Genomic DNA, 142517 nt, shown 5'->3' with positions numbered 1-142517 from the left:
CCTGGAGGGCAGCACCAATAATATAACCAATAATTGTACCCAGGGACAGCCACTGCAATGGCTGCAATAACTCATTGCTGCAGATCTAAACAAATCTGGATTGCATTTGCATTTCATTCCCATTTAATAAGATAGTTATTGTTTGTTAAGTATGTGCCAATTGATCACTGCAGCAACAAATTTATTAAAGAGGAATAATTCAGCTGAAGATGCACATTCTATTCATCTAAATTGAATCAAGCAGATTGAAAGCAATGAAGTGTCATTGAGCACCCATCCCCAGTTTACATGCACTTGGGAAAAATTTCTACAATCTGGAAGACAAGCTGCTCTGCTCCACAGCAGCCTGTGACAAGGAGGAAGCATCACCCATGAAGGACTGGAGTGTAGGATGCTGGAAGCCAATTATAGCCTGCAGACCCTGAAAGCCACAAAACCTTGCTCTGCCAGGAGCCCTTGTGGTGCTGTGCAGCAGCTTCTGCCAAGAAGAGCTGTAAACACAAAGAGTAAACACAGAAATAAATGAAAAGAGACAAAAAGCTCACTCCCAAAACTGAAAGCAGAAATCACAAGAGCCATTGCTCCCATCCATCTTTCCAGTAAAAAGCAAGTTCTTGTTTCTACTAAACTCCACAGAGAGCTGAAAAATCAGGAGGTTGGCAAAGATCACTCCTACAAAAGGTTAAGAAAAGGCAGAGTTGAGAGCTTCTGCCAGTTCTGGGAAGGAGATGTGAGGTGTGTGGGGATGGGGGGGAAATAAAATCCCATTTGATGAATATGAAAAACTAATGATCCTCTTCATGGTGGTCTCTGCACACAAGCAGCTGCAAATTAGAAGACTGCTCCAGCCTGGAAATGTCAATTGTATGGAAATGTCATCTTCATTGCAGAGCTCTCCTGGGGCTGCTGGAAACTGCAACTCAGCTGCATTGATTTCCATCCCTCTTTCTCTGTCTCATTTTCTTTTATTTTTCAATCTTTTAACCTTTATTAAATTTTTTTTGAAACAACCACCTTTTCTGCATTCAGTAAAAATTTGTATCTATAACTGTGCAGAAAGGTTAAAGATTTCAATTAGAAAGGTCACTGCAGGATGAGTGTGCAGCTGGATTCATATGCTGCCTGCTCTTTGGAAAGTTTGATAGCACTGAGTTGCTTCCTGTGCCAGGGCTGTCATCTCCAGCCTTTTTAGTCCCAACAAAAATAAACTCTTCAAACAGTGCAAAGGTTCACAGATCTCTGGAGGCTTCCAACAGGGAAAACTGTTATTTGAATTCACATTGAAGACCAGATTGAGAGGAAAACAAGATGTATACAGTCAGATGATTCCCATTGTGGGAGCCACTACACTCTCAGAGGTGTCTCTGGCTGAGGACACTGGAGCTCTTGACATCCCCAAAGCACCCTCAGCATGAGACAAAGCTCACTGGTAGGCTTATATAAAACATTGCTGTCTCAGCTCCCACTTTCCATATTCCACAATTCCCTGTCTTGGTTTGGTTTGGAAAGACAGGAGTCTGCTAAGGGAGGAGGAGCCTCCCCTGAAATGGAGAATGTAAACCCTCTCCACCCCTCTGAATTGCTATACATTTTAAATTAAGGGGGTCTCAGGCAAAAATATGGGAGCAGGAAATAACAGTTCTTGAATAGGGAAAGGAAAAAAATAAAAGGATAAAATAAACAATGCAGTGCACTAGAACAACACTGACAGAGTCAGAACACAACCTGACACCCTGTGGGTCAGGCTGTTGGCACAGTCCCATTGGAATTGTGGCTCAGCCCTCCTGCAGTGCCAGGGCTGGTTCTGCTGGAGCAGGGATCCTGGAGAAAGGTGCAGTCTCTGCCTCTGAAGATCCAGGGCAAGAGGCAGCTGCTGTTCCTCTGGGCAATCCAGTGCAGAAGCTGTGCTGGTGTTCCAGAATCTCCAGATTATATCCAGGTAGGAATGCTTGGCTGGTGTTCCAGAATCTCCAGATTATATCCAGGTAGGAATGCTTGGCTCCTCCCTCTGGGCTCACATCTGCCAATGGGATGCTGTAGTTCTTATCAGCCATGCAGTGACATTCAATAGCTGTTATCAGCAGTGTCCCCTCCCAGGGAGGTGTGAATGTGGTCACTCAAAGAGAGAGATGAGGCAAACTGCCCACTCGACAAAGATAATCTGCCATACAGATGGGAATTGAAAACATCTTGCATTGCAATCTTCAACATTCCCCGACCCTAAACTATACCTTGTTTCATAGAAAAATAGATGAATGTATTCCCTGGTGTTGAAATAAGGGAGAAACAGCAAAGTGCACAGGAGTGACAAGCATATGGCTGGTCAGGAGAGAGGCATTAGGTGAATTACAATTGATTTCCCACTGTTAATAAACCATGGAGTGCTTGTGATTGCATCTTGAGGAGATTTATAATTATTCATTGAATCTCAGAAGATAATTAAACTTCATTAAACACAGACATGACAAGTTTGCACAGTAAAGAATAAACCCCAGAGCAGGTTCCTTATCAGAGAGGGCGATACCATGTGAGAAAACCAGGGGAAATAAAAGGATTTTACACTGAAACCAAGAAACTACTGCCCTCAGTGTGGCCTTTTCACCTCTTTTCTTTTGTTTTTTGCTCTGTCTTTCACACTCTGCCTTTGACTGGCAGTGACTGCTTTATGTGAATGCCACTTCCCTATTCTGCAGCAGTTGCTGTATTCAAATGTTAATGTTAAATGTTAAGTTTTAGAGCCAGTGGGGACTGGTCCTGTTGCACGTTTAGCAAAGAGTCTGAGATCTCCAAAATTGAGGAAGAAGCAGGGCAGAAGCAAGGGGCCACTGATGCAGTTCCTCCCCACATGGATCAGAATTCCCACATAAATAGCAGCATTTGCGGTATCAGGGGAGTGCAGATCTCTTTCCCTCCCATTCAGCTGAATGAATTTAAAATCAGTTTCAGAAAATCTTTGCAAAGCCTGTAAAGGGATTTCCAGTTCCTTCAGAGAAGAGAAAGGCAGAAGGGACACTCTCTACACCCAAGGCCCTTTCTCTCCTATTTTGCAATGACTCACACATCCCAGCTTTGCAATGAAGATTTCTAAAGGCAGCATTTACTCTGTCTCTCACCCCCCTGCTGTAGCACCATGTGTTTTACAGCATTGTCAGACATAATGATTCTTATCCTGGAAAGAAATTTGGTCTCATTTTACATTTTACTACCTAAGAAAGGAGATTTTTTACTTTCTACAGTCCACAGTTGGCAGCAACAGCCCCGTAAATCTTGCCAAATGCTTTTTGTTGAAATATTGTCCAGCAAGATATCTGTGAGGCTGGGGCCTGCATAGAGTAAACAAGTTAAAGGCTTCCTGATCCATGTCTGAGAAGGAAGGGCAGCAGGGATAGAGTGCTGCAGTCAGTGCAGGCAGAGTCCAGCAGCTCTGGGTGAGCTGAGAGACCACTGGGAGTTTGCTTCTCATGTTTCATCCAGAATAACAGGCAAACTGAAAAGCTTCCTGGCTCCCAAGAAAGGAGTCCTGTTCAAGAAATGCCACCTGGCCCTGGTGTCAGCACACTCTGCCAACACTTGTGTGTGACCCTGTTCACAGGGTCTGAGGATGAGGGAAGAGACGAGGATCTGACTCCATGTTTCAGAAGGCTTGATTTATTATTTTATGATATATATTATATTAAAAGATATATTATATAATATTATACTAAAAGAATAGAAGAAAGGATTTCATCAGAAGGCTGGCTAAGAATAGAATAGCAAAGAATGATAACAAAGGCTTGTGGCTCGGACTCTGTCTGAGCCAGCTGGGCTGTGATTGGCCATTAATTAGAAACAACCACATGAGCCCAATCCCAGATGCACCTGTTGCATTCCACAGCAGCAGATAACCATTGGTTACATTTTGCTCCTGAGGCCTCTCAGCTTCTCAGGACAAATCCTAAGGAAAGGATTTTCCATAAAAGATGCCTGTGACAGGAAGGAAAGATGGCTGTTCTTGCACTATGGGAGCATCCAAGATGTGCATTGCATTTGTGTTAGTTGGTGCAGGGGTATGAATGTCCCTTTTGGGTGCTGACAGAGCCTCTTCTAAGAGAAAGAGATGTTCAGCTGGATTCCTTTGGGCAGTTAATGAACCATTTCCCTCCTCTCTGTCTTTCTCCCGTGCTCCTCCCCACCCTAGAACAGCACTTTGTGGGTAATGAAGAGATAATGCCATAATGACTCAGTGTGTTCTGCTCACCCTGTTGTAATGCCTTGGGACAAGTAACTGCACTGTGAGAGCCACAGAGGCCACTGTGAGAGCCCTGTCAGCTCAGCTGGTCCCCATCTGCCTCTCTGGGCTCAGGATGTTTCACTGAACATCCTTCAAAACCTTCACTGAACATCCTTCAAAACTTCATCCTGCAAAACCAAACAACACCTTGCAAGCCCAGATGTCCCCAGCTTTACTGCCCCACACTTTTGCTGCAGCCATGCAGCAGGAATGCAGCCCTACACACAAACCTGGACCAGTTCCTGAGGGTTGGCTGTGATTTCTTGTGAGCTGGAAATTCTCCTGATGCCTCAAGAATAAAAATACTGCTAATCTTGGCTTGAAGCATAAGGAACAGGAAGGAAGATTGATTGCAAGGTAATTAAGTGAGAGCTTTGATAGCCTCATAAGCTGTAAAAGGCAAACTGGAGTCATGTGGGATTACAGTGGCATGGAGTCCTTCCCTGCATCCTACCACCCTCTCCTTTTAGGATTCTGAGCACACAGCTGTCCTGCTTCAGGCTTTATAGGCTACAAGTCATTTTAAGGGGAAATGGAAGAAATGAGCTTCCCACAGATGAGTGTGATAGGAGACTCAGGGGCTGACTGCAGTGGGAAGGAGCAGGAGTTGGCAAGCTGCCCCCAGCCTGTGCCTCACCTCCCACTCTCTGCCTCACCTGATTATGAGGTGTCTCTCCACATTAAACACAGCATTGCATTCATTTATAGACTGTGAACCATGGCTCATACACAGGCCAGGAAGGCAGGGGGAGAGGAGACAGAAAAAGGAGGGAATAATGACCCACCAAGGACTTGAATCCAATGAGATTTACACCCTTCCTCAGCCATAAACATCTCTGTGAGCTCTATGTGAACACACTTGCTCAGCAGAAGCAAACGCTGCCTGCCAGCCTCCAGCTGCTCAGCCTCCCTGCATTCACCAAGGAAAACCCAATTATCCAAGGGGATGCAGCTTCCTCCACCCCACTCCTCTCCCATTTGCACACAGCAGTGGTATCCCTATTGGATATTGGACATTCACAGTTATGTCTGGTGTCCCAAGAAGGACAAAGACAGTTTTCCCTCTTAGTTGAGGCTAATTGTCACAGACAGCTTTTATGGAAAATCCTTTCCTTAGGATTTCTCCTCCTGAGAAGCTGAGAGGCCTCAGGAACAAAATGTAACCAATGGTTATCTGCTGCTGTGGAATGCAACAGGTGCAGCTGGGATTGGGCTCATGGGGTTGTTTCTAATTAATGGCCAATCACAGCCCAGCTGGCTCAGACAGAGTCCAAGCCACAAGCCTTTGTTGTCATTCTTTCCTATTCTATTCTTAGCTAGCCTTCTGATGAAATCCTTTCTTCTATTCTTTTAGCATAGTTTTAATATATTATATATCATAAAATAATAAATCAGCCTTCTGAAACATGGAGTCAGATCCTCATCTCTTCCCTCATCCTCAGACCCCTGTGAACACCATCACAGCTCATGCTCTGCCTGCCTTTCTTTTTGCAGCACAGCCACACCAGTGTATCCCCACACAATGGAAAAATCATCACAGCATCCTTTGCCCTCAGCTCCTCCTCCCAGTCCAGCTTGCCACACGTGGTGCTTGTGCTGGAGAGGCTTCTGTGACAACAGGAGGACAGGCTGCTCATATATACCACAAAAGACATTTCCATGTAGCTTTGGCAAGGATCAGGGCTCCTTTTCTGCACGTTAACACACTGCTGCAGGAGGGGATCTGGAGCCTCCAAGCTGGAGATTCAAACCCCCATGCAATTCTCAGAGGAGGTGAATCTGTGCCCAGGTGCTTTGCAGGCAGGGCACAATGTCCCCCTTCCCTCGAGGAGTGACCCAGCTCACACACTCTGGGCTCAGCACCACCAAGGGCTCTGCAGCCTCTCCTGGCACTGCAGATAAACCCCACACGAGCAGCTTCTCTGTCCTGACCTTCCTGCTAATATCCCAAACTCCAATCCAAACACCTGCACCTCAATGAAATTGAGTCAAGATTGCCATGAACTCATCTCCAGCCTCATTTTCCTTTTCCTCTGCCTGATTGTGAGCCTTGCCCGTGTGACAGCTTCATTACAAGTGACCTTCAGCGCTGGCTTTTGTGGGGAAGTGATTTAGAACCAAATTACTGATATATTTCTTTCATCTCCTCCCTCTTACTGAAAGTAGCAATAGCAGCCCTGGAGAGACTGCCTGAAACAGCATTTTTTAACACATTACAGAAGGGGAGAAAGAGAGCAGAAAGCCATCCCCCATCACAGGCCAACATGAAGGGGCTAAACTGGTCTTGGAGAAGTGCTGAAACAATTGTACAGCTTATCCCAAGGGTACAGAAGAGTCTGGTTTAGACCAGCCAGGAGACAACTCCTGAGGAGGTGGGGACTCTACTGAGGACAGAGGCAGCTGGAAAAAACAGGGACCAGGTGGCTGCTTGGAAAACAGGATCCCTGTGGTGTGGGGATTGTGAGGGGCCCCAGGATGAGGTGAGAGATGAGAATTTGACTCCATGTTCTCAGAAGGCTGATATTATATTATATTATATTATATTATATTATATTATATTATAGCTATACTCAAACTATATTAAAGAAAGAGAAAGGATACATCAGAAGGCTCAACAAGAATGAATAATAAAAACTCGTGACTCCTCAGAGCCTCAACACAGCTGGACCATGATTGGGCATTAAATTAAAACAATTCACATGGAACCAATCAAACATTCACCTGTTGGCAACCAATGTCCAAGCCACATTCCAAAGCAGCAAAAACAGGAGCAGAAATTGGATAATTGTTGTTTTCGTTCCTCTCTGAGGCTTCTCAGCCTCCCAGGAGAGAATCCTGGGCAAAGAGGATTTTTCAGAGAATATCACGGTGACACTGTGGCACATGGGCAAAGCAGGAGGGAGATGGCATTATGGGCCTCATTGTTATGGGCTGGTTTAAATCTCATTGGAAGCAGTGAGAAGAGCTGCTGTCTGAGCCAGGCTAAATCAAGGAACACTTAAAAGTGTCTTTGTTTGGTACAAACAAAGCGATGTAGGCTGCTCAAATGACAAAGAAAAGGGTTGGTTTGAACTGAGCTATGATACAGCTTTGCTGTAAGGGCAATGGCTGTGGGTCTGTGAAAGAGAAGAGGTGGAAGAAGAAAATGAGGAAAAAAATAACCAGAGCTAGAGCAGATTATCAAGAACAGCCAAATTAAGCAGGGGACACTTGAAAAAATGTCAGAGAGGTGGTAATGAAAAATAGAGTCTTTAAAGAGACCTCTGCCTCCTAGAGGGCACTAACAGCCAGGGGGACTTACAAGCAGGGGATGTGGGGAAGCAGGAGTGAGGAGGCAGTCCCTGCTCTCACTGACTGAAGTGTTTTCCACCATTAGAGCCTGACATGTGACAGAATGCACCAGCAGCACATCCTTGAGTGAGTGTCCAGATCAAAGACTTGAAAACCTTGATCACCCATGAGGCTCTCGTTCTTCTTTCCAGCAGCAGCATCCCCAGTGAGCCAACAGCTCCTGAGCAAGACTGCTGTGTGATGAACCACATAGAAGAGAACCTCTGTGGTTCTTCACCCATGTGGGCTCAGGAGCAGAGGGCAGAGACACTGAACCATACACAGAACAAAACCAGGAGCACACTGTTTCAGCACAGCCATTTCAGTAGAGTGACTTAGCAGATGAGAAGAGCTTAATTCACGAAGAGAAAACATGAAAAGAAAGTCCAGACTGCGAGCAAAGCACCAACAGAACAGGCAGTGATGAGAGGCTCTCACAAGAGGAGATTGGCTGATGTGTGTGGTAAAGAGCAGCACACAGGGACATGGCAGGAGGAGATTAACTGCTAACACTGAAGTGCTATTTCCAGCTGACATTTATCTCTGCCTTGAAACTCCCAGTTGGAGAAGTGAATACAAACAGGAGAAATTTACACTGGCCCCTCTACGCAAATCCAACCTTTCTGCACCTGCCAGGTAGGGAGCATTTATTTACATTCTGGCTACACTGGCAGAGGGAATGAATCCAAACAGAACACTGGGAAGACAAAAAGAATATGGCCCACGGCTGCAATTTCAGGACTTGTTATACAGGCATTACAATTTTAATGTGGCAGTTGAGAGATATACACCCCAGGCAAATGGACTGGCAGAAGACCTGTGCATGTGCCAGTGTATTGCTCCACATGAGAATTTCATTGCTCCCTGCCCTGACAGCAGACTCAGAGATGTTAATCAATGACACAGTCTGTACCTGTGCCTTGCTCATAAAGGACCTCAGCAAATTCCTGCAGCATTATGGATGAGGAGATATGAATTCTACACCAGATGGATCTGAGTCAAATCCCCTTTTCCACAATGAATTTTTAAGATGAAAATATGTTGAGCAGTAACTGTGAGATGTCTGGGGGTGAATTTGTCATATTTTAAAACAGAAAGAGAGAACTCATATACACTATCAAATTAACAAGTTCATATTGTACTCTTAACAAGTGAAAATAAATTACCATCACCCCAGACATAAGACTGCCTTCTTTTTGGCATGTCAAATATCTCTTTGCAAAATAAAGTCATTTTAAGCTTTTTACATTAAAAAGTCTCTTTTTGTCCATGTAAACACAATGCAGCTGTCTCTTCAGCAGAAAATAGCACAAGAACCCTTTGTACAAAAGACCAGGAAAAAAAGTAAATGTCATAAACAGGCAGACAAAGACACCTGTTTCTTGGTGCACCATGCCAAATCTTTATTGCACACAGTTATGGGGTTATCAGAAGGCAATTGGTCAGCAACTTATTGTAATTCAGTTCATTGGTTGGTAATGACTAGTGTATGAAATAGGGGTCTCCTCAAGCCAGGTCTCATAAGCTCTTGGAGATCTATTTCACACCCAAGATAGCTCAACTACCTTTGGAGGCATAAAATCAGCAGGATGGCTTCTGTGGTAGTGTTGGAAACAAAAAGCTTTTATTAAAAGGCAAAATAACAAAATTCTTTACAGAGAAAAACCGAGCCAGCTGCAAGAGGTTCTTGCTCCTGGTAAAACACCTCACAAAAGCCATTGGTTTCTTTCTCTTCTTTTTCTAGTAAATTGCTCAGGTGGAATTTTTTGGCTCCTGTCCAATTAGCTATCCTTAAGTTTGAGGTGAAGTCCCCCAGGTCCTATGAGATGCTTTTTTCACCTAATTGAGGAGAGAAACTTCTGGGCTTATTTCCTTTTTGAGGGGGCAAAGGAGAGTTTTGTCACTCCATCAACAGGGGGCACATTCCTATAGGTGCACACGTCCATCAAAACTTTTCTCTCTAATGATGTTTACGTATTTGTCTCCTCGGTAAAAAACAATTTCTCATGGGTAAGAGTCTTTCTCCTCACAGGAGCAATCAGTTCCCACAGGAATGGATTGATATGCAAGCTGATTCTCACTGTTCCAATTCTTTTCTCACAGGAACTCATCAGGCCAGCTATACTTAGCCAAAGCAACAAGGCCTGAGCCATGATTTTACAAGGCCTTTCTTTTATAAGGTTTTACCTACATGTGACAAGTAAAGACCCACATATTCAGCTAAAAGGAGAAGATTTCAGAAGGACTGCCAGTGCTTTCACACCATATTGAACTATGGTTACAACACAAGAAATTAAAAACAGTGCTCTAAAAGTAAAAATGCCCTGAGATGCCTTTCTTTTATAAGGTTTACCTATATCTGACAAGTAAAGACCCACATATTCAGCTAAAAGGAGAAGATTTCAGAAGGACTGCTAGTGCCTTTGCAGCATATTGAACTATGGTTACCACACAAGAAATTAAAAACAGTGCCCTAAAATTAAAAATGCCGTGAGATGTTTGCCCTGCCAGGCCAAGAATGAGGTTGCACAGCCCTGCTAGGTGTGCTCCAGCTGCAAATTCCAGGAGGCTGCCAGGGCACTGCTTCAGTCAGGCCCAACTGGTTATAACACATTTTCAACTGAATATACCACATTTTCCAGCTCATGAAGCATCCTCCAAAATACTACTGGCACTAGCACTTGTATAGCCAATAGAAACCCTGATTTTTCAAACATGTTCAGCATGTGAATTGATTTTAATTAATGGCCAATCACAGCCAGCTGTGTCAGACTCTCTGAGTCTGTCACGAGATTTTATTATTCATTCCTCTCTAGTATTCTGATGTCTCCTTTCTCTTTCTTTAGTATAGTTTTAGTATAGCAAATATAAAATATAATATAATATAAAAATATAATAATATAATATAAACTAATATAATATAATAAGACAAAACATGGTAAGATAATGGTATGGTATGGTACGATATGGCACAATATAATATCATAAAATAATAAATCAGCCTTCTGAAACATGAAGTCAAGATTCTCATCTCCTCCCTTGCCCTGAGGACCCTCAAACATCCCCACAGTTGACAGCCAAGGTTTGTTTAGAACTGCTTGAAGTCTCTTGAATTCAAATCTAAGTCAAACACTTTGTAACTCATGAAATTGGCTTCGAAAACAAGAAACATTTTAAAGCATACCTGGGTGAAATGTTCAGGCTTTTCACTGCAGCTGTGAGACTGGAATTGATTTCTCAGCACAACAAAATATCTTCTGGCATGTTGTTCCTCTAGGGTGTCCAGAAGACGAAATAATGCCAAGTTTGCAGTAAATGCTATAGAAATGGGCAACCTTTGAGCAAAATCAAGTAAAGACTATAGAAAATACTTTATAGTATTTACCATAGTAAATACCATAGAAATGGGCAACCTTTGAGCAAAATCACTGGTTCCTCAACTGATCTCCCATAGCTCATGCCAACACTGGGACCAAGCTAATTGGTGTCACATTCAAGAGCCTTGTGCACAAAAAGCTCCCAGGTTTCCAACATTTTCCCCTATAAAATCAGGTTTCTTTCAGCATCTACCATCCAGCCCAATTTTGCTTAGTACACAAGAACTGATAACAGCTTTTGGTAATGGGGCTGCAGGACACTGAACCAGGCACAGCCTCACCTTGCTCTGCATCTCTGCCTGCCTGGTTTTGTGCCAGAAGGGGGAAAAAAGGATTTATGAAGGGTCAGAGAAAAAAGGCAGAGAAAGAGACCTCCCATAGAATAAAGGAGATGAGAAATTCAAGGTAGTTTTAAAGCAGTTAGTGAAGTCAAGAGACCAAGCTGACCTGAAGTCAGGGCAGTGAGACAGTAATTGGACATTTGAAGGCTTAGACTGAGGTTTTCAAAGCTTTTTTAACAACTTGAATGTTCTTTTTCATTTTACTGGATTGTAGCCAAGAAAATCCTGTGGGCTGCTCTGATACTGGAGGTCTGAATTTGGAAAAAAAGAAGCCACACTTTGCTTTATTTTTCATCTTTATATATAGAGAGAGATCATTATAAAGAATCAGCAAAACGAGCCAATAATTTCCTCATCAGAGCACCTGAAGGAAGGGTCAGGAATTGCAGGTTACAGACTTTTCCCATTCCAGTTCAAGACATCAGAAAAAGCCCACCCATATGAGCCACTGGGTTGTTTGTGTTTCCAGCAGGAAACAGCAGTAGTGGAAATTACTTTTTTCTGTTTTCCAGCTCTCATGAGCTCCAGGTTGAGAAGACTTGGGGTTTCGGTTCTGTCAGAAGATCAACTGCCCAGCAGGTAAAGAAAGCAGTAAGCAAAAAGTAACTGAGAGCAGCAGATATCTCAAATAAGTTTCTGAATCAATACCATTTATAGCAGAGACAACTCCAAACACTGAAGTAGAGAAACCCACCTTAATATGTTTACAATATTTCTCACTTTGCTTTGCTCATTTTCCCTTCCCTACTTCTTTCAGCCATGGTTTTTTGAGAACTAATTTCTCCATGGATGTAAAAAGTTCATGTTTCATTCACCATTTCCTTACAAACTCTTCATAAATTGAATTACCTGTGTGGCAAAGGGGAACTGCCCTAGTTCTGCAGGCTCCTGAGTGGAACTCAGACACGTGGCCTTTCTCTTAGCAGAAATAAATCATTTTTCCTATGATTGGATTTAAAGTGAGGATAAATGAGTGGAAAGCAGATAACAAAATAGCCACTCCCCAAAAAGAATGAACAGCACAAGCCAAACCATGATGAAATCCCAGAAACACCTGTGCTGTATCTCCTACCTGAAAGCCCCTGGAATATTTGTAGATTCCTTTTCTCTTTCTGATCCAAGTAATAATGATACAGAAACTTTCTCCTTCCCAGCAACTTCTGGTTCCCAGTATAATTCCTCTGGAAAAAGATGCATATCAAATCAGTTACACGGAGAACATGGATACAGAGGATTTCTCTCCTATAAGGAGCGTTTTTCTTCTTCCTTGCTAGCTGAGAAGGTAAAATGAAAAAGGTAATCTACAGTTCTTTCAAAACTTTGCACACAATCACAATCAATATTTTTCAATACACAAACAAGCAAAACCATGTTTTACCCTGACAAGTTGTGTCTTGGTAATTATAAAAAGCTGGTTATTACTCTAAACAACCATGTTTTGATTTTCTTCTGAAGTCTGTTATCACAGAGGCATTCCCATCAGCTCTAATTGGCCCAGCCTTGGCCAGCAGCCTGTCCCTCTGCATTGCCATCAGGGACTGGCTCTGCTGGACATGGTGGAAGCTTCCAGAAGCTTCTCACAGAAGCCACCTCTGTGGGCCTCCACTCCCAAAGGTCAGGCCATGCAAAACCAAAACAGGCTACCTCAGAAAAGCTCACCCTGCTCTCTTTTCTCAGAGAACCATGGCCCTCTTGAGCTGCTGTAGGAGGTTTCCTTTGTGGAGGGGACAAATTTCATGGGACAGGTCTTCCCATGGGGATGATCAACGAGGAGCCTAAAGAGGAGATAAAATTCTGCCATGTGCAAAGATCCAGACCAGATGCACTCCAAGCCCTCAGGAAGAGAAACATTTAAATCTGTTCCCAAACCTCAAGCAGGGGGATTCATCTTCGTCCCTGGGAACAGTGGAGAAGTGCAGTGTCAGCCATGAGAGAGCTGCAGAAGTCCTGGGACCTGGTGGGGAACTCTCCACACCCCATGCCTGTTGTGCTTGCTGGGAATGTCCCAACAAAGGCAGGAATGATGAATCTGACTCCATGTTCTCAGAAGGCTGATTTATTATTTTATTATACTTTATTATATTAAAGAATACTATACTAAACTATACTAAAGAATACAGAAAGGATACTTACAGAAGGCTAAAAAGATAATAATGAAAGCTTGTGACTCTTTCCAGAGTCCTGACACAGCTTGGCCCTGATTGGTCAAAGAGCCAAAACAACTCACAGAAGAATCTAATGGAACAATCACCTGTGGGTGAACAATCTCCAAACACATTCCACATGTGAGCACAACACAGGAGAAGCAAATGAGATAAGAATTGTTTTCCTTTTCTCTGAGGCTTCTCAGCTTCCCAGGAGAACATTCCTGGGCAAAGGGATTTTTTCAGAGAATATGAATGCCACACCATGCCAAGCATCACTCGCTCCTCAACCAAAGCCCAACTGCAGCAATGCCAGGAAGAGATACTGTGAGAGGGAGATGGTTTCCCTTTCTTTTAAGGACATTTTAAGGGAATGAATAATTCATCCTGAAGTACTTTGAGCTGAGGCAACGCTCCATGTTACCACCTGATTTTATGTCCCATAAAAAGAGATGACTGGAATTTATCTCTTTTCTTTTGCTGGGTGGGCTGGTGGGGGGATAAACATGCTGCCACCAAATGAGAGTGATGAATCATCCCTCAGTGATTTGGCAGTTCATCCTTCCTAGTAGGAGCAACAGGAAGAAAGACTTCAGCATAAACCTTCAGGAAAGGAGAGAAGATCATGGGGAATGGAGGGCTCAGTTCTCTTCATTCCCATAGGACTGGGGAGTACCCAGTAAAGAACCTTTCTTCTGAGAGCAGTGGAGTCTGCAAAGATCAGGTGCTCATGTTGCTGCCTGGTGATAGGGAAATTATTGTTATTCTGCTTTATTGTTATTCTGCTTTATTTATACTGGACAGTGGGGTTGGGCTGGAGAAGAGGAGCTCTGTAGGAGCATCGGGGGTAGCACGGTTGGGACAGACGGACACCAGAGATCTCTGCAGCCAGGGTTGGGGACTTGGGGTTTATTGCAAAGGGCCTGGGTGCAGGGCCCTGCTGGGAGCTGCCAGCCACAGCTCAGAGCAGGACTGAGAGAAAAGAGGGGGAGAGAGGATGAGAGGGTGAGAGAGTAAGGGAGTAAAAGGGTAAGAAAGCGAAGTTCCCGTTACAATACAATAAATCTTCTTCTGTGTTGAATATTCTGATTCTCACTAACCAATCTAGTACAAGATACAAATCCTATAGCATTTACACACAGTCTATAATAATCATTACATTACCATCCTGTGTTAAATTTTAAACCCTAAAAACTCCTCTTTGGGCCCCTTCTGCCAAGCTGGCAGGGTCTGCTCTGGCCCTTGGAGCTGTCTGCAAGCAGAGGGTGTTGTTCCATCAAAAGGGGATCACCTTCAGCTGGCCATGCCATTGTTTTCCCATTGTTCAGTAACTGAGGGATCTCAAAGCTTGCTTTCATTTCAATCTCGCTTATAGTTTCCATATTCTCAAAGTCTTTTGCCAGAAAATCATATTTATAAGGCTTTCCTGTTTCATCTTCCCCAACAGAGCCCCATTATAGATTACCCAGAATCATGCTTCTTTCTGGTATAACAAGCTGTGAGCACATGCCCATTGTTCATCTGAAAAATGGGAGGGAGAGATTTGTCCTGGGAATTAAAGCACAGCTTTACCTAGATGAGACAAGCCTACAGGTGCTGCTCTGGCTGGAGGGATGCCCTGTCCTTTATCCATCCCCACTTAGGACAACACAAATCTTTCCCAAGAGGAGATCATTAGCTCTGCCAACATGAAGCTTTTGGGATGATTTGAAACCATGGAGCATGGATCAATTAGGGCCCCAATGAGCCCTAAGAAATGAGGGCTTCCTCTCCCTAAACCCCTTGATATCCTGCTAGTGCTGGCAATCCAGTTTGGAGATATTCTCAGAGAGCAGACAGCTACAGAAGCTGTGTCAGAACTCAGGACATCCCTCTGGCTGTCCTGGATGGCTCAAACCCCCTGGCACAGGGCCCAAGACCCCTGTGCCTTTGATTATGACCCATGAAAAAAATTACCAACCTTATATGAGGATCTGCAAGCCACAAAAGTCTAAGTAGAATGATAGTGAATTTGTCACGGGGTGAAAAATAGATTTTTGGGGTTTTTGAATGGGGGCTCAGGGTCCCAAGATGGAGAAATTCGGGCGTACCCTGTCCTTCTTCTTTCTTCTTCCTAGCCTCCATCTTCTGGGTGATGGTGGCACTTTTGGATTGGTTTAAGGTAGAAACTCACTGTCTAACATAGGTGATAGGTATTGGAAAATAACTGTAAATAAAGTACACGTAGTTTGTAGTATAAAATGTTGACACCAGCCCACGGGTGGTCAGTGTGCCTCTCTCTGACCTGCTGAACAGACCTCAGCAGGCCAGAGAAAGAATGTTATAGATAAGAAATAATAAACAACCTTGAGAATGAGATAAGAAGAATCCTGACTACTTCTTCGACTGCCAGGCTGGGAAAAGAGACTTTCTAACACATCTCAGGGCCATCCTGACCAGCAGAGATTCTGAGAGCACCACAGAACTTTTGGCCCTGGTGCAGTGAAAGCTGAGGGAAAGAGGAACTCAAGGCAAGGACAGAAGTGAGGACAGAAGTGAGGACAGAAGTGAGGACATCCTGTCTGGTCCCTCTGACCCTCTGACACTGATTGCTCTGACAAGAGCAGATGCAACAAGGACTTTACTGGCCAAAGAGATAACAAAGGACATTACTAGCATAAGAATAATCAGAAGATTGTGTTTCTAAGGGGACTGGGACAAAGGGGTTGGAGTGGAAAATTCTGTACAAACATAGTGACAAATACAGGTAAACTGTGTGATAAACTGGCTTTGCTTTGCTGGCATAAGCAGAGTCCATATCAGTCAGTCCTCACAGATAACCCACATGTTTATGGCCATGCAGACAGTTGCAATCAAGCTACACAAAGCCAAAGCAGCCATATGCTGGATCTGCTTCCCTACAAACAGCATGTCCTGGATGAAAGTTTTCTCAGTTTCCTCCCTCTGCACATGCTCCCACCTATGCCCTCAAAACCAGTTATGTTTAATGCTATGCCATAAATTCTCTGCAGCCAGGGGCACCCACGAGCACTGGAGCAAAGGAAACATTTCCTTGTACCCATGGACACCTCCTCACCTGCACACTTTGTTCTGCTGCCTCTGTCCTCCCAGCTGTGCCCAGCCTGCAAGGGCCTGGGAGAGCATGTAAATCTGCTAAATCACACCTCCCTGCCACCCCCATGCTGGAGATGGGGGACATAAAACACAGTGCAGACTGCTGCTGCTCTATTATTTATGAAGCTTTGGTTATTTCATATATAAATAATCCAATACTGCAAAATGTTGCTGGCGCTGTAATTGAATATTCATGAGGTGGGTTTTGTTGACAATTTCCACCATCATTTCAAGTCCAGCCATAAAAATAAAAATTTCAGCTGTCATTTCACAGTTTCAAGTCCTGAGAAACGAAATCTCCTTCCTGCCCTGAGGGCTTTGTGTGCAGGGTGGAACAAAGTAGGGTTAATGTGGAAGGCAAGTTCAGGCTGCATTGGAAAGAAGTGGGAACATCCTTCATTGCAGCTCTGTCTGCTGCCTCCTAACATTGCCAGGATGCTTCATCTGGGGATGGACGCTGCCTGCATGGAGTGTGTGCAAATTCCTTCCCTCTCTTCTAGAAACATTTCGCTTTTCAGGTTTAATCCCAGCCAGCACCTCGACAGAGAAGCACCCAAGTGGGAGCCCTCAGCATGGAAATTGAAAGCATGTTGCTGCCACCCTGTGGAAAATGGTGGCCCAGAATCGCTGGGGACCACTCCAGATGTTCCCAAGACCTCAGGTGGTTAAAGAGGTACATGGGGCCTTCATTAGCCTGATGAGACCCAGAGGGGGAGAAAGCAGGGAATTTCCATTAAATAATTTCAGGATTTGCAAGAAAGCTGTTTGGATGCTTTACAGGAATGATTGGTGGTATCTGTGCCATCCCCATGGTGTACCAGGGGGATTAAATACCTGTGCTGCAGGTGCTTTCAATGACATTCTGGAAAGCAAATTCCTGACATGGGCAATGATTGAGCATCTCCTGCATTCTGGGGTAGCCAAATGTGCAGCTTCACCTGCTTGGATTCTCTTGTTCTTTCCCACAAGGGTCTTTCTTCTTATGCTTTTCAGCTCCTTCTCTTCCACAGACAAAAAAAAAAAAAACAACCAAACAAACAAACAAAAACACCACCAAAAAACCCCACCCCCCTACAAAAAAAAACAAAAAAAACCCAAAAAACCCCAAACAAACAAACAAACAAACAAAAACACCAAAAAAACAACCAACCCCAAAATAAAGGAGGACAGGAGGACTAAGCAAAAGGTAGCAGCACTATTTCAAACTCTTCCCTTTCCTTGTTTTCTATCCACATCTTCTGTGAAAAGGTCCCACAGCTGCCTGCATGACACATAAGCCACTGGCCCAGTTCTCCTCTGCAATTCCTTCAGATCACAGTTCCTTCTTTTCCAATTCTATACACAGAAAGGAAACAGCAGAAGGAGAAACAGCAAGTTCCCAACCCTTCTAACTCAGCTGTCTCAAAAATTGGGGCATATGAGAGCCTGGCAGCCAGATCTGAGATCCCCATCCACACAGATCTCCTGCCCATGTGCAAGTGGTGCATGTGAGTCTGTGCCACCTGAGCATATCCCAAATGGGGCCGGAGCTCTGGGAGCACCTTTCCTTCCAGGAATGATTGATGGACCCTGCCAACTGGAGCATGCTGCAAAGAGCACAGCAATCCATCAGCACCAGCTGGGAATCACTCAGGAATCCATCAGGAGCTTCATCACGGTGACATCCTTGCAGAGGCAGAAGGAGAAACAAAGGAAAAAGAGACAGTGAGCAGGAAGCAGACAATCCATGCAGGATTTCTCAGAATTTCAAAGCCATGGAAGTAAAGCAAGAGGACAGACATTTTTTGGGTCTTTAGTGATTGAGGTGGTCCTGTTTCAAAGCCACAAATTGCAATGCCTCACACAGCTGAGCAGTGCCCTGAGAGTGCCCCTGCATGGCTGACAAAATTACATCATCCATTGGGAGATGCTCCACCCCAGAGGTGGAGCCAAGCATTCCTGCCTGGATATAATCTGGGATTTGGAACACCACAGTCAGGGTTCCCAGAGCAGTAGGTTTCTCTTCTGATGGATTCCCAGAAGAGGACCAGGCCCATCTACATGACCCCTGGACCTTCAGAGGAAAACTCCACCCTTCTACAGGATCACAGCTTTAACAGAGCCACATTTGCCACTCCAGCAGGACTGCAGCCACCATTTCATCAGACTGCTACCAACAGGGTGTCAGGTTGTATTCCTACTCTGCCAGTGTTGTTTTGTATTTCTGCATTTTTATATTTTCTTTTAATTGTTTTTCTTAATAAAGAACTGTTATTCCTACTCCCATATCCTTTCCTGAGAGCCCCTTAATTTCAAATTTATAACAATTCAGAGGGAGGGGGTTTGCATTTTCTGTTTCAAGGGAGGCTCCTGCTTTCCTCAGCACACACCTGTCTTTGCAAACCAAGACACCAGAGTACCAGGAACTGTTTTCACAGCACAGGACAGGCTGAGCTGTGTCCAGTCACTGCCAGCACATCCTCTGGTGCCATCTGAGTCACACAGACTATCTGGAGCCATTTCAGTTTATGATCCTTTTATCTGTCCAGCCAAGGGATCATACACTGCCTGTCCCAAGAAGAATAATGAAGCCTCATACATTACACATCCCCCCAAGGGGTTTAATTTCCCTTAACCTAAGGGGAGGATTTGCCTTCAGTCTCCAGCCACTTTATTATCCATTTGTCGCTCCATCTACAGCACAGATCACAAAGGGATTTTTTAAGTGAATCTTTGCTTGGGCCTCATTAAGGCTTTACACAGAGTCTCATACTGCTCACAGCTTAGAGAAAGAATGAGACAGAGGCACTGAAGGCTGTAGGGCCCTGTTCTGCCTCTTAACAGGACACTGCAAGGACAAGGGGATGTCTGGCTCACAACCAGAAAGATTAAATGATGGGTCAAGAGAAATGAAGCACTGACACTTACCTTTCCTGCAGACCCAAGTTTGCTCTGAAATAGGCTGTTCAGACAAACAATAATAGCTCTGGCTTGGTGAAATACTGCTATTCACTGCTGTATCACCTCAGGTACAAAAGTTGTCTGTATCCAAGCTTAATTCTCAGTATTTTGTGTGTTCAAGTCCTATAAAAACAGATGATTCTGAGGAGACATGACAGTAGCCTGGTGCAATTTTAAGAACATGTGTTCCAAGACACCCTCTGTGTTTATCTTTGTTTGGCTATAGAGCCAGATGGAAGGAACAAATACCTTGTATGTTAGAAGACTGAAGTGAATCAATGGAAGGAAGGAAGGAAGGAAGGAAGGAAGGAAGGAAGGAACTTTGACTTTTCTTAAGTATACCGGGAGCAGCATTAAGCAGTGAGCCAAGACTCCTCAGGGCTACACAAGGTGCAAAGATACACCAAGATGTATCTCTGCCCCATCACAGAGAACATATCCAGTGTTCTCAGCTGTTTTAAACATGCACATGCAGGTGAGCTGGGGCTACTGAATTCTGCTCCTGGCTCTTCCAGTAATCCACAACCTATTTCTTCATATTTCATATTTGAGGATATTTCTTCAACTGTCTTTGCTTCGCTTCCCTTGTCTGCAAACTGGAGTCCTACAATTGAATAAAATACATTATTTTAAAGAGTCTGTCTTGGTTTGGAAAGACGGGAGTCTGCTAAGGAAGGAAGGAGCCTCCCCTGAAATGGAGAATGTAAACCCTCCTCACCCCTCTGAATTGTTATAAATTTTAAAGTATGGGGCTCTCAGGCAAAAATATGGCAGCAGGAAATAACAGTTCTTTAATAGAGAAAGAAAAAAAAAAGGATAAAATAAACAATGCAGTGCACTAGAACAACACTGCCAGAGTCAGAATCCAACCTGACACCCTGTGGGTCAGGCTGTTGGCACAGTCCCATTGCAGTTGTGGCTGCAGCCCTCCTGCAGTGTCAGGGCTGGTTCTGCTGGAGCAAGGGGGTCCTGTAGAGAAGGATGGATTCTTCCTCTGAAGATCCAGTGGGAGAAGAGGCAGCTGCTGTTCCGCTGGGGAATCCCGTGGAGAAAGCTGTGCTGGTGTCTCAAAAACCTCTGGATTCTATCTGGGTAGCAATGCTTGGCTCCTCCCTCTGGGCTCACATCTCCCAGTGGGATGCTGTAGTTCTTATCAGCCATGCAGTGACATTCAATAGCTGTTATCAGCAGTGTCCCCTCCCAGGGAGGTGTGAATGTGGTCACTCAAAGAGAGAGATAAGGCAAACTGCCCACTTGACCAAGATAATCTGCCATCCAGATGGGAATAGAACACATCTTGCATTGCAATCTTCAGCAGAGTCTGGATGTCAGATTGGTACAACTCAGCATGTAAGAGAGGCTCTACAAGGTTAAACAAGGCACCCTGTTCCCTGCTTTAACAGCTTTCTGTTCTGGCTCACTCTAGAGATGGCTGCCTGGGGCTGCTGAGCACCCTCCCACACACAGCACCCCAATTTACCTGCCAGTCTGCAGCATGGCCTACTAAAAACAAACAGCTCTCCTACACACAAAATTTAAACATAAGGAAGCAATAATAAAAAAGTGGCCTTACTGTGCATTATAAAATAATGAAACTGGGTTTTTTTTTCAATTTGTTTCTACCCCAGATAGTGGCAGTGATCAGCACTTTACAAAATATGCTTCTTCCACATCCTGGCATGTGTTATTACTGTTATTAATAGCCAGCTATTCCCGAGGGCAGCACTATGTGCAAGTACATTTATTTCCTTCCCAGCCTTGTCATGCCCTTGCTGGTGCTCCAGCTCCCCAGAGCACATCCTGCTATGAGGCAAGGGAGGCAAATGGAAAGTTTGGTACCATTCTACCACACTCCAGACACAGTTGAGCCTCATTCTGTCACTCAGGATGTGCTTCTTATTAGTTTTATATCATCATAATGGCATTACCTGTGTCTCATACTACTGTTGTTTCCTGCTCCTTCCTCCTAAATCAAAACTGGCCATATGTCTTGGTTTGGAAGGACAGGTGTGTGCTAAGGAAGGCAGGAGCCTCCCCTGAAATGCAAAATATAAACCCCCTCCCTCCAAATTGTTATAAATTTTAAATTAAGGGGCTCTCAGGCAAAAAATATTGGAGCAGGAATAACAGTTCTTTTTTAGGGAAGAAAATAAAAGGATAAAATAAACAATGCAGTAAAACAAAACAACACTGACAGAGTCAGAACCCAACCTGACACCCTGTGGGTCAGGCTGTTGGCAGCAGAACCATTGGAATTGTGGCTCAGCCCTCCTGCAGTGCCAGGGCTGGTTCTGCTGGAGCAGGGATCCTGGAGAAAGGTGCAGTCTCTGCCTCTGAAGATCCAGGGCAAGAGGCAGCTGCTGTTCCTCTGGGCAATCCAGTGCAGAAGCTGTGCTGGTGTTCCAGAATCTCCAGATTATATCCAGGTGGGAATGCTTGGCTGGTGTTCCAGAATCTCCAGATTATATCCAGGTAGGAATGCTTGGCTGGTGTTCCAGAATCTCCAGATTCTATCCAGGTAGGAATGCTTGGCTCCTCCCTCTGGGCTCACATCTGCCAATGGGATGCTGTAGTTCTTATCAGCCATGCAGTGACATTCAATAGCTGTTATCAGCAGGTGTCTCCCCAAGGCAGGATTGGTTTGTGGAAGAGATAAAGAAAACTACCCAACTAACAGAAGATAACCACCACACCTCTAAGAGATGGCAAATAGAGTACACAACGCCTTGCAATCTAGGACACCACAGAAGAGGGAAATACTTAAACACTGCCTCATTCCCTCAGAGCCAGGAATGGGAGTTATCAAAAATCCTGCTACTCAGTAATGAGGCCAACTCTGTTAATTTTTCTGTTTCCAAGTGCTGATTCACACCTTTTGCCCTCTGAGCAGGATCTGACCTGTCCCTTTCATGGCTAGTTCTTCTCAGGAGGGCTGCAATAATCAGGTGTGTGCTTGGGTGTTACTGTGAGCACCTCATCAGCCTCAGGTTCCCAGTCACTGCCTCACAGCACACCCTGGCATTCAGACGTGTAATCAATTACAGCTTAGGAATATAATGTGCACCAGCTGAGCTGGAATAACCATCCTCCAGCCACCCAAGGTGAGATAAAATGGACAAACAAGTTGGTGTACAGCTTTCTTTCTCTACTTCTCTGTGGATGTGACAGCCTGATCAGAGAGAGAGGAAGCTAAATAAGTTTTCTAGTATTAGCCTGGGAAGCTTGAAGGGAGCTGGAGATAAACAATGATAGCCAATTATTAAAAACAACCTGCAGGTGTTGTTTTTCTGATATCTGTTTTCCTGTTATTCTCGTACGATTGTTTACAAATGGGTAATGTTATGTTTTGTTAATTAGCTAATCAGGTGAAATGTATTGATTAAATGACCAATCAGGTCCACCTGTATCAGAGCAGTGGCAGAAAGAAGCAGTTTCAGTAAAGTTGAGGCACTTATTCCACTGAGCCTTCTGGCCAACTCTGTGTCATTTCTGCCTCAATAGTGGCACCCCTCCACTGCCCATCTTCCCTACCTGAGCCACACGCTCTGGGAAGCAAGTCCTCAGTGTCCAACAGAGCAGGAGCCTGGCCTGAGCAAGGGGAGCATCTCCAGGGAAATTCACCACCTTAGGGAGTTCCCAGGCTGGATTCAAAACACACAGAATACATGTGAAAAATGCATGCATTCTATGATTGCCTTTTCGCAAATATTAAAAAGAATATTATATGTGTTGTGTTAGAAAGTAATGCTGTATTAATTCTCTTAAGTACTGTGTTAAATATAGTTTTGGGTTATAACAAAATGTTAAAATAGAAACGATGTTATGTAGGATATTTTTTTTAAAGAAAGGACTTGCAGTGAGACAGCAGTCACAGGACACCTCAATCTTTCAGAGAAAAAGAATTTATTGCTCCTTTATCAGGAGAAATGAACTTCTTCCTGCCTCAAAGGCGCTGCTAGGATTTGGAGGAAGAAGTTGACACTGCCCAGACAGAATCCTGTGTTTGAATGGAATTTATGCATCATGGATGAGGTGTATGAATATGCAACAGGCTGTTGCTTTTAAGGGTTAATCCTTTGTTAACGTGGGTCCTTTTTCAGGTTCGTGCTGCCCAGAATAAGGTACCTGGACTGTCCATAACACTTAGTTCTTATTGCCTCATATTGTCCTAATTCCATTTTGTCCAAATTATTATTACTCTAATTATATTACTATTTTTATAACCATTTTATACTGTTAAACTTCTAAAATTTTAAAACAAGTGATTGGCATTTTTCACAATTTATTATCTCTGAGGCAGGTGTGGTGAGCTCCTTCCTTTGCCGAGTTAGCAGCAACCTTTGTAGTCACATTTGCCTTCCCTGGGTGGGGTGAGGCTCTGGGCAGTCACTAAACCAACACCCTGTCAGCAATGCAATCCAGATTTGTGAGCAGAGAAGGAATCAATACCACTGGGAAGCTTAGCTCCTCTCTGTCCACTGACCATGTTCATCACCAGCCCAAGGTAACAATCTAGAGCCGTTTAATAACACAGCTCATTAGGCTTCTGACAGCAGGAGATGATGGAACTAAGGCCTCAAGCACACAGACTCATGATTTTATTTGTATTAGCAGTTTTAGGCTGGGTATGCTATACTTCCCAGCATGTGAGGAACACAGGTCTGGCCTAAGATTCAGAGGGAAATTTCCTATTAAAATCATGTAGGAATCCCCCTGAGGGAGCAATACAGAATGCTCAGAAAACTGGAAAAGAGTTTACATTAAGCAGATAGAGATAACCCAGGCTAGACAGTTTCTTCAGCTTCCCAATGTCAGGAAAGCATACAGAGCTCACTTTTGTCAGAGAAACTTCAAAAGAAAAACTTCTGTGTTGGGGTTAGCTGGAAAGATGGAGAAGAATTTGGTTTAAGACCATGGGAAAACCCTCTCTAGTTAGGGTGAGCAGGAGCTCCCACCCATGATCCTCTTGTTTGGTTATGCAAATTGTTACTAGAAAGTTCTGAGTTCTCTGTGTTGGATATTTTTTGCTGCAAAAATTGTAATATTCCTAATTGCTCTTTTTTATTAGACCCTTCCCTCAGACCCCACCTATATAGAAATGTATAAATATCCCTGCTAGACCCTGGGCCCTGGCTTTTTTCTGGTTCACTTTCTGTACTGTGCACGCTGTATTTGTTGTTTTGTTATTCCATTTAAGCTGTTTTTCTGGACAACCAGATCAAAGCAATCTCTCTCATAAAAGCCACCAGGGATGGTTCTTGGAGAAACCACTGGTCAAGCATCCAGGTGAGGAACAGGAGGTTTCACTCCTGCATATTCTATTCTAGATTATAACTTTTCTTTTCTCTTTCACCCTAGGATTTTGACCCAAAGCTTCTCTGCTATTTCTAATAAAAATATTCATAGAGAAACAGAAATGTAATGGATAACCAGAGTGCAGTTAGGGACACACTGCAGTGGCATGGGAAGAGTCTCACTAGCTGCAAGCTTAGACATGGTTTTCACAGAGGTGAAGATCAGTGCTTGCCCAGCCAGCAGAAGAGTGCAAGGACATCAAGGCACAGCCCTCCTGTCAGGACCACCATGCCATGGACAAAGGCTGGAGAACCAAATCCACCAATAAAACAAAGAGGAAAATCCTGATCCCTTTGGTGCTGATGACCAACCCAGCACTGATTTTAAGGACATTGTGGGGTTTACCCAGAGTCCCTCTGTAACACCCTGCATAATGCCAGAGGAAGGTAGAGGTGGTGTGGGAATAAAAGCAAGGCTCCCTGTCTCTGACACATTTTCTGAAAAATCCCTTTGCCAGGATTTTTTCTCCTGAGAAGCTGAGAGGCCTCAGGAACAAAATGTAACCAATGGTTATCTGCTGCTGTGGAATGCAACAGGTGCAGCTGGGATTGGCCCATGTGGTTGTTTCTAATTAATGGCCAATCACAGTCAGCTGGCTCGGACTCTCTGGTCAGTCACAAGATTTTATCATCATTCCTTTCTATCCCTTGCTAGCCTTCTGATGAATCCTTTCTCTATTCTTTTAGTACAGTTTTAATATATCATTTTCTTTTAATATAATATAGATCATAAAATAATAAATCAGCCTTCTGAAACATGGAGTCAAATTCTCGTCTCTTCCCTCATCCTGGGAGCCCTGTGAACACCACCAGCTCCCAGCCACTGCAGCCAAAAGGCCACCACATTCCTTCAGCCAGCCAGGCCAGCTAAGGGATCATCCACCTTTTGGAAGAACCCCCAGCCTGATTCAAAGACTCCTCATAAGACACAACCCACCACAATCTGAGGCAAATTGCTCCAGTACTAATTGTCTCCTTGTTTACATTTTATTCCCAGCATGAGTCAGACAACACACACTTCCAGCTATTCAGTTTCCAGGCACTGGATCTCACTGTGGCCCATTGTCTGCTAGATTAATGAGTTTTCTATTATCAGATATCTTTTTCTTGTACTTACAGACTGTGATCAAGTCACCTCTTTAGCTCCCTTTCTATAAAGCAGATGCAATTCCTTGGCACTGCCACATTTCCCAGAGTTGTATAAGAATAAATATACACAAGTTGTGATCCTACCATGATGGAAAAGAGAGTTTCCAGAAATAGAGTCATTATTCAGAGCTGTTTACTGAATTTATCTGTACTGGACATAAAATTTTGATAAAAATTCACAGGCTTGAGCAGTTATTACTTTGCTGTTGGCCACATAAGTCACAAGAACAGTTTCAATTGAAGGGCACAGAAGTGTGTAGCTGTTCATGCTGACTCCTCTGAGTGCTTGTGCATGAAGCTTCAAATTACTTCAAGAAACCTCTGTGCCAGCAAAATGCACCTACTTAAATATTTGCAAGAAGAAGTATTGGGGCAAACTGAGAGTCAGGTTTTCCCTAACATTCTTCTGCTTCTAACAGGAGGGGAAGCAGGATTTTGGCAGAACATGCAAACAGACTCAGCGCCCATAAAAGGCTTCAGATTCTGACCACAGCTCAGCCCTTGGGTGAATCCAGGCTGTTCTTTGGGAAGCAAGTTAGCTGAAATCATGCAGTTCAATCACAGTGGCTTGTTCATAATATGCAGCTTGCTATTTCAGCTGCTATTCTAGCTTGTTATTCTAGTTTGCTATTCTCCTCATTCCAGCTCTTTGGCTGTTGTTCAGCTTTTATTCCATTCTCCTCGTTATGTCCCCCAACATCCTTTAGGGAAGTTGAGTCTTATTTCTCTTCCCCCTCCACCACATGAGAGCTCATAAAGCAATGCAATGGGCAAAAGATCTGAAATACTTTAACAAACAAAGCAATGTAGCTGAACCAGAGAAATCAGAATTAACTCAGTTCACTTCTTACCTGGTCAGTCCTGGATTTTTTATTCTCTCAACAAATATATTTCCTTCAGCTTGAAATTAGCATTCCTTTTAAATGTTTTCACACTCTGAAATTGTTTCTAAATGTGCAAATTAGGTGGTGAAAGAACTTAGTTAATCTACACAAGGGAACATTTCATCTCAGCAAAAGCCTATTATACTTTATATGCCTTTGCCTTCATTTCTCAGGATCATAATACCCAGAAACACTAATGAAACCCTCATACTGGCTCTTCACCTGGAACTAGAGAGGTTAGAGTGCCAAGACCAGAAAAAAACACATTTTAGTTTTAGAATCACATTCATACAAGAGACATTTGTGCAAGTTTAGCAAGGATGGAGAGATACAGCTTCCATACAGCTTTCACACCAATGTTTGGAGGGAGAAGTGTGAAAACAACATTTGCTTGATCTGAAAAAGCAAGATGAAAAAAAACAAAGGTGGTTTAGGGAAAGTTTTTAATGTAACAGCACCCCAAAAAGGCCACGGCTGTTATTCTCTTGCCTCACTTGAGGATCAGTCTGAGATTCTGGAGTTTAATAGGACAACACCTTGTGTGTCCAGGACACTTCTGATGGTGACAGAGCAGGTCACTGTCCATGTGCAAGGAAGAAAACAGTGCTCCAATCTTTGCCAAGGCTCTTGGAAGGCACAGTGCTTCTCTGACAATCAGGAGGAATTCAGTGCTGCTACAGTTAAACCATCTGCAAAAGCCACACAAGCTGCACCAGCAAATGACCTTTCTGCAGGTGTCAGTAGTGTCTGCACAAAAGAAAATTACAGGACTTGTCTGTGATTTTTCCCACCTCTTGGCTGGTAAGGCTATCTGGTAGATGCTTAAGATCTGGGGCAGAATACAAAGTGACTTTCAACTGCACATCTGTCAAGGATACTGAACTATGATAGGCAGGAATTTGAAAGCACTCAGCTGCAAAATGAGAATGGAGGTGATTCTTGGCATTGGTTTAATCCATATCTGAGGCAGAATTGGGTCACACTCCTGGGAAGATGCACATAAAGCATTGGCCAGGGAGGAGAGAGACAGTAGCCCTTGTCTTGCCCATTTACCAACATATTTACAACAGTGAAAGGTCCTGCTCAGGCTATGAAATGTGTAAAGTCCCATCAGGAGATTTCTGGCAGATCTAAATAGGTTCTTGCATTGTTCCTGGATTGCAACTTCTAAGCAAGGAATAAAGAGATTTTGGCAATTTACTTTGGGCAGAGAAGGGAGAGGGCAAATTTCAAAAGTGTTTGGACAGCTGAGAGGTGTGTAGGTGTGCTTGGGACAACTTTGGGATGCTGCAGATTGGGTTGGGGAATGTTCCAGTGTGGTGTTTGTGAGGGTGTTTGTGGTGTCTGTGGTGGTCTCACCCAGGACGAGGTGAGACATGAAAATCCGACTCCTTGTTCTCAGAAGGCTGATTTATTGTTATATTATATTATATTATATTATATTATATTATATTATATTATATCATATTATATTATATCATATCATATCATATCATATTGCATTATATTGTATTATATTATATTATATTGCATTAGATTATATTACATTATATTATATCATATCTTATTGCATTACATTATATTACATTACATTATATTATATCATATCTTATTGCATTACATTATATTACATTATAGAATGCCATACTAAAGCTATACTAAAAGAAAGAGAAGGGATACATCAGAAGGCTTAAGAATGATGAATAAAAACTCGTGACTGACTCAGAGAGTCTGACACAGCTGGCTGGGATTGGCCATTAATAAAAACAATTCACATGGAACCAATCAAACATTCCTGTTGGTAAACAATGTCCAAGCCACATTCCAAAGCAGCAAACACAGGAGCAGCAATCAGGTCATTATTGGTTTCATTCCTCTCTGAGGCTTCTCAGCTTCCCAGGAGAGAATCCTGGGCAAAGAGGATTTCTCAGAAAATATCATGGTGACATTCCAGGCTGCATGTGCACCTGTTTGGGACTGGCAGGTGCTGCTGGGATGCTGCCTTTGTGGGGACCATGGGCCAGTCTGCACAGTGAGGAGCCCAGCACAAGGTGCTCCCTGAGGGACACACGGCTCTAGAGCCCTGTGGATCCTACTCAGAGATCATTGCTGCCACCCCAGAGGAGAGGAGTGTTTTGGGGAAAGCTTCAATCCATGCTTCTGCAGAGCAGGAGATTTGCAAAGCCCAGCATTGGCAGAAGGGGAAGGGAAGAATGTGTCTGGCATCACTCCAGTCCCCTCCAGTTTCCCCAAAGCCACAGCTCAGAAATCCAGCCTAGCTCACAAGTCTCTCCCTTCTTCCTCTCCTCTTTCTACCTATGTTTTTTTCTAGTGATGGTGTAACAGGTGCAGAGAATAAATCAAGTGCAATATCAGAGTGTTCTAACCCTGACTGTGTAAAGAGCTGCTGTTGTGACTTCCTGATATGATTTACCATACATGCCAACATTTAATGTCCACCAGTGTTATAATCTACTTTATCTTAACACAATCTTCCCCTGCTGAACCCTCCAGAGTCTTAACTTCTATTTTCATGGCGTTTTTTTTTATTTTTATGACTTGATACTGTGATTACTGTCGCACTCCTGCTCTTTGTGGAAAGAGAAATTAATAAGTTTTTTTCTTAAGCACTTTGCACCAGAACAGAATACCAATTAGCCTTCAAGCTGCCCCTTCTGGATTCATTTATGAACCTTTGCTCTAACTTTCCAAGACACAGCACTTTTCAAATAACAGCAAGTCAGCACATAAGGCCTTGTTCCCCTTCCCATAGGCTTTCATTGTGGGAAGGAAAGGAGCCACTGAGGGGGGGAATATATGACTTTTCATAGTTATTTCCACAGATGTGTTCCTGTATCAGGGCATCAGCCTCATCACACCTTGGAGAGGAGGGTTAAATCACAGGAGGGTTAAATCACTGCCATTTATATGAATTATTCTCTGCCTTCCTTGCCATCCTGTTTTTTTTCAGGATGATCAAACCCTCATCATCTCCCAAAGAGCTGAGTGCTAAGGATAAACTGGCTGCATGAGCAGCCGGGCTTGGAGCCAGCCTGCAGAGCCAGTGCCAGTATTGATTAGGAAACCTGTAAAAAATAAACAAACTCCCTGAGTAATTACTCAGCCTGATGGATGCCAGTAGGTTTGTTTGCTTCCTGCAAAGGTGCCAATAGCCTAACGGAGCAAATATCACTGTTATGTAATAAAACAATGCCAGTAATTAAAAACATCCTGGCAGGACTATAAACATGAGCAGGATCCATTAACTCTTTCAGTGGAGCATGAGGGAAAGGATGAAGATTCTGCTTCATTCAAGGGGAGACAGATTTAATGGATACTTGAATAAGAGCTGAGCCAGCAGGTAATCACATGGAGTTCAACATTGCCCTCTTTTCTGCCATGAAACATCCCCTTGAATATTACAGCATTCTTAAATATCTGAAATTAAACCAGGGCCTCGCTGCACTGTGTTTCTTCTGTATCAAAACCTTAGAGAATTTACCTTTTTAAAAAAAAGGAAAAAATGTGGAGGTGCCTTCCAGAGGACATCAGGCACCTGACACACAGCATTCACCTCAGCAAGCCTCTGGTACTGGTCTGTCAACAGCCAGGAAGCAGGAAGAAATGTAACCTATTTAATTTAAAGGAGGGAGAAATGTAACCTATTTAATTTAAAGCAGGGAGAAATGTAACCTATTTAAGCATTAAGCACCTCACTGTGGGATCTCGTCCTCCTGGGATTCCTCACCTCATGTGAAAAAACGCCAATCACTTGTTTTTAAAATGTTAAAAGTTTAATAGTAATAAAATGGTTAGAAAAATAGTGATATAATTAGAGTAATAAAAATTTGGACAAAATGGAATTAGGACAATATGAGACAATAAAAACAAAGAGTTATGGACAGTCTGGGTACCTCTTTCTGAGCAAAATAAGCCTGAAAAAGGACCCACGTTAACAGAGGATTAACCCTTAAAAGCAACAGCCTGTTGCATATTCATACATCTCACACATGATGCATAAATTCCATCCAAACACAGGATTCTGTCTGGGCAGTGTCAGCTTCTTCGTCTCAATCCTGAGGGTGTCTTCAGGACTGAGGGAGGCAGGAAGAAGTTCATTTCTTCTGATAATGGAGCAATAAATTCTCTTTCTCTGAAACATTCAGGTGTCCTGGGGCTGCTATCTCACTGCGAGTCCTTTCTTTAAAAAATAATCCTACATAGCACAGTTTCTATTTTAACATTATGTTATAACCTAAAACTATATTTAACACACTGCTTAAGAAAATTAACACAGCATAACTTTCTAACATAACACATATCATATTCATTTTAATATTTGCAAAAAGACAATAATAAAATACGCATTTTTCACACTCAGATGCTTTTACAGAAGGTTTTGACCTCAAACCATGGCAGGCAGAGCACTGAGGGGAGGGGACACTGCCACAGTGGGAACCATGGGGTCAGGAGAGTCAGTAATGTGCTTATAGAACCTTCCTGTATTTGGCCAAGTTTCCAGTTTCCCTTCACCATTGGTCAACACCTTTTTCTTATAAGGTCATGGGCCAACATGGCCAACATATATTAAACTAATAAAAAACAACTTTATAAGGTCATAACCTGAGTTCACCTTTTGGACATTGTGCCCCTATAGCTCGCTGTGCTGTTCCTGCCCAAATGGTCTTTGGTTATAAAATCATAATTACAGAAAATTTTAAGCACAGTAAAGAAAAAGTAAGGGAGGACTTTCCTAAAGGGAGGACTTTCCTAAAGTAAGGGAGGACTTTCCTAATTTTAATGGCAAAACACACTTATCAGTGGAAAGGAAAATTCTCAAGGTAGCTTATATTCTAAAACATATGGAAAATAACACCTCTGAATGACTTTTGCCTAGCACAAAAGGGTTTGTAACAACAGTACTGACAGGATCTGAAGCTGGAAGTCCAGATTTTCAGCTTTCACAATGGAATTACTGCACATTATTCTTTCTAAGTAAATTAAACCCATTAATCATCATAATTAGTAACACTCCATGTCAGTGATATGGTAACAGAGCTAGTGATTATATTCTGCTAAAGAAACTAAAGAATGATACTACAGCCACTACCTGCTGCTTGCTGTCACTGTCTGGCTGTGCAGGAGGATGTTCATGCCCAGGGCTTAAGAAAGATGCCAACTTCAAAGAGATATGAGGGAAGCAAGAGATACCATCTCTCCCATGTTGGCTTTAAAGCTCCAGGAATGCTGAGAGTTAGCAGAAAATAACAAATTCATCCTTAGTAGGATTCTGCTTGAGTCATTTCAAGCATGACAAAAATGATTTTGGTCCATGAGGTTTCCATCTTGATTTACACCTAGCAAAGACAATATTATTCAAATGTGAAGCCAACTCCAGGCACATATCCCCAGGCATGGGCCAGGTTTTGTACAGAGTCCATCAGGATGCTGAGCTTTGGCACAATTGTCCTGATGCTGCTCACATCAACATTTCATCACCCTTTATATTGGAAGTGCATTAATAATGTGACTACCAAGCATGAAAGATCTATCCATTAATGAGTGAGTGGGAGATTTTGCTAAACTTTTATCATGATGCAAGTGCCTTATACCAAGGCCTAATATGTAATAATGAGACTCTATTCATGTTAAGATATTTGTGCAATACCATAATCTGGCTGTAGTTGTTTTTATTTTATTTGTTTAAATGTATTTTTATTTTATTTTTTTTATTTTATGATGTTTTTATTTTATTTGTTTGAATGCATTTTTATTTTGTGGTTTTTAATTTTATTGTGTTTTTATTTTATTTGTTTGAATGTATTTTTATTTTATGATGGTTTTCTTTTATTTGTTTGAATGTATTTTTATTTATGATGGTTTTATTTTATTTGTTTGAATGTATTTTTATTTTATGTTTTTATTTTATTATGTTTTTATTTTATTTGTTTGAATGTATTTTTATTTTACGATGGTTTTCTTTTATTTGTTTGAATGTATTTTTATTTTATGTTTTTTTATTTTATGATGGTTTTATTTTATTTGTTTGAATGTATTTTATGCATACTCCTAATGTCAGAGGGTAGTCCATGTGCTCGATGCAATGCAACCATAGAAAATGAGGCCCCCGATGATCCCTGCCACAAAGAGCTTACTGGCCACCCAAATAACAACAAATAACTTTCAGTAAGTTTCTCTTCCTTCTTTTGCAAAATGTCTCTGGAGAGAGGGAGATTTTTAACAGATTCTAACAGGTTTGTTACTTCCCCTGGGGAAGGTGTAGTGAAGCTGAGAGACTGTAGGCAAGTCCTTATCATCCAGTGGAGAGAATCAGAACCAGGCAAACCATGTATTACATCTGTATTTATATTGGCATTTAAGAGAGATTCTCCTGGATGCTTTGATAGCTGGAAGAAATTAATCTTGCATTTCTTCCCAGGCATGACATAATCACACCCCAGAAATCCTGTTTTACAGTATATAAGGAGAAGAGCACTCAGAACCTGGGAGCAGGTTCTGCTACCCGGCCCTTCTGGCACTCAGGCATAGGCAGGGTTGTCCCTGTACTGCCCTGTCACAGACATCTTTTATGGAAAATCCTTTCTTTAGGATTTGTCCTCCTGAGAAGCTGAGAGGCCTCAGGAACAAAATGGAACCAATGGTTATCTGCTGCTGTGGAATGCAACAGGTGCAGCTGGGATTGGCCCATGTGGCTGTTTCTAATTAATGGCCAATCACAGCCCAGCTGGCTCAGACAGAGAGTCCGAGCCACAAGCCTTTGTTATCATTCTTTGCTACTCTATTCTTAGCCAGCCTTGTGATGAAATCTTTTCTTCTATTCTTTTAGTATAGTTTTAATAGAATATATATCATAAAATAATAAATCAATCCTTCTGAAACATGGAGTCGGATCCTCATCTCTTCCCTCATCCCAGAACCCCTGTGAACACAGTCACACTGTCCTGTGCTGGCAGTGTTGGAGCTGGCAGCCCTCTTAACCACAAAATTTTCCTTTATATATCCTTTTCCTGCTTTCTGCTCAGTAGTGGATGTTAAACTGTGGTGGATATAAGCCTCTGTAGTGAAATAAGCCATAACACACTTTGAAAGAACAATAATTCTTGTGAAAAAATGGGACTTGGAAAAAGATGTATGGAAGGAATGGCCAATTGTTGTGGTGCTTTGGTGACAGACAGGTATTACCTTCCTTCAGACTGCTCTGATAACCCTGGGAAAAGGCACACGTGACAGGGACACCAGAGGCAGGTGAGAAAAAAGAAATCTGAAACCTAAATAATAGTGACCTGGGGAAAACAATGTTCACAAGTGTCACTATACCATTTTTTTCTCTTCTGTTTTTTATAAGGGTAAGGGATGCAGAAATTACCCCTGGACTATTTTTGATCCTGAGATCTTCAGGTCTGGGCAATTCCGTGTGTTTTAAGCACACAGATCTCACTCATCTACACTTGCTGAATTTTAAGGGCAGATACTTGTTAGCTGGATGGCAATAAATTCAGCCAAACAGGACTAAGCACCCAGACCCTCAAAACTACATAAGGAGAAGAGCACTCAATAAAAGTTGGCTGTTCTCTCTTGAATCTTGGTGAGTTCCGTGGCGTGCCTGTCTCCAACATCAGTGACACCAGTCTGCTGAAATGCTAAGCTCATCAGGCCTCACCTAGAGAAACAATGCCCTGGAAAGAAACTTCAGTTCTCTTCCTCTGGGACAAAGGTGAACAAACCTGGCTAAAGTTATATAAAAAAATTTTTAAGTTGTATGTTTTCCAACAGGACCTCTAGGCTCTAGAGGCAGCTATATAGAAGCAGTCCAGGCAGCTGAGAAATCTGCAGAGTTCAGCTCTGGGGGCATTTGAGGTCTGGCCTATTCCTCTGACTTTAAACCTTGTAGTTGTCCACCTGTCAGAAAGGGCAACTTTGAAACATTCTCCTCCAAAACTTTCCATCACAACTAAAACCTAGACATGTTGAGATGGAAAGAAAAGAACCTGCACCAAATCTTTAGAGAGAGAACACTAAACAAATTTAGTGTCACTCTCTATACAGCATCTCCATTTATTCAATTTTTGACAGCCCTGGAAGCTTCTGGGATTTTAGGCACTCAGCATACTTCAGTGCAGGTTGGAGAATGGGAGGGCATATGAGGTACACCAGCAAGGACAGGGAGGCTGACAAGAAAAGCAAAGAGGCATGCAGGTGCTCTGAGTACACAAGGTTTATGGATGACTTCTCCAGCAGGACACCATCAATCACACTGCTGCTGTCCCAGCTGGATGAACTCCTGGCAGACAGGAGGCAGCTGTGCAGATGGATTTGCTTTTCTGTCATGATCAAGGGATGTCAGGATCAGTCATGATCAAGACCAGCACTCCCCCCTCATCCAAGGAGGTACATGTGTGCTCAGTTCTGCAGAGGAGTTACTGAGAGCATCACAAATTGCTCCAGAGGTCCACTGGCCATCTGCTGCTTCCCTTCCTGCCTTGTTTGGAAGGTCAGTGCAGGGGAGCTGGCACCACTGGCTCACCCTCTGTGCCATAAAACTGTTGCCAGTCTGGCACAAACTCCATGCTCAGTGGGCATCATGGCCAGCCCTTCCTGGGCTCAGAGGAAGATGGGGACTAAAATCTTTCAAGTATTTTCAACAGCTTTCTAGAAAACACTGCACTGTAAGCAGCTTCCCTGCTGCCTACAGAGTGCTGGAGGGAAGGATTCCCATAGGACACAGTGTTTATCAGCAGCACAGCACCACTCACAATATGAATCATCACACCCCAAAGCCACAGCCCCTACAATGTGCTCCTAAATGCACAGTACAAGCAGCAAAATATGATGTCTTCTGTCTTGGTTTGGAAAGCCAGGAGTCTGCTAAGGAAGACAGGAGCCTCCCCTGAAATGGAGAATGTAAACCCTCCCCACCCCTCTGAATTGCTATAAATTTTAAATTAAGGGGCTTTCAGGCAAAAATATGGCAGCAGGAAATAACAGTTCTTTAATAGGGAAAGGAAAAAAATAAAAGGATAAAATAAACAATGCAGTGCACTAGAACAACACTGACAGAGTCAGAACACAACCTGACACCCTGTGGGTCAGGCTGTTGGTGGCAGTGCCATTGGAATTGTGGCTCAGCCCTCCTGCAGTGTCAGGGCTGGTTCTGTTGGAGCAAGGGGGTCCTGTAGAGAAGGATGGATTCTGCCTCTGAAGATCCAGTGGGAGAAGAGGCAGCTGCTGTTCCTCTGGGGAATCCCGTGGAGAAAGCCGTGCTGGTGTCTCAAAAACCTCTGGATTCTATCTGGGTAGCAATGCTTGGCTCCTCCCTCTGGGCTCACATCTCCCAATGGGATGCTGTAGTTCTTATCAGCCATGCAGTGACATTCAATAGCTGTTATCAGCAGTGTCCCCTCCCAGGGAGGTGTGAATGTGGTCACTCAAAGAGAGAGATAAGGCAAACTGCCCACTTGACAAAGATAATCTGCCATACAGATGGGAATTGAAAACATCTTGCATTGCAATCTTCAACATCTTTGTTTTCTCTTCAGTCCTTTCAGGTGGTCTCTCTTCGCTTGGTGGCTGTTTGGGAAAGGAGTTTTTGTGCTTGTAGATTTCTGTTCCTGCCTCTAGATCTACAATAATCCCACAATTGTGGTGCCAAGCAGTGCCTGAAGACCATTTCATCACAGTCTGTAAAATGTGCAAATACCATTAAGTTAGAGGAACTTTCTCATTAATTCTCCAATCCAGTGACAAGGCAGAAATTAACACAATTGATTTTCCTTGCTCATTATCAATCATCCAAGAACTTCGTCACATCTCATCTGTCCCACCTGGCTCTCAGCATATATTTGCCAACTTCAGCATACATTAAACTAATAAAAACCAACAGTCATAGCAACATCTGGACTCAAATCCAGACAAAACCAGTGTAAGTTCCTAACTCCTTTGGTGTTAAATTTCCCACTATGTACCAGTACCCCACAGAGAACCAATAGTACCCAGATCAAGGAACAACTGATTACACACTGCCTGTTGTGTTAATATTTTCTGTCTTTTAAACAAAAAACCCCCACACATCTGTGTTGCTTAAAAAACTTAAAGAAAACAGTTCCTAGGGTGTTTGTTTCCTGGAAGAAGCAAATTCATGCATCTGAAATGCAGTTAGTCCCAGAAGCTCTCTGTGTCACCCTGGAGAGCCTGTAAAAAAGTGTAATCTTTTAAAATGTCAGTTCTCTTCAGCTCATCTGGATCCAGAAAGTTCTCAGAACAGGCTTAGAGATAGAATTACCACTAGATAATAATAACCTGTATGGAAGCTGTGTAAGAGTAATTCCAGCCTTTTTTATTAGGTGACTTTTGAAATTTCCAGTACAGATTTGGAAAACTAAGCAGCAAGAGGTTAGAAGGGTATTTCAATCTGGAACTGTTTCTCCAGATAATTGGATTCCTAACCCCTGAAAGGTCATGATCTCAGTTTACTGTGCTGGGATAGAAGGTGCCCAATTAGTCTTTTATGACATGATCCAGCACAGGCATTGCCTGCAAGGTAACAACTTTTAAATCATCACAGGGGGAAAAAAAAAAAAAGATTTTGATGGTACAAGGAATTCAGGCTCTGATAGAGCAGCTCTGCCTTGTGTTCCCACTGGAACAATAGAGGGATACACCTTTCTCCCAGATACTGTGAAACAACAGCTCACAACACCAACAAACACGAAGGATAATATAGCCTACAGGAATGTGCCCCCTGTTGACAGAGTGACAAAACTCTCCTTTGTCCCCTTAAGAAGGAAATAAGCCCAGAAGTTTTTCTCCTCGATTAGGTGAAAAAGAAATCCATCCATTTGTGTGTAACAAGGTTTATGGCAGAATTCAGACTAGCAGACCTGCCCAGTGCCACTCCAGCTTAGGACAAGGCATCTGAAAGGTGCCAACCAGGAGGCAGATGGAGGAGGCAGACCCTGACCTCTTGTTTCTCGAGCTCTCTGCATTTTCAAGCTCCCAGAGCAGCATTTGTGATCCAGTGTTTTAGCAAGGTTCACTGCTTTCCTTGCTTCCTGACAAACTGCCTGTGACACATCTCTCAGCCAGCATGTTCATCTTGATCAGCCATGTCCTTAACGAGCAGCTTCTCCTCATTTTTGTTTCAGGATAGAGTAACTTGATGGTGCCATACATTTTTAATGCTTCAAATCTCTCATGTCCTGGCAAGCCAATGAGTATTGAGCAGAAGACAATCAGAGGTTATAGTTTTGTTTTGTTTGGATTTGTTCTGCGGTTAAAAAACATTTGGGTCTTCTTCTGGAGAGGTCATGAGCTCTGGTGTGTGAACTTCTCACTCAGGATAGTGCATGCATGAAGCCTGGGAAAGATGCACAAACACAGGTTTCTTTCTGAGGGAATGGACCTGCAGATCAGTGAGATAAATGCTGGAGCAAGTCACACTCTCTCAGCTGACCCCAAAGGAAAGCTTAACTAGGCCCTTCCAGGTTTTGTCATTAATACAAATCCATGTGGCCACTGAAATATCTGGATTAGAACACAGGTTTTCCTCAAGATGTAGGAAGAATAAACAGTGACAGCATTAAGAGTTATCATCAGAAGACAGTGTAAAAAAATCCCATGACAAATTAGTTCATTTTGAGTCACTCTGAGTTCAGAAAAGCACAAAGACCTTGTTTCAGACAATAAAACATGGACATGATTCTGTCCAGCAATGAGCCTGTTTCCTTTAGACATACAGCTGCAATAATCCAGCCCTGCTGAGCTCCATTGAAACTTACACATTTTTTAGGCAATGCCATTGATTTTACTAAAAACACTATAAAATATTAAGATTTTTCACTGGGGATTCAAGATGTGGTAAAAGCAATTGAGTGAACAGAAGTACATTTCATAAAGTGTGCAGACATGGCATTCTTTGCCCCACAAGTATACTGAACCTCATGCATAGCTTGCCCACTCTTTTGAAAACCCAGTCCTCAGCATCTGACCAGAAAGAGTATTAAGCCTAATTAAGCTTATTAAGCCATCAGCAAAGGCTTTAAAATTTAAGAGTTGACTGGCTTTCTTCAAATGCCCATTTCTGGCAGTACCTGCCTAGGCCAGGAGCATCTGTCCAGTCATATCCTGCACAATAGAAATTCATCTGCAGCCACTTATCTTTCAAGTTCCCTTACATTAGAGGAGACCCAATGAGATACAACCCAACACTAAAAAATCCTTTGCAAACGCAGCTCATGGGTTCCCGTAGAGAAAAGGCTCTTCAGCAGCAATGGAAGAGCAACACTGCCATCTGCAGACACTTGGAATTGAAGCTCCCTTGTTTGGAAATTGATGTCATGCAATCCTGCATTTTATCCTTTATAACTATCTCTAAATGCATTTGTGAAGCACACTGTGCCACTGGTCAAGGCAGGAAAATTTCAAGCCATGCTTTTGGCTCATTTATGACACACATGGGGGAGGCATTGTGCTGTCACAGTTGTATGGAGCAGTGACCATAGCATTGGAAAACTGGCAGAACATACTGGTGAGGATGAAAAAATTCATCTTTATTAAAGGTAAAAAAGTTCAGCTGAAACCTCCTTATAAATACTGAATAGTACCTGGCACAGAAAACTGCATCAGAGAAAATTCTGCACATTGATTAATATACCAGAACTATTCTAAGCCTGCCAGTAGTAGGAAATGATCACTGCTACAGAACTGTTTGCCTTGTGATAGGGAAGGACAGGACTATGTGATTCAAAAAAGGACTTTTACACAAAAAAAAAGTATGTTTTTTCAGGCACTTACACTATAAACATGGCAGACTGTCCTAGATTGCAAGGCAATGTGTATTCTATTTGCCATCTGTTAGAGGCAGGGCAGTTATTTTCTGTTAAGTGGGCAGTTTTATCTCTTCCAATCCTCCCTCCAGGAGACATCTGCTCTAAATGGGCCACTGAATGTCCCTGCATGGCTGATAAAAATTACAGCAACCCACTGGGAGATGTGAGCCCAGAGGGAGGAGCCAAGCATTCCTACCTGGATATAATCTGGAGATTCTGGAACACCAGCACAGCTTCTGCACTGGATTGCCCAGAGGAACAGCAGCTGCCTCTTGCCCTGGATCTTCAGAGGCAGAGACTGCACCTTTCTCCAGGATCCCTGCTCCAGCAGAACCAGCCCTGGCACTGCAGGAGGGCTGAGCCACAATTCCAATGGGACTGTGCCAACAGCCTGACCCACAGGGTGTCAGGCTGGGTTCTGACTCTGGCAGTGTTGTTTTGTTTTACTGCATTGTTTATTTTATTTTTATTTTCTTCCCTAATAAAGAACTGTTATTCCTGCTCCCATATCTTTGCCTGAGAGCCTCCTTTAATTTCAAATTTATAACAATTTGGAGGGAGGGGGTTTACATTTTCCATTTTAGGGAAGGCTCCTGCCTTCCTTAGCACACACCTGTCTTTTCAAACCAAGACACAGATGAAGACCTCCTTTCTTTTGTGATCATGTTTTAATCCATGTGTAAAAATACAACTTGATATATTGACAATATAAAAGAATCAAACATAGCATAATTACTGAGTAACATTCAGACAGTTTATTGGGTAAGAAGAAAGGCCAGGAGGTGCTTTAGAACACATTAACAGATGGGCTACAGATCAGTTCATCTACCAGTGCACATTCATCACACTGCAATACAGCTCATCAAGAGTGACCTGAAAGAAGTTTCTAAAGTTTATATTCAGGGAAAGTAGCATGGGACAGGGAAAAGTGGGGTAGGGGAAGAGACCCAGCATCTTCATCACAAAGCAAACAAATAAATGAACCTCTCTTACCACTCACTGATTATATATGAAGATTATTTTGGCCTAATTACATTGGTTAAGTCACCCTTTATGTTAGTTTGTATCTAAAATGTTTTCTAGTACTAACAAGTTTTTTGGAAAGCACAGAGATAAAACACCTTTTACTTTCAAAGCTCTTTATGACAACGATGTCAGCTCAGCAACCCTGTAAGTTAGGCAAAAATTAGCTGTTTTCTGAGACACAGAGAAGTTAAATGACTTCATCAAAACCATGATGAAGAATGTGTTAATTATACTAATATCCTCAAGAACCTGGAATGATACTGTTTTTCAAAGAGAGGGAATTGGAGGCAACCAGCATCTGCTAGTAAGAAATTACCAAATTTTCATCTCAGTTTTACTATTAAAATACTTTTAATTCCCCCTACCTCAGAAAGTGTTCCACACATGTATTTTTGTAATAATGAGCTGTTTCATCTTAGCAACATAAAGCACTGGTCCTTTCCAGCCCTAAGCAGACATCCTACCCAAGAAAGGGTAGTCAAGATACAGTAAGAGTTACATACTCCAATGATCTTCCCATTATTACAATTACAGTTATCAAAGATACAAGCCAAGTTACTTTAAGGAGTTTAGCTGGAGTACTCTAGTTTTTGTAAAAAAAGTAGAGAGAAGGTAACTAACCATTCTTTGAAATGGAAAGCTATTAAAAACCAAGCTATCCTAAAATGAAGCACACAGCTGCTACAAAGGGCAGGATTAACCCAATCAACTTGAATATCCCCAATTGCAAGGTTAACAGATTTGTCAGCTCAGCCCTTACTTATCCCTACAAAAGCTTTTGGTTTGCAGAAATGTGAAATGGATATTGGAGCTAGGCTCTTCTTCATTCTGTGTGTCCACAAAGAAGCAACAGTAGAAACTCTGTTGTGTATATCTGCATTGAATAGTTTCCAAAACCTTCTGCATATCCCCCTCCATCCAAGCTGAACTTTTGCATTTTCTCCTTGTGTTCTTAATCCTAACAAGTATTTTGCTGTAGAAAGCAGCTGCTGAAGTGCATCTCTTCTTGTCCAGAATGCTTAGCCAGATTAGAGAGATCATTTGCCCATTTTAATAAATAAAAGATGAAACTGTGGCTCATTAAATAGACCTGCAAAGACTCCTCCCCATTAACTTCAGCTCAGGTGTAACTGCTGGGTAACACTGGATAACATGAAGCCATAAAATTAATCTCTAAATAGCTGTACCATGTAATCTGGTACCATCAACTCAGCTTTACTGCTGCCAGTACAACCTGGCAGGGACACTTGGCTCTTTCAGATTTACACCATGAGGGTACAACTCACCTGTGACAGAAGCAGGGTAACACCATGTGAGTTTATGGCTACTTTATTGCTGGTGTGTAAAAGGTTCACACACACACTCTTGTTCAATTGCAAGGCTGTGACCTGGCTCTAGGAGCTCCAGTTCAACACCTCAATTCCTCTGAGCTTATCACAGCTCCTGCAAAGAAGCTTTTCAGGAAAACCTGTGTACAGGTACTAAATAACACAGAAGGGAATTCAGTTGCCACTAAGTAATATGGTGTGGATCAAATCCAGCTCTGCACTGGAAGGCACATATTTTCCCCATGATGTTTGGCATGTTTTTCACACAGCTGCATAGCTGCTGAAACAATCAACTCTTCAAAGGGCCACATGAACAGCAAGTGGCAAGATCTGCAGAAAACAAAGCTACTCTGTAAGGTATAGAGTGGGGAACTTCCCTTCAGAGATCACTTAGTTGTGACTCATTGACACAAACTCTGGACTCCATTAGGAAAAATCTTGTTAACAAAATTGGTTTATTCCAATTTCCAGTCCTAATTTTTATGCAGAGCCAATGCAATAATCCAGATTTGTTTTTTCTAACACTGTATCTTTCTTCTTTGGTGAACTGGGCTTCTTACAATAACACATTTCACTATAATATTGTGAATAATACTCTAAATAAACAGAGAAAATTAAATTGAAAAAAAAAAGCTATTTTAACATCAAGAATTTGTTTTCCACCTATGTATCCATTAATCCACAGCTGTTCAGAGAAATTTGGTACTCTGTCAGCTCCCCCTAACTCAAAAACTGTCATTTCAGAAAGTGAATTCTATGCAAATACAAAAATGGAAACCGTTTGTTTTTCTACCCATTAAGGGCTTTCCAGTTGCATGGTTTGCATTTACAGCTTCAGCTTTTGTAGCAGAATACAGATTTACTGGTTTTGGCCTAAAGTTTGTGCAGTGGGCTATTTGTGCTCCATTTTAGCACTACAACCCACAGAGATTTATAACTTTGATATTTCTAGACTATATGGGCAAGCAGAAGCAATAGTTCATGAATCAGTATCTAGTGCATTTCAAGTGGCTTGGAAATAAAAGCTCAAAATTTGGCTAGGAAAAGCAAAACAAAAATTAAAACATACTACAGATGAAGATGAAATACAAGAGAGTGAATTAATGGCACCTACATTGTGAAACTAAACATTTGGCAGTGTTTTGTGATTCCCATAGGGGAGCCACTGGACTCCTTCACCACTTTAAGAAGTGATAAGAGGAATCATTGTGCTTGTGAAGTGAATGGAGAGGGTGATTTGAGGCTCTGTCTTTCATTGAACTGACTTAGGTGGCAGAAGGATGAGGTTCTTTAAACATTTCCTTGACCTTATGTCACCTTGTTCCTCACAGCAAAGCCACACAGTTCTCCCCTTCTGAAGAACTGATAAATCACTTTTTTTGAGTATAAGCTGTGTTGTATAAGCCATCCAAGACCAGAAATCATAACATTCACTATTAACAGTGCAAGGTGGTCTTTCCATTCTTCTCACTGTCCATAATGGGCCATTTATTCCTAACTTCCAATGTTAATTGGCATGAATAGTGAATTATGAGGCCTGACCCTACAGCTCTTTTCACAGTTTGGGCAGAGCACCAGCTGGTGCCAATGTAATGCCAAAAACATAGAAAAGCCCCAGCAGCAGATTGAGTTTGGCTGTCCTCTGAGGAATTTTGTTGAAGTTCTGACTCCGGAACTGTCTCTCCAGTGAAAATGCCATGGGGATGGTGAGCAGGGGCAGTGCCATGCTGATGGTGTAACGTGTGGCCAGCACACAGAAAATCAGGTAGGGCAGAAAGAGCAGCACAGTGTAGAGCATGTAGGAGAAGGTGGGGCCAATGAGGATGGCCAAGGTGACAATCCCAGCCTGCTGGTCTGACTCCATGTCCCGGGTGTTGTTGCTGTGCAGGATGGCCTCGGTGCTGAGGGCCAGAGGGACAGCGTAGAGCAGGGGGGTCAGGGACAGGTAACCAACCTGCACTGCATGGGCAAACACCACAGCCAGGGGCCCAAAGGTGATCAGGATCACCACATCGCCAAGGGCAACGTATTTAAATCCAATTCCTGTGGCAAGACACAAGAATAAAACCAAGCATTATTAAAGAATTCAAATGGCAGAAGAGAATGGATGACATAACAGTTCAGCCTTTCCCATAGGAATACTACAAAACAACCAAAACACATGCAGCTATGGACAAGAAACATGTTATTTCTTTCTTCTTTTTTAAGATAAGAATTTCTCCAGACAAGCAATGTAACAAAAACTAAGGGCCAATGTGGCATTCACATTCTCTGAAAAACTTCCTTCACCCAGGATTTTTCTCCTGGGAAGCTGAGAGGCCTCAGAGAAAAAGGAAAATAATTCTTATTTCATTTGCTTCTCCTGTGTGGAATGTGGTTGGAGATTGTTTACCCACAGGTGATTGTTTCTTTGGATTCTGCTGTGAGTTGTTTTCACTCTTTGGCCAATCAGGGCCAAGCTGTATCGAGACTCTGGAAAGAGTCACAAGCTTTCATTATTATCTTTTTAGCATTCTGTAAGTATCCTCTCTGTATTCTTTAGTTAGTATAGTTTAGAATAGTATTCTTTAATACAATATAGTATTATAAAATAATAAATTAGCCTTCTGAGAACATGGAGTGAGATGCATCATTCCTGCCTTCGTTGGGGCTTCCCAGCAAATACAATAGGCCAGGTTTTAATACCCACCTAGAAATACCTGTCTCTGCAGAAACCTACAGAAATAAGGTACTTTTTAGTGTGGTCATGCATACTAGAACCTGATCCTGAAGAAATACAGAAAATGCTCAGAATGAAATGCAAAACTGACAAGACCCTTTCAGGGAAACACACATAACTGAAAGTCTGACAGTTAGAAAATAAGTTACTTTTTCTTCTCCTACTAATGATGTTTGTATCTATCCAAAACAGGAAGACAATAAAATATTCTTGTTCTTATTAAGAAGAATCACAAACTGTACTATAAAGCATTCGCAGTGAAGCTCCATCTAAAGAATAACAATGAAACATTCCAAAACAAAGTAACATTCCCAGCAAAGGAAAGAAAATATGCCATTAGCTACACTGCTAAAGGATATGAGATAAACTTCACAAAAAGATTCAGCAACAGTTCTGATAAGCATCGAAAGCCATATACGTAAACAATAATGCCTCAACACCATTATCCAACTGAAGATCTTGGATATATCCATCTATATCCAACTATAACTCTTCCCATAACATTCAATTCAAAGAATACAAGTTTACATACCAGTGCTTCAGGAAATACCACAAATATTTTATTGCAGTGCACTAGATAGATCAGGAGTGTCTTTTAGAAACCTCTTGACAATTCAGCTGATTCTATCACTTCTACATTCAGATTCACAAGAAACGGGATGCAGCACTCACCTCCGGTATAAAGGAAGGAGCTGGAAAGTCCTCCAAAGTAAATCAGGGCCAGGTGCTCCAGCTTGAGCGTCGAGACCGCGTAGAGCCCAGCAGCGCAGATACAGCCCACGGTGTAGAGAAAGACTCCAAACCGGACTACATCCTGCGGCTCCAAAATCTGGTCCACCAATGTCCTGTCATCACTCTTCTTGTGATCGATGCCTTTGGAAAAGTCGTAATAGGTATTCACCAAGTTACCGGCCCCGTGCACAGCCAGGACGGTCACGGCGCTTCCCAGCAGCAGCCCCGGGTCCAGCGTTCCCTCGGCCCGGTACGCCAGGGCGCTGCCCAGCGCCACAGGGGTGAGCGAGGCGCTGAAGCTCCAGGGCCGGAGCGCCAGCACATAGGCCGCGCACTTGTGTCTCCAGCTGCCGCCGGCGGCCCCGTCAGCGCCCGCCAAGGCCGCGCCGCCGCTCTCGCTCCCGCGGGGGCTCTCGGCGCTGATACTGATCTTCTGCACCAGCTCTGCTGGTCCCATGCTCGCCCCGCCGTCTCGCAGCAGCAGCACCTAGGAGGGGAAGGGCCGCGCGTTAGCGGGGCCCGGGGGGAGCGAGGGGCGCCGCCGCTATGGCGCCCCGAGGGAGAGGCCAGGGCGCCGCCATTACCCGTCCTGCGCGACCGCCAGCCCGCCCGGCCTCACCACCCCCGCGGCCGTGTGCGAAGAGTTCCGCACCTGCCGGCACCTCCCGGTGGACAAATTAAAAGGAAAATTAAGCGGCCCATGGCGTCATGCGCGACGGCGAGGGGCTCACCCCGCAGCACGCGGCAGCACCACGATTCATGTCAGAGCCGCCACGGAGCGCCCGAAGCCTGTCGCAGACACAGCCGCCTTTGCTGCTGTCACGGGCACGGCCGGACACATTTCAGCGGAGCACACCGGGCACGGCAGCGCCCCGCTCCCTTTGCGCATGCGCAGAGCGCGCTCAGGGCTCACACCCGCAGCGCGGCTTCTGCCGGGAAGGACCTTAAGGCCTTAAAACTCATCTCGCTTCAGCCCCTGCCATGGCAGGAACACCTTCCGCTGGCCCAGGCTGCTCCAGGCCCCATCCAACACGGCCTTGGACACTTCCATGGGTGGGGCAGCCACAGCTTCTCTGGGCAACTTATGCCAGGACCTCCCCAAACATTTTCCGACATTTTTCTCTTCTAGTCTGAACCCATTCCCCCTTGTTCCTGGTTAAGAGTTCCTCCTTGTATGCCCCTCCAGATACTGAAAGGCTGCTCTGAGATCTCCACAAAACCGTCTCTTCTTCCACAACAGCACCATACAGCCCGGTGTCACTTGCTGAGGGTGCCTCAATCCCATTGTCGCTGACGAAGTTGGTGAATACTATCAGCCCTAGTACCACCCCTGAGGGACACCGCTCGTCCCTGCTCTCGATGCGGACAATGCGCCGCTGACCGCAACTCTTTACGTGCGGCTATCCAGCCAGATCTTTATCCAACGAGTGTTCTATCCATCAAATCCATGTCTCTCCGGTTTAGAGACCAGGATGTCATGCGGAACAGTGCGAAACGCGTCACACAAGCCCAAGCAGATGATGCTGCTTGTTCTACCCTATACCCATGCTGCCGCCCGGCCATAGCCGGCACCTCACGGAAGGGCGGAAGCCGGCATCGGGAGGGTGGGCCTACTAAGTAAGCCCAGCCATTCTATTGGTTAGAGACACTGCCACTCAGCCACTACTGCCTTGATGATTGGTCAAAACCCGACTGTCCTTGCGGTTCCTCGGGGAAGGGGCGGAGCTTCGAGCGCTTCTTCCCCCTTTCCCTTTTTCTATTGGTCACATGTGATGCCGATCACGGCGTTCCCGGGATCCTATTGGCTAGCTGCGGCTCGCCGGCGCTGCAGGCGCGGCGGCGGGGCAGGCACGGGGCCCGGGGCCCGGGGCCCGGAGTAGGGGAGGCGGCGGCGGGTGAGTGAGAGCGTCGGTGCCTCTCATCATCATCGGCTCCCCTTCCCCTCACCTCCCGCTTCCTGCCCGGGCGGCCCTGCCCGAGCTCCCGGCCCCGCGGCCCCGCCGGTCGTGCCCGCCTTGCCCCGCCTCACCCCTCCCTCACTCTCGGCCTGCGGGGCTCTCCCCGCACTCGGGCCTGCCGCGTCCTGCCCGCTGCTCTCTGTGGCCCTGAGGGAACTCCAGGAACTGCCCCCGGGCTGGGTTGATGGGTAGCAGCAATCCCTCCGCTGCTTTTTGATCCGGGGCGCCTCTGCTGGGCTCCTGCCAGCAGCCAGCTCGCCTATGGTCCCGCTGGATGTCTGTGACTGCGTGTGGAGTCTTTGGGGAGAAGCAGTTGAAGTTCTGGTGTTAGTGCTTGGTTTGGTCTTATATAATCTGAATATTGGGGGGAGGGGGGGGAGCGTCAAACATCTGAAATGTTTTTGATATAAAGAAAGGCTGCTGAGAAAGTTTGTTTATGTGTTATGCTAGGAACCCCCGTGTTGCAATGATTTGCGTTGCTATAACTGGACTTCCCATCTCTAAATATCTCCTGGAGGATGTAACACTTGCCAGTGCTGAGTCTTCCTTGTGTTGGTGTAACACTGAGATTTCTGTGAAGAAACTTGGATGAAAGTGTTCAGGGAGGGCATATGATAGTGATATAATCCTGGGAATGGTTGTGCTTACTTATTTTAGGTAATTACAAACCCTAGTTTCACCCTGCTGGTTTTCAGCTGTTGCATTACCCTTGATTTAGGATTAGATCACCCTAGGGGACTTGGCCTACTGTGATGTATTTTGGTATTTAAGGAGCTAGAGAGCAAATATGCTGGGGGTCCTGATATGGGATGATACAGTTTTATCATGGAGTGTAATGCCTAAGGAATATAGTCATTACTTGTAATTTTATGGTCTACCAACACAGCATCTTTATGGGTATTTTGGGAACAGCCAGGAGGGACAGCCCTAAGAAAGAAGCTCGGAGATTTCAATTCAAGCAGTAAAAAATGTGTCTCTGAAGAATTTACAGGACTTGATGCCCCTGAGCCCCAGCACAGTGCCACCATGTCGGGTACTGTGTCCATTCTCCAACAATTTGCCAATGGCTTGAAGAGTCGCAGCGAAGAGACAAGGGCCAAAGCTGCCAAGGACTTGCAGCACTATGTCACCATGGAGCTGCGTGAGGTGAGTGCTACAAATGGAATTATTCCTCCTTGTGTAGAGGAATGGGCTGGGTGCCTTGGCAGTGGAGATTTTTGGAATATGGAAGCTGGTCTTAGGGATGAGATGGGGCACAGCAGAGAGCTTGTCTTTGCCCCCTGGCACGTAGGAGAGGTGAGCAAGTTGGTGGCACAAAAGGCAGTCAAGTACCAGAATAAGTAAACTTGCTGCATATAGCTCACAAATAAGATAAACTATTTTGAGCTTGTAATGTATGATTGATTTGATTGCTTTCTGTTTAAATGGCATAAGAAGCATTGTCTTTATGGAGGTTTTGGAGCAGGAGGGAGAGAGAGAGAATGCTGAAAGCTGATTTGAACTTTTTGCTTTTACAGATGAGTCAGGAAGAATCTACCAGGTTTTATGATCAGCTGAACCATCACATATTTGAGCTGGTCTCTAGCTCTGATGCAAATGAAAGGAAGGGTGGCATTCTGGCTATAGGTAAGTGAAAGTGTATAATGCTTCTGCTGAGTTTGCTCTTCATGCAACTACCTTTAGGACAGATTTTCAAAAGGAATGAGCTTTAGTTGGGGCCTGATGTCTGACAGCTCAGGATACTGGGTGTGTTCTGCTTGCTGGCTCTGAAAATCTGTGTGAAGTGTCAGCATGGGAGCTACTGAGAGTGCTGAGAACCTGGTACTTAATGGGCCCTGAGCTCTTCTGGGAGTTGAGCATCAAATGTGAATGCTGAGCACATGAAAATTCTGTTCTGGAGCTCAGCTGAGAACACTTTGTGCTGCCCCTTTATATGTTTCAGGGTAGGCTGACTTTCTCAACTCTCTTCCATCTGGAGAGATTCTTGTTATTAAAATTTACCTGGCTCCAAAACAGCAACTTCCATCCCCAAGAGGGGCTCACAGAGCTTCTGCTTTGATTCTGGTCATCCTCTCCATTAGTGGCTCTGGCTGTGTGCTCCCTTAGATGGCAGAGCTGCCTGAATCTCCACTCTTGGGGAAGTCAGCTTGCATAAATTCTTTGCCTTCCAGGCAAGTCGCCTGTATTGTAGCAGTTACTTCTTAAACAGCCAAAGAGATGTTCATGGTTTAGGCTCATAGACATAATCATCCAGTCCCAATGTGTTTGAAGGCAGTGTAAATCCCTTAGAGAAATCTTTATTGATAACATCAGTTCTTAAACTGACAGCATCACATTCAAGTTGTTTTGTGAATTTAGTGATGTTGAAAGGTGCCAGCTTGACAGCCCTGGACACTTTATCTACAAAACAAGTACAGCCCAGGCACTGGCAATGAAAGCTTCTGCCATGCTGGTGTCTGTTGAATTGCCTCCACCCTTGCCTGCAGAGACTGTCTAGGAGTGAGGAGGAGAGCATTTCCTTGGGCTGTTCAGTCTTTGGCTTTTCTTGTGAGGAGGACTAGCTACAGTAATTGCATGCAGGTGGATGTCTTTCTATTAGGAACAGGTCTGTGGTCCCAGGGTGAATGATTTTTTTCCCTCTTCTAAAACTAAAAATGGGGAAAATTTGTGAGGCTACCCGACACATTTTTCCACTCACTTAAAAAGTTCAGGTTTAAAAGAACGGTGGCCCTTTCCTGTGCTTGATTTTTTTTTTTTCCTGTGGATTTGTAGTTTAGTGGGGGGCTTAATGGGAATCTTTAAGGAATGTGTAGGGAATACTAGCAGTCACCCAGGGATTACTACTGTCTGCCTCACTGACTCTTGGGGAGAACTGCAGCACATGAAAACTGCAGCGTTGCTCCCTTTCTCTGCAGCAAGTCTTATCGGTGTTGAAGGAGGTAATGCCACCCGTATCGGCAGGTTTGCCAACTACCTGAGGAACCTCTTGCCATCCAATGACCCTGTTGTAATGGAGATGGCTTCCAAGGCTATTGGGAGGCTTGCAATGGCTGGTGACACCTTCACAGCTGAGTATGTGGAGTTTGAGGTGAAACGAGCTCTGGAGTGGCTGGGAGCTGACAGGAATGAAGGTCGTAGACATGCAGCTGTAAGTGATGCCTTTTTTGTTGTCATGAAATTGTTGGGATTAGTGAACAGTGGTAGGAAATATGCACAGAAATCTGCAGAAGAGCTTTGGTCAGGGTGGGAATGGTTGCCAGTCCATGTCTGAGAATCTGTAATGCCCTCATGGCAGACACAGTGCTGCTTCATTGCTTCTCCATTAACCCAGTGAGTGACTAATGAAGACCAAGACACTGCTATGCTAGGAATTATCAGAGTGTGGGGATGGAAACAGCTCACAGACATCCACAGTGTGAACAAATGGTGCTGCACTGTAAAAGTTATGAGGTTTGTCTCTGTGTGCTCATCTTTCAGGTTGTTACTGTTTCCCTCCCCACCTGCAGGTCCTTGTCCTGAGGGAGCTGGCAATCAGCGTGCCTACCTTCTTCTTCCAACAAGTGCAGCCATTCTTTGACAATATCTTTGTGGCTGTGTGGGATCCCAAGCAGGCCATCCGAGAGGGAGCTGTCTCTGCCTTAAGAGCCTGCCTTATCCTCACCACACAACGGGAGCCAAAAGAGATGCAGAAGCCCCAGTGGTACAGAGTAAGAAAATAATTTTGTTTTGAAGCAGCCCCTTATGATGCAATACAGACGTTGAAGTGCCAGTTTTCAGAAGAGCTGGCTGAGCTAAGAACCTGTCACCTTTGTCAGTTAAAAAACTGCCTCTCCTTGAAAGGGTTGGAAATATAATGGCTTCCAAAGTGAGTAGCTCCTTTAGCCTACTGCTGCAAAAGTAAGCAAGATTTAACACCTTCAAGATTACATTGTTCTATCTGCACCTCATCTTCAGCTGTTGAACTTGACCTAGTTTTATAGCCATGCAATTATCTAGTGTCATCTCTTACTAGTAGAGGGTTTTATTAGTGTAGATAAAACTTAAGTGGGAAAGATAAGAATTCTTTTGTCTGAATCTTTGCTTTGCTGCCATTGTCACATGAATTCAAGCTTGCTGATATCAAGTAAGTTTTGGGCAGTGCAGTCAAATGTTATGAATTTGGATTTCTTGTGATCAAATAAGTGCTGCAAATAGTGATGAAGCTGATACTATGGTGTTTCATTAGTGCTGCTGAAAATGCTCTGCAGCAGAGTCCACAACTTTTGGGTGAATCAGAATTTTATTGCATTATACTTCTTTGTTGAGGTTTGTGGCTACTCTTGGAAAATTCAGAATGTCAGTAACTCCTGACTGGCAGTACTACTTCATTTCCACAGACTTTGTTTCTGCATTGTCACTGACATTTTTTTTCTTTTCCCCCAAGCATACATATGAAGAGGCTGAGAAGGGCTTTGATGAGACTTTGGCCAAAGAGAAAGGAATGAATCGTGATGACCGAATCCATGGTGCCTTACTGATCCTCAATGAGCTAGTGAGAATCAGCAGTATGGAGGGAGAGGTGAGCAGGGGCTGATTGTGGGCATTGATTGAGAGGCTATAGCAACTCTGCAGTCTGTGGAAATATCCCATAGTGTTGCAGTGGGGTTGTTGGGTGGAAAACTCATCTGAGCATGGACTCGAGCATTAAAGTGTGTTAGAGAAATAAAAGGGACAAGTTTGGGCTGAGGAGGTAAAAAGCTCCAACAGAAAATCTATTAACTTGATTAAATACAATTAAAAATATTTTTTCTATGGAATGAGGACTCTCTTGCATGTTAGATACTCAAATATTTTGCAAATATTTTACTCAGTTGATATTTTACAACCATTTGAATATTGATTATACAGGATGCTATTCAGGAGATTTGGGTAATACTGTACTGAGAGTATCTTAGTTACTTTTTATTTTTTATTGTTTCTCTACTTTGTCCAGCGCCTTAGAGAGGAGATGGAAGAGATCACTCAGCAGCAGCTTGTGCATGACAAGTACTGCAAAGACCTCATGGGCTTCAGTACCAAGCCTCGCCACATCACTCCCTTCACAAGCTTTCAGTCTCTTCAGCCCTCTCAGTCAAATGCTTTGGCTGGGCTCCTGGGGTACAGTGCTCACCAAGGGATTATGGGTTTTGCAACCTCACCTGTCCCAGTAAAATCTACTCTGGTAGAAAGTCGATGCTGCAGGGATCTAATGGAAGAGAAGTTTGATCAAGTATGTATTTGTTCTTGTCTGCCAACATTTTCAACATCTGTTCTTGCAGAGGAATTGTACTCTGTGTTTTTACTTAGCAGGCAATACCAGCTAGTATTGAACTGAGCCTTCAAAACTCAATATTTAATGTATTGTGGCTTTGTCACTGTCTGTCTTGGGGCAAATGATTTATTTCCTTTGGAAGCAGTCTTGATTATCCTTTTCTTTGAGGGACTCTGAAGCCAAATGTCAGTAGAATGCCTAAAAGCACACAGGTAATAAAACATTTGTGTGTTCCTGCCAATGGCCATCCTTTAAAGCCTAAATCTATTTCCTTCCAGGTCTGCCAGTGGGTTCTCAAGTGCAGAACCAGCAAAAATTCTTTGATCCAGATGACAGTTCTCAATCTGCTCCCACGACTGGCCGCTTTCCGTCCTTCGGCATTCACAGGTGACGAGACAAATGCTTGGATGTTAGAAATGTTGCTGAGTTTGGGCTGGAAGTTATCCAGATCTCTTTGGTCCAGATGAACTTGTGCAGCACACCAGATGTGGTGCTTGTCTGATGAGCACATTCCTCTGTGGGAAGACAGTTTTTTGTTCTCACTAAGTGTGACTTGATAGCTGATGCCAAAATGTTGCTCTGATGAAGAAAATAGATGGAAATCTATTTTCAGAATTTGGTGATCAATACCATAAGACATAAAATCTTCCTTTTTCTGTTTTCTCCTCGATATGTCAGACTTAGAGGAGAATTCTCTCATGCTCTGACTCAGTATATGCCAAATATTATTAGAGTTCTCTTCCTTTTTCTCTGTTGCATGCACTAGGAAATACCTGCCAGCTTTAAAGCAGTTTAGTTGATTTATCAAGCAAGTTTAGGAGAGTATCAGAGTTGGAGGCAAGTCACCAAGCTGCTCTTAGTGGGTTGGAACAACTTCTGCCTTAATTATTCCAAATTTCCAATCAATCACTATGAAACCAAGATGCTTGGATCTTATATGTGTATAAAACCTGTTGCAGTGAGGGTGTTTTATAGCTCTTTTATTCTGGTGATTTTTCTTTTTAAAAACAAAGCCTTCTGTAGTTTGAAATGTTTATTATATGGTGACACCTTTGCCACTGATCATACCAGCAAATTTAATATTACTGTGTCTGTTTTCTAGTTTTACACTTGTAAAGATTTAGTTGGAAATATTATGCAGCTGTATAAACCTAAATGAATTGGAATATCTGTATTGTTTTCTCTTGTGGGCAGCTGATCAGTATCTTCCAGACACCATGAATCATGTTCTCAGCTGTGTGAAGAAGGAGAAGGAGCGAACAGCAGCCTTCCAGGCCTTGGGTTTGCTTTCTGTGGCAGTGAGGTCTGAGTTTCAAGCTTACCTACCAAAAGTCCTTGAAATCATAAAAGCAGCTCTTCCCCCAAAGGACTTTGCCCACAAGTAAGTATGTGAAAGTTAGAGGAAGAAATGGAAACACTTGCTCTTTATATAATTTTTGTAATGTAGGATCAAAATCTTGTATTAAAATCAGAAGTGTTTCTGTAAGACTGATAACACAGAAGGAAGATGAGGAAAGATATTTGAAAAATAGCAGCTCCTTTTGTGGTTCTTTTCCAGGAGGCAGAAATCTGTGCAGGTTGATGCCACAGTCTTCACCTGCATTAGTATGCTGGCACGAGCCATGGGACCCAGTATCCAGCAGGACATCAAAGAGCTTTTGGAACCTATGCTGGCTGTGGGCCTGAGGTGAGCATAAATCTGTTCTGCTGTTGGCTGCAGGATGGCACTGTCAGCCATACAGAGTGAGGTCTTAAAGTTTTCAGATTGATAAGGAAGATTATTGCTTTTAAACTGACATAAGTGATCTTTCAGAAGATCACTAAAGCTGTTTCAGAAGAATGGTGTATTTTAACTGTTAATGTGTCTGTTATTTAAGAGAATTCATATCTCTGTTATTTAAGAGAATTGATATCTCAGTAAAGAAGTCTTGTTGTAGAACAGCTAGTCCAAAAGTATTCTCCTTTATTTTCCACTATTCAAACTCATTTGGCAGCAACCTGTGAAATTTTTGACAGCATCTGACAGCCTGCAGACTTGTGCCATATCAAACTGGCAGAGAAGGAGAGCTGAAGTGCTGAATATTTGCTCCTGGCTTCTTTCACCTTTGTGGCTGACAGTTCTTACTGGAGGAATTAATTAAGTTGTTAGTATGGAAAGGTGTGGAGAAAGCTTTCAGGTACCACAAAGCTGTTTAAATTATATTGTCATCTGGAGTTGAATTTAGTTGCTTTTTTGTTTAAAAAGCACAAGTGTAAGAAATCATTTAGATTTGTAACAGTTTTCCAGCAACACTGGCTAGTGTAGTGATGTGTGCAGCAGTCCTGGGGCTTTGCTCACCCAGTTTATTCAGGAAGATCACCTCATGCCTCACTCACACAAGCACCCTGTGCTCTGCTTGCAGGTGTTGCTCTCATGTAGAAATGCCCACAATTTTATTCGGATTGGCAAAGGCATAAACAAACAAAAAGATGAAATTTGCACATCACTGTTTCTTTTCTAATGACTTTTGCTTGCTTCTTGCCCTCAGCCCTGCTCTAACAGCTGTGCTGTACGACTTGAGCCGTCAGATCCCGCAGCTGAAGAAGGACATCCAGGATGGGCTGCTGAAAATGCTCTCTCTTGTTCTGATGCACAAGCCTCTACGACATCCAGGCATGCCCAAGGGCCTTGCCCACCAGCTGGCCTCCCCCAGTCTCACCAACATCCCTGAGGCCAGTGATGTGGGAAGCATCACCCTCGCCCTGCGCACGCTCGGTAGCTTTGAGTTTGAAGGTGAGATGGATCGCCAACAGCAGGCTGTGCAAAGCACCAGTGGGATGGCACTGCTGGGAACTGCCTTGAGCTGTTTGATTTTCCAGCATCAGTCTCATTACATGGCTGTGACAATGGGAAGATCCCAGGCAGCAGACCAAGAACTTCATGTTACAACTTACTTTAAAAGTTTTTTGACCAATCACAGCGTATTGACAATAGTTCCATCCAACCATTATAAGCACACATCCCTTTGGTTAAAACAATGCTTGCTTATTTCAAATACAATACCTGCTTGTAAGCCTTAAAACACAACGCACAGACCTCCATTATTAAGCTTAAAACTTCTAATATCTCCCTAGATAAACTTTTCTGCAGCTTAGGGAGTTATTCTAGACAAATGTTAATACACAGACCATTGTTCTATTTGTTCTTACTTTTCTACTTCTTACATAATTTTTCTGCTGACCCATCTTATGGCTACTACTTACCTCTAATTACAGTTCTGCTGTCTCTGAAGGCTGCCTTTTGCAGCTTTCCCAAAACCCTCTGATTTTATGGATTCCCACAAGATGAAATAAGGAAGCAGGGAGCAAGAGCATACGGGATAGAAACAACTATTGTTGGGGCATTGGAGTAGAGTACAAATAGCAGAAAAATTCTGGGAGCATGTTCTTTAAACTCCTCTTCTCTGGTAAAACTGGTAACTGAGGTGTAAACCTGTGTTTTAACCACCCATCTTCCTCTTTTTAGGCCATTCCCTGACTCAGTTCGTCCGGCATTGTGCAGATCACTTCCTGAACAGCGAGCACAAGGAGATCCGCATGGAGGCCGCCCGCACCTGCTCTCGCCTGCTCACCCCCTCCATCCACCTCATCAGTGGCCATGCCCACGTGGTCAGTCAGACAGCAGTGCAGGTGGTGGCTGATGTCCTCAGCAAACTGCTTGTGGTTGGAATAACTGACCCAGGTTAGTGTGGGATCCAGAGAAAAAGGCTCTCCTACCACGTGTTAATTTTATCATGTGAGCAGGTGATGATGTTGTGAATAGAAGTAGAATTTGTAATAGAATTTGAACATGTTTGCCACTAAATTTAATCTGTCACTCTTGGTAAATTAGAAAAACAAGTCTCCCAATTTCTTTTTCCACATCTTGATTTTTGAGGTATTAATAGAACACTAGTGAAAAATTCTCCAGATGTGCCCTTTGAACTAAGCAGAACACTAAGACTCCTTTTGCTGCTGTTCTGGGTCACAGCCTTAAATTTTGTAGTTTGGGAAGGAATTGATCCTTCTTGTTGAAACTTTGTACTTGATTTTTTTTGTTCTTTCAGTTGAACTCATCTCAGGTTGCCATGTAGCATCCAAAAGTAGCCACTTGCAGGGGCAATAGATTGGCACTGTACTGACTTGGTTACTGGGGCACGTTGAGCAGCACAGAGATTTCTGGGCTGACCTGTCGTGGTTTTTGTGTGTGTGAAACACTGATACAGTGTCTTGCTCTTGGGAAGCTGTTGCAAAGAATCTTTGAGGAAAGGCAAAAAAAGTAACAGGAATTTAGTGCATTTAAAGAGAAATAAATGTGTTCTTGCAGACCCTGACATACGTTTCTGCGTGTTGGCTTCTCTGGATGAGCGCTTTGATGCTCACCTTGCCCAGGCTGAAAACTTGCAAGCTCTTTTTGTGGCCCTGAATGATCAAGTGTTTGAAATCCGAGAGCTGGCCATCTGCACCGTGGGGCGCCTGAGCAGCATGAACCCTGCCTTTGTCATGCCTTTCCTTCGAAAGATGTTAATCCAGGTAAGGAGGAGGGATTCCTGCAGGGAAAACAGAGTAATTGATACTGAGATTAAGGTGGTGTTAAAGAACTGGGCTATCTGGCTGTAAATGCATGGAGAGTGAGGGGAATCAGTCTATTTTGGAAAGCAGTTATTGCCCAGCTTAGTGGGTTTCAGCAGATCTTTCTCATGATCAGTGGTTGGACTGAAGCTCTGTGGATGTATTAAAAGGGAAAGGAAGGATAGCAGTTGTTATTTCACCCCTAGTCATCAGACCAGAGTGCTTTCCATCTCTGTTGAGGAGTAATGTTGTGTGATGCTTTTGGGTGAATGCATGGTACCTCTTGGTAAACAGAGATTTTGGAGCCATCACTTTTATTCTAATCAATTTTAGCTTAATTTAGGATAAATGATAACAGTGTGAAACGTAGAACAGCCTTTACAAATACTGAGTTGTGACAGAAAGAAATGCCAAGAATTTTTACCTGTCTTTTCTGGTTTGCTTGCTTGCATTGTGTCTTGTGCAGATCCTGACAGAGCTGGAGCACAGTGGTGTTGGCAGAATCAAAGAGCAGAGTGCCAGGATGTTGGGTCACCTGGTTTCCAACGCCCCACGCCTCATCCGTCCCTACATGGAGCCTATCCTGAAGGTAGAGTCTCCACATCTCCTGGTGACTTTGGATTGAAGTGACACAGCAAGTGCTGTCATGACCCTCAGCAGCTACAGTTCTTTTGCTTCATCATAGCAGGAAAGAAAACAAATGTACATCTACAAATCTACATCTACAAATGGTCTAGATGTTACTCACAGGAATGCACGTGGCTGGCAGTTTAGCCCAATTTAATTCCAGATTTGCATCGTGTTTATGACACCCAAGTTTCTTTTACTGTTAAAATTCTTACTGTGATTGTGGGGTCAGGTGTAACAAAAGGAATGATAATTTTGTGTACTCTTTAAACACATTCTGATTTGTCCCACTGTCATCCACCAGGCACTGATTGTGAAACTGAAAGATCCTGATCCAGATCCCAATCCAGGTGTGATTAACAATGTCCTGGCTACGATAGGGGAGCTTGCCCAGGTAGGGATATGCTGCAGATACCTCTTTGCTGTGCTTGTTAAGGTTTTGGGAATGCTGTATGAAGGATGAATTTTTGTCTTTCAATAGGTCAGTGGGCTGGAGATGAGGAAGTGGGTGGATGAGCTCTTCATTATAATTATGGATATGCTACAGGACTCCTCCCTGCTGGCTAAAAGACAAGTGAGTGTTTACATCTGTGCTAAACTCCATAGCTGCTGTGACCATAGCTGCAACAAAATATCCACACATCCCATCATAGCTGCTGAGATGAAACTTTAAATCACTCAAGTCTCTAGTGGAGTTATAGTCATGGTACACAGGTGAGGCTTTACAGTGCCTGTTGTGGCATAATTCAGAGGAAAAAAAAAAAGGAAAAGAAAGCTGTTTTTATTGGAAGGCTTGGACTCACTGAATTGAATATTTATTTGAATTGTACCTCTGAGTGAGAGCAATTGTGACAGCCTGAGATATTGTTGATTATTACTTTCTTTACTATTGCTTATAGCTTTCCAACCATGGACTGTGATTTGCAGTGTGATCCTTAAATGCTCAAAGAAACTACAGAACTTGAATGACTGATGTATCAGAAGGCATAATAAATTCCCTGGTCAAAACTAATCTTCTTTGGGCTTCATCTTTGTAGGTGGCTCTTTGGACACTGGGGCAGCTTGTGGCTAGCACTGGTTATGTTGTAGAACCATACAGGAAGTACCCAACTTTGCTGGAGGTGCTTCTGAACTTCCTGAAGACTGAGCAAAACCAGGGCACCCGCAGAGAGGTATGAAAATGAACCACTTAGCACATACCACACAACCACTTAGCAAAGCTCTTTGGGAAGAGAGTGGTGCCAAATAAATGTGCCTGCATAGATTTGAGGCAGGGAGGGAGAGAATGTTGTTGTGACTGAGCAAAATGCAAGAAGCAGAAATAAAAGAGTGCATGTGTTAAGTTAATGAAATGGCTTCCAGAAGCTGCATGGAAAGCACTGTTTTTTCCAGGCAGTCACTTTCATTCCAGATCTTCCCTCTTAAATCATCAGGATCTTTTCAAGTATGGGGCTTTGAGTGTTGTCTTTGGCCTTAGTGATGAAGTTCTGGTGGATTTTCTTTGTGTCTTTTCAGGCTATTCGTGTGTTAGGGCTGCTGGGTGCTTTGGACCCTTACAAACACAAAGTGAATATTGGCATGATCGATCAGTCACGAGATGCTTCAGCTGTGAGCCTCTCAGAGTCCAAATCCAGCCAGGATTCCTGTAAGCATCTCCATTTCTTTCAGATAGATAGCTTTTATCATTTACAAACAGATCTTAACTGTTTTGTTACAAGTTTGTCTCTTCTTCTTAACCAACTGTTAGTGTGCATGTTTTCAACTTACACCTAGGTGTTCCTGAACCCATATTCAAGATTTTTTAATACCTAGCTCATGACACTGCCTTCTTTCTCCTAGCTGACTACAGCACCAGTGAGATGTTGGTGAACATGGGCAACCTCCCTCTGGATGAGTTCTATCCAGCTGTCTCTATGGTGGCACTGATGAGAATTTTCCGAGACCAGTCCTTGTCCCAACACCACACTATGGTAGTTCAGGCCATCACCTTTATTTTCAAATCTCTTGGACTGAAGTGTGTGCAGTTCCTGCCCCAGGTGATGCCAACGTTCCTGAACGTGATCCGGGTGTGTGACGGTGCCATTCGAGAGGTGAGTGTGCCAGGGACCCCTCCTGCCTGCTCCACTCTGGGAAAATAAAAATCCATTTCCTTGGAGAGACTGTGGCTGGCTTTGGGCATTGCTGTGCTATGTGTTGATGGCAAGCACACTGCAGAAGTGAGCTTCAGCTTTGCTTTTTCCCTTCTGTGAGCAATTACTGGAGTGCCCAGTGCAAACAATTTCTCTGCTTTTTATTGAAACGGCTGCTTCTGAGCATAATCCTTGGTAGGTCAGTATTTGATTTTGTGTTTTCACCAAGCTGTTCTTGTTCAGAAAAACATCTGTGCAGCTTCCAGATCTTTCAGTGATCTGGGTTAATATTCTGTGGCAAAACAGTATTATTAAATTATAGGGGCACATTCTTCAAATTTCTGGTGCAGTCATTTACTTTGGCTCATCTCTGAGAAGGAAAAATCAATTTGATGCAATCTGCTAACATTTGAGAGCAACATAGGTGCTGATTCCACAGCAGTGCTTTCTCTTCCTTCACACTTAACTTACAGTTATAGAAAGAAATTAAAACAGTGTGAAGATGATGATGGGCTTAAGGCTCACCTAACCAGAGATGGCTGCTGTTTGCCAAGGCTCTTCTTCAGGCAGCTCTGGGCTGTGAAGGGCAGTTTGCACTTGTTATTGCTGCTGTGTTTTTTAGGTGCTCCCTTAGCAGAATCCCAGCTCTGCTCTAGAACTGCTGTTTTCTCCCAGCCTGAACTACTGCTCAGATTGTAAGGAAAACACCTCATGTCTGGGTTGTCTGAGGTTCTACACCTGACTGATCTAACTTGCTTGAAAGCTATGCCCTTGTGCACACTCTGTTTAAAAATTTTCAGGTAAAAGAAGATGGTGAAAGTGTACTGGGGAGAAGAGCTGAGGTGGGTATGCGTGACATAAAGCCTAAAAGAGGAAGGTCCTTGTCCTGTATGTAAGCATCCTCTCACTACACCAAAACTTAGGCACAGTACAGGAGCTCAGAGTTCATCTTTGGGAAATGTATGTGTACTGTTCTCACTAAAGAAGCTGAGATCATTTCTTATTTAGTTCTCATGAAAGTGTTATCTCTTTTTATGAGCTCCATGTTATATTTTGTGACTGTATTCTTCAAAAACTGCATGAAGAAATGAAATTTAGTAGACAATAACTTACATTTTCCTATTTTTTGTAGAGAGAAAATAGACTATCTACATCAATTTTACATGTGATTTCATACCAATTTAAAGAGTAAATTCATTGTCACAATTGGATGTTTAAAATTGTATTGTGGTGGAAGGAATTGCAAAACTCTCATAGTGTAGCCAAATAAAATTGTCTAAGTCAAAATTGTTCTTGGTAGTGAAGAATGAATGGTGTAATCAACCATCTTTTAAAAAAATGCAGTGTTTCTGGCAAGGACCTAACTGTGTTCCCCAGTAACTTTTCACCAATTTATCTTGTGGGGGATGGGAAAAAGCACAGAAGGAACATCTTAAAATGTGTGTCAGTTTGGTTTTCAGGCAGGGGGAAAAGCCTGGGGGCTAAATTTTTGGAAGCATCCTTCAAACATAAATTACAATACACTGTGATTGAGGTGGCTGTACTTGCAAGTCTGTTCTGACACTATAGATTTGCTGGGACTTTATATAAACCCCTGTTTGTGTGCTTGAGGGTCTGAGGCTTTGAGCTTGCAATTTTTTTTTTTTATGCAGGTTGGGGGGAAACCCAACCAATAAACCCAAAATCACTTTTCTTCCCACTGCCCTCTTAAAAACCAACAACAATAAAAATTAACCCAAAACCCATCAAAACCCACAAAACCCAAACTGCTGAGCTGAAGCTGCCCAAGAATTTAGCCCCAGATTTTCAGCAAATGGGAGCTATGCATGCTATTTGTTTGATACATGAGCTTGCAATTGCCTGTGAAACTCTTCACCCAGTGGCTTTGATATTTGGATAAGCTCCAGTGATTATTACACATTTCTTCCTTCCAGTTCCTGTTCCAGCAGCTGGGAATGTTGGTGTCCTTTGTGAGAAGTCATATTCGGCCCTACATGGATGAAATTGTCACCCTGATGAGAGTGAGTGCAATCTTTATGCCGGTGCTTTACTGTCACAGAAAGGTGCTCAGTCTTTTTCAAATAACTTCTCAAAAGTACTTCAGAAGTTCATATGAAGTGCAGAGTTACATATATTTGAAGTAATAAATGTATTTTGAAATACCATTTATTTAAAGTTACAATATACATTATTGGTGGTAACTGAAGTAAGTGTAGCTTCAGGTTCTGATAGTGGCTGAGTTCTTTTCAGCACTTGGATTTTGTGCACTTACTACTTTCAGAAACACAGTTTTAGCAGGAGATAGCTGGAGTTCATAAATAGGTGTCATTTCACATAATTTTCACTAAATGTTTGCAAACTTGTAGAAGGATTAGGAAAACATCAGTTTTCCAGAGGTTGTTTTTAACTGTGAATGTACTGGAAGTGCAGAGTGTTTTAAAAACAGGAAGTACAGTCCTTCCTTGCAATCTTGAATTTCTCTACAGACTGACTCCTACAGTTTGCTTTTCCTGTAACTGGTACAGCTCAGCTGAAGAACTGCTGGAATTTTCTTTTTCCCTTTTTTTCCTTTCTTCTGTAGGACTTCTGGGTTATGAACAACTCCATCCAGAGCACAATCATCCTACTTATTGAGCAGATTGTGGTAGCTCTGGGAGGTGAATTCAAGCTTTACCTGCCTCAGCTCATCCCTCACATGTTACGGGTCTTCATGCATGACAACAGCCAGGGTCGCATTGTCTCTGTGAAGGTGAGTGGGGCTGCAGTGACTGCTGTGCTTGGGCACTGCCCAGGCAGCTGGGTGTGTTCCCAGCCTGTGCTGATGGTCACAGGGGTTTGAGGATGAGGGAAGATGAGGATCTGACTCCATGTTTCAGAAGGCTTGATTTATTATTGTATGATATATATTGTATTAAAACTATACTAAAGGAATAGGAGAAAGGATTTCATCAGAAGGCTGGCTAAGGATAGAAAAAGAAGGAATGATAACAAAGGCTTCTGTCTTGGACAGAGAGTCTGAGCCAGCTGACTGTGATTGGCCATTAATTAGAAACAACCACATGAGCCCAATCCCAGCTGCACCTGTTGCATCCCACAGCAGCAGATAACCATTGGTTACATTTTGTTCCTGAGGCCTCTCAGCTTCTCAGGAGGAAAAAATCCTAAAGAAAGGATTTTTCATAAAAGATGTCTGTGACACCAGCCTGCCATGCTCAGCTGTTATGTTATGTATTATATTATATATATTATATTACATCTAAACTGAATTTTCTAAGCACTTAACTCTGCACACAACTGCACAGAATTTTGTGACTGCCAGCCAACAGTCCTGATGCAAACACACATTTGGCCCCAAGAAAACAAAACACCATCACTTCACTATCACAATCTCCATATTGCATTCTACTTTGGCACAAATACAGGCACAGCAAATGATAAGAATTGCTTTTCCTTTCTCTGAGGTTCAGAGAATGTGAAACCCAGAAATATTCTTGGGCAGAAGTGTGCCTTGCTTTTCTCTGTGAAGAGAAATGTGGCAACAGATACTGACTTGTTTAAAATGGATCTCATCCATGATTTTGAGTCATATGGGTCCTTTTGGTTGAAGGATTTGATTCTCCCCCTCTATTGTCTTGTGAGACCCCACTTGGAGCATTCAGTTCTGGTGTCCTCAATGTAAGAAGGACATGAAACTGTTGGAGCAGGTCCAGGAGAAGCCACGAAGTTGACAAGGGGACTAGAGCACCTCCCCTATGAAGATGGGCTGAGAAAGTTGGGGCTCTTCAGCCTGGAGAGGAAAAGGTTGTATGGAGACCCACTATCTGAAAGGAGCTATAGGGCAGGCAGAGAGAGACCCTGTGTCAGGAGCTGTAGTGACAGCACAAGGAGTAACAGGTACAAACTGGAAGAGAGGAAGTTTAGGTTAGCTATTAAGACATCCTTTACTGCATGGGTGCTGAGACCCTGGAACAGGTCGTGCACAGAAGTTGTGGATGCCCCAACACTGGCAGGGTTCAGAGTCAGGCTGGATATGGCCTTGAGCAGCCTGGTCTAGTAGAAGGTGTCTCTCCCCATGGCAGGGGGTTGTGACTAGATGATCTTTAAGATCTCTTCAAACCCTTTGACATTCTGGTGTTCTGTGATTTTTCTCTGCAGCTCCTTAATGCGATCCAGCTCTTTGGAGCTAACCTGGATGATTACCTTCACTTGTTACTACCTCCCATTGTAAAGCTATTTGATGCCCCAGATGTCCCTGTGGTGGCTCGCAAGTAAGTGCTGCTGGCTTTGCAGTCTCTCTTTGTAGTTTTACCTCTGATATCCAAGTTCTGCAGTGGCTGAACATTTACAATTAAATACCACTTAGTCCCCTCCTGAGCTTTTCTGTGTTAAACCTCTGTGGAAGGTTATTTTTGATTGGACATTACAGCAGTGTTACTATTTTTTTTGATTTATTGGTGGGTTTTGGTTGTTGTTGGTTGGTTTGAGTTTCTTTGTTGTTGCTATTTCTTTGGGGTTTTTTAAATTTTCTGATTCTCACCTGCCAGTATTTTGGTCACTTGCAAACCGTCCTGCAAGTACTCGCTGCTTTAACAGAGTTCTGGTGGCCTCTTTTTCCTATTGTTATTAATCCTAGGAGGACTGAGCACTTTAATAATTTTTCTTATTTAGTTCTTCACACTCTGAGAGATAAGTTCTTCCCTCTTTTTGCTCTGACTTAAGAGCTGCTCTAGAAACAGTGGACCGCTTGACAGAGTCCCTGGATTTCACGGATTATGCATCACGGATTATTCACCCCATTGTACGAACACTAGATCAGAGCCCTGAGCTAAGAACAACTGCTATGGACACCCTCTCCTCTCTGGTGTTCCAGCTGGGAAAGAAGGTAATTATTCTTTGGCTTGAAAGCTCACTAAAGGTGGGACTGTCCCAGAGATCAAGGCTTTAAAGTTGAGTTTTGTAACGTACTCAAGGATTTCCAAGAGAGCTGATTTTTCTTCTCTTAATTGTTTCTGGAATTGAGAGTTACTGAAATCAAACTGTCAGAATTGGTTTCTCATCAATGAAACAAAAGGAATTTTACTGCTCTTGGTGCCACTGAGTAACAAGTTTATGATGCATTCCCTTTGACAGTACCAGATTTTTATCCCGATGGTGAACAAAGTCCTGGTGCGACACAGAATTAACCATCAACGCTATGATGTTCTCATCTGCAGAATTGTAAAGGTAAGCTGACAGGTCTACAGTTGTTTGCACTTTTGGGATGTTGTCATGTTCAAACAGATGTAGCTGGAACCTTGGATTTACTCATAAAATGAGGAGTGGTTGTTGCTCTGTTTCTGTTTTAAGTGCAGCTTTTTAATGCAACTTTGAGGTAACAATGGGAAATTGTAAAATTGAAACTGATATTAAATATTTCCTACAGAAAATCACGGCAAGTTCTAGGGAAGAACTTAGACTTGTAGCCAGTGTCATTACTATTCTTCTCTTAAATTGGATTTATCCTATTTTTCCCATGGTTTCAGGACTTGAGGAGACCTTGTTATCTCAGTATTTTCTTTGGAATGTCTTACATTTTAAAAAATTACTAACTGGTTTACAATTTGTGTGGAACAAGCAACTAGCAAGTCAAATGGGCAATAGTGCTTGTTTCAATGTACTTTATTTTGGCTTTTTATACTAGGAGCTGAGAGTTCTTGAAGTTACCTTGAATAGCAAAGATTTATCATTTAGAGTTCTCTGGCTTATAAGGTGTAATCTTTATCACAAAACATGGTTATTTGCTTCATAGATTTTGCTGCAAGATTTTGCTCCTTTTTTTGGCTTGTCAAGAATTGCTTCTGTATGTGTGGGTGTGATCTTCATTGTGAACCAATTATTGTAGGGTTACACTCTTGCTGATGAAGAGGAGGATCCCCTGATTTATCAGCATCGAATGTTGAGAAGCAACCAGGGAGAAACTTCAGCCACTGGTCCTGTGGAAACAGGTCCCATGAAGAAATTACATGTGAGCACCATCAACCTGCAGAAGGTAAGGCCAGAGCCTTCATAGTGTGAATTTGCTACTGAAGGGAGCTAATGAAATGAAAGAGCTTTGTCTGATGCATCTGAACTACATTTATTTATATTGTTTTTATGTTGCTTTTCTCTTCTGTACAAAACTGAAGTCAAAGTAGTGTCTGAGACTCTTTAAAATTAGAGCAACTTTTAAGATAGGAGTGAATGGCTGTGAAGTAACCTGACACTTGCTTGTTAGGTATGAGCAAGACTTTCTAGGTCACAATGAATAATCCCTTGCCAATAGAGTAATCTTTTTCAGAGCCTCTGCCCTTCTTTGTATTTTTGCCTTTGCTCTTCTTAAATCCTAGTTCTATATTTTCTTGAAGGCAGAACTTAATAGGTAAGTTTGAACAGTGCATGCATGCAGCACACAGTTCAGTAATGGGATGGATTGGTTTGAAAATGCTGGACTTAAAAATGTAATTCTAAATGCATTTAAGCTGATGTTTCAACAGTGTCTTCAGCTCAACATGTATTTTTGCAGAGAAAGGATTGTTCATGTTAAATACTTGCCATGTCATGGCAGGAATACATTTAGGGAAGATTTCTTAGCCATGAGACTTAAGTACTGCAGATTATCTGGTAAAGGTGATGGATTTCAGGAAATTGAGAAGGAATTCTCAGCATGTGGTTTGGAGCTGTAAGGAAGCAATGCTGCCTGCTGATGGATTTCTTGTGCTCTTGGATAATTAATGCTTTGTTTGGTGACTTGTCTTCCTTTGTGCTGCAGGCCTGGGGAGCAGCAAGAAGAGTTTCCAAGGATGACTGGTTGGAGTGGTTAAGGAGGCTGAGTTTGGAGCTGCTGAAAGATTCTTCCTCACCCTCCCTGCGCTCATGTTGGGCCCTGGCTCAGGCCTATAATCCCATGGCTCGGTACAGAATTTCTGGGTTTTTATCTCACTTGCAATGGCAGATGGAAGCTGGATATTATAAGGAAAAAAGAAGGTTATTTAGAGGCTCTTAGGTTTCATAAATAGAGACAGTTCCTGCTTTGGCATAAATCAAAGAGCCAACAGCTTGATTTCATTTCCACCCTTCCTAGTTGGCTGCTCCATGATGTGCATAAAATCTTTCACTGAAATTCTGCATGTTAGTCCAGAAAGAAGGTAATGCACATAAGTGAAGCTGGAATAACAGCAGAGTATGAAATATTTGTATTGAGTATTTACTGTGGGGAATAAAAATGCATCTGAGTGGAATAAACTGCAGTGGTTTTTTACAACCAGCATGTTTGGAGAAACTTTGATAGCATATGATAACACAATATTTCTGTTATTGTAGTATAGCAGCTTATTCTATATTTTTCAAATAAGATATATTTTTCTATATAATATGTAATACTATCTATATAATAAAATATATCTATATAATATAGATAGATATCTATATATATCTATATAATAGATATATATCTATATATCTATATAATAGATATATCTATTATATAATATATATAATATATATAATATATTATATATAATACAATATATATTATATATTATATATAATAAATAAATATATATATAAATAATTTATATATATAAATTATTTCTATTATTTATATATTTATATTATTTATATATTATTTATATATAATATATAAATAATACAAATATATAAATAATTTATATATCTATATAATAAAATATAGAATATTCTATATTTTTCAAAGCTAACAGAAATTAGCTTTACCAAAGCTAATCAAAGCAGGCAGACATGTAAGTGTATTTTTTAGCTCTCTTTCTCTGGGTAAGAAGGTGAGCCCACTGTCAAACAGACTTTTTCTCATGAATGCCCACCTCACAGTGTCTTTTGTGTTCCTCCCCAGAGACCTCTTCAATGCTGCTTTTGTTTCTTGCTGGTCTGAACTGAACGAGGACCAGCAGGATGAGCTGATCCGAAGCATTGAGTTGGCCTTGACTTCTCAGGACATTGCAGAAGTCACTCAGACTCTGCTGAACTTGGCAGAATTCATGGAGCACAGTGACAAGGTAGAGATGCTGTTGGGCAGCCCCTCCTGTTGCTGTTTTGGTGTTATTCTGTGTGGAATTCCTGACTCCTTTGCAATACTCACCCTGTTTGTGATGTGTGTGCTCCTGGCCAGGGCCCCCTGCCTTTGAGAGATGACAATGGCATTGTCCTTCTGGGGGAAAGAGCTGCCAAATGTCGAGCATATGCTAAAGCCCTTCACTACAAAGAGCTGGAATTTCAAAAGGGTCCCACCCCAGCTATTCTGGAGTCTCTAATCAGGTAGGACCACAACTGCTGAGATTTCTGCTCTTGCAGTAGCTACAATTTAAGATACCACTAGGATTAACCTAGGCAGTTCTTTGGACTTCACTCTGTCACAAGATGTTGTTAAACTACTTGCAAATGTGCAATTTTAGCTGCTGAGTTCTGTCCTTCTACTGTGTGGTTTAAACTATGATAGAAGCCCAGGGAAGTTTTGCAGGAAGAAGTGCAGGAAAATGTTCTGATTCCCCTCTCTCACCCTTCCAGTTCACTGTGGAGTTTCATGAAATGGCTGCAGGTTAAATGAGACAGATTTCTATGCCTGCATATAAATAAGTCAGAAAAGTTGAAGCTCTTAATTAAAATTTCTCATCACATTCTGTGGATTTAGTTTAGATTGGTCTCATTGCTCTTATGTCAAATGGAAGATATTATAAATTGTGTTGTTTCTGAGCTTGGTCAGTGACACAGATATTAGTCTGAAATAACCTGCACAGGATTTGATGCTAAACTACATGTTTTAAAATGTGAATCTCTATTCCATATCACAGAAATGTTAGCTCAGCTGTTTGAGATGAACAAATTGATTTTGGTTGAGCAAAAACTTAACTTTGTCTTTATGCAGTGAATTTTTCAACCCTCCTACTTCCTTGGAATTGTGTTTTCCAATTCTTTTCTCCTGTATTATTTTTTCACCCTTCATTCTGCCTCATGTTATTGAGAAAAATACAGAATTCAGTGTATTTGTTTCTTGGTCTCAGTTGCTTATGCAGTTGTTTTTTTGTGTATCAAAATGCAAGTTAAGGAGCAAAGAATTGACATAAAGCACACTTAAAAATGAAACAATTTATTAGAAATGAAAAAGTTTTAGAAACCTTTAAAAATCCATTACAGACCACAGTTAAAATAGTTCCAATTATAGTTCCACACAGTTGAAAATTGCATTATGAATATTTGCACATCTGTAAATTCCCAAGACACCTTTATCTTCCATTTCACACAGGACTGAAAACAACCTAATCTAGATTCAAACTCTCTTCAAGGTGAATAAAAATAGATCTATTAATTATAATGATCATTTTCCAACATATTCAAACAATGCTAGGGCTATAGGAGGAGTCTCATTCTTTTTTAACTGTTATCTTTAACACTGTGTTATGTGAGGGAGAAGTTTCCTATTTTTGACAGACTATCTCTAGGTAACTTCCACCTGGGAAGTTGGAACAGATTTTGATACTCCTCAGTCTACTGTGTTGGCAAACATTCCCTTAAGTGAAATAACTTTTGGCACTTGGGGATTCTCTGGTGTGTTCTAGTGTTCTGCTCATGAATACAGTGGTTTTTAAGTGTTGGAGTTGAGTTTTTTGGCTTGCTAAGCTGCTGCTCATTCTCAGCCTTACTGACATCCAGCATGTTTGTGTTCTAACCTTAACACAGTTTGGGAGCAGCCCAGAAAGTTGTTTTTCTGGTTTATCAGCATTTAGGTGATCTGTGTGGATAGAAATAAACACTGGAGGGCCCATGGGACAAATCCTTCTCCAGTGTTACTGTTTGTTAGGGCAGCCTTCAGTGGGGATTATTTGAGGCAGCAGCAGGAGGTGGCAGTAAAAGGTCAGGGGAGAATCTGGACAATGCAAATTAAATTTTTGAGCTTTTTTCTTTCTTCTGTGCGAAAATAAGCCACTTACTATACACTAAAGAAAAGTGCATCAGGGGCACTTCTGATGGATTCCTCTGACTTGAAATAAGTCTATAACTTCTGTGGTTTGAGTGCTTCTTGCAAGAAGTTGCTTAGCAGTGCTTGCTCCAGACACTGAAGGAAAGGAAGCCCAGAGGCTTTTGCTTTTCAGTCCCTGCCTATCTGGTTAATAGTACTAAGGCAACCCAGTAATCACACTAGTGAAAACACACCCATAGGTTTTCTGAAGGTGCTATAAGTGCATTCAGTCCTAAGCTACTCTAACACAATATTTTTCCCTTTGGAAAGAGCCTGAAGAGGAGGAAACAAGGCTGAGTCCTGATAATACTGGTGCCTGTGACTGGTGTCGCAGTGTTTGTGTACATCACCAGCACAGAGCTGTTGCATGTATTGGATGAAATGAAACATTATTTGGGTTTATTGCCCACCTTTTGCATGGTAAAGTCATGTAGCTGTACAATCAAACCTTGATTTCTTCTATGGTTTGAAATCCTCTGGCCTGATCTTCATCTCCACTCTCTTGAGGGAGTAGGTGGAGCCGTGCCACCCGTACCAGGTGATGCCATCCATGCTCTTGGTGTGCTCTCCTCGGCGGTAGTAGACCCCATTCAGATTGGAATCTGTGCAGCAGTTGTACCAATATCCACCTTGGCAGGGAACATAAGAGATTCCTGACGTTAATTTATGTTAATTATATTTATATCATTAATTTCTATTAATAATTACTTCTTGTTCCGCAGGACAGTGAGCAGAGGGCTCTGATAGTTGAGGTTGCAGGTCAATTTAAAACTTAAAATAGATATTTAGGAACTGAAAGGCATTACAGCTCTATAGTCAAATTAGTCCAGTAGCTTTTAATTTATTTGCTCATTCCTCTTAGAATATTTCTGTGAGATGTTTCTGACTCAGTGAATTAGCATAGGAAATAATCTGGGTAATTCACCAGAGCATCTGAAGGTGTTTAAAAAGTTCCTGAACTCTCTGAGTATTTATTGAGACTGAGATCAACAGTTTTATCTGCATGTTGTGTGGGACACAACGGGGAAATTAAAGAGCAAGATGTAATGAAGATCATTATCTTTGACAGAACTCAAAGATACTACATTAAATTAAGAGAATAACCTCTGAAATTAGAGGCTTGTAATAGGGTTGTAATAAAGATCACAATAATAGGGTTATAATAAAGATCACAAGTCAAGTGAATATGGAGGTGAATACAGGAGAAGAATTAAAGGTGCCTAATACTAGGATTTGAAACCTTACAGAAATATAAGAAAAAATAAGAACCTGATAGATATTAAGGAATAACTTCCTGTCTCACTGTATTTTATCAGCATGTGAGACAGTTTGGCAGATACTATAGTGGACTGTTACCCAGTCCACAGTATATACAGTAATATAATAATAATATATAATTCTATAATAATATAAAAAATATATATATAAAAATAATATGTAATACACAGTCTGGTGTGGTATTTTCTGGGTCCCCTGTGGCAGGAAGGAAATGATGAATCTGACTCCATGTTCTTAGAAGCCTAATTCATTAATTTATGTATTATATTATATTAAAGAATGCTATACTAAAACTATACTAAAAAATACTTACAGAAGGCTTAACAAGATACTAATTAAAAATTTGTCACTCTCCAGAGCCTTGACACAGCTGGACTGTGATTGGTCATTAAGTTAAAACAATTCACATGAAACCAGTTGGTTAAACAATCTGCAAACCACATTCCAAAGCAATAAAACACAAGAGAAGCAATCAGATAATTATTGTTTTCATTTTTCTCTGAGGCTTCTCAGCTTCCCAGGAGAAGAAATCCTGGCAAAGGGATTTTTCAGAAAATATGATGGTGACAGTCTGGCTCTGTAAATCAGCTGTAACTGCCAGATTTCCCACAGAAGTGTATTTTCCAGAATTGTTCACCTCTCCCTTGAGTTGCCATTCAGATGGTACTAATTGCATGGAAAGAGGGAGTGTTGGGCTCTCTGCACCTCACCCAAGCAGCTCTCTCAGGACAGGAAGGGAGATGCAGGGAGAACCTTCAAAGTAATTACTTACAAGTGGAGCATGGATGGGGATGGCTGAATAGATTTTTCAAGAGTTTGGGCAGCACTGGGTGGCTTCAGGCCTCGTTGAAGACTGGATTGTTAATTTTGTTGGTGATTGTAATTATTGCCCTGTGTCTCCCTTGTCTGCTTGGATTTTTGCATTGGGCCCTGCAGAAATCCTTGTCAGCTGTGTTTGTCACTCAAATACAAAAAGGGGGAAGTATGGAGGGGATTGACAGCTGGCTTGTGAACAAAGCTGGGTTAACAGAAGAAATAACAATTGATGGTTTTTGAGTGTATCCATAGCAAGGAAGAAGACAAGGCTGTCAGCATGGAAACAGATTAAAAAAGATACATGAAAATTTTTGTAAGCTAGACAACATGCATAAGGAGATGTGTATAGGTGCCTTATTAAATTTCTGTAAAACTTTTGCCAAATACATTGAGGTTAATTGCTTTGCACCAATGAATATAATAAGTTATTGTGATCTAATTAATGACTTAAGATCATGCTTTGTTAAAAGTATATAAGCTGGATGTCATGGTGACTACACCAGGTGCTAATATTCAAATCTGAGCACCTGTTGGTTTGACTACAGCCTCCCAAAAAACTCACCTCCTTTTCAAACCACAACAGCAAAACAAAAACCTTTTTTCTTCTTAGACCCTAATTATTGGAATAATTACCAATATAGCCAGATGGGGTGTGCCTGAGCTTGTCTGGCCCTTGGTGCTGAGCCAAATAGTGGCAACTGTGGTGTTTTCACCCCACAGGCACTTTTGGCTGCCTGGCTGTGTGGTGTTTCACCCCACAGACACTTTTGGCTGGCTGGGTGTGTGGTGTTTCACCTCACAGACACTTTTGCCTGGCTGGGTGTGTGGTGTTTCACCCCACAGACACTTTTGCCTGGCTGGGTGTGTGGTGTTTCACCCCACAGACACTTTTGCCTGGCTGGGTGTGTGGTGTTTCACCCTTAGGGACACTTTTGCCTGGCTGGGTGTGTGGTGTTTCACCCTTAGGGACACTTTTGGCTGGCTGGGTGTGTGGTGTTTCACCCCACAGACACCTTTGGCTGCTGGGTGTGTGGTGTTTCACCCCACAGACACTTTTGGCTGCCTGGGTGCTGCAGTTGGGCACGTGGGGACAAGTCCAGGCCTGCAGGAGCTCTGGTGGTGCTGGGATGGAGCCTCCTCTCTTAGGAGGGGCTGCTCCTCAGGCTTCCCTCTGCTGGAGAAGCTTTAGGGCGCGATGGTGAAGGAAAGGAGTGTGTTCTGATGGAGGGTTTGGATCCAGAACAACACCTAACCATGTGTGTATGTCACATCCAACCTTAGAGTGACATTTTGTGTGCTTTACCTTTGCGGAACTGGGCACAGTCATCCACACACTTGTCGTTGTCCTTGTCCTTCGTGCTGAAGGCCGTGTTGTTGTGGTAGCGCAGCGAGTCCCGCCCGGTGTTGCCGCTGTAGTTGCCCACAAAGAGCCTGTAGCTGTTGATTTCATTGCTCAGGGTGAACTGCCCATACTGGGCATAGCGTGTGTTACCTTCCCAGTCCTGCCCACAACAGGGGAGAAGAAATCTGTGCTGTTAGAGCAGTTAGGAAAAAGATTCCAACATCCATGATTATATACGTGTATTGTTACTGTCTCAGACTGCAGAAACTGCTCTGTTAAGGGAAAGGAACTTCTCAGAGCAAGGCATGAAACTTCCAAGTTCTATTTGCACTGGTATTGTACAATCTGTAGGAAACAGATTGTATAGTTCCAGTGTAGTTCCCTACAGTGGCAGCTGTTGATTTCATTGCTCAGGGTGAACTGCCCATACTGGGCATAGCCTGTGTTACCTTCTCAATCCTGCCCACAACAGGGGAGAAGAAATCTGTGCTGTTAGAGCAGTTATGACAAAGATTCTAAAATCCATTATTATATACAGATATGTTTACTGTCTCAGACTGCAGAAACTGCTCTGTTAAAGGAAAGGAACTTTCCAGAGCAAGACATGAAACTTGCAAATTTTATTTGCACTGGTATTGTACAATCTGTAGGAAACAGATTGTATAGTTCCAGTGTAGTTCCCTACAGTGGTAGCTGTTGATTTCATTGCTCAGGGTGAACTGCTGGTACTGGGCATAGCCGGTGTTACCTTCCCAGTCCTGCCCACAACAGGGGAGAAGAAATCAGTGCTGTTAGAGCAGTTATGACAAAGACCCAATATCCATGGTTATATACATGTATTGTTACTGTCTCAGACTACAGAAACCACTCTGTTAAAGGAAAGCAACTTTCCAGAGCAAGGCATGAAACTTCCAAGTTTTATTTGCACTGGTATTGTACAATCTGTAGGAAACAGATTGTATAGTTAGTTCCAGTGTAGTTCCCTACAGTGGCAGCTGTTGATTTCATTGCTCAGGGTGAACTGCCCATACTGGGCATAGCCTGTGTTACCTTCCCAGTCCTGCCCACACCATGGGAGAAGAAACCAGTGCTGTTAGAGCAGTTATGACAAAGATTCCAACATCCATGATTAAATATATATATTGTTACTGTCTCAGACTGCAGAAACTGCTCTGTTAAGGCAAAGGAACTTTCCAGAGCAAGGCATGAAACTTCCAAGTTTTATCTGCACTGGTACTGTAAAATCTGTAGGAAATAAATTGTGTAGTTCTGGTGTAGTTGCCCACAAACAGCCTGTAGCTGTTTAATTCATTGCTCAGGGTGAACTGCTGCTATTGTAGCCTGTGTTACCTTCCCAGTCCTGCACACAGGAGGGGAGAAGCAATCAGTGCTGTTAGAACACCTATGAAAGAGACTCCAACATCCATGATTACATACATGTCTCAGACTGCAGAAACTGCTCTGTTAAGGCAAAGGAACTTTCCAGAGCAAAATATGAAACTTCCAAGTTTTATCTGTGCTGGTGTTGTACAATCTGTTGGAAACCTGATGTGCAGCTCTTGCATTCACTATCCTTGTGTCAGCATGCTGCCTCAAGTAATTTTTTTCCTCTCTGAAACAGTGACTTTTAGATATTAAGTGTCACTGTCATATTTTCTGAAAAATCCCTTCACCAGGATTTCTACTCCTGGGAGGATGAGAAGCCTCAGAGAAAAAAAAAAACAATATTATCTCATTCACTTCTCCCTGTTTTGCTGCTTTGGAATATGGCTGGAGATTGTTTACCAACAGGTGCATGTTTGATTGGTTTCATGTGAATTGTTTTAAATTAATGACCAATCACCATCAGCTGTGTTGGACTCTGAGGAGTCAGTCCTGAGTTTTTCATGATCACTCTTGTTAAGCCTTCTGTCTGTACCTTTCTCTATTTTTTAGTATAGTTTTAGTGTAGATAATATGATGTAATATGATATAATATGATATAATATGATATGATATAATATGATATAATATAAATATATCAGCCTTCTGAGAACATGGAGTCAGATTCCTCATCTCTCCCCTCGTCCTGGGACCTCACAAACTCAACAATTAATCCTTTCAGTTCATACAAATCCCATCCCTCAAAGCTGTTGTACCAACTATAAACTAGTCTAGGTCAAACCCAAGCCTTTAACAGACTGAAGAAATTGAGGGGACCACAATGCAAATTCTTGTACCCAGGCTGCAAAATGAAAAGACTCAGAGGCTTGGAAGCTTAATGGGACATGTCCTTTTGAATTTTTAAATCTGAGCTGATCAGCAGTTTGGTCTCTGTCTGCAGTGGCTCCTGCAAAGAGCCCCACACGTTCTGGAGACACAATGTGTGTGCAGACACAAGGTTGTGCCACTGACTTGGCTCAGGGCAGAACAATCCTTCTGGCTTGGGTTTGAATGCATTCCTAGCTTGATCCTGCTTCCTTCTCCTGTAATTAAAGCATGCAGATTCTTTGGGCCTCCTAAAAAGATGGGAGGTGGTATCTGGTCCTGGGGAATAAAAAAGCTTTTTGCTGCTGAAATCAGGAGTTTATGAATTACCTCCAGCTCTACTCGCAGAACAGTGGGGCGTCTTGAAAGTCTGTAGATATTTTCATTTCCCAGCCAAAAATCTCCCTTAATATTGCCAAATCCTTCCTTGTATTGTTTCCAGTCCCTATTGAATGATGTCAAACCAACTTTACGTCTTTGGATGACAGTCCAGCCACCTCCATCTGTCTCCATGTCACAGAACACCTGGAACAGGAAAAAAAGGCAGTGGTTACTTGTCAGTGGACTTAGGAAGGTTCAGTTCTCTTACCACAAGGCATTGTTACAGATTTCACAACCTGAAGAAACTTCTATGGCAAAAAGTTATTAGATCAACCCTTTTTCTATTTTCTCTCTTAAATGTACATACACTCTTTCCATCCTTTTAAGTTTGCTTACATAAAGATGCTGATGGCAAGTGCAGGGTACCAAAACTTAGAGTGTGCTTTTTAATTCTCTGTAGAGAGGTATTTCTTGATTATATTTTAAAAGACATGTAATATACATCGTGTACTGAATAGCCTTACCTCCAGATCTGGAATTCCCAAGAATTCATCAGGAGGTAACTTGTAAACACCAGAAATTCGGTAGTTCCTCTGGTAAAGTGATGAGCAGTCATAAACAGCATCTACTTGAATCAGAACCAGAAAGTGAGAATCTGAGCAGCAGGAACTCCTCTGCTGTGAGGGTGCTGTCTGCAAAGTTTAGTTTGTAGTACAAGGAGTAATGAAGAAAGCTTTCCACAAGTCTAAAGTTTTCCTGAAATGGCTTTGTTGTGAGGGGTGTGTGCATTGGCAAAAGGTGGTGTAACACTGGGATTTTGTGATTTTTATTAATTTACTTATTTTAAATTTTTTAACTTCTGCTATGCTAAAAGACATCTCTGCCTTCTCATCACATTGCCACTGTGTGTCTGTGCTGGAAAATATATTTGCTGACCCTTTAGTAAATAATAAAGACTGATCCAATGATCCAAGCCAAGCCAAGGCTGCTGTGAGGTGCCTGGTTTGAGTGTGTGAACAGCTTGGCCAGGTTTGTGGTTGAGGGATGTTTGTTCAGCCCTTTCTGCACTGGCATCTGTGACAGAGAAAGTCCTTTTTAACTGCAGTCACTGGGTCTGTGAAAGCCTCTTTTCCTCCTGGTGCAGGAGCTGACTTGAAGGTGGTAAAATGCAAAGCTATTCTGAGGAGGATAAAGGAGCTGAAGCAAGGCTTTATAATGTCTGACAGCTTTCAAAAATGTCTCTTACCTGCTGAGGTGAGAAACATCTGTCTTAAATTCCTTCTGGGCCACTTTCTGCTGTCTGTAACTGTTTTTTCTCCAGCTTCAAAGAGACTTGTTATAATGTAACTTTATGTAACTTTTTTTAAGGCCTACTGTAAATAGTGATGCATCAAACTAACCAGCTGGAACTATTTTAGAGGAAGAATTAAGTAAATAGATTTAGAAGTTCTTCCTTAATGTTTAAAAAAATCTAAATTAAGTCTTTTGGCAAATCCAGTGTAGACTGAGACAATTCAAGCTCTTTGCAGTGAATTTCATTTGAAGAGAAAAGTCAGCAAAGAGGATGCTTTCAAAAATGTCTCTTACCTGCTGAGGTGAGAAACATCTGTCTTAAATTCCTTCTGGGCCAGTTTCTGTTGCATGTAACTGTTTTTTCTCCAGCTTCAAAGCTTGTTATAATGTAACTTTTTTAAGGCCTATTGTAAATAGTGATGCATCAAAACTAACCAGGTGGAACTGTTTTAGAGGAAGAATTAAGTAAATAGATTTAGAAGTTCTTCCTTAATGTTTAAAACAATCCAAATGAAGTCTTTTGGCAAATCCAGTGTAGACTGAGACAATTGAAGCTCTTTGCAGTGAATTTCATTTGAAGAGAAAAGTCAGCAAAGAGGATGCTTTTTTCTAGAAGTGCCTTTACAGGTAGCTGACCTAAAAATGCACCTGCATTCCACATTGAGTCCAGGCCTGTGCAATCACTGTGTGCAGTGACATTTTCCCTCAGGGAAGAGAATTTTGAAGAATTTAACTGTGGTATGGCTAAGTATAAATCACAGTTTGTATTCTTCAAAATTCTCTTGTCTGGCTAGGTATAAATCACAGTTTGTATTCTACATCACAGTTTGTATTCAATCTACACCCTTGAATTTTTAAGAATTATCATTCAAAAATAATGGATCGCTCTTTTTTTTTTTACTCTGTTTCAGAGATAGTCATAAAGATACAATTCCAAATCTTTAGTAATTCCTGGAGAGCATTTCTAATTCTTTTAACAATTTCTAGTCTCCTGTCAGCACTGTGAGCTCAGAAGTTATTACTGCCAGAGCCATTCCCTTACCAAGCCAGCTCCCTTTCTTTTAGCATTGCTATAGTGTAGTGCTCAGAAAATGAAATATTAGATTGAATTCTTCACTGTAGAAATGCAACACCTGTTCAGTTTCTGCTCTACTTAAAAACAGACATAGATATAAAAATACAGATGAGGAAATCCAAGCTGGTTTCCTCAGGCTCACTGCCTGAGCAGCAGTTCTCAGTGTGCATGCTTGCTAACCACATGCCAGCCCTAGGAACCAGCCATCAATTGTGCATTGAGAGGTGCATCTGGGAGCTTGGTGACTCCCTCCTTACCAGCTGATGTCTGTGTGACCATCTGAGCTGCCTGCAGCTGCATGATGTCAATCTGGTTGTTCATTTGGGAGTATTTGCTCTCGGCGTCGATGAGGCGCGACTCCATCTGCTTGGTGCTGCCTTCCAGCTCCATCACCTGCATCACCACGTTCACCCAGTCCCCTTCCTGCTTCTTGCTCAGCTCCTGCAGCATTCTGCTCAGGTTGGCTACCTGCAGCTTGAGCTCCTTGATCTCCTCACAGCAGCCTGGCATCTTCAGCTGTGCATTCCCATTGCTCGTTCTCCTCTTGGGAGGTTTGTGCAGCAGAGCTGGGTAAATCACCACAGACACAGTGACAATGCAGAGCCAGGCCAGCTGAACCCTGGGTCTTGCTGGCATTTTTGCTTACAGCAACAGAAACCTTCCAGCTGACTGCAGGAGGCTGAGTGCAGCTGGGCTAGGTATAAAATTTCCTGCAGCAGCCTGGTACCTTCCTTGCTTCCAATGAAGTCTCTGAAGGTGGAGCTTGAGGAAGTGGCTTTTTTTCAGACACCTCCTGTCAGAGTCTATGCACTTTGGAAGTCTGTCTCTAAGCATCTTATATACTATTTTTCTGTTTACCTCCACCCCCCTGAAACTATGAAGAGCTTGCTGGCCCCTCCCAGTTCATCTGTTCATATCAGGTATTTACAGGGTGAAATTGGAACAGGTTTCAGCCAGGAAAGGTTGGGGAGAGCAGGAGAGACTTCCCTCAGTTCTGTCTTGAAGGGGTGTAGGAGAGGGCTAGGAAATGAGAAGAATTTCCAGCAATTATTGCCTGTTGGATTGGAGCCCTCTTGGTGACTAGTTCTGGCATTTAAATAACATGAGAGCATTAGAGATCCAGAATGTGAAAAGGCTGTTCAAAATGGGTGAGTTTATAGAAGCTCAAGGAAGGTAACTCCCTACAAAGAAGCCCTGGCTGCTGCAAGTCCTATTACAACCCCAGAAGTTGTAGGGGGTAACTCTATCATTGCATTCCTTAATTCAGGCAGTATTTTAGCAAATTAATTAGTTAAGCATCTAATCCTCTTTCTCTGGATACTGGGCTCTCTGCACTGTTAATGTTGTAAAATCCACTGCTGTTCTTTTAGAAATGGGATATCTGAGGGTGGGATGAAATGAAATTGCAGAATGTGTAAGTAAAAACTCACTCCTCTGTTTATTCCTAGTGGGCAAGTGAAAGGACATTAAGTAATGGTGAGGGTCTATATAAAATTGACACAGGGTGGTTGTTTTTACAGGCAATGTGATCTAACTCCAGTCTTAGGGAGGCCAGTTTATTAATAGGATTTTGAGAGGAAAATCTAGGGTTAATTAATATATCCATAGCTACATCAACAGTAGATTTTAGAGTAAATCTTAAATTTTTAGATGTTCAGAGTATTAGTCCAGTCTCAGCTGGCTGAGATAGCAACTTCCCCTCCTCTTTTATATCTTTTAACAGTTCAGAATTTTAGTATAGCAGCTTGATGTCCAAATAAAACCATTTCAGCAAAGGTGCAGCCTTTTCCAGAAGGTCTGCAGCCTTACTTCTAGATCCTTCTGATACTTCTAGATCCTTCTGGATCAGTTTCTGCTCCTCAGGCCAGCTGCTCTGTAATTTCCCACCATGAGGGTTCTTGCACCTTCCTGTAAAATGTCTGATTATGATAGTGGACAGAAATAAGATGAAATAAAGGATTAAATGCCTCATATATCTGCTGCTTGCATAAATGCTGTGAATGCTTTCTTGATGTCCAAGGAAACAAAAGAAATCTTGCACTTCTTACAAAGGACATTAGCACAAACCCAACTGACACAAACTATCCCATCTTGGCTTCTTTTGCTGATCCAAAGTGGCTGCAGGATTTCTGCTTGATTAGGAACCATTAGAAAAGCCTTGCTGACCTGACATTTGCTTTTAAAGAAATAGAAAGCACAACTGCTTGTTGATGCAGTTTCTCTCCCTCCTCAGCTCTGATACACTTGTTGCTTGATGCTTTGTTATTGCCTCTGATTTTCACTGGGGCTGCCTGATAGTTTTTCCTCCAAAACAAACCCACAAGAGTGTGAAGGTGTTGGGAGATGAAGTCATCAAAGCACTGCAGGAGTGCAATGTGAATCCAGGTGTCTTGTAAACCTGAATTTTCCTAGAGAAGGAAGAGGGAATCTTTATGAGGAGGAAGAGGGAATCTTTATGAGGAGGCCAGAATCAGAGCTCTCCAAACAAGCAGTTGTCTTGTGGGTGTCTGCCTGCCCGTGTGCTGTGCCCCAGAGAAAACAGCTGAGTCTGTTGTGTCAGCCAGTGAGGCCACTCTGAGCTGAGATATTGCCAGAGATATGCAAGTACAATTTGTTTAAAGCACACAGGGCACCTCCAGAGCAGCCCACAGGCTTCAGTCCATTTTTGTCATGGACATTCCAGAAACCTTCCATAGCAAAATTGCTTTTTCTACTTCAGACCAGAAAGTGCCACTGCACACAGATGAAAGCCTGACCTTTTTGTTCTGCCTCTAATCCTGTCTGAGCCCTCTTCCAGCTGGAGCTTCTGTGATTCCCAGAGGCAAATTCTTCACTGGCTTCCTGAGATGAGAAACATGTTTTTGTCAAAGTTGGAACAGAAAATAGGACAGGCCAGACTCTGGTTCTCTGCCCCAAAAGGCCACCCTGCTAACACCCCCATTGTGTTACACAGGACTTCAATCCATTCTGCTGCTGCTCCCACTGACCATGACTCTCCTGTCTTGGACAGATGTGGAAGAGGGGAGCCACTTGTAGGTCCATGCATTCCCTCTTTATACAAATTTTGAAAGGATCCAAGATTCAATTGAACACACATGTTACAAAACAGCACAAAAAGGCCTCCAAATCCCTTCTGTAAATTGGAATATTTAATTGAAAATAAGACAGCCAGGGTTTTATTTTGGATTCAGCTTCTAATTTGTATATCCAAATGCAAACCATCTTTCTTCCAGGTACTTTGATTTACCTGTTTTAAAAGAGAATACTTTGTTCTGTGTAAGAGGGTGACAACAGACATATTGTGCAGGAATGGAAAAGCACAAACCTTCCCATCTGTCATTATTTTAGAGCAAACATTCAAAGAGATTTGGGCAGAGACATCCCTTGGCAGAGACATCAGCTTTAGTGGAATTTGATTTCTTTATGAATATTTGAAAGATGGATCTTTCCCAGTTTCATGGAGAGCTGAATATGGTCACTGAGGTAGCAATAGCTAGAGATGCAGGGTAGGAATTCTCAGGTTAGGTCAGTAGTTGGAGCTGCCAAAAGCTGTTTTGCAGTTCTGTACTGTTCTACTTATGATTGAAATTCAGGATCCTGGTACATTTTGTAAAGAGGTAAAGTTTGGGGCATGGCTGGGGAGAAATCAATTCCATGATTACTGAGTGGGTCCTGTTCTTTCCTTTCCCCAGTAGGGATGGAGAAATTGAGCCTCATTTGGCCTGAAATCCATCACCCTAGCTTTCCTCCATTCTATTTTGTATGTGGAAATACTGTGGTACATGATAGCTTAAAAACACAAGCTCATAAAGTCAAGAACATGAGACAAATCCTTTTTGACTTCATTCATGATGTATTTCTGAAGTGCTTGGGAGAACTGAGGCTGATCATGGTTTCAATTTGTATATGCCATGAGTTTATAATGTTGATTGATGTTACTAAATTCAAATATATCATTATTACTTGATTAGAACCAGTTTGCTCCTGTCCCTGGAGGGCCAGATTAAATGAGAGGTGAGTTTAAATAAATGATTGCCTCCTCTGGGAAGCTGTTCTGGCAGGTGGATGCAAAGCTGAGACAAGAAGAAAAAAGCTCAGTGCCCTGTGGCTGTTTATTTGGTAGCCATTCCTTGCAAACCTTTCATATGCATCTGGCAAATGCTTAAATCTGGAATTCCTGCTGCTTGCTGAGGTGGCAAAGGCTCTCATCAGCTCTCAGCTGGCCCATGATGGAGTCCACACTGTGCTGGAGCTCTGAAATGCTGCTTTTCCCTCCCAGAAGTGGGAAACTGTTCACCTTTGGCTTTGGAGATGCTCATAAATGCTCCAACATTTACTCTGCCATAGTTTTATGGTCCAATAAAACCATTTGTGGTTTTATTTTAAACAAGGATGGTGTTGTAAATCTATGAAATTATATGGGACAGGTGGAACAGGAGAGAGGGTTTGATAAGAAACAAAACACTGCTATTTCTGCTTTCTTTTGGGATTTGTGATTTCTTTTTTATTTAAGGCATCCCCTCTTTGCATAACCAATACACAAAGACTGGCTCTGTGTTTCACCTTTTTTTGCTAAATATCCTACTTAGCAATTTTTTCTTCTCTGCTTTCTAATTGATATATCCATAGTTACATAAACAGTAGATTTTAGAGTAAATCTTAAATTTACTCTAAATATTCTAATACTCTAATACTCTTAAATAAATATTCTAATACTCTAATACTCTTAAATATTAGCTTTCTGGCTAATAAAAAATAGGTGATATAATAGGTGATTCCTTTTGCTGCAGCCTAAGCAGCAGGGTTAGCTAAGAAATTTATTGTAACATTTTTCACTGATATTCTAATACTCTTAAATATTAGCTTTCTGACTAATAAAAAATAGGTGATATAATAGATGATTCCTTTTGCAGCCTAAGCAGCAGGGTTAGCTAAGAAATTTATTGTAACATTTTTCACTGATATTCTAATACTCTAATACTCTTAAATATTAGCTTTCTGGCTAATAAAAAATAGGTGATATAATAGGTGATTCCTTTTGCTGCAGCCTAAGCAGCAGGGTTAGCTAAGAAAATTATTGTAACATTTTTCACTGATATTCTAATACTCTTAAATATTAGCTTTCTGGCTAATAAAAAATAGGTGATATAATAGGTGATTCCTTTTGCTGCAGCCTAAGCAGCAGGGTTAGCTAAGAAAATTATTGTAACATTTTTCACTGATATTCTAATACTCTTAAATATTAGCTTTCTGACTAATAAAAAATAGGTGATATAATAGATGATTCCTTTTGCAGCCTAAGCAGCAGGGTTAGCTAAGAAATTTATTGTAACATTTTTCACTGATATTCTAATACTCTAATACTCTTAAGTATTAGCTTTCTGGCTAATAAAAAATAGGTGATATAATAGATGATTCCTTTTGCTGCAGCCTAAGCAGCAGGGTTAGCTAAGAAAATTATTGTAACATTTTTCACTGATTTTTTTTTTTCTTTCAAAACTGATGAATGTTTTTATTTGATTTGCAAGCATTTATATAGGAAGATTGGCAATTTGGATGCCTGTGAGCAATGTGGTGTCTCCTTGTTGGAAGCCAAAGGGGCTGCTCTGGCCTGGCAGCACTCAATCACCACAACTCTTTATTAAAAACATTTCTTTCCTGCTATCAGTTGCTCAAACATATTTGTTGCCAGAATGGTAATACTTCTCAGTGGCACGATGGACCTGCATTGGTTTTCTGAGATTTCTTGAGTCAAGGGCTTGGGGGATGCCTCAAGACAAATAAATCACAAAACTGAGGGAAATGGCCATCAAAGGCAGCTCCTTTTGCCAGAGGATTATCTGTTCCCCCAAGTCTCACAAAGCAGCAGTGCCTTCCAATCCTAGAAGCAGCTCTCAGCAATTCCTCAGAAGGAAAAACAAGCTTGGCTGAGGCTGCTCAAATCTGCCATATTAGAGAATCTTTCTAAGCAAACTTGAGGAGACTGAAAAAAATAAGATGTTATCTACTGGTCTGGATTCTGCATCCAAGCTGCTTTATTGCAAAAATGAAGTTTATTTATTATGTTTGGGATGCATTCTGGCAAGAGGAAATGTGTGTGCTCCCTCATGGATAAGGTTGGGATTGCTTGAAAAGGTTCTATTAAAATAAAGGGTTTCTTCTTCTGATTTTTATGGGAAGATGAGGGAAGTCTGGTTACTTCTGAGTTCTTGAAAATTTAATATATTTTGAGTGACAGAGAATATTGTCAATATCAAGGATAATGGAAGACTGGGACTCTCCCAGGACTGTATAAAAGAGAACATTTCTAGTAAATATTACACATTTATGCCTTGGCTTTGTAGGGGAGGAAAGCTCATTATTTGCATTCTCTTCCCACTGAACACAATAAAGTTGGTGTAGTGGTTTTGGTTTGCCAATTGCAGATTTCTCCAATTTTAACATTTCCCAACCAATGCTGATGAGTGTGGCAGGGTGGGTGCTGGTTAATCACCAATGCAGGTTAATCATTGCTGTGAGGTTGGATTTTGATTCCCAGTTCATCTCTGCTTTCTGGTTAAATAACCTTTAAAATATACAAGCAATAGGAATATATTTCTCTGGAGTATTGTTCTTTTTTGGGATTCCAGCTCAGTGTAACCCCTACAGTTTTGATATCTTAATAATCAAGCAGTAGGTTTACGTAGCTTTTCACTATTAATAAAATTTGAAGATTTAAAATTTTTTGAGCAAGATTTCTATATATTAGCAAGTTTGTCAAGGTAGTCACTTTTTGTTGGGATAGACTGACATATAACAATTGAAAAATGTTTTTCATCAGAAGGCTTGTTTACATTTTAATATCCCACTCATTTTAATATCCCACTCATTTTAATATCCCACTCATCAGGATCAAGTGCTCCAAACAGGTCAGGGCTGGACATGATTGTGACTACAGTACAGATACTGTTTAATAAACAGGGGGGAAATTTAAATTGTATTGTTCTGTGTAATCTAATTATGCAGTGAGCTGAACTCAGACCAAACTTTAGTAATAAGAATTAGTTTTGCAACTGATTTATGCTCATTTAGAGGGAAAGTATAAGGGCCTTCTGTTGTTTTGTTGGTTTTGCTAATCACATTGTTTAATGAATAAAATGTGAAATGGAATGGGTATTAAGCACTGAAATTAGTGCATTAGTTCAAAGTGTATAAAAGTCTAGTTGATGTGAATTAGGAAGTCTTGATATTTCTGTGGTCTCCCACTTGCAAGCATGGGACAGCTCTGTCTTGAAATAGCTTCAGTATATTTTAGGAAGCATTGAAAACACATAATTTTAACATCTTTTCCTTGAGCATTAGTACTAAAAGGCTCTGCTGGCCCCTAGCAGGCAGTAGAGCTGAATACTTGGGTGTTTCCTGGGAGCTATTACCAGTGACCTACCAAACCTATACCTAAAAACTTCTAAAATGCCCTAAAAATGCTCTTTTATACCCTCCTGGCAAGCCTTCAAGTAGGAGATGGGGATGGAGTTTTTTCTAGCTTTTTAACAAACATTACCTGATGAATATGTTCTTCCCTCAGTGCATATGGAGAACAACTGAACTTTTCCTTTCATATTAAACTTAACATTATTCTGAACTGGGAATAATTGCAAGGACATCTGTGAGTAAACAAATATTTAAGTTACTGTCCAGCAGCTTAGCCAACAGCATTGGCTCTCATATCTTGAGAGATGTTTTCCCACCTTCTCCTTTAATCCAGAGAGGTTTTGTAATTATCTTTTTCCTGATGGAAGGAGAAATCCATCCCCTCGATTCTAATCCAGTAAACTGCCCTGATTTCCAGCAGCAACACTGTGGCTAAAAACCCCTGGCAACTCTGCCTGGCTGGAATATGAGCCCTCAGGGCCTTTTCTGAATGTCTGGATGCTTTTCTGCAGTGTTTTTGTTTCTGTTCAGTCTCCAGCATGGTGGCTAGAAAACAGCTCTGTAGTACTTTGAAGAATGTTCTGACATTTAGGGAGGTTCTGTCTGAGCACAGAGTGCTCAGGTCTGCAGGGACAGGAGCAGTGCCTTCATGGAAGGAAGGTGGAAGAGAAGGAAAGTACAGAATGTTTTATTTTCTTCATGTGTGTTTTGAATGTGCCAGATTAAAATAGTGTGTGTACAAAATAGGCTGGGAGCATATTGTGTTTGTGGGGTGCCCCAGTGAAGGCAGGAATGATGAGTCTGACTCCATGTTCTCAAAAGCTAATTTATTATTTTATGATACTATGTTATATTAAAGAATACTATAATATACTAAAGAATACAGAAAGGATACAGACAGAAGGCTAAAAAGATAATAATGAAAACTTGTGACTCTCTCCAGAGTCCCCACACAGCTTGGCCCCAATTGGCCAAAGAGTGAAAACAACTCCCAGCAGAATCCAATGGAACAATCACCTGTGGGTAAACAATCTCCAAACACATTCCACATGTGAGCACAACACAGGAGAAGCAAATGGGATAAGAATTGTTTCCCTTTTCTCTGAGGCTTCTCAGCTTCCCAGGAGAACAATCCTGGGCAAAGGGATTATTTCAGAGAATGTGAATGCCACAGGAGCAGGGAGTCCCAGCATTTACTGCTTTTGCAGAAATGGTCCTAAGCACAGGGAAAAGCAGCTGCTGGGAGAGGCCTATCCCAGTCAGAGGCTGTGAAAAATGCCACTTGTTTTTAAAATTTTAGAAGTTTAATAGTAATAAAATGGTTAGAAAAATAATAGTATAATCAGAGTAATAATAATTTGGACAATTTGGATTAGGACAATACGAGACAATAAAAACAAAGAGTTATGGACAGTCTGGGTACCTCTTTCTGGGCAAAATAAGCCCAAAAAGGGACCCACGTTAACAGAGGATTAACCCTTAAAAGCAACAGCCTGTTGCATATGCATACAGCTCATCCATGATGCATAAATTCCATCCAAACACAGGATTCTGTCTGGGCAGTGTCAGCTTCTTCCTCTGAATCCTAATGGTGTTTTCAGTGCTGAGCAAGGCAGGGAGAAGTTCATTTCTTCTGATGAGGGAGCAATAAATTCTCTTTCTCTGAAAGATTCAGGTGTCCTGTGGCTGCTGTCTCACTGTGAGTCCTTTCTTTAAAGAAAGCATCTTACAGAGCACAGTTTCTATTTTAACATTTTGTTATAACCCAAAACTATATTTAACACACTACTTAAGAAAATCAACACAGCATCACTTTCTAACATAACACATATCATATTCATTTTAATATTTGTAAAAAGCCAATTATAAAATACACATTTTTCACAGAGGCTTATCCTAGTCCACAAAATTACCTGTCACTGCTCACTGTGGTGTAGATAATTTGTTACAGGAGAGTAATTTATGATTATTAACTACTGCTGTGTATTCTTGTAAATCAAAGTCTTTCTCCTTTCCCTCCCCATCTTTTCTTTCCCTTTGCTTAAACCTAACCATAAATAGATTTGAGACAGTTAATTCTGCTTTGGACAGTCAAGAAAATAAGAAACAAAAGGAGTAATTGCACCAGGAAGTGGCAGGAGAGCATTGCTAATTGTCAGATAATAAAAGAAAATGGTCAATTTTGCCAGGAAGTGTTGTCAAGAAAGATAACTTGGAAGTAATTAACAGTCTGACTTGCTGGAATGTGTCTGCCAAGGGCTCTTTAAGTCATCAGGTCATGAAATGTGGCAGCCATTTATCACTTTGATGAGGCTGCTGCCAAGCTTTCCCTTGGGAGAGCAGCTGGAGTTAGTGTGGGCTACTTTGTTTAAAAAATGACATGGCTCTGTTGTAAGTGCTTCCTATTGTGGGGTGCCTGTCATCTTGAGCTGTGATTATGGAATATTCTTAGTCTGGCTAAATCTGATTTTAGTTCAACCAAAGTGAAGGCCCAATATGCAGGAGTATTTTCCTTAACCTGCACAGGTCCCCAGAGTATGTCTGGGATCTTGCTTCTTTACTTGTCAGGAGAGGAGGCTTCCAGAGACAGAAGAAATGCAGCACTCATTTGAAAATAATCCCCTTTTTTTTGTCTGTGTGTTACTCCCTTCAATACTTTAGATTTGCTTCTCTTTACTGATCTCCTGCCCTCTTGTAAGGGGGAAGTCCTGGAGCCATTCTGATGATGGCAGGCAGGAAAGAGCATTTCTGAGAGCTGCCTGTGTCTGTGGTCCTATTCAAAACCCATTGAAAGTCTCTTTGCACTGCTCTCTGTTGCCATGTTTTGTTTTGTTAATTTTGCTGTTTCCATTCTGTGCAAACCCAGGGCTCTGGGAATATTTCTGTGTCTGCTCTGGGCTGCCCTGACCCCCAGGGCAGCACTGACTCTGACCCTCATCCATGGAGAAAGTTTCCCAGACTTCAAGATAGACTGGAACCCACAAAAGTGTGAAACAGATTCTAGAGAGCAGTGCAGGTGTGACACTGGGTGAGAAATTGAGGTTTGGGGTTTTTAGTGTGTTGTGGATGGCAGCAAGATGGAGGGCACAGGGTGTTGTCCTGGATTTCTTCTTCATGCTGCTTCTTCCTCCATCTTCCTTGGGTTTGGGTGGCATTTTGTAATTGGGCAGAAAAGTCCCCATTGCAGCTCTGTGGGATCAGTTATTGGGTTATAAAAGGGAAAATAATCCAGATGTCAGCTCTTAACTGGACAGTTTAGTCTGAAAAGCCCTTGTACCAAGAGATTATTGGCCATTTTGTGCCTTCTAATGAAAAGCTGCAGAACTCCCAGCAGTGAGACTGTTTTACTGGTAAGAAATAATAAACACCTGAGTGTGAACATGAACTCCTGTCTCAGTGCCTTCACTCCAGACCCAGAGGAACCCACAACTGGGACCCCCACACCATTCCAAACCTCAGCTGATGTCAATATTGGGCTGTAGGATGGTTGTAGGTGCTCAGGTGTTGTGATGTTGTTTTGAACAATTTGCACTTCTGGTTCTCCAGAGTCAGTAGGGAAAGAGGAAGGCAATGAACCAGAGGCTGTTCATAAACAACCTTTATAAAATAGCAGAAGCTTAATAAAAAGTTAATTTCCTCATTAAATTGGGGATTAGGAGTAGTGCTACTCACTGAGTACCCCATTTCTGATAGTAACATGAGGAAACAAATGTGAACTAGAAATGATTTCAGAGAATAGCTGTACATCAGGTGTCGTGAACGGCGGGAGAAATGCGACACACCATATGCGTGAATAGTAAATCTCAAAGTTTATTGAAAACTCACACATATTTATATTGGTGTTAATGAAGCTTATACATATTGCAAAAGTTGGGTTCATTATTGGTTAAAGCGCACTTAGATCAACTACACTTACTTCTATTTTCTAACAATTATTTTGCTTCTATGTTTACATTCTTCTAATTTTTCTATTTAAGATAACTACATTTTTAGTAAGCGATTTTCTCTCATGTCTTCTTGTTTCAGAGAAAGTCACTGTAACCTTTGTCAGTAATTAAACACTAGTTACTCAGTTCTCAACTTGTTTCTTTTATCTTTATCTATTAGTATCACATCGAAATATCTTTTCTCAACTAACTAATTATCTAAAAAGTTCTCTACAATCAGGAACTAGAGAATCAGGTTCAAGAGCAACCTATTTCCTTGTGCTTCATAAAATTCAGCAGGCCTTGCAACACAAGTGATTCCCTGGTACAGACTGAGGATTGGTTGTGATGGCAGCAGTTTCTGGCATGTTCTTGAAAATCAGCAAAAGAAAAGTGCCAGTGCAGAGGCTTTGTATGAAATGTGAAACTGAAATTAGGGTTGCACACTTTATGTAATTTCCTGGTGACATTTGTCAGCTATTTTAATGATACAGACTGTTTCCTGCAGCATTAAATTCCCTGCTTTGACTTTCAGAGGAGTTAGTAGTCTGTTTAAGAGAATAGGGAGGAAAAAAGTTACTACTGTAAAACTCTTCAGTAGAGCTGTTTGAAAAATCATGCCTTTAAAATTATTGGCAGCTATTCTTCTCTCTGTGCAGGCTGTTACATAGAATTGATAATCAGATATGTACCATCTCTATTTTGTGTCTTTTGTGTCTTCAGACTATGTGCAGAGAATGTGTGCACCTATTATTTTGAAAATATATGGTCACTGTGTGCCTTATGTAGTTGAATTGTTCATGTGGAAATCTAAACAAAAAGAGTGTCCATTGCTCATTCTGAATGATAGACCTTGATGTTATCAAGTAGAAGCTTCTACCAACCCCAAGTGTGTTAAATCATCTTTCTTTTCCTCCCTTTCCAGCATTAACAATAAACTCCAACAGCCAGAGGCAGCTGCTGGTGTGCTGGAATATGCCATGAAGCACTTTGGGGAGCTGGTGAGTCCTACTGGATAATCCACTTCTTCCTGGCCTGTGTTTTTATGCTTTCTGGACTTGGTTTTTTGGTGGGTGGAGGTGTGTTTCCTTAATCAATCACATTGAGGTTCTATCCCTTCTTAGAATATTTCATTGTTCATAAAGAAAGGCCTTTATAGGGCCTTTCTTTAGTTTTTTTTAAGTCTTTTTTTGTTTGTTTGTTTTTTTAGTTCTTTTCTGTTCTAAAGAAAAGCTGCTTACAGGGATGGTCAGTGGGCACTGCAGCAAATGCTGGGTACAGGGAGGGCTGCACTGCAAGAAGCTGATTTGGAGGAGAATTTTGCAGCATTGGTGGTGCAAAATGCAGCTGTGAGCAACCAGCAACTTGAAGATATAAGTACTTTTATTGAAGATATAAGTCCTTTTATTGAAGATATAAGTCCTTTCATTGAAGATATAAGTCCTTTTATTGAAGATATAGGTCCTTTTATTGAAGATATAGGTCCTTTTATTGAAGATATAAGTCCTTTTATTGAAGATATAAGTCCTTTTAGTTAGGATAAGCTGGGAAGGGAGTGAGTGAGAGAGTGAGTTCTTGTTCTAAGCTTAAAGGATTTGAGAAACTGCATCAACACCCTCAAGATAAGGATTTAATGGAAGTTAACCTCAAGTCTCTCAAAAGTGTTCAAGTATTATTTAGAATAGCAAGTTAACCAGTTCCTCATCAAAATGAAATAACCCCATTTTATATTTGTTGTGTGTCTTTCTCAGAATGATGTACCTTTTATTATTTCTTCTCATTTTATGAGTCATTGAATTTGTGTTCAAAGACCAAACCACCTATGCTCTCCTGATAGTTCTACTGGTAAAAAAGATGATTTTGCAGTGGTAATTGGTTTAGGATAATTTGGAAAAGGAAGGCAGCCCTGGAGCACACTAGACCAGCCTCTCTAAGCAGGAACCACTAGAAAGTGGGAACCAGGTGTAAGCACAAAATGGTGGAAATGCTCTGGTGTAGGATTATGTGTGGTTTTGACCTAGACTGGAAAATGAGCCCTTTCTGGGACAAGTACAGACTTCAAAACATCTTTGCAGCTTCTTATAATTCCTTGGGTGGATTGAGCAAAGTTCTGCATTACCTAATTCTGACTTCACTCTTTAGCAGCAACAGTCTAGCAGTGAGTGTAGTTCAAAGCACAGAGCTTGCCAGAATTGAAATTAAATGAAAAGCAATAAAGAGGAGCTGTGAGCTCTACTTTCAGGGATGTAATTGAAATATGACTTAGCTGAGAAGTTAAAGAGCTAAGTGGAAGACCTGGCATGCAAATTGTGGTTTATAGTGACCCTGCCCACAGGTCTGGGAAAATAATCTGCTCTGCAGCCTATGTCAAGACATGAGCTGCCAAAGACTGAGCAGAAAAACACTGGCAGAGAAAAACGTGGAAATATATTAAGGCATTTTATTTCTTGAAAATGAGAAACAAAATCCAGAAAGAAGGACTGAAGAGAAGGGTTTAGCTGGTATGGATCATTGCTTGGCTAACTTTTAATGGCTTTGTTACAAACCATTGCCTTCCCTTGTGGAGGGTGTGATAACTTCAATACTGTGCCTGCTGTATGAACTAATTGCCTTGCAGTAGCCAGATGCAAAGTTTGGCCTTTTTTTCTAATTGGTCATTCCATTCCTGAACACAAGGCTGTTTTTCTTGTTTGAATGCAGGTGTGTGCAACAATGGGAAGTGGAATATGTTACAGATTTACCCTTTCTCCTGTTCCACTCACTCTACCTCTCCTAAAGAAAAGCACCAGCTGCTGATGTGGTGTTTCAGTGGCACTGAGTCAGGGGGTGATGCTGGATTAATCCCTCTGGTAAACCTGAGTTCATTTCTGGGCAGGTGGAGCAGTGCCAGGATTCCAGTTTCCACATTAGCTCAAGGCTCTTCTCTGTGTCACAGAAGTCCATGAGGTTATTTCTAATGATAAAAGGGTGAAGTGACCAGCACAGACACAGAATTTTCTAGAAAAAGCTGTGGTAGTTAATACAGAATGATCAACATTAATCCTGCTGTTTATTTTTACTTTTTTTTTTTCCCTTCCCTTAGGAAATTCAAGCTACCTGGTATGAAAAGCTTCATGAATGGGAAGATGCTCTGGTGGCCTATGACAAGAAGATGGACACAAACAAAGATGATCCTGAGCTGATGCTGGGACGGATGCGGTGCTTGGAAGCACTTGGTGAATGGTAAGAGGGGAATGCCTGAGGACTAAGGAAAATGGTGTCTTTGTGTTCTCTGGATGCTGTCATTCAGGTACAACATTCTTGCCTGAATTCCTATTTACTCCCACTTACTTTGAGTATTTGTGTAGCATTTCACTTTGTTCATTGAAGTCAGAATTGGTAATGACATCTCTAAGTCAGAACTGGTAATGACATCTCTAAGCCCTTTGGGATTGGTCATCTGGTGAGTTAAGGTGTCTCTGGAAGAGAATCTGCAATCTTATCATCAGGTCAACCCCATTTATAACAGAGAAAGACATTGTAGATAGAGGAAACATTAACTGAGCAGAACTTGTCAGAGAGGATCATAAAAAGAGCTCATTGTGACCCTTCTTTTTAAACTCTGATTAAAACATGAGAGATTTCTGTGTTTATTCAGTGTCAGACCTATGCCTTGTAGAAGGATGAGGTTTTCCTTACTAATCTTGTTCTTTCTAGCATTTCTTAAGCCATCTTTGTGGACATTTAGTATTTCAAGTTCTGTGTCAAACTTCTGTTGTCAACACATAACTGATTCCAGTCAGTGTTTGTGACAGGGTTAGCTGCTGGTGACTTACAGCTTACTCCTTAACTGGGGGCTTCTGGTTTTTCTGGCTATTTAATTAAAAGAAGGTAATTGGAGAAGGCACCCTGCTCACTGTGGCATGCAGTTCTAGCCAGGGGCAGGTGTGGGTTCATCCAGGTTCCGCCTTTCTCCTGAACTTTGCATGTGACAAGCTGTCTCCTGATGGGTCCTGACATGAACCCAGGGGATGGCACCACAGTGAGGAGATTCCTCTTCACTAAAGTCATTTTACTGCTGGAAACAGAACTGCTTGAGAAACCTAATTCTGGCAGAATTTTTCTGCTCTTTTTGTTTCTAAACAAGGGTGAGACATAGAGGGTGTAGCTTTTCTAGGAGGGAAAATAGGTCCTCTTAACTGGGCATTCCTCAGTCAGCTTTTATACAACTGGGTATTCTCACCAGGGATTTGAAGAGTTTTTCCCCCCTGCAGGATGTTTATTTGTGTTAAGTGTCCTTTCTGAACCTCCTACTTATTCATGTATCAGCAACAAATCTGTGGAACAACAAAAGGACAATTTTCTTCTGTTGGTGCTAGATATCATGAATATATTGGTAATCTGTAGTGATGAGAGCAATCAGAGTCTCCAAGTTCTCTTGTGGGGCTGGACTCCAACTCTGTGCAGGTGTTTTTACAATTCAGAAATGCTTTTGCAAAGGGCTGTCTGCTGCCCTGCAGCTGACTCCAGAGAGGTCATCCTGAGCCTGAGGATTCCACAGTTTGGCTGCTGATGCTCTTCAGTAGCATTCAGCTTGACTGACTGTGCTGCTGGAGTCTGCTTCACAGGCTAAGGCAGATAATCTAGAATTATTTTGTGCAGCATCACCATTTCAGTCCTCTGCTGGGATATTTTTAAAGTACAGCCAAAACATTCTTAGCCTCATACAGTTATTCCTGTAGGACCCATAGTGTTTATCAGCATCTAGGAGCTCCTGATTTACTGCTGTTGCTAGGTTTGGCTTGGCTTTACATTTGCTTTGGGTTTTTTTCCCCTCCTGGGCCATTAAGCTGTCAGAATTACTGTCTTGCCTGTGGCAGCCCATTGGTTCTGTTTGACTAACTCACCTTCCTTTTTGGGAGGGGAGAGGATAAGCCCAGGGAGAGCAAGTTGTGCTCCCTCACAGTTGGCAGCTGTTTCACTGCTACAGAGTATCCAGCCTGAGAAATCCTGGAACTGCAACACCCAGGGTAATTGCTTCTATTAGTGCAGCATTCACAGTTGATTTGAAAGAAATAATATAAAAAATCCTGATGCTTCCTCTCCACTGGAGATGAAAGGCTCAGATGCCCTCCGAGATCCTGCCATGACAAGTCTTCATCTGAGGTTACAGCAACATTCTTTCTTCAGTCTTTGTCTTCAGACTTGATGTGTTCATTCAGAATGTTTGCTAGTAGGAGCCCTGCCCAAGCTATCCAGATCTGTGTTTCTTCTCCTGACACTTGCAAAAATTTTAAGCATCCTTTTTTTGGTGGTTTGTTCATTTTCTTGAGAATTTTTTTTTCTGTATTTATAAATTGGCATTTTCAGTCCAATTTTAAAGCAGGCATTAACAGTCACTGAGGAACAAATGCAAACTTCTCTTTGGATGTGTATTTTCAAAACATAGGTGTACCTTAAAATTATTTTCTGATGCTAGGATATTTGTCATCAAACGAGCATGGTTGAGTTGGCCAGAGGAGTCAAATATAAATATATATAATATAACAGTGAGGCTGGTTGTTGTCTTATCAGTGGGAAATGGTTGTCCAATGAGGCAGAATTCTTGAAAGAAGCTTTTTTCCTGATCAGAAATTGTGGATTCTTCTTAGGGGGCAACTCCACCAGCAATGCTGTGAGAAGTGGACCCAGGTGAATGATGAGACTCAAGCTAAGATGGCCAGGATGGCTGCTGCTGCTGCTTGGGGCTTAGGTAATGTATCCTTCTGTGCTGGCCTGCAGCAGCCCATGAGGTGCAGGCCCAGATGGTTTTAACTTCTTCCAGAACTACAGAGCACAAGAAACAGCAACATCAAGTAACCCCATTATTTACATTGGGAAATGGAGTGAGTGTCTGTTGTATGTGCAGGGACCCTCGTGGCAGGGAGGAATGATGAGTCTGACTCCATGTTCTTAGAAGGCTAATTTATTATTTTATTATACTATATTATGTTAAAGAATGCTAAACTATACTATACTAAAGAATACAGAAAGGATACTTACAGCAGGCTAAAAGGATAATAATAAAAACTCTTTCTCCTGAGTCCCAACACAGCTTGGCAATGATTGGCCAAAGAGTGAAAACAGCTCACAGCAGAATCCAATGAAACAATCTCCAAACACATTCCAAAGGAGCAAAACACAGGAGCAGCAATGAGATAATGATTGTTTTCCTTTTCACTGAGGCTTCTCAGCTTGCCAGGAGAAAAATCCTGGGTGTGGAGATTTTTCAGAAAATGTGAATGTGACAAGTGTCATTCCATATTGAAGTCCTTTGGAAAACCTGCATTTACATCAAGTCTCCCATTGTGGTCTCCAGTAACAGAGTGGTCTGAGCAGATGAGTGGTTGCTTAAATTCTTGTTTTTGCTTGGCTTTGCACTGAACTCAGGCTGGAAATAAGATAAAAAGACTTTCTCATATTTGTGGCAGACTCTTATTTAGAACAAGAACAGTATCTGCTGAACATTTTAGGGGTTGTGTCTGCAGAGTAGACAATCTTAAGTGAATAAATCTATAGTGGTTCAAATGTCCATTTGTGTTGTTACAAGATATTTTCTGGAGAGGCTGATGGATCACTTGCTCTCTGCCAGCCTTTGCTGAGAAAAATTCATCTTTTGCTTTGCAGGGCATTCATTCATTCAAATGCTCTGGAAGTGTCAGAATTTTAATTGTTTCATCACAAAGAATGAAAGAACCTTTTCCACCAGGATAACAATTTGTCTAGAAGAAAAATGCTTTTTTTTCTTGTCTGTAGCTATGTTTATGTATATAACAGTGTCCCTACCAAAGACAAGCTGTTGGAGAGCTGACTTAAATGCAAAAGTACCACATTTAAATGCAAAAGGCTACTCCTGTTCTGTTCCCCCATGGCAGAGAAGGATGTTGTGTTGCTGAGGATATCTGTGTCTCTGCAGGTCAGTGGGACAGCATGGAAGAATACACCTGCATGATCCCCAGGGACACCCACGATGGTGCTTTCTACAGGGCTGTACTGGCACTGCATCAAGACCTTTTCTCACTGGCTCAGCAGGTAATTATCCTCTTCATTGGTATCCCAACATTTGCTTGAAGATGTTCTAGGCTACAGAGTTTCATGGAAAAACAGGCTGTAGTAAAGCAGTTGGCTGTAACCTATGAATTCCCAATAATGTGTTTTCCATGGATATCTTAGACCTTGTATTTCCAGAAACATAGCAATGAATGTATTGACAAATAGGAGTGGTCCAGTGCTGTAGAACATTAGAATTCCTCTGCCATTTTTTGGCTTCTTTTACTTCTGTGCCTCTTTTCTAGACAGGCAGGACACAAGGATTATCTCAGCAGAGGTTCTGTTCTACAAGGCACTGACTGTAAATTTCCAGGAATGCCTGAGACACCTGTAAGATTCCTAATGGATTTTTGTGCACTTCTGTCTCTTACAGCTTTTTCAGTCAAGTGCTCATATATATCATGTACAATAATCTTCATTTTTCTGCTAGCACTGATAAATCTCAAATCTTAAATCGAGGTACCAAGGCAAGGAATGAGTCTATTAAACAGAGTAATTTGTATTTGTAATGATTGTATTTGTAAATTAAACAGAGTAATTTGTATTTGTAAGGATTGTATTTGTAATGCTTGTTTGTCACAGAGGAGATTTGCAGAGTGACTCTGTAGATGTGAAACGTGTTGTTTACTTTCCAAGGAAGCTCAAGTCCCATTTCTCAAAATTCTGTGCTGGCTTGCCAGCTTAGATAAAGGAGTAATTCAATCTGTGCTGTCAAAATCCATAAATAGATTTTTGGATGATGTGCACAGTAAAATTAACCAGGCATTCAAAAAGGTAAAGTTTGTGATTAACCTTTAACATTTTGAACAGGAAAAGCTATAGGTGAGAGATTATATAATGACTAGAACTAGAGCAGGATTTATTTCATGCTTGAAGAGCCTGTCTTAGTTTGAGGATGAGAAATGAAATTTGCTGTCCTGTAAAATTCATAAAATCCTGTTGGGTTATGTAAAACAGTAAAGCTATTTTCTTTCATTGTGTGGTATCAAGAGACATTTCTTTAGGCTCTTTTTTGTAACCAACTCTTTTGCACTAAAATGTGAACCTTTCCTCTACAAATGTTGTTAATGATGGTCTCTACAATCACAGTAGGATTAGAAATACTGCAAACTTTGATTTTCTAGGAAGACAAATTTCAAACTGTGCAGGTGATGAATGAAGGTCCTTGACTTCCCTTATAGATGCCCTGGCCACTGTTTTCCTGTCCAATCTTTCTATTTATGGGATCCTTTTCTCAGAGAGAGCAAAGTGACAACAATGCCAGCTTTGTTCATGAGATGGAACAGCAGCCTCAGCAGCTGACTCTAGATCAAGCCCACCACCTGTGAGCAATATCTTCTTCTCTTTCAGTGCATTGACAAAGCCAGAGACCTGCTGGATGCTGAGCTGACTGCCATGGCAGGAGAGAGCTACAGTCGAGCCTATGGGGTGAGTGGAGCTCCCAGCTGTCAGAACCCAGGACTGGCTGGGCTGCCCTGGGGGACTTGGGACCCTGCAAGGGGCTCAGAGAGCTTGGCATGGAGTCAAAGACCCCTGGGCCTTGGATTTTAGCCCTTGGAAAAAACTGGCAACTTTGTGTGAGGATGTGCAAGCCACAAGAGTTTGAGTAGGATGAGAGTTAATTTGTCACAGGGTGGAAAAGTAGAATTTTGGGGATTTAGAATGGGGGTTCAAGAGGGAAGATGGAGGAATCTGGGTGTGTCCTGTCCTTCTTCTCCTTCTTCTTGTCCTCCATCTTCTGCTGTGATGGTGGCACTGTTTGATTGGTTTAGGATAGAGACAGACTGTCTAACATAGGTGATAGGTATTGGAAAATTATTGTAAATAGAGTACACTTAGTTCTGAGTATAAAAAGCCAACACCACCCCAAGGGCAGGGACTGTGCCACAAACTGACCTGCCAGACAGATCTCAGCAGGTCAGAGAAAGAATGGAACAGATAAGAGAAAATAAACAATCTTGAAAAGCAGAACCAACAAATCTTGACTTCTTCTTCAGTTGCAGGGCTGGGAAAAAAGAGACTTTCTAATACCTCAGGAGCCATTTCAGCAACACAAAACACAAGACTCAGCCTTCATTCCCTTCCTTCATTGCTGCCTCAGACTATCTCTAAAAGTTGCATGAAACTTCAGAGTAATGCTTGTCTCCAACATAAGACCTATGTAGGCCCACAAGCTAAATGGCTTTTGTCAGATAAAAAATACAACTGTGCAGGAGCAGCTTTGGGACAAACTAAAAGTGAGTGAAGTGAGGTCCACCACCTCCAAAGAAATAAGAATTGGCACTTAGGAATGTCAGTAAGAATTGACATGTAGTGTGAGTTTGAATCAGCAGCTCATCTAGGTACCAGGATATCACAGTTGGCCCTTTATCTGTTGGGTAGCCAATGTACTTAAAATTTTGATGCCAAAATACTGCTCCTTAATGATAGATTTGTTCTGCAGTGATTGGGATGGAATGTGATTTTTTTCCTTCAGGCCATGGTATCCTGCCAGATGCTGTCAGAGCTGGAAGAGGTTATCCAGTACAAACTTGTCCCGGAGCGCCGTGAGATCATCCGCCAGATCTGGTGGGAAAGGCTGCAGGTACATCCCTGAAAGGGCCAGGATGGAGATGCTGATGGGCTGGCATGAGCAGCTTCCTTCTGAGTCAGGGTGGTGGCTCAGCAAATCTTTGCATGGCTCTTTCCATCCATGCTCACCTGGCTCTGTGCCTTTCTGCTTCTCCTCATTGCCTGGGTTGTTCATTTGGGCTTCTTTTTTTTATTTTTCAAATTAATGTTCCTCATATGATACTTTAAAAGGGTGAACTAAGCCTAAGAGAGACACCAGTAACATCCCCAAGGCTGCTTATCTCAATATTGGATGATATCTGGAAATACTGGTTTAGATCAAGCTAGTTTGAACTTCTTACCTGGCTGGCTGGATTTTAAGAAGTGAATTCTCTCCAAATGTTGGAAAACTGGTCAGAGAATTCACATGCTCGTAAAATAAAAGATTATCCTGTTCCTTTTGGACCTCTTACAAGAACATTTCCAGCTGATTGGTAACATTTAGGGTCATTACTTAGTGGTGGAATTGGCAGTGTTAGGTTTATGGTTGGTCTTGATAATCATAAAGGTCTTTTCCAACCTAAATGATGCTGTGATTAACCTTGACCTTTCAGAAGAGACTTTTAGCAATGTTGATTTTTCCAGTATTGAAAGAAAAGTTTGTGCCTTTCTTTGTGCCTTTCTAAACACCAAAAATCCAAAGTACCTCTGAAAATTTAAATCAGAGAAATATTTGACACTTATTTCCTTACAAGAGGCATCCCTACAGTGAAAGTGAATATCCTCAGATGCAGTAGGACATCCAAGATTACTGTTTAAATAGAGGTGGGTGATTCCTGCTAGAGAAGGGGATAAAATTAAAAAAGGGTATAACTAAGGTAAAATGCTGCCTGAAGGAGGAGCTGATCCCTGAGCAGAGTTCTTCACTGGCAGTGCTATAATCTGCCACCTTATGAAAGCCTGCTGTATATTTTTTAGCTGTTTGGGAAAGTGTGACAAAGCTTTTAGTCTCCCATCTGCATTCCAGTCTGGAAAAGCTCAGGGCCATTCCACTGGGGTAGAGAAGCTGGAGTGGCAGGAAGTGTAATGTCTGAATATAGCTTTTTATAGTCCTGAAAGCAGTACAAACAGTTCTTGAATGGTTTATAGATGTTTTTTAATAGTTTTTAAATGCCTATTGGAAGAAGTTTATTTGGGTGTTAGGGAACAAGCTTTGCCTAACTTCCCAGTCCTCAATTTGGGAGAAAAGAAAAAGGGAAAGAATAACTTCTTTGGTGCTAAGGTCCTTGTTGTCATTGGAAAAATCTTTTGTTTACCTCAAAATCAAAAAGTTTCAAAGTTTCTGGCTGAATAGAAACTTTGGGTACACTGTTACCCTGTACTTGGCCACTGCATCAAGCACCATGGATTTAGTTGTTACATCCCTTCCACAATTCTACTTCTCTGTAATATCTTTGAATGTTTGAAATACAGACTCATCCTCCTCTCTCAGTGTTGTGCCTCTCCCATCAGACAGACAAGAACCAGACAATGCTTGCACAAGCAGCACAGCAGTTGGAGCTGCAGTTTCTGGCAAAAAACCAGTTCAGAGGTGCCAGCCTCCAAAAGGAATGCATGCAAGGCAAAGAAAAAGGGCAATGACAAAAATATCTTTGCAACCATTTGGTTTTCTACCATCTCCACGTTGAGATTTAAACCAAGAATAGGTGGAGAAGGCACTTTGGAAGGCACTTTGACTCACTTTGGAATTGTGTTTTGAAGAGTTTTTCCGATTCTTGGATGTGTTTCAGCTTCAGGAACTTTCCTCCTCTTTCCATGAGAGGATATCATTAGACTGCAAGCACTGAGCTGCCTGCAGATTGTGAGAGTCAGGGACTGAACCTTCCTCACACACTGCAGTGTTCAAGAAATAGACTCCTGTAAATCCATGGTGAGCCCTGTGGCAGGGAAGAAAGATGCATCTGACTCCATGTTGTCAGAAGGCTAATTTATTACTTTATTAAAGAATACTATACTATACTAAAGAATACAGAAGGGACGCTTACACAATGCTAGAAAGATAATAGTGAAAACTGATAACTCTCTCCAGAGCCCTGACACAGCTTGGCCCCAATTGGCCAAAGACTGCAAACAACTCCCAGCAGAATGCAACGGAACAATCACCTGTGGGTGAACAATCTCCAAACACATTCCACATGTGAGCACAACACAGGAGAAGCAAATGAGATAAGAATTGTTTTCCTTTTCTCTGAGGCCTCTCCCTGCCTTTCAGCTTCCCAGGAGAAGAGCCCTGTGTGAAGGAATCCTGTTCAGGGAATGTGAATGCCACAACAGGCAGTTCCTAATGTCTGCTGTGAATTATGGGCAGAGAAGTCTCTATCTTGATGGAAGTCCCTTCAGATTCTGAACCAAGGTTCTGTGCAGTACACTGGGGACCAAACAATAACAAATTCTCTGTGTTTTCCTCTCAGGGCTGTCAGCGAATCGTGGAAGACTGGCAGAGAATATTGATGGTCCGATCTCTGGTTGTGAATCCTCATGAGGACATGAGAACTTGGCTCAAGTATGCCAGTTTGTGTGGCAAGAGTGGGAGGCTGGTGAGCATTGTCAGGCTCTGTCCTCTTCTGCAGGTTTTGGGGTGATTGGCTTTGCTGTCCTGCTTCAGCCTTGAGCATTCCTAAGTGCTTCCATTGCCCAGGTGGGATGGGCTCTCCTGTGAGGAAGAAACTAGTCAGAAATTGTTGAAATGCTGAAATTGTAACCAGCATAAAGTTCATGCTTGTAGCCAAGGTTATTTTTGTGGGATTGATATTGTACCTGAGAGCCCCTGGGCCAATTTTTCATTGCATGCTGTAACTGGAAGTTTTTATGCACTACTGGAGATTATTAATAATAGCTCTCTCTGCTAGAGCAGAGAGTCAAATCTAGAATGTGCTGTTACTGTTGAACATTACAGTCCTATTTTAACATTCATCACAAAATTCATCACCAAATACTTGAAACAGAGACTTTACACTTTCTACTGTCTTCTGAAATGAGAATTTTATGCTCTGATCCAAAGGAAGACATGGTTTATCATGTGGTACTCTATGAGTCCAGGGAGTCTGCTGTGTCTGTGTTGTATCTGGAGGGTCAGATGTACTTTTTCAGTGTAGGACAATTCTGAGGCAATATGAGCCAGAGGTAACAATGACCATTATGTTATAACCTGCTTTTTGTCTCTGCCACTTCTCCAGGCTTTGGCCCACAAGACCCTTGTGCTGCTCCTGGGAGTGGATCCCTCTCGGCAGCTGGATCACCCCCTGCCCACAGTGCATCCCCAAGTCACCTATGCATACATGAAGCACATGTGGAAGAGTGCCCGGAAGGTACAGAGCAAACTGCTTTGGTTTTGCTCAGGCTTTGTGCACTGCTAGCTCTTCATGGTCCCAACAGAACAAAAGCAAAGCTTGATATTTTCCTTTTGTTCCCCTGAAATAGAGGAACTAATTCTTTTCCTTATTGTTATTCAGATCATAAGCTTTTTATTTCCACTAAAACTCTGTAATACACAGAAAACCTGACCCTAATTTTCTTTCAAATATGGAAAGATTCTTTTTGCTAAACCAGTAGCTGGTACCCCAACAGGATTGCAGCCAGGATTAATGGTCAGTAGCAGCTCTTTGGTCCTGTGTAGGTTTTCTGCTTGACTTTTCATCCACTGTTTTGATTGCTGGGTCTCTACACTGTACCTGTGCTCAGGGTCACATGCAGAAAGAGGGAAGTAAAGGGGGGTTTATAACCAGTTTTAGAAGTGTCCTGAACAGTTTGCTGAGCAGAACTGATTGTTACTAAAGAGATTATTGGAAATTTCTAACTGAAAGGCAGCTGAAAAGCACATAGAGTTTGTCATGGGAACACTTTGGCACCAGAGAGCCCAGGGTGAATGTTTTTGACATTGCAACACAGGGAGAATTTACGTAATCAAATCCAATAAGCTTCAGACTGGATAAGTTATCTTTTTTTTTAATATACATTAAAGCCTCCATTTATCCTCATATTCTGCCACATCTTTATTTTTTCTGCCTTGGGATTGCCAGCACTGGAGCAGAGCCATTGCTGTGGGAACATTGCCACAACTAACTATTCTTTATTTGAATTAAAAAGGCAAAAGGAGCTGCTGCTAAGGCCCTGTTCTGTTGGCTCTGTAAAACAGTGAAATTCCTCTTACCCTCTTCAGTAAATGACCCCAGAAGTATGGGGGGTCTCTGTGAGGGGAACTGTGTTTTGTGGTGTTTGACTTGTGGTCAGGAAGTTGATGGACCTGGTGCAGTGGTGGAAAGCAGAATGAGAGAAGGCACAAAGATTAAGGGGGTAGGAGAACGTGTCTAAAATGAACTGTTGGGAGAATAAGGGGACCCCTTGAAGATGAGGGAAAACTGATAGCAAAATAGATGATAAATAATACATAGTTACACCTGGTGATGTGTGTAGTGTTATGTAACTGTGTGTGTTCACTTGATTTGGTATCCTAAGTAAGAAGCTGCTGATGTAGGCTGGTGTGGTGGGAAATGACCATTTTTTCTACTCAGCAGTTCAGGGTTTCTTTGTTGGCCTAAAATGGCAGTTTTCAGTACTTGTCAAATCCAGCAGGAAAAAAGCTGGCATCTAGAAGGAAACCAGCCACATGGCACTTGCAGAGCTCCACAACAGTCTTCTTAAACAACAGATCAAAATTTATATGTCAACCCTATTACATTTCTTCCAACACAGACCTTTGCCAGCAGCTGCATTCTAAGCCATATCCCACAGAAAGGATGCATACAAACTTAGGAATTTGGTTGTTCTGGAAAACTTGCAGCTTTCAGTCTTAAGTGCTCCATCTGTCAGTTTATGGCCATCAGTTTTCAATATTAATGGAAACTGAAGACCAGATTGTTGGGTGTATCTAGATATGAGAGGGGCACATAAAAAGATTCTGTAATAATTCTGTTTGCCAATATATTTTGTCTATTTTTAATGGATGTCTAGCATAACTATTTGTAAGACCATTATTTACACCACACCCCAGTCCCTTCTGTCTGGGTTACAGCTATGGAATGCACAATATTCATGTTATGAGTATGATCCTTTCTTTTATTTCACCCTGGGCTGAATGCACCATATTAATGTTATGAGTATGATCCTTTCTTTTCTTTTATTTCACCCTGGGTAATACTCTTTTTTCCTCACCACTGAGTTGTGCATGCTGATATTTGAACAGGATAGATGAGGCATTTGAGCTCAAGTGGTTTTTGTCTCTAACATAGCTCATTCCTATAGATACACAGAGGTAAATTAGGTTTCTAACTGCACATTCTGCAGTTCCTAACCTGAAATGACCTTGCAGATTGCAGGAGCTTTACTCTTAATTCTTTCCAGTGAAGCGTGCATGTGTTTTTCTGAAATCTTTATTCTTGGGTTCTCCTACCCCAGAATACTTTCCAAGGAATTTTAAAAATATATTTTCCCTCAGAATTTGGTAGGGAAAGTTGTTTTACCACGACTGCCCTGTATAATATTCTGTCAAAGGAGTAACACACATTTGAACTTCTTCAATAACTTGAGGAGAAATCCAGACTTTAATTCGTTGAAACAACTCATGGTGTGTACTTCAAGCCCAGACAAAGCTGAAAGGTTAGGAGAGAGAAGATCAGAAAGCTGCAAGTTTTCCTTCAGGCATCATTTTCTCAAATTGTCATGGGTTTGTTTTTTTGTTTGGTTTTTTGTTTTTTGATTTGGTTTTTTTTTGTGGGGGGTTGTTTGGGGATTTTTTCTATTGTAGTTTTGGGTTTGGATTTTTGGGGGGTTTTTTGTTGTTTTTTGGGGGTTTTTTTGTCTGCCCATAGCATATTATAGGTAGGCTTCTCTGGATTTGTGATCCTGTCTGTTCAGGATTGTCCTGCTCAGATACAGTTTGTAAGCTGTAAACATTTGATTGTCACAATTGCCAGGCTAAGTGCATGCTCAGCTGAAAAGGAGGTATCTCTGTGTCTCACACTGTTGTGTGGGCAGTATCAGGACATCCTCTGCTGTTGAAGCTCTCTCCCTGTGCAGGTGACTCTGTTGCTTTGGCAGAGTGCAGTTCTTGCACATCGTGTGTTGTGGTCAGTCATACCTTTGGTTCTCTCTATGACAGTGAAGGTGTGCCTGGCATTGCAAGGATGCAGTTATTTGTCCCTCACTTTAGCAGTTTCAGAGACAATAAGAATCTCTAACCTCTTAATTCATTTAGACATATTTAAAATACAAAGTGACTTTAGAGGGATATTAACGGCTGAAAAGCTTTGAAAGAAAACAAAACCGTATCTTTTTATTACTGTGAAAATCACTTCTACATTGTTTTTCTCCTTTGAGAAATGGTGTTTAAGGCCTGTGGTGCTGACTGCCTCCATCCCTTTGCAGATTGATGCGTTCCAGCACATGCAGCACTTTGTGCAGACCATGCAGCAGCAGGCCCAGCACGCCATCGCCACTGAGGACCAGCAGCACAAACAGGAGCTCCACAAACTCATGGCACGGTCAGCACGGGGCACTCTTTAGCTCTAAACTCAAACTGAAGCCTCTCCTGAAGTGCAGGGTCCCTGGGGGTGACACATTTCAGACAAAGCTCAAAGCTTTGATTAAAAGAATGGGGTTTCTCATTTAGCTGCTTTGGTGTTATGTGGTGGTGTTCACAGGGGTCCCAGGAAGAGGGAAGAGATGAGGATCTGACTCCATGTTTCAGAAGGCTTGATTTATTATTTTATGATATATATTATATTAAAATTATACTAAAAGAATAGAAGAAAGGATTTCATCAGAAGGCTTGAAAGGAAAGGAAAGAATGGAATAACAAAATCTTGTGACTGACCAGAGTCTGAAACAGCTGGGCTGTGATTGGCTATTAATTAGAAACAACCACATGAGACCAATCCCAGATGCACCTGTTGCATTCCACAGCAGCAGATAACCATTGGTTACATTTTGTTCCTGAGGCCTCTCAGCTTCTCAGGAATGTAAATCCTAAAGAAAGGATTTTCCATAAAATCCTGTGACAGCATTACATTCTTATCTACCATGTAATGTTCAGTAAATGTTACTGGAACACATCAGCCTGAACAAGCTTATATTTCTTGCTGGTGCCTGGTTGTATTTTTCCAGCCCTGGGCTCGTTGGCAGAAGCAGAGCTCTCAGCATGTCTGTTTCTCTGCTTTTCAGGAGATTTGGTCACTAGGAAAGAAACACTCCCCACACAAGCCTGGCATCTGTGTTAATGCACAGGCTGCCAAGCACAACAGCAGTGCTTTGGGCAGTAGGTGCCTAGCATGTGATGGTCTCTTACAATCCTGTTGCATAAAAACCCTTTCTTCATTTTTCTCTGTGGATCTGTAGGTGCCAGATCTATTTTTTTCAGTTTAAATTGAAGATTGCATAGTGCTTTCTATTGAAGGTTTGCTTTTTTTGAAGGGAGGTATGCACTCAATTTGCTTTTATGAGGATGGGAACCCTTGGTAAAACCATTCTCTTATTTTTTTCAGTGACTATAATGAAAAACAAATTTGTAATGATTTGCATACAGTATTTGTCTTGCACAATGCTTTCTGGAAAACTCAAAATACACAAAGGACATCCATGTCCTAACTGTGGCATTTAAAGCCTGCTGAGGGAGCAAAGTATTAAGTTTTGGGCAAACCTTGACAACCCCACCCTGCTGCAGTAAAAATATGTTGTTTTTCCTTTCCTCTAGGAGGGAATGACTTCATGGGGTTCTGGCTGGGGGAAGAACAGTTCCTCTGTGTTTGCATTGTTTGTTTGTCAGTGTTCTCCCCAGAAGGCTCATTCATGTGGTGCTCAGGACAGCTCAGCAGCTCATGTGGATGATTTTATCAGCACACACTGATGAAGTCTTTCAATGTGGCTGCTACCTACTTCTTACATTTATTTTATAACTTATACAGATGAGGAAAAAATGTTTGATCCCCACTTTTCCTCTTAAATTAAACCTTCAGCTAGTTAGTTCCACACTACAAGCAAGATGGAGATATTTTGAATCTTGCATCCACCCTGTAGGAGAGACCACCTGACTGAATTCACCACATGAAATTTTTTTAGACTCCAGACACCAAGGTAGCCTTTTAATCCAGAGGATTTGTTTTCATTTTAGCTTTTGAATCAATAATCCCTTTGCTTACCTAGGTGTTTCCTGAAACTGGGTGAGTGGCAGCTGAACCTGCAAGGCATCAATGAGAGCACCATCCCCAAAGTCTTGCAATACTACAGTGCTGCAACGGAGCACGATCGCAACTGGTACAAGGTCATTACAGAAAATTTCCAGATCCATTTTATCAAATCCCACAGTACAGGAAAGGAAGGTGTTCATTGGAAGACCTCCCTTGTTACTGCCAATAGGATTAAAAAAAAAAAAAAAACAAAACAGAACCAAAAAACAGAGAAAGTGGCTCAAGGTAACCATGAGATTTTTGTTTAGAATTTTAGCTGGTTGGTAAAACTAGGCCACAATTCAGTTTCTCTTCTTGCTTTTGGGACTCTCTCCTGTTGTTAGTTAGCAATGAAGGAGAAAGAAAATGGAAAAATTTAACTTGTTCTCAGTCAGGATACTTGAACAAGGAAAGTAGCCCTGTTGTTAATTCTCCAAAGAGCCTTTGATTTTGTGGTTGTGATATTTCAATTAATATTTGGTGCCAGATCTTCTCTGGGGCAGCCATCTCCTGTATTTTTCTCATTACACATCCCCGAGTCTTAACATACTAATTTTCATTTTAGCCTTTGAAAAATTAAGCTATATGCAAATATCATTTAATTTTTGGTACAGAGCTCATTCACTTTAATATTCAATAGGGAGCTCCAGGTCAAGAACTCAACATGATATTATTTAAGATAATAAGACAGTTCAAATGTCTTATTATCTTAAATATATAAATATATAAATACTCTATTTCCTATTTAGGCATTATGCTTCAAGAAGCATCTTTGCTTAGTAGGATCCTGCAACAGCCTATTTCAGTTAGAGAAATCAAAGCATTGTGTTGTCTGCAGAACATTACTTACTTTGCAGACACAGAAAGGTTGGATTATATCTAACACTTAGGAAGTGCCAGTTGCAGAAAGGAGTCTGACTTGTGTTCTGTCCTGTTGGCAGGCCTGGCATGCCTGGGCAGTGATGAACTTTGAAGCAGTGCTTCACTACAAACATCAAAACCAGGCCAGAGATGAGAAGAAGAAACTCCGTCACGCGAGCGGAGCCAGCATCACCAGCGCCAACACGGAGGGCAGCAACAGTGAGAGTGATGCAGAGAGCACTGAGAACAGTCCCATCCCATCCCCAGTGCAGAAAAAAGTCACTGAGGTACCCTCCTTCCTCCCTCTTCTTCTTGAGACATTGGTACTTTCTGCTTAGACACAGGAAAAAAAATCATAATCACTAAATTAACACAAATTGTTATTAGCTGTGACCTGAAGGGGCTGTCATAGGGGTACTGTGACTGTGGTCACAAGGGTTTTCAGGATGAAGAAGAGATGAGAATGTTGACTCCATGATCAGAAGGCTTGATTTATTATTTTATGATATATGTTACATTAGACTATACTAAAAAGCAATAGAAAGGAAAAGGTTTCTTCAGCAGCTAGCTAAGCTAAGAATAGAAAAGAATGAATAACAAAGATCTGTGTCTCAGACAGAGCAAGAGCCAGCTCTGCCATGAGTGGTTAGGAAATCCAAACACCCACAGGAGACCAATCATGGGTCTACCTGTTGCATTCCACAGCAGCAGATAACCATTGGTTACTTTGGTTGCTGAAACTGCAGCTTCTCACAAGGAAAAATCCTAAGAAAGGATTTTTCATGAAAGATGTCTGCGACAGGGTACAGGGCATTAACAAATTCTTCTGGTTAGGCCCTTCATGGAAGACTCTGAGGAATCTCTTTCATTTACCAGTTATAGTAAGGCTGAACAAAGTGAAGTGTAAAACCCCTTCACAGCATTTTCCCTGCCATGCTGAAAGACCTTTCTGTAGTCAAGCAAAACATAAAATCCTAGGAGCACCATGTCCTGTGAAGAGTAGGAGCAGAAGTCAGCTACAGTGGGGATTAGGTCTATATTTCCACATATTTTTTCCTCTTTCCCCTTCTTGAGTTAAGGATTCATGTGGGCTGATGTGCTTGCATAGAACTAATGCAGCAATTTCATTCCCAAAGGATTTATCCAAGACCCTCTTGATGTACACAGTCCCTGCTGTCCAAGGTTTCTTCCGATCCATTTCTCTGTCTCGAGGAAACAACCTCCAGGACACTCTAAGGTACATAATAAAGCACACAGTAAATGAAATCCAGCTGATAAGAGCACAACAGAAGGTTTCAGATTAGGTAGAACATTATTTCTGCTCTTTTTTGTTATGGTTGAATTAAGTGAATACTTTGGTCCAGGCTAATTTTTGTTGGATGGATTTTCCCTTTTTTCTGAGGGTTCTGGGAAGAAAAGTTCCTTGTAAATAGGTTTGGGGTTTTTTTTATTTGTTTGGGGGTTTTCTGGTGGGGTTTTATTTGTTGGTTAGTTGGTGGTTTTTGTTTTGTTTTGGTGGTGTGTTTGTTTGCTTGTTCCTAAGAAAAGAATTTCTCCTTTTCAGAGTCCTTACTCTGTGGTTTGACTATGGTCATTGGCCTGATGTGAATGAGGCTTTGGTAGAAGGAGTCAAGGCAATCCAAATAGACACTTGGCTGCAGGTAAATAACACATAATATATTTATATTTATATATTTTATATATATTTTTACATATATATAATATATATTATATATATTTTATATATATTATATACTAATATATAATATATCATATTAATATATATTATATAATATTATATATTAAATATATATTATATATTTTATATATAAATATTTATATATTATATATAATATAATATATTTATATTATTTTTATAATAAATATCATATTATATATTATATTTATATAATATATAATTCCTTTATTATACTATATTATTCTATACTGTGTATTGTATAGAATAATATAGTATAATACAGTATATAGTGTAATATAGAATAATATAGTAGAATAAAGGATATAGTGTAATATAGTATAGAATAATATAGTATAATAAAGTAATTAATTAGCCTTCTGCTATCAGTGGAGTCAATTCCCCTCACCATTCTCCCCCTCTCTGGGGCTGCCTGCAGGTGCCCCAGGCAGGAGTATCAGGAGTGTTTATTGTCCCTCTCCTGCTGCAGGTGATCCCCCAGCTGATTGCCAGGATTGACACCCCTCGGCCGCTGGTGGGGCGCCTCATCCACCAACTGCTCACGGACATCGGGCGCTACCACCCGCAGGTGAGCCCGGCCTCAGGGCAGGAGCTCTCAGTGCCCGCCCAGGGAGTCACTGCAGTGATGGCAGCGAGGGTGGGGACAGTTTCTGTTGCTGCTGCTGCCACCTCAGCACTTCTTATAAAAAGGGAGGGAGGTGAATGAGCCATGCAGCCTGGGAAGAACTCTTTGTCTAATGTGATTGAATGTCTGCTGGGCAGTGCAAATCACCTTAAATGTCGAAGAACCTTCCTCACAGGTTTTATGGAAATTTCTTTCCATAGTGTGGAATATCACAAAATCCTATGACCTGGTTTTGTTCTTCCAGTTTGAAAGAGGCTCTCAATGTCGTTCTGCTATTCAGTGAATTAAAGTCTTGACAGCCTGTTGTTGGATCAGAAGACTTTCAGTAGTAAATTCCTATCACTGCTTTTCACAAGCAAGCTTGCTTCCTCCTGTTGATCCCTAAGGCTGCTGTTTGTTAATGCTTTGCTAATTATTTAAGTTTATGTAGCTCTTCTTGGGGTTCTAAATTATTATTGGTTGCTGTCCCTTGCAGGCTTTGATCTATCCTTTGACTGTGGCCTCTAAATCTACCACCACTGCTCGACACAATGCTGCAAATAAGATCCTGAAAAACATGTGTGAGCATAGCAACACCCTGGTGCAGCAGGCAATGATGGTGAGTGCTCAGTGTAGCATTAAGTGTGTTATGTTGGATGGATGGATGTCAGTTCTAGTAACACAAAATGACTATTCATTGTCAATTCTCTGCAAGTGTAATTAATTTGAGGTATTTGCAACTGGTAGAAATTACAGTATTCGTGTAATTTCCAGAGAATGCTTCCATTTTACTATAATTCACACACTGAGTTTTTGTGTTCCCTTATGAATAAATTTAGAGAAGAAATACATGAAAAACCTTTGCTCCATAAAGAGGTGGTTTTGCTTAACGGGAAGTAGAAACAAAACTTACTGAGCATAGCATAGAAAGAGTATTATAATTAATTTGATAAAGATTTTTATGAATAAATGAAAAATAATGCTTTCAGGCCAAGCTGCATAAGCATGTAGAAAATTTCAAAGGTAACAAATAAGGTGAGAAAAGCCTGGTCAGCTTCTTACAGAAAAAATGTGCCATCATTATGGTTATAGAAAATTTCAAAGGTAACAAATAAGGTGAGAAAAGCCTGGTCAGCTTCTTACAGAAAAAATGTGCCATCACTATGTTAGTTCTTGTGGCTCCCTCTGGCTTCCAGGAACAAATATTTCATAACATTAGAGAAGAGAGGAGTTTTGCAATTTTAAGTCAGCAGCCAGTCCCAGGGATTTCTTTGGACATTTAATCTTTTTTTCTGTCTAAAACAGGTGAGTGAAGAGCTAATTCGTGTGGCCATCCTGTGGCATGAGATGTGGCATGAAGGGTTGGAAGAAGCATCTCGTCTGTATTTTGGAGAAAGAAATGTAAAGGGAATGTTTGAGGTGCTGGAACCACTTCATGCAATGATGGAGCGAGGGCCTCAGACTTTAAAGGAGACATCCTTCAATCAGGTATCAGCAAATGGCCCAGAGCTGTTCTTCAGGACAGCCACCTGCCCCAGATGTGTTACAAGAACCTTTGCCATTTAACACAAAAAGTGAATCTCTTGGGACTCATTCTGTTAGCTGCAGATTTCATTATTGATGTTTATCTTCAGATCTGTGTCACTTTTGGTGACTATAAGATGCCAGATTGCCCTGGAGTCTTGTATTGGCAGGGTGTCTGATAGGGACTAAAAAAGGATGACTGCTCTGCTGTTAATTATTCTGTTTTGATCACAGTAAACACTAGCACAGATAACAGAGAATTCACTGAGCTTGTAAGCCTGCTGTTAAAGGGTGATTCTGAGCATTCAATTCCTCCTATAATGAAGTCTACTTGTGAGCAATGTTGTTTGATAAATTCAATGCAGATCTTGGATCAGGAATTTCTAGATCTGCTATAAAAAATGCTATAAATTTCTGATCTGCTATAAAAATGTGAGATCAAGTATTTGTAGTGCAATTTGAAAAGAGACTCTGATGATCTTTGTAGGTGTTAAGTGGTCTCCACCTGTTACACTACAGCCTGTTGAAATTCATTTTTCTGTTGTTTGAATCCCTAGGCCTATGGCAGAGATCTCATGGAAGCTCAGGAGTGGTGCAGGAAGTATATGAAATCAGGAAATGTCAAAGATTTAACTCAGGCTTGGGATCTCTATTACCACGTGTTCCGACGTATCTCAAAGCAGCTGCCGCAGGTGAGGGGGGAAATTCAGATTTTTTGTGGGTCATACAGTGGAAGCTGTCAGTACCAACCTTTGCTTTATGTTTGCTGGTTATTCAAAACATACTAATTAGGTATTCTGGAAATAACTGCATAGGGTTTGCTGCAAATTTGGTGTTTATGTAGCACTTCCTGCAAGTACCTGAAGTATTTTGGTCACGACCTGAACTGTTTTAGGTCTCTTGACAGCATGAGCTCTTCAGGTGCTTCTGTGAAATTTGAACTGAAGTTCTAAGGGGTTGTATTTCTTTTGGTTTTGGTAGCTCACTTCTTTGGAGCTACAGTATGTGTCACCAAAACTCTTCAGGTGCTTCTGTGAAATTTGAACTGAAGTTCTAAGGGGTTGTATTTCTTTTGGTTTTGGTAGCTCACTTCTTTGGAGCTACAGTATGTGTCACCAAAACTCTTCAGGTGCTTCTGTGAAATTTGAACTGAAGTTCTAAGGGGTTGTATTTCTTTTGGTTTTGGTAGCTCACTTCTTTGGAGCTACAGTATGTGTCACCAAAACTCTTAATGTGCCGGGATCTGGAATTGGCAGTGCCAGGAACGTACGACCCCAACCAGCCGATCATACGGATCCAGTCCATCGCTCCTTCACTGCAGGTCATCACCTCCAAGCAGAGACCCAGGAAGCTGACACTAATGGGTAAGAGAGAGCAGTTTCCACTTTGTTATTCCAGTATTTCAACAGTTGTTGCTCTTAGGTCCAATTATGTATTTACCTGGTAAAACCTGTACAACTTTTCCTTTCAGATGAAGTTTTTCTTAATCTGTCTGATGTAGCCATGATATTTTCTGAAAAATCCTTTCCTTAGGATTTCTTTCTCCTGAGAAGCTGAGAGGCATCAGGAACAAAATGTAACCAATGGTTGTCTGCTGCTGTGGGATGCCACAGGTGCAGCTGGGATTGGCCCATGTTGGTTGTTTCTAATTAATGGCCAATCACAGTCCAGCTGTCTGGACTGTCTCAGTCAGTCACAAGCCTTTGTTATTCATTCTTTCTTTTTCTATTCTTAGCCAGCCTTCTGATGAAATCCTTTCTTCTATTCTTTTAGTATAGTTTTAATATAATATATATCATAAAATAATAAATCAAGCCTTCTGAAACATGGAGTCAGATCCTCATCTCTTGCCTCATCCTCAGACCCCTGTGAACACTGTCTGACTGCCGTGATTTTCCAGTTTTGGGTGCATATATGTTTATTCCTGTCAGTTTATTCAATGAGAATAAACTTTTGTGCCCTAATTCTTTTGCAGGAAGCAATGGGCATGAGTTTGTATTCCTTCTGAAAGGCCACGAAGACCTTCGCCAAGATGAAAGAGTGATGCAGCTTTTTGGCTTGGTCAACACTCTGTTAGCAAATGACCCAACTTCTCTTCGTAAAAACCTCAGGTGTGTGCTCTGCATAATCACTGAAAATGCTTGTGCTTATGTGACTCCTTACACTGGTGCAGCTTTGCAAGTAAACCTTGACACAAGCAGTGGTTTTGGGAAGAGATGGCAAATCTTGGAACTAAGCTAATTAAAAAGAAAACCAGCGCTCATAGAATTCAAACATGGAGGAAATGTATCAGAGGGGATGGTTTGTTTTATTTAATTGAAGTGCTATCTTGTAAATTGTTATGGTTTTTGAAGCAATGCCTATTTCAAGACACCTTGAGCACTGCCTTAGGAGCCTGAGAATGGGGTTTTGCCAAAGATTTTTATTATAGTCACTAAATAGCTTGGTGAAGAGTCACTGAGTGCAATTCTGCAGTGTCTTTCAAGCAAGAACACATCAAATATCATGTTCAAATAACAGATCATTGTGGGTGACATAACATGTACCTTCTGAAAGCAGCCTTTCAGTGAAAACCACATAAACTTTGAGCTTGTCTGCAGATTACCTGGCAACAATCTGTGCAAAATGGATGTTTGAAGTCTGTTTGAAAAGACAAGCAGAGCAACTATTGACAAATTTGGACCAGAATCAGATTTAACAGTAGTTGTTTTAAGCATCTCAAATATTAAATCACAATATGCAACAATTTGAGCTGTGATTCTCCATTTTTCCCATAGCATCCAGAGATATGCTGTTATTCCACTGTCCACAAATTCAGGCTTAATTGGCTGGGTGCCCCACTGTGACACCCTGCACGCACTCATCCGAGACTACAGGGAGAAGAAAAAGATCCTGCTCAACATCGAGCACCGCATCATGCTCAGGGTAAGGGGCAAAGCTGGCACAGGGTTTGGTCCATTCTTATAGCACACCAGTGTTTTAGTGAAGGAAAATGGTGCAAGGCTTCTTCCTCTGCCTCTTTTCTGGTTGTGACAATAAATAAGAAATGTTTAGATAAGAGTTTGTGATCACAAGTTGTTGCCATTTGGTAAGTGAGGTGTGTTTGGAAATGTGCATGGCTGTGAAGTGCTCATACAAGGTGCTGTGCTGCTGGCATTCCAAACATTGTGTCTAAGCAGCAGGACCAAATTTGGACAGATTGGAGAAACTGAACAGGACTAGAAAATTTGAAATTTCCTGCCAAAAAGGAAAGCGTTTGCCAGCCCTGAAGACTTATTTGGATAATGGTTTTTTGAAAAATACTTACCTGTGCAGATTTTTAGTTAAATGGGGCTGTGGGCTACTGACTTTGTGGATACTAAATCATTGCTATCCCATTTAAAAACAATTCTTCACTGTTGTGTGATTATCTCACTGTGTTTGAAACATACTGGTCAGTCTACAAATAATTGAAGTATAAACTTGATATGAAATAATTTATGATTACTGTGTTTCTCACAGTACAACCAGAAGCTACTGGAAGTGACTTTTTAATTTGCTGAATGTCACTTCTGAATTATAGATGGCTCCAGACTATGACCACCTGACTCTGATGCAGAAAGTAGAAGTATTTGAACATGCTGTCAATAACACAGCTGGGGATGACCTTGCCAAACTGCTGTGGTTGAAAAGTCCAAGCTCAGAGGTGAGTGCAGCACACAAGAACTGGCAAACAGCAGAGTGTGTAATTATCTTCTGTGCAGAATGAGTGAGAGATGGAGTTTATTTATCCTAAAGCCCAGCAGAATCACTGCAGAACATGGATCCACACATGTATCCCCACACATGTATCCCCACACATGTATCCCCACACATGTATCCCCACACATGTATCCCCACACATGTATCCCCACACCAGGGGCCTTCCAAGGCTCAGAGCACAAGGCTGGAAATTTTAGTCTCCATATACTCTGCAGGGAGAGCAAAGCAGAAGCCCCAGAATATATTCTCTTAATAACTCAGACATTAATTCAAGGGCACAGAGTGTTTGAACCCCCTGAAATTACAGAGTATCCAAGCATATCACAGTTCTGCTTTGTGCAAAACACAAATGGTTAATGCCTCAATTATAATCCAAACTGAAGCATGCAACATTCCTGCCTGGCTTTTTTTATTTTGTGCCCACTTGTAGGTGTGGTTTGACAGAAGAACAAATTACACCCGGTCCCTGGCTGTGATGTCAATGGTTGGGTACATTCTGGGCCTTGGGGACAGGTAAGTAAAGCTGTAAAGGTTTCTTTGCTTTAAAAGCACAGATTGTGAAGGCCTGGCAGTTCATTCCTGAATCTGTTCTTGTGATAATGTCTTCCATTGTGGTTACTGCTGAGTTGTAGTGATGCCATCTTTTAGGTCTGTATTTTATATATATATATATATATATATATGCTGTTATTTTCAGCACTACAGGTATGAGATTCAGTTTGTGTATCTTGAGTAAAAGTAAGAACTTCTTCCTTTTTGAAATCAATACACATGGAACTACATTATGGACCACAAGTTCTAATTTTGCCATTTTGCAGAAAGGGAAATCTTTCTCCATCCATTTTATTAACAATATAACTTCCAAAATACTTTTGGAAGACAATGTATATTTGATTTTAAAATCTGTAATGCAAAACCAGCTAAACCCTTAAATGTTTTAATAGCAAGAGCTCTTATTTCTGGACTTTAAAGTCTCTAACACGAAGTTATAAACCTTTGAAAATTGAATTAAGACAAAATTGGAAGATGTAAGCATGAATTCAGCACTGTAGTTTTGCTAGTCTGGATTGATTTTCTTCTCTGTTGGTGGTAAAACAATTTGTGTTACTTCAAGTGCAGCATAATGTATTACATTTTTCTATACTAAAAAAAAAGAAAAATCATAAAACAAGTGGAAAAATTTATCCTAACTGAAAAATAAACATTCATAAACATCCATATCCAAGACATGCACTGATCATTCTTGTCCAGGAGGTTATTTATCTTCCAAGGTGAGAAGATCTCTTACTTGTGAGAGGTAATTACAAAATACACTGTCAGGAAGGTTTCCTGTTCATGCTGAGATTGAAGATCTCAGACAAGCAAGCTACCACTGGCTGTTCTTGTTCATGGAGATAAATATATTGAGGCTGCTGTGATTTACTTTGGGTTTTTTAATGGTCTGTCACTTGTGGTTTGTTTTTTCTTCCACTCCTTCACCAAAGACACCCTTCCAATCTGATGTTAGACAGACTGAGTGGAAAAATCCTGCACATCGACTTTGGGGACTGTTTTGAGGTAAGTCCTTGTATTTGGACATGACATTTTCAGTAACATTTCACATTTTCTGGTGGAGCAGAAATTCATCTATAAGCCAGGACAAACTGACCTTGAAGTCTGATCCTGGGCAAACCCTTTGGCTCTCTTTTGAGCCTGTCTTTATCTGTCTATAAAATAATAGACACTTTATTTCAGAAGCATGTTGTGGGGATTAGCTGATCACTGGAACAAGCAAAGAAGTGTTAATGGAAGTTTCATGGAAGTGTCCATGAAATTTCACTTCCATGAAATTTCTTGGAGCAATTTAAGCTGCTGATAGGCAGTCTGTGCTGCTGGGCACATGCTTGAGTTTTCCCTTGGTTATCAAGTTTATCATCCAGCTTCTCCGAGCAATTTGTGAAAACTGAGGAACATAAAGCTGTGACTTTATTTCCTATTTGGAAGAAAACCTTCAAGATTGTAGCAAAAAGATCCCAGTACTTAATACCTTTTAAAAAGTAAGTTAACTATTAATTTACTTGTTCTCCATCATCATGTGTTTAGGTTGCAATGACAAGAGAAAAGTTCCCTGAGAAGATTCCATTTAGATTAACAAGGATGCTGACAAATGCTATGGAGGTGAGCATTCCCTCTGACTTGGAGGGGACTGTTCCTAGGGAAAATGGCAACCATTTCTCAGTTTCTCCTGTATTTCTTTTGTTGTGGCTAAACTTTATCACTCCTTAAGAACCTGAGGTGTTAATATTTCAGCTTGGTTTTCTGTGAGTTAAAACATCACCTGTGCTACCTGCAGTACATTACAGTGGAAAGCAACTTTTTAGTTAGAAAATAAACTACCCTGAAATTCCTCCAATTTCTTAGCCTTAGTTTTTCCCCATTTCAAATAGCTGTTTCTATCAAGCAGACCCAATCAGTTGCATGGTACTTTACAAAGATCATCCTCATGGACAAGAGAGCTTCTTAGTTTGTAATTAACTTATGTCTTGTTCTCTTAATGAGCAAAGCATAGAGAACTCCAGTTCCAAGCTACTTCCTGCTCCCTGAGTGTTGGGGTTGTACTTGTAGAGTGAACAAAGGTGTTGATTCATTTCTTTTTCTTCCAAAGGTGACAGGCCTCGATGGGAACTACAGAATCACCTGTCACACAGTGATGGAAGTGCTGCGTGAACACAAGGACAGCGTCATGGCTGTGCTGGAAGCCTTTGTGTATGATCCCTTATTGAACTGGAGATTGATGGACAGTAAGTGATTCTGATAAAATAGTGACAGCAAGAGAATATGCATCCAAGAAATCCAGCAGCCTGAGATCCAGAGTGTTTTTAAACAATCTGATTAACTGGTAGTTTGCATGTGCTATTTCTGCGTGCACACAGTCTTAGGGATTTTAATATGAAATTACAGCAGTGATTAGGAGATGGAAATTATTTTCAGGTGACATCAAAGCTGGAGAAGGAGAAAGGCAACCAAATCTGTATTGTTTGTGGACAAATTTGCTGTGAAACACTGAAACTGCAGTTCATCCTTTCCAACTCCTTGTTTTCTTGCAGCAAATACAAAAGGCAATAAGCGCTCACGAACAAGGACAGACTCCTACTCAACCAGTCAGTCAGTAGGTGAGTAGAAAAGATGGAAGATGTCACAAATATGCTCTTCAAATTAGCTGATTAGCAGTCTTGCTAATGTTTCCAGAAGAATATTTCAGCTGCTTTTAAGCTTCATATTTCTGCTTTTGTGTTTTCATGTTATTTTCAATAGAAATGTTGGACAGTGTGGAATTGGGCGAGACATCCCATAAAAAAACTGGAACCACAGTGCCTGAATCCATCCATTCCTTCAGTGAGTTTCACTGTTGTTTCTATACTGATCCAGAAACTGTTCTTAGATCAGAAAATTTTATCATGATCCAAATGCAATTATATGAGATGGGACAGATAGAGTCTCTTGTCAGCATAAAAATGATCTGTGTTCTCAACTCCCACAAAGAGTTGTATCTGTAGAAAATGCATCTAGGTTTGCTCTCAAAGTAGTGTTTGGAAAGGACACATCTAACAGCAGTACAAATGTTTTTATTGCTCAGATGAAGTGCTTATTCTGGGTCCTATTTCTCTCTTTTAGTAGGAGATGGTCTGGTGAAGCCAGAGGCTCTAAATAAGAAGGCAATTCAGATCATCAACAGGGTTCGAGATAAGCTCACTGGTGAGTGTTTAGTTTTGTTTATAGAAAAGAAACTTAAAATCTGATGGATCAGCACTATCCTTAGTGTTTGTATTTTGTATTAAACCTTTAATTTAACCTATTCTGATTAAGTGGATGAAGCCATTTTCCTGGTTTTGTCCAAAACCCAAGTACTGTGCCTGCATTAAGATACAAATAAGTCAGATTTGAAAAGTACAGAGGTGTTTGTAACTACAAAGACTTAATATTCTACATGTATTAGCTTGTTAGTGGAAGTAGAATTTCTACTGTCCTGGCTTCATAGTTAGCAACATTTAGCTGCAAAACTTTACACTTTTAAAGTTTATAAGAAACTACACCCCACTTGCCAAGTAATGTACTTGAAGGGATTAGGACCAGGATTTGTGACTCCTTTCATGGTTTTTTTCACCCTTTAATTTCAAAGGTCGAGACTTCTCTCATGATGAAACTCTTGATGTACCCACACAAGTAGAACTGCTCATTAAACAAGCAACTTCCCATGAGAACCTGTGCCAGTGCTACATTGGATGGTGAGTTTGTCACTCAGCTAACCTGGCAAAACTCCTCTGGAATAGTCTGAGCAGGGAACTGCTAAAGAGAACCTCACTTGAGCAGTTTATTTGTAGGAGCCACAGCACATACTGCATCTGATCTGGTAGATTCTGCAAGCCCATGGCAATAGACATAGACAGTCTCTAGGAAATTTGCTGTTGTAAATAGTGACAAGGATTTTACATTTTAAATGTTTGAAATAAGGAATGTGGTGGTCAGTGCTTTCAGCTACACTGAAGGATAAAACAAAGATGATTTAGTATCATTTTGAGAGTTAGATAACTTAGAACTATGCTTAAGGAAATAGATCTCTTTCCTGCTAATGTTTAAAAGTGATAAAGATCACCTGGCAACTTTGCCTGTGCTCAAATGATGCCTAGTTTGTATGGAACCTCAGTCCTTCTTAGTGTTGTCTTTGTGAAACTACCTGCAAGTCAACATTATTACAATATCTTTATTTTCTTTAGGTGTCCTTTCTGGTAACAGGAGATTCCAGAGTATGCACAGCCTTTTATTCTGGAGGCTTTTTCACTCCAAACTTGCTCTTCTACAAACACAAATTGAACGTTGGACTGAAATACAGCCTTTGTCAAATATTTTTAAATGTAAATGAAAAGAGATATTGTATATTAAAAGTTGGTGTAAGCCAATGTATAGCTGCTGTTGGAAAAACAAGCTGTCTGAAACAAAACACTTGATTTGGGTTTCCAGGACAGTGAAGACTGATTGTACCACAGATGTCCATGGTTCCACTTTGTCTTTGGGGAACTGGAGATCCATTGAAAATAACTATACGGGTTTTCACTCACTTTGCAATGTAACTAAGTAACTTGCAGATTAATTATTGCCCTGGTCATTCCTGTTGATGTGGGTGCAGTGAGCTAAATGCGCTTGTGCAGGAGGCTTCGTTTAGGTTTGGGGGGAGCTGCATAACTGGAAAGAAAGAATTTTAAGTAGAATTTTACCATTGTTTCCTCCTGTACCTTGTTTTCAAACTTGATTCTTGCCCCAAAATTGGAAATTGTCTATCTGCTCATTACGCTAGTTCAGGATTTGTGTTTCTGACTAGATCAGGGTTTTGAGCACATCCAAGATTTGAAAACCTTGAGCCTGAGCAAAGTCGGGGTGCCTCTGTGCAGAGTGATCAGTGGCACATTGGATGCAGGGTACAAATAAATACCACTTAGGAGCCTCCTGCAGTGTCTGGGTTAAAAAGCAGTGTTGGGAAATAACTAGGGAAAGTTAGGGTTTGGCACAGGAGGCAGATGGTTGTAATTTGAAACAGAAAATAATGGTTATTAAACATGAGGTTGAAGGTGAAGTTATGATTTATGAATTAAAAATATTAAAAACAATGCACAAAATACAACAGAGTAGCCATGTTTAGATGCCATGTTGTATTTGCATATTTTTGTGCCAATAAATTACATCAAAATGTAAACACTTTGGCTGTGTTCTTGTTTATTCCTAAGTCAGTTTTAGGCGGGAACAGGGAAGCAGATTACAATTTTTTTAAGGTTCCTGTTGCCATTGATTTGTCTTTTTGTACATCACTTCGGGTCATTGGCTTTATTTCCCTTCTGATAGCAGCTGAATGAAGTCTGTCAGTTGTATAAACAAACTGTGACCATGCCACCCCTATATTTTTGTTATCTGTGTGATAAGAACATCAGCTTCATTGGGCTCAGGGGCACAGCCTGGAGTGTTGGACAGGATTCCCTGGGCTTCCCCAGCTGCTTGTGCAAATGTTGCACTCCAGAAATGGGAAACGGGGAGGTGGCAGTCACGAATTTGCGTATTGCCTTTTGGGTATTGGCCCTTGCCCCTTTCTGGGCATTGGTGTGGCTATCAAGGGCACTGGGCACCACGAGATAAGAAAGATTATTAAGCCCCTAGAGTGTACAAAGAAGGGATGTGAAGAGCCTGGAGGGGAAAAGGAGCCACGGAGGGTCCTTGGTCTGTTCAGCCTGGAGGAGACTGAGGGGAGACTGATGGCAGTCTACATCTTCCTCGTGAGGGGAAGAGGATGGGCATGCACTGATCTTTGCTCTGTGGTGACAGGACAGGACCAGGGAACGGCTGGAGCTGTGTCAGGGGACTTTTAGGCTGGATATCGGGAAAAGGAGGGTGGTGGGGCACTGCCCGGGCTTCCCAGGGCATGGGCACTGCCCAAGGCTGCCAGAGCTCCAGGAGCGTTTGGACAACGTTCTCAGGTACAAGGTGGGATTGTTGGGGTGTCCAAGAGCTGATGATCCCTCTGCGTCCCTTCTGCTGCTGGGTCCCGCCGGTGGGTGTTTGTGGGGGGAAAGGCCGAATGTGCTGCAGAGCAGCCCGGCCGGTCCGGGCGGTCCTCAGGGCTCCCCTCAGGGCCTTCCTCCCATCCCACAGGGGCCTGTCCTGCCCCGTCCTGCCGCTGGAGGCGCCTGCGCTCCCCGCTCTTCTCCGCTCCCCCCTTCCGGCCGCCAGCGCTGCGCTCTCGCGACAGCGCCCGATTCTCGCGACAGCGCCGCGCGTCAACATGGCGGCAGCCGCCCGTGAGGGGAGCCCGGACGCGCAGCCGGGCAGCTCCAAGACGCCCCCGGGCATGGAGGGAAGCATCACGATGTCAGCCTTGCCCGGGCTCGACAGCCCCGACGCCTTCGTCAAGGTGCGGTGGGAGAGGGGCAGGGAGGGCGGGCGGGACACTACCGCTCCCGGCGTGCCGTGTGCGCTCGGGCCATGCCGGGAGCTGTAGTCCTGTCCCGCGGGGGCCGCGTGGGGATCCCAGCCGGAGCGGGAGGCGCCCGTAGCGTGTCCCCAGTGCCAGAAGGAGGATGTGGGCCCGGCCGGCGGCTGCGGGGGCCAGAGAGGTGTATCGGGACCTGTTACCGGCATGGGTCGGGCCCTGGCCTTGTCAGCCGCCGGGGATTCCTGGAAATGCCAAGGAATGGGGACCCTCGTGAGGGCTTGTTGCTATGAGAATTGTCCCCGGCCTTATAAATCGCAGCCCCTGTGTGTTTTACCTGCGCACGATGCTGATTCCCGAGAGGGAATGGCTGCCAGATCCCAAATAGGATGCGTTGCAGGGATTTGGGGTGTTTTGTTAGAGTAATAAAGTAATTATCTGCGTTCCTGTTGATTTAGAACTGTAAAATATTCTGAGTTGTAAGGCTCCCACAAGGATCATCCAGGAGTCCAGCTCCTGGCCCTGCACAGACACCCCTACAATCCCACCTTGTGCCTGAGAGAATTATCCTAAAGCTCCTGGAGCTCTGGCAGCCTTGTGGCCGTGGCCATTCCCTGGGGAGTCCGTTCAGTGCCTGATCACTGGAGGATGATCACTTGTAGTTCTATAATCCTTTAGTAGCTCTATAGTGAAGTTTTTGGACTTTCATTATTTAAAGCTGTCTAAATGTGAAAAACGCCAATCACTTGTTTTTAAAATTTTAAAAGTTTCATAGTAATAAAATGGTTATAAAAATAGTAATACGATTAGAGTAATAATAATTTGGACAATTTGAATTAGGACAATATGAGACAATAAAAACAAAGAGTTATGGACGTCTGGGTACCTTTTTCTGGGCAGCACGGGCCAGAAAGAAACCCTTAAAAGCAACAGCCTGTTGCATATTCATACCCCTCAGACATGATGCATAAACTCCATTCAAACACAGGATTCTGTCTGGTCAGTGTCAGCTTCTTCCTCTGAATCCTGACAGTGCCTTCAAGGTGGGAAGAAGTTCGTTTCTCCTGATAATGGAGCAATAAATTCTCTTTCTCTGAAAGATTCAGGTGTCCTGTGGCTGCTATCTCGCTGCGAGTCCTTTCTTTAAAAAAAATATCCTCCATAGCATCGTTCCTATTTTAACATTTTTTATAACCTAAAACTATATTTAACACAGTACTTAAGAGAATTAATACAGCATTACTTTCTAACACAACACATATAATATTCATTTGAATATTTGCAAAAAGCCAATCATAAAACACATGCATTTTTCACACTAAATAACTATGTGGCAAAACCCCACCATTACCACTCATTAGAACCACGCGGTTCCAACCAGCCAGGCAAAGTGCATTTCAATCAAAGAGCATCCTGAGTAAACAGAAACAAAAGACTGACAAAAAGCTGATAACGTTGTTTCTTGCACAGTATGCTCTGGGCACAGTGGTGGCTGCAACAAAGGCATCCAACGGGCTCCCCCAGCCTGGAGACGAGTACGATTTCTACTGCAGCTTCCCCGGCTTCCGCGCCTACTGCAGCACGCAGAGCGACCGCCTGCTCCGCTGGTAAGGGCCCTTCTGCACCTCGGGGCTGCTGCTGCTAGCTGGCACTCCAAACCACAGCCTAGCCCCTTCTTTGGCAGCTTCACACTTGCCATAGGGAAAAAGGTGCTTTATTTCACACAGCTGGTTTTAGCTGCGTCTCTAGCACTTGGCAGCTGAAGTGGCAAAGCTTAAAGAGGGCATTTTATTATATTGCCGTGAGGAGCTGTGCAGAGAGGAGCACCTGATACTGTCCATTTTAAAAGTCATGTTTGTGAGAAACTAATTCTAGCACTTTAATACTGTATAGATGCTTTTTCTATTTATTGCTCATGTGATGATATCTATAATTTGATTTCAGACTTTGAAGTGTAGAAAGTGTAAGAGAATTGGATGTTTTAGTGTTTAGATAGCCTGCTTTCAGACTGCTGACAGCTGTGCTGTTCTCTTGCAAGCATGAGCCAGGTGATGCAGTACCATGGCTGCCGGGGCCTCATGAAAGATTCCAGCAAAGTGACAGGGCTGGAAGATAAATTCGATATGCTGGTAGACTCCAATGATGTCATTCTTGAAAGAGTGGTAAGCAAATTATTTCTGCATGTGGTTCTTAAAAAGTGTTCTGTTGCCACAAGCTTCCTTTTTTTTGTTGCAAGAACTTTAGTGGCACAGCTTCCACAATTAGTCACTATTTCCTCAATTTTATGTATTCCCTTTTTATTTTAAAAACCCTTCCAAATGCTAGGTCAGAGATCACAGCAGCTAAAGTAGGTAGGCCAAGGGGAGGGAAGGTAATATGGGATGGGTGAGGAAATGAAATGCAGCTTGACATAAAATCCTCACAGCCTGAGAACATGTCTGTACATTTGAGAGTGCTTCTCTGAAGAAACTCTTCCCCCTGATCTTCAACATAGTCCTCCCATTTTGTCTTGTGTTGCACAGAATCTGGGGGACATGGCTATGGAGGTACCTACCTACATGACTTTCTTTACTCAGTCTGACTAGGGTGTCTGAGTGTGGTGATTTAACAGGTGTTTCACATTGTTTTTCTGGATTTTAGAGTATTTTATTGGATGAAGCATCAGGAGTGAACAGAAACCAGCAGCCAGTCCTGCCAGCTGGGTCACAGCCCCCACAGATGATTGTTTCCAGCTGGAACCGTAAGGTGAGGCCCCCATGCTCACTTTGGCTGGGTTGGCTCAGCTGTTCTCCCAGCCACTGCACTACCACTTCTCCAGTGGAGTTGAGCAGTTAAATGTTCCCTCGTGTTTTTTCACACATTCTGAGTACCTCTCCCTTTTATCTCTTTATCCTGTTCATTCAAACTTGGTTCTGAAATCTTTGTGCTTTCAATTGCCATTTCAGTTTCACATGCTCAACAGCCTTTCCTGTGCTTATGAATTCAGGATCTTGAGTCCCAACTTTTTTTCCTTACTGAAAAAAAGTTACTCAATTTTAAATGTGGGGTATAACTCTTCCTCTGAATGTTGGATCAGACTGAGGAAAACAGTGTCTGGTAAATCATGTTGGTTTTACCTCTGGGTTTTTTTTTTAATAGGCAGGGGAATTCCACAAAAGATCTCAGTCTGAAACATTCCGACTCCTTCATGCCAAGAATATTTCTCGACCACAGCTGAAGTTTCGTGAAAAGATTGACAATTCCAACACTCCCTTTGTACCTAAAATTTTTATCAAACCAAATGCTTTGAAGCCTCTGCCTGAAGGTAAGGGGTTTATTTCTTGGGGCTGTAATTTGTTGCAAGTATTTGACACAAGCCTGTCCTCACAGTCTAGAGGAGGAATCACGGACTGTAAAAACAAATAGCAGGAGATGTTGAACGTTTGGGTGATCTTGGTGACACTATTGTTTCCATTTATGTCATGTCAGGGTAGGTCAGCAAACAGCATCTTCTTGCTGGTCTACAGCAAATAATCTGTTCCAAACAGATAATCTGCTGCTGCTTTTTACCACCTTGAACATACATGAGAGTCACATTTGCATGAGAAGTCTTGCCTAGTCTAGTTGGCTTTACAGATATTCTTTCAGATGGGTGAGCTGCACTATGTGTATGGGGAGACCTACCTTTGGTTTTGGTGCTTTGTCAAAGCTGCTGGTAACACCCTGTCTCAGGAACACATTCTGCTGCTCCCAGTTCATCTGTATTCTGCACTGATGCAGTTGTACTTTCAGTAACTGGGAAGGATTGAAAAGTTTTTCTGAAGATTTTTCAATTTCCATCCAAGCTTTTGAGCCAAAACCACCTCGTGTCTTCCTAAAAACAGCCAAGTAACTGAGTTGTTATTTCAGGTACAAAATGACAACAAAAGCAGCAGCACTAAATTGAGATTTTTGCTACTTTGTAAACTCTTGTGGTGGGTGGAGGGGGAGATAGTGGTAGGCTGAGAACATGTTATGTGGGGGACCTAGTCCAGTTATTCCATATTGGTTGTTCAGCCCTCACAAAAAGTGGACGGCAGAGAAAGGAGCGCCCTGAGGACTTGGATGTGCCAGCTGCTTTGGCAGACTTCATACATCAGCAGAGGACGCAGAAAACTGAGCAAGACATGTAAGAAACTAACCTGCCAGCAAGGTGCTTGGAGTCCCCTGGGTGAACCTGTGTGCTCAGATTGTGCTGATGCTCATCATGTATAACAAACAGTTCTGCATGTGTTTGTGTCCACACTACATTGTACGTGGTTTGCATTAAACCTCTGCTTAAAAAGAGACAGAATAGGGAAACTACCATAGCTCTCAAAGCCTCTGTGCTCTGTCCTCATAAAGAGGACTGGAATTTAGTCTGTGCTTGTCTCTTCCTGATTTCCACAGGTTTGCTCACCCTTACCAGTATGAACTGGAGCGTTTTTCTCCACCAGATGAAGTTCTCAAGAAACCTGAACTCCAGGTTGGTGCCCACTTTAATTTTAAACTACAGATGTAGTACATTTAAAGCCATATTTGACAAATTTCAGGTTGGAGGGTGGAGGTTGGGATTGGGAGTTGACAGTGATTATTTGGTTTATTATACCATGTGATTATACCATGCCTAATTCATTTGTTCTGCCAGATGTACAGGCCCATTCAGGAAACACCCTGTCATTTTATCACCACACTGGATGAGCTGGTAGAACTAAATGAAAAGCTTATGACTTGTAAAGAATTTGCCTTGGACTTAGAGGTAATCCAGTTGCATTTTATATTTAGAAGTTACATGTGTATTTTAGGAGATAGGAGAAAATTATATTCTTCTCATGGGGGTGGTGGGGGGTGGTTTTCTCCTGGTTTCTGTACTCCCTGACATGAAAAGACAGTTCCTGACCCCTGATCTGTCTGATATTATCTATAAGGTTGAATTAAACTGTGTCAGTATTAGAAGTTTTCCAATGGCAGGGCTGGCTGTGCACTTAGTGAATTTGATCCTTCTTTCAATTAATCCTGTGTTTTTAATGTCATCTTAGTCACTGCAAAGAGAAAGTTTGCTCATCCAGTGTCTCTTTGTCTCAAATAAGTCCTTGTTGCTCTTTCTTCCCTCACTTAGAATGCCATTTGTTTTATAGCATTGTTTCTGTAATGAATCCTAGCTTACATCCCTCTTCCCTGTTTCCAGCACCACTCCTACAGGACCTTCCTTGGCTTGACATGTCTGATGCAGATTTCCACCAGAACAGAAGATTTCATCATTGATACCCTGGAGCTGCGCAGCGACATGAACATCCTCAATGAGACCTTCACAGACCCTGCAATTGTGAAGGTCAGCTGCAAAATTCACCTGATTTCTTTTAAAATTAATATTACTGTTGTTTTAGTTTAAGCTTTCTTATCATTAAAATCACACTGTGTGCTCAGTCTTGATCACTTGATTCTGCTTGCAGTATAATTTGTTCAGGAGCTGTTTCCTTGATGTTAGTAGTGAATTACTTGCCAGATGCACTTATTTAGTAGTTCTGTACTTAACAGTAAAAAACAGAGAAAAGAAATCTAGAACACATGAGTATGAAAGCACAGCACTACCGGCCTGGAGTAGAAATGTTCTTTGCATCATTCCCAAATTTTTATGCATTTCAAGGTCCTTCATGGAGCTGATTCAGACGTGGAATGGCTGCAAAGAGACTTTGGCCTGTACTTGGTGAATGTGTTTGATACTCACCAAGCTGCTCGTCTCCTCAGTCTTGGCAGACATTCTTTGGATCACCTGCTGAAGCTGTATTGCAATGTAGATGCTGACAAGAAATACCAGCTGGCTGACTGGAGAATACGGTAAGAACTGCCCCTCAAATGGGCTGCAAGGTAGCACTTCTCCTTGTTTGCATTGCTAGAGCTTCTGCTTGCAGGACCCATAGTTATGGCTTAGTCTCAAAGTGAATGAGCACAGCTCATTCAAAGCTTTTGAGTGTTACATTTTCCCTCAGTTTTTTTAGAAAATGAGTTCTTTTTGGAAAGATCTGCAAAGATGAAGTAATGAAAATCTGGAAGCTCGCTTCTTAGGAGCAGTTCTTGAACACTACAGTGTTCCAGAGACAGTATTTGCTCCTCTAGTGCCCCCACAAAAACATTTCATCACCTGTGCCAGGCAGAGCAGATGGTGTTGGAGCAGTGATCTTGACTATGCAGGTGCACCCTGCCCACCACAGAGATCTCAAGTCTACTTTTGTAGGCTCTGCAGAGAGAGGAGGGCTATGACAAATACCATGGCAAGCAGTTCTACCACATGACTTAGCTGCACAGCAGTCCTGCTCTCCAGCACACAAACAAGGATGTGAACTGGAGAGTGCACAGCATTTTACTGCTGCTTCCTGACCAATCCTTCAGTACAAAAACGGATTTTCTATGTTAGTTCTTGGTATATCTCATATGCATTTTGCCCTAATATGCCTTTTAAGAGAAAAGTAACAGTTTTAAGAGAAAAGTAACAGTTTTAAGAGAAAAGTAACAGTTTTAAGAGAAAAGTAACAGTTTGGCAGGGCAGCTGAAATATGTTGGTGTAATTCTGGCTCTTTTTGTAGCCCTTTGCCAGAAGAAATGGTCCGGTATGCCCGTGAGGACACTCACTACTTGCTCTACATCTATGATAAAGTGAGGGAGTTGCTGTGGGAGAGAGGGAAGGAGCAGCCCACACAGCTGCAGGTTGTGTGGCAGCGCAGCAGGGACATCTGCCTGAAGGTAAAGCTTCACCTGCTTTGATTACCTGCACCTCTTCTATGTCTTTTTCTTTTTGTGTGTCTGAAAACATCTGTAGATACTCTGACTCAATCGTGTGCAGACACTTTCACTACCCATGGTCCCTGGGTTCAGATGCCTTCCTGCTCTTTTTTGAATGCTAGTATTCCATGGCCTCACAATGCAGTCAGCTTGTGTTTTTTCTGAGAGTTGTTACATTTCTGGTTCTGCTGGATGTTCCTAGAAGTTCAAAGCCTCACTGGGGTTGCATTCACTATATTGTGCCTGTGGAAAACACTGTCTATGAAAGTAGGCTTTGTGGGATGGAGTAAAGCTTGGTGATAGTAAAGCTGCTCCTGGATTTGATGAGGGTGGATTTCCCCTAACCATGGATGAGATGTGTGTTTTTCAGGATAGTTTAGGATAAAAAGCTCAAGGACACATTGTACCAAAGTGAATTTAGTCCCCTGATGTCCGTGTGAGATTCTGTGTCTGAGAGAGGCAGAACAGAAAGCTCATGAGTGCTTCTTCTTTTCCTATCCAGAAATACATCAAGCCCCTCTTTACAGATGAATCCTACCTTGATCTCTACAGGAGGCAGAAAAAACACCTTGATACCCAGCAGCTGGCAGCATTTAGGCTGCTGTTTGCATGGAGAGACAAGATAGCACGTCAAGAGGATGAGAGCACAGGGTAGGAAGTCTTTTGTTATGGACACTGACTTAATGCTTTAGTAAATCTCCCCTGAGATGGGACAACTTTGTTACCTCTAGAAATTACTGTGCTACATCAGGCTGCTGCTTGTTACACAGAAGTTGTTATGTTTCTTTTATTTTTAAGTTGTTTCATCGTCTCAGACCTTGTAATGGGGGCAGAGTTGTATACTTTGAAGGTGTTTTTAATTGTTTTGAACATTCTGTTACATTTATGCCACCTCTTTGTGTTGTAGGTATGTGCTACCAAACCACATGCTGTTGAAGATTGCAGAGGAGCTGCCCAAGTAAGTTTTGTTCACATTGAAGGAGTCTTACTTGATCTTAATATCCAGCAAGTCACATCCAAGTGTGTAATTATCTCTGCAGTTGGTCCCTTCTTTCCAGCTGTCAGTACTGCTTTTCTCTATAGTTGTTCAGTTTGGAAGAGAAATAAATAGCAGTGCTCCTTCAGAAGGCTTCAGATGTCTGGGATACATCACTTGGATTGTATTGCACTAATAAACCACTTTCCTTTGCATTGCTCTGTGTTACACATTCCCTCTGAGATTCCTTCACTTTTACAGAGCAAGAGAGGGGTGAGTGCCCCCAAAACTTATTTGGATTTTTATTGCAATTCCTAAAGGAGTGGGGAGGGCAAGGGACATATCCCTTAAAACACCCAATTTATACAATATTTTCCTCAAACATTTGGCACTCATCACCTAACAACCATACTTGAGAATAAAGAAAAAAAATACATCTTTAAAGGCAGGTCTGCTGCCTGGCTCAGCTTTCATAGGTGAATACTGAATGAAATGATGATGAGGAGAGCTGACCCTATGGCTTCTCCTCATCTGCACAAACCTGGTGCAGAATTTCATCACAGAGATTAATCTGACTTTTCTTGCTCTGTCACACTCAGGACAGTGGTTATATCCTTTGAATGCAAATGCCCAACATACCAGCCATAAATCCAGCCCACTGAATTTTCCTGCTCTCTCTGCAGAGAATCCCAGGGGATCATTGCTTGCTGTAACCCTGTCCCACCACTTGTTCGCCAGCAGATTAATGAATTGCACCTGCTCATTCAGCAGGCCCGAGAGATGCCTCTCCTCAAGGTAGGGGTAGCTTGTACCACACAGGAGATGAATCACTGGCATCCCTAAGCCAGGCCCTGGAGCTGAATGGGGACCTGTGATAATGTGAATGCTGAATTTTACTTTTTGAACACTGAATTTTGTAGTAGAACAGGAAGATATGGTGTAACTTCTTGCCTGTCTGCTGTGTAGTGGCTTACACATGGTGTAGTTTCCTGGAAAACTGGAGCAGTAAATGAGCAGACAGTTCTTGAACAGAATGCAGTTTGTCTTATACTGTACATCACATTTGCCTGTGTGAGCAAGAACTGCACCTTGTGGAGTTTGCTGGCCATGTAAATGGACTCATAAATACTGTATTGTAAATATTGGACTCATAAATATTGTACAGCTCTGGTGAGGCAAAAGAACCAACCTAGGTGTAAGAAGTTAATCAGTTAAAATATATCAGCAGCATGTTGATATTCATGCAGCTTTCATCCTCAGTGAAAAGAACATGTGAGCAAGAACGTGCCCTCTCTGTGTGAGGTGTTTGAATGTATAGCCAAGTGCAAACACTGCAGGAGAAGAAGAAAGTCATTTTATTATCCTGCTAGCTTGTGATAAATGTGATGAAAACATTGATAAGGTGGCCAGCCTAGAAGAAAGAGGGCTTTTAAGTGACTGACCTTTCTCTCCCATTCTAGTCTGAGATGACTTCAGCAGTCAGGAAGAGAGCACCTCTACCTAACCCTGAGGTATTGTTTGCATTGTGTTTTTACCTAGTGTCTTAAGCCTTAAACTTGGAAACAAATGTATCCAAATTCTACCTGCTAGTGAATTGCTTCTCCCATCCATTTTACAAGTTTCTCTGCTTTAGCTTCATGGTACTTATCTGTGCCAGATTCATAATATTACCAGTTGTTAACTGATATTTTACAAACCACCATCAAGCAGCACTTAAGGTTTCATCAGCAAACACTCTGGCTGCTGGACAGTTTCATGTGTGTTGGAATATATGGACTGAGCTGTAAGAAGAGAGCTTTCAGATAATTTCTAAGGCTGACTCTTCTCTCTTGTCATGTACATCAAGTACAGCATCTCATGAGCTCATGGTGTTTGCACAGGTGGCATTTGATTCCAGGTGCAGTGTGCTCTGGCACATGAGCTCCACTAAGAATATTCCATCTCTGAATTTCATCCCTTTTGTTTGAATTTTCATTCAAGTGTCTCTGCAGTATGTGAAAATAATACATTTGTAGTGTATCAATGGTGTTTGTAATTTGAATCTCTCTGCAGAAGCTGGAGAATGCCCTCTTTGGACCACATGACAGCTCACGGATTCCTATGGATGATTTTCAGAATAACTCTGCCTTGGGTAATTTAGAGTTAACCTAAAAGCTGTGCTAATAATGCAATGATGGAGCTTTGACATGGGGAAAATAAGCAGTCCTGAAAAAACCTTCAGGGAAACCTCATGACACAAAAGAGCAGTAAAATACACTAAGAAAAAGACTCTAATAAAAATTTTCTTTCCTTTTCATGCAGACCCTGCACTGGTTTTGGAAGATGTTTGTCTCTTTTCAGACAGTGAGAGGACAAAGGATATTCAAGATAATCAACCAGAGTCAACATGTCTTGTTGCTACTACCACTGTCAGCATATTCAGTGTAAGCAGGATGTTTGTGACAGTGTCAGTATTGAAATGCTAGAAAACAGATTGAAAACAGATTTAATAACCTGATAAAACTGTGTGGAAGTGTTGAAAGAAATAAGGTGGGAATGCATGGCAGTGGTACTGACTTTTGACAGCATCAGGCCTGGCTTAGGAAGGTTGGTCCATGTCTCTGGAGGGTCACTGCTGTCAGTAGAATTTCAGAGTGAGAAGCAGCATGGCATGAAATGGCAGGAGCCAAACAAAAGGAATATTTGTGTTAATATTTCTTCCTTTTTTTTCTTTTCTTTTAAGGAATGTGATGAAAACAAAGGAAATAAGAGGACTTTGACCGCTGCACAGAGGAAAGCTCAGCTAATAATGGAGTCCTTTGAAAATCCATTTAAAATGGTAAAAGAGCCCAGCAGTGGGATTCAAATTCCCCAGTGCAGAGGATGCCCTGAGCTTGTTTTTCAGGCATATCAGAAGGGCTTGACAGAGCATCAGCTGCTGCTCTCTGACTGGAATTAAGGGATTGTCCTTGCAAAGACACCTGTGTGGACTTGTTTTCAAAACACATTTAAATACCTCTTGGATACAAGTCTTTCTACATAGTAAACAGACCATTCACCATGGGTTTTTAAGCTAGTTTTAGGTTTTTCAGGTTTTTCATCTGTCCTTTATGGCTAGGATTAGTAAGCTGATTCTACTCTTGTAATGAATCAGAAGAACAATAGAATGCTGTTACACATCTGGAGTGGTAAATTACCAGAAAATAATATCAAATTTTTTTCTGGCGTGCAGTTGATGTTTGGTCTGTTGAGGGTGTTTTGGTTTTGTGTGGAGGGGTTTTTAGTTGTTCTTTTTCTTTAGTATTTCTCTTGGCAGTAGCTGTGGTGACTTCTTTTTTCCCACAAGGTGTTCTATCTGTAGAATATTTCTTCAGATGAACTCACTGATTTACAACAAAGTAGCATTTCAGCAATGAGCTAAATGTTCCATGCTGTTTAAAGCAAATTTTTTTTTCCTTTCTACAGTATCTACCTCCAGAGGAGAATTCTGCCTATGTCTCACAATCTGCAAAGTTTGACCCATCATCAAAAATTTATGAAGTAAGACTAGTGCTAAAACTTCCTGCCAAGTAGTACAAAAGAAACAAATAAGGAGTTTATTTTCCATTGTGAGCCTCAGCAATACAGATATTTTTTTTTCTCCTTGGATACTTCTTGAGAAACTTAACATGTTTCTGTGACTTTGTATACTTTGAAGAACCAGGGACTGGAGACATTCTCCTGTATAGTCCCTGTCTGTCAAAGCTGAAAACTCTACTGAAAGTATGTGCATTTGTTCTTGAGGCTTGTTTGTAGCTTTGAACTTTTAAAGCATTTGGTTTTACTTCACATGGGGCAGCAGATCTTAATCTCTTTTACAGCTGAATTTGATCTTTTGTACTCTTAATGATCTTTTGTACTCTTAATGAGTACTCTTGTACTCTACATGCACCAGCATGTGTTAGCAAGTTTATCAACAACTTCTTGCCATGAAACCTTAAAGAAAGTGTTTCCAGGTAATATTTTCTTCATTGCAGATCAGCAATCGATGGAAGTTGATGAGTCAGGCACCAGGACAGAAGAAGCCCAAGAATGAAACCAATAAGAAAGCAGCCCAGCAGTCAGGTACAGCCATTCTTCCCTTCCTTGGTGTGTCTTGAGACTTGACACAAGCTGCTCTGCTTGCTTTTTCTAAGCCCTGGCTAACTCACTCCTGCTTTTTACAGTAATGCTTGTTTGTCTCCTTAGCTGCCCACGTCCAGACACAGAAGTTGAATAAAAAGCCAGCCCAGAATGTTGTGTCTGTTCGCCAGCAAGCCATGGTATGTCACAGAATCCCTCCTTCCAGCCATTGCTCCTCTGGACTGCTATAACATAATTCAGAATGAAACTCTGAGCCCTGTAGCTGAAATACCTGAATGAGAGTGTTTTGACAGTAATCTTTGTGTGGTGCTGCCCCAGGTGTAACAGCAGGCTCCTGTTAATTGTGCAGTGCACATCATCCCATCCCTCCATGTGTGCAGTAGGGGATGTTTTCCTACCACTGCTCCTCACTTCCCTTAAGGCTCTTCAGTTGTTCTGCACAGGTTCCCCCAAATATGCCAGTGAGGCCACAGCAGATCTCAGCTTCCCATATCCTCTAAAATGACAATTTAGCTTTTTATACAAGTCCCTACTGTGAGGTAAAAAAAAAAAATAGCAGTTTAGGCCCCAGGAAGAGCACAGAGATTTCTCCCCATGCTATTATGGCCAAAGGCAAGAGCAGGCACTGAAGCCTGGCTCCATGGGGCAGTCCATTTGCACAATGAGTTGTTTCATTCTCCTTTCTTCAACTTATCCTTTTTTCTATTCTGTGGGTTGCTTTCATAGCAGGAGCAAGCTAATAGGAAGAAGGAGAGAGACACAAGTGAAATAGGAGCAGAAACAGGAGCAGAGCTGCCAACGCAGGAAAGGAAACGGCAGAAAAAAACCCAGCAACCAGAGGAGCTGGAAACACTGAGGCAGTTTACCCCCTTTGATTACAGCAATTCCAGCTTCAAAGTGTTTGCAGGTAAGATCTGATCCCTTGCTGGAGTGCTGCACACTGTGGAAATGTTACCAGCTGAGATTTGAGAGGGCTGTGTGAGTGTGGATCCAGACTGTACAATGTGCTCACCTTATAGTGGGGAAATAGTTCAAGAAATGGACTTGAGGAATGTACACTTCAGTATTCCTTTTCTGATTTGGAAACAAAATCCTGCAATAATTGGCCAAGTGGGTTGTGGATTTGGATTTTGTTTCTTTTCTCTTATCTGTTTAATTGGAGCCAGGAACTAAGAGGCAAAGGGGATTTGACTCCTTTGTAATAAAGGAACTATTCAAAGACATCTCCTGCCCTTAAGAGATTGTTCTGGATTTTACTGTGTGGGAGACTGTAGTGAAACCTCCATATCATCAAAGGAGCACTGTGGAATGCATTGTTCTTTATAGAAAATTTTAGTAACAGCTTCTCTCCTCTGTCTCTTAGGAGGCAGCAAATCAAAACAGTCACCTCAATTTGATCCTGCCAAGCAAGCTTACACAGGCAAGGTATGGACCTGTCATGGAAGGAGGAACAGAAATGGGGGTGATTGTATGTACCCAGCCAGGGGCTCTCTGGGAGGGCACATGATATTTTGTGCACCTGCAGAATGTTCCCTAACAGCTGCTGAGAGGCAGCTTCCAATCCCAGGTTCATTATTCTTTATTTCTTTCCATTCACTAGGAGATTCCTTGGAGTCCCTCAGACTCTCTTGTTGTTTCCCACCTATTCATACATTGCTCACACACCTGTGCCTCTGTACATCACAAGTATGACATTTGGATCACAGCAAACCACCAGGAATTCCAGTTCTAAATTAAATTCTCAAAAATCACAGGCATCCCAGTGGTTCCAGGACATGTCAGCTTTGCATGTTGCTCATGTACCCCTCCAAGTATTGTTATTAGAAACAGTCTCAGCTCAGAGACTTTTTTACTTAACTTATTGCTAATTGAGATTGAAAAGAAGAAAAAACCCATAAACAACCAAACCATGGCTTAATGATGAACTGACACAACGTTTTATGCTGCCTTTTATGCATATTTAGGGAAGTCAATGAGCAGAATTCTGTGAAATTGGAAAGATCTGGCAGCACATGGAATTTCTGTGAAATTGGAAAGATCTGGCAGCACATGGAATATGCTTGGGAGGAACCTCACTGTAGTGATGTTTTATTTGTTTGTTTGTTTCTGTGTGCAGAAATTTGCTGGAGCTAACAAACTTCAACAGTCTGGAAACCGGAGCATGTCCTACCTGGTGGGGAAAGCTGAAAGGTGTGGTTTTATTTATCCTGCTCTCATCCAGCTGGGTGTTTGCACACCCCTGCCCCTGAACCATGGGCAGACCACAGCTATTGCCCTCTGCTGCTGTGGGAGCTTCAGCATGTTCAATGGAAGAGCTTGCATCACACCCTGACATCAGTTTAAAGGACAAAAAAAAAAAGAAAAAAACCCCAACAATTTAGGATTAATGCAAGACAATTAATGGAAAAATTTAGATTAATGCGATGACTGGGTGGAAGGTTTGAAATGCTGAGGTAAAAGTTTGTGTTAAAGGATGTGGGAGTTGCTTTCTTTCATCAGAGATAGGTGGAAGTGGAAAACATCTGCCTAGCTTGGGAGGAATAAAAGTACTGCCAAGTATGAACATTCTTATTCTGAATAGATACTTAGTGTTTAGTGTACAGCTTTGATTATTGTGTGTTACTTAGTCATAAGGGCAGCCCTGCAGGGAGAAGGGTGCTCTCTGCCTCAGGACCCTCTCTTTCTTGATAGAATCCTTGTAACATGGTTGATTTTCAATCTTGAGTGAATTTAAAGTGTTTTTTTTTAAACTCTTTTGCAGGGGTTCGACACACCACTGGCCAAAGAGATAATTTTGGTTACAGGACCTGTGGGAGTTGCTGCTGAATGAAACAGTCATCAAAAGTGTTGCCACCATGGGAAAGCAAATGCCAGTCATTGATCAGTTTTTGTACAGGAAAGTTTTTAAAACCATTAAAATCCTTTTTTTCCCAAAGGAAAAACATCTGAATTGATGTCACTTTTGTTATATTCACATTGCTTTTTTTTTTCCCTAATTATACTCACAGTGTTGCTTTGTTTATAATTTTGAAAATTTATCCTGTGTCCTCAAACACAATTAGGCTAAACTTGTCCCTTCTTGGAGCTCAAACCCCAGCAGTTCAGAGAAGGAAATGAGGCCAGAGTGTCTTTCATGATAGACCTTGCTTACAAATTGAACTGCACAGCTCATCTCTTATAATACAAGGTAATACAGAAAAAGAGTTCGTTTATCTCACAGTGCTGGTGTATTTTAATGGAAAGATTGTATTTTAAGGAAAAAAAAAGAGGTATAGGAGACCAATGGTTTCACCATGAAGTTCCAGAATGAAAGTAAGAGCAAAGAGCATTAGGCAGAAGGGAAGAACATGGGTTGGCAGTGTGGTGGCAGGGAAAAGGTGGAGGGTTCTGTGCTTCAGCTGAATCTCTACAGCTAAACTAACATGGCCAAGTTTTAAATACCCACAGAGAGTTACCTTTAATTCTTTGTAGAAAGAGTATCAGAAACAGTATCATCAGTACTGGATGGGTCAGTGACAGTTTATTCTGATGAAGACCTGACATTTTAACAGGGCTTTATTTTACAAAAACTATGAGGAAACTTGAGATTTAGTTTGTTTTCAGTCTTTTTCCCTGTTTCTGGGAAATAATAGGGAGTGGAAGGAGCACAGGAGGGGTTTTCCTCCTTAGGTATCTTAGTGTAATGGTAGAACTGAGTCTCTTTCTTGTAAAATCTGCTTGCAGGGCTGAATATTGGAGAATGTTTTTGTAAAGAGGCAGTTAAGTAGCAATTGTCTCCAAGTGCATTTGCAAGGGTTGCCAATTCCCTCCTTGTCAGCTTTACCAGTTCTTGTTATTTCTTTAACTTGAAGAACAAGTAAGTGTCAGCAAAAGCCCCATTGGTCCAGGGGATATTAAAATCTCTGTGGTTTAAATCCTCTACTTTAAATTCCAAGGAAAGTGACATTTCAAGGATGATCCTAATTTTAGTCTTTTTCTGTTTTCCCTTTATGAATTGCAAAAGGTTTTAAAATGTCTTTAATGGAAGTGACTAGCAACTACATCCATGCTTTATTCCCTTGGTTGTGCCTGTGCAGCTGGAGCACTGGAGTCTCCCCTACTGTGAGGTTGTTTTACTCTTGTGCAGCAGTTGTTGGAGGTCTGTGTGTAACCTAGTTGGAGAACTACTCTCAGTAGAACCTTGGTGCATTTCTCCCAAAATCTGCTTCTCACAGAACACACCACATTCTGTAAGGCCACTGAGCCCTCACCTGGGCCCACCAGCACTAGAACTGAAGCTGCTTTTGCAATACCCACAGAACCATAGGATGGGTGAAGTTGGTAGGCACCACAGCAAATCATCTGCTCCAATCTCCCTGCTCAAGCACATGGCACAGGATTGTGCCCAGATGGAAAATGTCCAGTGAAAAGTCTCCACACCCTCTGTGGGCAATCCATTCATGTCCTTGGTCACCCACATAGGAAAGTTCTTCCTCATGTTCAGCTGGGACTTCATGTGCATCACTTTCTGCCTGTTGCCTTGTGTCCCAGTGGTCGGCACCACTAAGCAGAGCCTTAGTTCCCCCTTCTTGGCATTTTCCTTTTAGACGTTTACACATTCACGAGTGCCCTCTCATCCGTCTCTTCTCGATGCTAAACAGGCCCAACTGCCTCAGCCTTTCTCCTTGAGAGATGCTTTCACCAGCCGTCCTCGTGCAATCCGGCACCATACATGCTCATTACTTAAACCACCCCAATCAGACTTTTCATCTTCCCGAAAACTGTTCGCTGGCGGTTTCCGCAGGCGGGGCGGAGCGGTGCCGAGGGCTCGGAGCAGGGGCTGTGGCGGAGCGGTGCTGAGGGCTCGGAGCAGTGGCTGGGCCGGAGCGGTGCCGAGAGCTCGGAGCGGTGCTGAGGGCTCGGAGCAGTGGCTGGGGCGGAGCGGTGCTGAGAGCTCGGTACGCTCGGGGCTGTGGCGGAGCAGTGCCGAGGGCTCGGCGCGCTCGGAGCAGGGGCTGTGGCGGAGCGGTGCTGAGGTCTCGGAGCGGTGCCGAGGGCTCGGAGCAGGGGCTGTGGCGGAGCGGTGCTGAGGGCTCGGAGCGGTGCCGAGGGCTCGGAGCAGGGGCTGCGGCGGAGCGGTGCCGATGGCTCGGTGCGCTCGGGGCTGTGGCGGAGCGGTGCCGATGGCTCGGCGCGCTCGGAGCAGGGGCTGGGGCGGAGCAATGCGGGGCCGAGGGCTCGGAGCAGGGACTGTGGGGGCGCGGCGCGGCTCGGGCGCGCCCTTTCCCCGTGGCGGCGGGGGCGGCCCCGCTCCGCCCGCCCGGCGCTGACGCGGCCCGGCCGTCACGGCGGCCCCGCCAATGGCGGCCCGCGCAGGCGGGGGCGGCGCGGGGCCCTGCGCGCGGCTCCCGCGCCGGTGCGGTCGGGCGGCGGCGGCGGCAGCCGAGCGCAGGTGGCCCGGCCCGGCGGCGGCCGCTCCGCTCCGCTGCGGTGCGGGATGGAGCGCGGCGCGGCGGCGCTGATCCGCGAGGGCTGGTTCCGCGAGACGTGCCGGCTGTGGCCCGGCCAGGCCATGTCGCTGCAGGTGGAGGAGCTCCTGCACCACCAGCGCTCCCGTTACCAGGAGATCCTCGTCTTCCGCAGGTGCGGGAGGGCCGCCCGGGGCGGTGGGGGGATGGCGGGGCCGGTCAGCGCCACGCGGTGGGGCCTGGCGGCGCGGAGAGGGGGCGGGGGAGCGCGGCCCCGGGCCGGCTCCAACCCCGCTTCCCCGCTCTGCCCAGCACCACCTACGGCAACGTCCTGGTCCTGGATGGGGTGATCCAGTGCACGGAGCGGGACGAGTTCTCCTACCAGGAAATGATCGCCAACCTGCCCCTCTGCAGCCACCCCGACCCCCGCAAGGTGAGCGCTCCCCAGCCCGCACCTCAGGGCTCCCCCAGCCCCCGCAGGGCTGCCGGGGCCTGTCCTGGGCCGGAGGGGCCGGCGGGCTCTGGGCCCCGCGGTCCGTGTCCGGGCGGCACGGGCCCACAGGGCTTGCACGCCGTTCTCCTTGGGCCGTAGAGCCGAAGTTGCCGCGGGCCGAGCCCGCTGACAGCCCACGCTGTGCCCTCTTCCCTGCCAGGTGCTGATCATCGGCGGCGGCGACGGGGGAGTGCTGCGGGAGGTGGTCAAACACCCGACCGTGGAGTCCGTGGTGCAGTGCGAGATCGATGAGGTGCGTTGGGCTCCCGGCAGCTCGGGGCTCCTGGGCGGGCTGCCCGGCAAGGCGAGCCCGACTTCACATCATCCACGGGCGCTGCGCCTTCACCTGCTGTCTCTCGTCAGCACCAGGCGCGTTTGCTGCCGGTTCTGCTGGCGTGACAATGACAGCGCCACCTCTCTTTGCCTTACGAGTCATCTACGTGGCAGCTGGCTGCCTCTTCTGTGTGATTTCTTTCACACACATACGATCGAGGCCCTTCCAGGCAGACGTGGGCCAAGCACGGGATCTGGAGGAGTGCCCTGGCTCTGTGGAGGTGCTGCTTTTCCCTCTCCTTCACTGCCGAACAGAGTGCTCCTGGCAGGGGAGGATGGTTGCTTGGTTAGGCAGTCTCTTGCAACCAAAATCAGGAACTAAGCAGCAGGGATTTGCTTCCGTGATAGATGGGCCAGTTGCTTTAGAAATGGTCATCATTTTCTGTCTAGTACATCAAACTTGGAAGGGAGGAAGTCACTACCAATTAGAGCATGTTGAGGCTTTGCCTTATTGATAGTGACTGTCAGGAAGTGGGTATCTGCTGAGAGTCAGCCTGTGCCTGGTAACCTGTCTGCTCACAGAGGCCTCCAAGTCACAGTTGGTGTTAGGATGTGGGCTGCTAACTCTGTCACACCACTCAAGTTTACTCTTTTCCCAGTCCTCCTCTCAGCCAGTTTTATTTTACTTTACTCAGCCTTTTCTCAGAAAGTTTTGCTCAGGGTAAAGCTCTATTAAGAACAGGAAATACTGCTATATGAGATTGTGTGCTCTGCCTGCCAGCTAAGTAGGCAAACGTCCCTGATTTTAACAAACACTGCCTGACACCAGCGTTTTTTTTTGGTTTTGCCAGCTGTGAGAAGCTGCTAGTGTTCAGTACAACTGCTGGGCCCAGGGCAGTGGCTGCCTAACAATTTTAGAGAGAAAACTTTATCTTACAGGAGGATTGATATCATGGCTACAGTGCAGAGATGGGGATATTTCTCATCTTGCATTCAGAAACCTGCTGGCATGGTTTTACTTAGGAAGAAAATTTGATTTAGCTGAGATCACCTATGCAAGTGATGTTCTGTAGGAAGAAGAAGGAGGACAGAGCAGTCTGACCTGTAATCATATTTGCTCAGTTCCTCAGGGAGCTTTTGAAGCTGCAGGTTTTTGTTGAGTTTGGCATAGACAGAACAACAGTGTCACTGAACCCTGAGGCTGTAGGAAAAGGCTGAGAGTAGCTTTGCTGGCTGAAGATGCTGGCAGCTTTTGTGGCTTTCACTGGCAAATCAGACTTGAGCTGAAGGTACTGAAGGAAATGACTCATTGTGCTGTTCTTCCAGTCACAGCTGCACAGCAGCCTGAGAAGC

At 42.3% G+C, this 142517-nt stretch overlaps 5 protein-coding genes across 10 annotated transcripts in view; 3 read left to right on the top strand and 2 right to left on the bottom strand.

The window, feature by feature from the left end:
• Positions 1-40394: 40394 nt before the first annotated feature.
• Positions 40395-46413, bottom strand: UBIAD1 (UbiA prenyltransferase domain containing 1). 3 transcript variants are annotated; one of them, XM_071448939.1, is made up of 3 exons: positions 46285-46413; positions 45494-46040; positions 40395-44145 (listed from the first exon to the last, which is right to left on the bottom strand). In XM_071448939.1, the coding sequence occupies exons 1-3, from the start codon at positions 46312-46314 to the stop codon at positions 43658-43660; spliced, it is 1065 nt and encodes a 354-aa protein (XP_071305040.1). In that variant the 5' UTR covers positions 46315-46413; the 3' UTR covers positions 40395-43657. The 3 variants fall into 3 exon arrangements, with proteins under 3 accessions (XP_071305040.1, XP_071305041.1, XP_071305042.1); XM_071448940.1 differs by having other exon boundaries at positions 46206-46338; XM_071448941.1 differs by lacking the exon at positions 46285-46413 and adding an exon at positions 46138-46154.
• Positions 46414-47337: 924 nt separating this feature from the next.
• MTOR (mechanistic target of rapamycin kinase) lies at positions 47338-121873 on the top strand. 4 transcript variants are annotated; one of them, XM_071448795.1, is made up of 58 exons: positions 47338-47448; positions 48494-48657; positions 49029-49137; positions 50427-50659; positions 51018-51218; positions 51935-52069; positions 52484-52759; positions 53080-53188; positions 53996-54182; positions 54360-54488; positions 55330-55574; positions 56307-56522; positions 57147-57352; positions 57858-57980; positions 58323-58412; positions 58500-58592; positions 59056-59190; positions 59534-59663; positions 59858-60108; positions 62082-62168; positions 62729-62896; positions 64303-64415; positions 64867-65029; positions 65278-65370; positions 66029-66175; positions 66935-67077; positions 68033-68195; positions 68309-68454; positions 90787-90862; positions 92944-93083; positions 95492-95592; positions 96796-96911; positions 98280-98357; positions 99406-99513; positions 101951-102076; positions 102716-102847; positions 105903-106018; positions 107676-107793; positions 108640-108846; positions 109696-109796; positions 110124-110220; positions 110746-110844; positions 111377-111499; positions 112186-112368; positions 112962-113096; positions 113594-113768; positions 114380-114515; positions 115182-115329; positions 115967-116089; positions 116576-116658; positions 117630-117702; positions 118228-118302; positions 118790-118925; positions 119232-119297; positions 119440-119520; positions 119803-119880; positions 120305-120410; positions 120900-121873. In XM_071448795.1, the coding sequence occupies exons 2-58, from the start codon at positions 48538-48540 to the stop codon at positions 120913-120915; spliced, it is 7563 nt and encodes a 2520-aa protein (XP_071304896.1). In that variant the 5' UTR covers positions 47338-47448; positions 48494-48537; the 3' UTR covers positions 120916-121873. The 4 variants fall into 4 exon arrangements, with proteins under 4 accessions (XP_071304896.1, XP_071304892.1, XP_071304894.1 ...); XM_071448791.1 differs by having other exon boundaries at positions 119800-119880; XM_071448793.1 differs by having other exon boundaries at positions 47433-47448; positions 48424-48657; positions 119800-119880.
• On the bottom strand, positions 69537-79172 carry ANGPTL7 (angiopoietin like 7). The gene is made up of 5 exons (XM_071448942.1): positions 78783-79172; positions 76682-76782; positions 76167-76361; positions 73551-73749; positions 69537-70782 (listed from the first exon to the last, which is right to left on the bottom strand). Exons 1-5 carry the CDS (start codon positions 79159-79161, stop codon positions 70613-70615), a joined length of 1044 nt encoding a protein of 347 aa, XP_071305043.1. The 5' UTR covers positions 79162-79172; the 3' UTR covers positions 69537-70612.
• A 1036-nt stretch (positions 121874-122909) lies between the features above and the next one.
• On the top strand, positions 122910-137919 carry EXOSC10 (exosome component 10). Its single transcript, XM_071448912.1, has 25 exons — positions 122910-123079; positions 124568-124704; positions 125136-125259; positions 125738-125842; positions 126236-126401; positions 127133-127244; positions 127505-127580; positions 127743-127853; positions 128283-128426; positions 128742-128932; positions 129679-129835; positions 130377-130525; positions 130782-130832; positions 131534-131645; positions 132311-132361; positions 132903-132981; positions 133152-133273; positions 133573-133668; positions 134295-134369; positions 134846-134933; positions 135057-135130; positions 135678-135858; positions 136315-136376; positions 137068-137141; positions 137713-137919. Exons 1-25 carry the CDS (start codon positions 122951-122953, stop codon positions 137741-137743), a joined length of 2697 nt encoding a protein of 898 aa, XP_071305013.1. The 5' UTR covers positions 122910-122950; the 3' UTR covers positions 137744-137919.
• A 2387-nt stretch (positions 137920-140306) lies between these two features.
• SRM (spermidine synthase) overlaps positions 140307-142517 on the top strand; it is an 8579-nt gene continuing 6368 nt past the window's right edge. Inside the window, exons 1-3 of the mRNA XM_071448899.1 lie at positions 140307-140573; positions 140711-140831; positions 141052-141144. Coding sequence (XP_071305000.1) covers positions 140428-140573; positions 140711-140831; positions 141052-141144 — 360 coding nt within the window. The 5' untranslated portion in view covers positions 140307-140427. The remainder of the gene's footprint in view (positions 140574-140710; positions 140832-141051; positions 141145-142517) is intronic.

Source organism: Agelaius tricolor, unplaced genomic scaffold (assembly GCF_023055355.1).
Source record: "Agelaius tricolor isolate 1412-34295 unplaced genomic scaffold, bAgeTri1.0.p SCAF_28, whole genome shotgun sequence".
Taxonomy (NCBI): domain Eukaryota; kingdom Metazoa; phylum Chordata; class Aves; order Passeriformes; family Icteridae; genus Agelaius; species Agelaius tricolor.
This window is presented reverse-complemented; position numbering and strand designations above follow the sequence as displayed.

Excerpts from the sequence above, each read along its gene's own strand:
- ANGPTL7 (XM_071448942.1), bottom strand. The coding sequence starts at position 79,161 with ATGCCAGCAAGACCCAGGGTTCAGCTGGCCTGGCTCTGCATTGTCACT. Across the intron at positions 76,783-78,782 it reads GGTCACACAGACATCAGCTG|ATGCTGTTTATGACTGCTCA; the intron begins GTAAGGAGGGAG and ends TGATTCAAGTAG. Across the intron at positions 73,750-76,166 it reads TTCTGCGAGTAGAGCTGGAG|GACTGGGAAGGTAACACACG; the intron begins GTAATTCATAAA and ends TGTTGTGGGCAG.
- UBIAD1 (XM_071448939.1), bottom strand. The coding sequence starts at position 46,314 with ATGAATCGTGGTGCTGCCGCGTGCTGCGGG. Across the intron at positions 46,041-46,284 it reads GTGCTGCCGCGTGCTGCGGG|GTGCTGCTGCTGCGAGACGG; the intron begins GTGAGCCCCTCG and ends TTCCCCTCCTAG. Across the intron at positions 44,146-45,493 it reads CTCCTTCCTTTATACCGGAG|GAATTGGATTTAAATACGTT; the intron begins GTGAGTGCTGCA and ends GTCTTGCCACAG.
- EXOSC10 (XM_071448912.1), top strand. The coding sequence starts at position 122,951 with ATGGCGGCAGCCGCCCGTGAGGGGAGCCCGGACGCGCAGCCGGGCAGC. Across the intron at positions 127,245-127,504 it reads CAGAAAACTGAGCAAGACAT|GTTTGCTCACCCTTACCAGT; the intron begins GTAAGAAACTAA and ends TGATTTCCACAG. Across the intron at positions 132,982-133,151 it reads TCAGAATAACTCTGCCTTGG|ACCCTGCACTGGTTTTGGAA; the intron begins GTAATTTAGAGT and ends CTTTTCATGCAG.
- MTOR (XM_071448791.1), top strand. The coding sequence starts at position 48,538 with ATGTCGGGTACTGTGTCCATTCTCCAACAATTTGCCAATGGCTTGAAG. Across the intron at positions 48,658-49,028 it reads TCACCATGGAGCTGCGTGAG|ATGAGTCAGGAAGAATCTAC; the intron begins GTGAGTGCTACA and ends TTGCTTTTACAG. Across the intron at positions 110,221-110,745 it reads AAATAGACACTTGGCTGCAG|GTGATCCCCCAGCTGATTGC; the intron begins GTAAATAACACA and ends CTCCTGCTGCAG.